Here is a 144,179-nt window from a genome sequence, read left to right on the forward strand (position 1 = left end):
AATAGACGTTTTAATAAATGTTTTCTCCTACAACATCAGAGTGCAGCGCCACATTAAATACGCACTACAATGACAATAGTTTAAAGCGATTTGAAGCATGCTTTTTTTTAGGGGGGGGGGCAGAGCTTTGTGACATCATATTTAAGGGGGGGGGGGGGTCTGACTTTTTGTGACGCCGTGTGATGATGGGGGGGGGGGGGGTCAAAAATCGTCCAAAATCGCGTGACATCATTTATGGACGACCCCTTATTACTGCGCCGTACCAATAGGTTTGACAGCGCACAGACTTGTGCAGCGTTGCACGGGTTAAAGCTCGCGGCATTTACCCAAATTGTAAAAACACAACGGTCTGCATTGCTAATACAACAGCTCTCAACCTTACCCAGACCACCAGCTCAGCAGAACTGAACATGTCCTAAATCGTGTCGATTAAATGACAATATGACCATACTTTCAGTTATGTTGAGCTGGTGGTCTGGGTAAGGCTGAGAACTGGTGTACTTGCAATGCACACCATTTGTTTTCCTGGCCTCCACTATTGTATCTGTCGTGATGGGTTTGCTCATCATGTAAATTATTGCGTTGTACAATGCACATTTAGTTTTTTATAGGATTTACAGGCTCTGTGTGATTGAATGTGACATCCCAGAGCGACACAAACCAAACGATGTATAAACGAGGTGAGAACACGGTCGCATGCTGGGTCACGCAGGTGAAATAAACTGTACGTGGCAATTCATAATCAACGTTTTTGGGTTTAGAGTGCGTTATTTATGAATGTGTCGTAACCCTCCACCACCCGACACGGCCAATCAGTAAAAAAGTGTCACGTTGACAAAAGACAAATAGTTCACTGCTTTAGCCCACCGGTGTGTTGAAGCGCGAAACCACAACATTTACAATTTGAGTAGCACGACGTTTCGCTGGTAATTGCATCCAGCATCATCGCGAAAGCATACGTGTACGTGGCAAACAGGTGCACATGGAACAAAATCATAATCGTCGTCATCATCATCATGAGACTCAGTCATGATATATCCACTGCTGTATGAGGACCTCATCAATCCGTCGCCATGCATAAATGAGTGTACTGGAACACGTTTTCACCAGCGTGTGGGAATTCGTTGCATCGCCCTTTTCTAAAATGCAGGCGATAGCCAACAGAGACCAGGGTATATTTGTCAAGGGAGATGTGGGTGAAATGAAAAACGTAGAGAAAACGAATTCCAGTGCATATAAAAACAAAACGCAAAGTAAAATGAAAAGTACATCTCAGATCGATAAACATTTAAAAAAACGTAATCAGAATAAAACAAAAACATTTTCAGATGTAATCAACACAATCATGTACATTGAGGCAAAAAACATGAACAATATAATAGTGATTTAAAGCTTTCGTTACTGCAGGGATTCATATTCTTGGTTCTTTCGGTAAAGTCACGTAGAAGGGAAATAATAAAATATATAAATATAAAACAATACAAATTCCACGACGTTTCGACTGCAACACAAGCAATCATCATCAGGTGGATTTCACACCTGATGGATTTCACACCTGATGATGATTGCTTGTGTTGCAGTCGAAACGTCGTGAGAACTGTATTGTTTTATATAAATATTATTTTATTATTTCCCTTCTACGTGACTTTACCGCAAGAACCAAGAATATAATATAATAGTGTTTACAATTATTGTGAAGTTGAGGGGCACGTAGCCCTGGAGACCAAGCCTAACGGGCCTTGCTTCCTCTGTCCGAAAGCTGTCAGTCTCCAATGTTCCCACGCTCACAGGTAGATAGATACTCTTTGGTTCTTTCACATATGTGACACAATAAATATGTGACTTTACCGAAAGAACCAAAGAGTATGGATTCCTGCAGTCACGAAAGCTTCAAATCAAGGTAGATACTGTAGATGTATCTTACTACAAGCGCCCAATAAGACCAGAAGTCGCTTTCAAGTGAAACCCTGACAGTCACATGTGCGTTTTTTTTTCTCAACAAGATGTGTGAGTATTTGGAAGGGGCTATAACAAGAGCCATGTCTCATCGATACATCATTAACATTATCAGCCGTGTTCTGTCCACTGCTGGATGAAGGCCTCCTCAAGCTGGCCTTACCACCATCAACACTTGAAAACCTTACCACCATCAACACTTGAAAACCAGGTATTTGGAGTTTGCGTGTTCTCCCGGTGGTCGAGTGAATTTGTATGTGAATCCTCCAATTATTCCCTCCACATATAGAAACATGCGTTTAGAGTAAACGCCTGGTATCAATTTCCACATGATAAGCCACTTCGTTGAGCTATCATTTGTGATAGGCACATCGCTTCTGACAAAGAGCTATATAGCTCAGTGTGCCTTTCCTGCTAGAATAAAATTGTCCAGTTAGCCTAGTATATAAAGTTGAGTTTGCACTGAATTTTTTTCCCCTTCCAAATTGCAGTCTAAAAATATAAAGGTTCAGTTTGACGGAACACGCGATGAATATTTTCTCTGTAGCAGAGTGTGTGACAAAGTGCTGCCCCCTAGTGCAATTAAGACGTCACCTGAAGCGATCTCAAATACTAGTTCTGTTAAATCCCCTTCCGCGAACCGTTCACTTTAACACGGCCTGGCGCTGCTCTGCGATATCGTGACATGGCACCGATCGCACAACCCGGGTAATAATTGGGGGAAACAAAACACACAAACATATTTAAGTAAAAACAATTAAGCCTGCGTGTAAAGAAATTCTGAAATAACTTTTCAAAACAACGGTACGCCCTGTCAAAAACAGCTCGGCCCTGTCCAATTCAAAGCTAAAGTTGATACATTCTAAAGATTAATAAGAGCTGCCACTAGGGGGCAGAATAGGACTCCTTTTTAAGGAACATCACCCAAGTCTCGCCCCCAATAGATGACACGTTTTTATCCAAAATAAATCACGTATAAAATAAAATAATAATCGAATACGACGTTTCGGTTGCAACACAAGCAACCATCATCAGGTAAGAATGAATGATTAAACACAGACACGGGAACAGCATAGGCAGACACACATGCAAAGAGAGACACACACAAAGACACAGAGCCAGACACACACCAAGACAAACATCTATATTTCTTCCTGCCTCAGCAGTCCGCTGCTGCATGTTTTCACCTGAAGACGATTGCTTGTGTTGCGATCGAAACGTCGTGATTTTATTATTATTTAATTTAAAAAAATATCTACGTGACTTTACCGAAAGACCCAAAGAGTATGAATTCCTGCAGTCACGAAAGCTTTAACCCAGTACAACACTTAACAGTTATATTACCTGGAGAGACATTTTATTTAAACTCTTTGCGGGGAGGCCTTCAACGAGCAGTGGAATGACAAGGGCGGACCATTAAATGCAGTCGTGAATGATGAGAAAATGTTCGATTTGGCACAAATAGTGTGAACCCTGTATCTCTCAACATCATGATGGGTGGTGTTTCAGTTGCAGTCGAGACCATGGAGTCGGGCGTTGGAGCTAAGCCTGCATCCTCCAGGGCCAACCACTAGAGGTCCCTTCCTGCCAAGGGCTGTTTGTGATTGATTAAATTGATATGTATATTACTGGTAGTAACCTCCTGGTTACACCAGCCCACAGGGGATTATTGTGTCCCTCCGTCGTGCATCCAAAAATCGGAGGGGTGGAGCTGGGTGGAGAGTGGAGGGTGGGGAGGGGCTGGGTGGGGAGGGGCTGGGTGGGGAGGGGCTGGGTGGGGGGTGGGAGGGAGGGGTGGGGCTGGGTGGGGAGGGGCTGGTCACCCCGTGGTGCCCTTATAAAACTCAACATTTAACCTACTCACGCCGGCTGTGCCCGCCCTCACAGTCGGGCATATTTGTGGAATACACCACGCCGCCGTTGACCCTGGACATTGACCGAGAAACCCAACGTTCCTACCAGCTCCCTCCGCAGCAATGTGTTTTGTAGCTAGCCAGACCAGGGCCCCCCTCCCCAACCTCTTAGTCCATCTTGCCTAAGTGTTACTGCATTTAAATATAGGACATCCTTGAGAAAGACACGCAGAACCGGCCCTAGACCTTTGGGGGCCCTAAGCAAAATTTGGTTGGAGGCCCCTTTGATGTATGATTTTTTTCACCCACTAGCTAGCAGTGACTCTAGGGTGCCCTCTGCTGGCCACGGGGCCCTTTGCAATTGCAAGGGTCGCTTAGTGGCTGGGCCGGCTCTGAAGACACGTCTGGTCTGAACAGTCTCTTACCTAACATATGTGCAGTAAGGATAAGGCGGTGGTGGGACATGCCTGTAATCCAGCACTGTGGATGCGAGAATTGGTGGATCACACAAATGTAACAAAACTCTTTTGCGGTGGCCGTCTAGATGTCATACCCTGGCTCGCCGTGAGATGTGGCAGCGCATCAACATCTGTATTCTACTATCATCTGTCCCTTCTAAAAGTGTTGCCTCCCTAGCACACGTGGGGCTGCTCCGGTTTCCTGCCCCACACGTGTAAATATTGATGAATTGGCTGAAAACATCTACGTTTGTAGAGGACCGCAAAGCTTGCGCAATTTTTGCCTTCCCCACTTGTCTGTGGTTCCTCCTTCGAGTGAGCGGACATTAGGGGCCGTCCATAAATGACGTCACGCACCTAGAGGGGGGGGGGTCAGGCATTTGTGACGATGTGTGACGAGGGGGGGGGGTTTGAGAACTGTGACGTCACATCAAAATGCTCAAGTTTAATTAAATATAGACAACACGTTCTACTTAATTAAATATACTTTTTAATAAATGTTTTCTCCTTCAACATCAGAGTGCAGCGCCACATTAAATACGCACTATAATGACAATAGTTTAAAGCGATTTGAAGCATGTTTAATGATAATTTTAAAAATGGTTTGGGGGGGGGCAGAGCTTTGTGACGTCATATTTGAGGGGGGGGGTCTGACTTTTTGTGTCGCCGTGTGACGAGGGGGGGGGTCAAAAATTGTCAAAAATCGCGTGACGTCATTTATGGACGGCCCCTTACGCGTTACAATTAGTTTCAACTGTTATTATTGTTAAGTTAGAAAGTTGGAGTAAATATATAATATTGTCTGCGCCTATTTGCAGGTGTACCCAATCAGAATCAAAGTCGTATCTCAGAAGTTGCAAGTAGTCATGGTTATCGAATAAACAGTATTATGGTTATAGAATTACAAGTATTAATTACAGTACGTCATCCTTTACAGTGCAGTGTTAAAACCACTCCTGTTGAATATATCACAAACTAACAATTCAAAGCCAAGCTTGAAGTCTAGAACAAGTCTAGAACATTTCTATAACGATCAAAAACAAACGTGAAATAAATGCGGCCAAAAAAAACACGCCCGAGTCTCCAACCACATTGCTACAAACTTTCACAGCTGGAGGGACGGAGGCATGCCCAGGCAAGTTGCGGACAGACATGACGTAAACTTCTAGAGAGCCTAGCTGTGGTTCCAAGGCATGCACAACAAAGGCGATTGGGGGCACACCAGGCTGCCTGGCAAATAATCTGCACGTGCGTAAACAATGGAGCTATGCGAAAGGGGGAGATTAAACTCGTGGTGTGTTCTTACAGTATAGACGGCCGACTGTCTAGGACCTCTTAAAGATCGCCTTAAGGAATGCAGGTCAACTGTGTGCATAATTCGTCTAATGTACTGTTTTTTTTTATTACATAATGCACAAGACGGAATTCAGTTGTATATATACTCTTTGTTCTATCGGTAATCTACGTGGTTTTACCGAAAGAACCAAAGAGTATGGATTCCTGCAGTCACGAAAGCTTCAAATCAACATTCAGTTGTGTCTAATGATGGCATCTACATAAAACTGTACAAACGGTGTCTGCCAATCCACTATTGCATGACGGCCTTCCCCATCTCGTATCAGACGTTTCAGTTTCATTTATTAGGTATAACCCTGTGAGCCATGTGGCTCTTGACTCATTTACAACCGCAACAAAACAAAAACATGAACAAATAACATCTTAAAGTGACTACACGCAACAGAAAAATCCAGAAAAAAACAGCAAAGTCTTCCAGAAAAAGCACCATATTTCAACGCTGTGTGCAAAAATCCTAGTGGGATGCAAGTCAAACAATAACAACCATAAGACAATTTAGATTAAAGTTATCAGGCTAACTTTGTACGACAACAAACAAACATGGCTAAACCAAAACGTCTTCAAAATCACCAAAATAAAGCTATAAAAACAATGTAACAGTGATCATAGGAGCTGTGATTCAAATTGAACAATACACGATATACATAACATGTAAGACCATACTTTGCAGCCACAGCTGGCTGCATGATGAATCGATTAATGTAACCATTAGCCAGTGGAGTAATTGACGACCTAACCAATTGGCATTAACATCGTTTAGCCATGGAATTAAAGGACTTCAGGGGTGTTAAGTTTGTCATGTAAACGGGCAAAAGTCCAAACGAGTTCACAGAACGCCATGCCTGATAACATAGGGCGCTGTTGTGCAATCAAAAGTTAACAATAATGTAAGCTGTAACGTAATATATGATGGGCTATACATTTATAGCAGCTCCTTAAAGTGAACTGTGATCTGGGTTGGAGTGATGGAGCAATTGTTAAGCCACTGTGTGCTATGGTCCCGGCGACCTGAGTTTGATTCCTGGCCACAATGAATACACTGGGTGACAAAAAAAATTGCCCCTGGGTAGTAAGTGTTATTTCCTAATTTCTTATGCCTCAAAATTACAGAAAATGGCTATTATTTCCCACAAACTTTTCTTTTGTGACCAGGACAGTGATATTTTGAAATGTACCTATTTTCAATGAGAAAACGCGGTGTGCATTTGTGTCATTCCTTCACGTAAAGTCCTGGTCACAAAAGCAACCTTTGTGGGGAATAATAGACATTTTCTATACTTTTTAGGCATAAGCAATTAAAAAATAACGCTTACTACCCAGGGACAAAAATCGTGTTACATAGTGATATCAGCGCCGAGTAATGCCAACACTTCTAGATTTGAAGCTTTCGTGACTGCAAGGATTCATATTCTAAGGTTTTCGGTAAAGTCACGTAGGTAAAAAAATTAAATTACAATTAATAAAAGTAAAATAAAATGTATTTTTCTTTTATTTGACTTTTATTAAATTTAATTTAAATTTTTTACCTACGTGACTTTACCGAAAACCTTAGAATATAATACCAACACTACCATGTGTGGTGAAGTATGGTCAAACAACCTCCCATGGCTAACTAGAAACATGACATGAGGAAGCCTACACCCAGTAATTTATTGACAGTCTTGCAAAAGATGATTTATGTTTACTTTAGGTGGGTGCTTGTGGTTTTCTTTAACGCTTTCCACATAAGGGGCCGTCCATAAATGACGTCACGCGATTTTGGACGATTTTTTACCCCCCCCCCTCGTCACACGGCGTCACAAAAAGTCAGACACCCCCTCAAATATGACGTCACAAAGCTCTGCTCCCCCCCCCAAACAATATTTCCATTTTGAAAATAAACATGCTTAAAATCACTTTAAACTATTGTCATTGCATTGTAGTGCGTATTTAATGTGGCCCTGCACTCTGATGTTGTTGGAAAACACATTTATAAAATAAGTCTATTTAATTAAGTAGAACGTGTTGTCTATATTTATTCAAAGTTGCGCATTTTGACGTGACGTCACATTTCTCACCCGCCCCCCCTCGTCACACATCGTCACAAATGTCTTACCCCCCCCCCCCCCAGGTGCGTGACGTCATTTGGGAAAACGTTACACAACACCCGCGTATTTGGACGATTTTTCTCCCTTGTTTACAGTTGGCACGTGTCTGTGGAGGCGATAAAACAACCGTGATGCAACACTGACAGCACGTCACGTGGCTCTTGACTTCTCTATTCTTATTTTTTCATGCTTGTTTTAAAGACCTTGCATCGTGCAACGATGTTCAAATGGCAGCTATAAATGTCTAAATGTTGACATGTAAAAGATGGTATTATCGACGGGTGTACAAACTGCAGTGCAGGTGTCGCAACCGCGCAGGTGTATTGGTGGAATTCCCCTCGGAAACTAAAACGACGTCACCGTAGTTTAAAAACACGAATCCCCCAAGACAGACTCCTCATCAAAACAAAGACAGAATGTCCCTTGCGTGGTATTGCATCACAATCAAGAGAACAACAGAGCAGTAATAAATAAATAAATATGCCTGCGTGTCAGGCTCGGGTACAATGTGGCTGAAACGTGAGAATGTTTTTTTATGATTTCCCACCCCCCCCCCCCCCTTCTACGTGACTTTACCGAAAGAACCAAGAAGATGGAGTCAGACAATGGCTGATAGAAAAACCCTGGTAACCCCTAAAAATGTACAAAAACAGAACCAGCCATGACAAGGAAACCCAACAGAGTACAAAGGAGACGGAGACAACAAGACGGTGTTCATGAGACAGCACAAACGCAGCACGAATTCGATCGCAGACAAGTCAGTACGGTGACCAGGAAGGCAGACGGAACAACTCATACGACAAAAGAGACATTAGGGGCCGTCCATAAATGACGTCACGCGATTTTTGACGATTTTTGACCCCCCCCCCTCGTCACACGGCGTCACAAATAGTCAGACCCTCCCACTCAAATATGACGTCGCAAAAATCTGCCCCCCACCCCCAAAACCATATTTCCATTTTGAAAATAAAACATGCTTCAAATCGCTTTAAACTATTGTCATTGTAGTGCGTATTTAATGTGGCGCTGCACTCTGATGTTGTAGGAATGTTGTTATAACACTTAGTGTTGTTATAACAATTCTATATTTAATTAAACTTGCGCATTTTGATGTGACGTCACATTTCTCAAACCCCCCCCCCCCTCGTTACACATCGTCATAAATGTCTGACCCTAGGTGTGTGACGTCATTTATGGACGGCCCCTTAGTACACGTTCCACGGACCCAACGAGCCGGTACAAATAAAACAGGCAAGGCAAAGCAATGCAGAATACAGAAGGCACTTGGCCATAAACGTATTTAAAAATTAATTGGCCAAACATATCCCAGTGTAGCAGGACCCCTTTGAAAACGAGTCTTGAGACTCATTAAGGCTTTCCTGGGTGAACAAATACATCGATTATAGAGAATCATGAGCAATATAAATGTATTTTTCGATTTAAAGCTATCGTGACTGCAGGGATTCATCTTATTGGTTCTTTCAGTAAAGTCACGTAGAATGGAAATAATAAAATAATAAAAATAAAACATAATAAAATAATTCTCACGACGTTTCGGCCACAACGCAAGCAGCCGTCCTCAGGTGGAGAACAGGTCTGTCGATAAGACACCTGGCCGAAACGTCGTGAGAATTATTTTATTATGTTTTATTTTTATTATTTCCATTCTACGTGACTTTACCGAAAGAACCAAGAAGATGAATCCTTGCACTCACGAAAGCTTTAAATCTGAATGACACACCCCAGGCTTGGAGCGTCTAATATGAATGTACACTAATTTACAAAAGGAAATGGCTAAACAAACATATACCAAAGGATATGTTTGTTTGTAACTTTACCGAAAAAAACCTAAAAGTATGAATCTCTTGCAGTCACGAAAAGTTTCAAATCTAGAATATCCCAAAGGAGCAGGACTCTCCTGAGAACGAGGCTTGAGACTCAATGATGCTCTCTCCCGTGAGTAGAAACACTAAAGCGAGACGATGCAACGAAGCCGATACAAACAACAATTGATTTCTCGAATTGTGTCGTTTAACACAGCGTTGTGTGGTTTATCAACAAACAAAAAACTGAACACTCTGGCCTTAAAATAAAATAAATATATAAGCTGCATATATTTCCTTGCAAGCTACTGTAATTGACGAAAGTCCTGAGGTTTTTTTTTTATGCATTAATTAATCCGTAATAATATAGGGTAAGGGGCCGTCCATAAATGACGTCACGCACCTAGGGGGGGGGGGTGAGACATTTGTGACGATGTGTGACGAGGGGGGGGGGGGGAGTTGAGAAATGTGACGTCACATCAAAATGCGCAACTTTAAATTAATATAGACAACACGATCTACTTAATTAGACGTTTTAATAAATGTTTTCTCCTACAACATCAAAGTGCAGCGCCACATTAAATACGCACTACAATGACAATAGTTTAAAGCGATTTGAAACATGTTTTATTTTTTTTTGGGGGGGCGTCATATTTGAAGGGGGGTCTGACTTTTTGTGACGAGGGGGGGGGGGTCAAAAATCATCCAAAATCGCGTGACGTCATTTATGAACGGCCCCTAAGCATGGAACGTTGGAGCAACATTCATTGGCCCATGCAACAACGTAGAGCCAACGTTGGCACGCGGTTGGCGCAACGTTGGCTCTATGTTGGAGTTGGACCAACTCCTGTTAAGATAAAACTAAAATTTGGACCAACTTCAACTAAGGGGGGAATTTCCGTGGGGGGTGGTGGGGGGTGGTGGTCGAGGTTGGGGGGTGATGGTGGGGGGTGGTGTCCCGTACTTTTTGGTTAAATAATGTAAAAATAAACTATGGCATCACGTTAAACCGCTCCTCCTTCTTTAGATTGTGTTGCTGCTATAAATGTCCACATGATAAGCAATTTCGTTGAGCTGTCATTTGTGATAGGAAGGTCGCTTCTGAAGAAGAGCTGTTATAGCTCAGTGTGCCTTTCCTGGTTAAATAAAACGTTTCGTTAGCTTAGTATATTAAAGTTGAGTTTGCACTCAGTGGGCTTTACCTGTTAAGATAAAAATTTGTTTTAATAAATAACAAAACATTGTTTAATAGTTTCGCTTTACTTTGTTTTTTAATGTAAAGGTAATTTGTTTTACCTTTCCTATACCGTGCACACTCCTATCGTGTTTTTTTTGTCTTTTGTTTTAACGTTCTTTGACATTTGTAAAAAAAAAATAAAGCGCTTTATAGCGCATCGGATTCCTCCCGTGGTATAAATAAATATTATCAAATAAATAGAAAATAAATAGAAAATAAATATTATCAAACAAATATAAAACAAATATTATAAAATCAATATTATCACATAAATATAAAAAAGTATAATCAAACAAATATTAAATAAATAGTATCAAACAAATATCAAATAAATATTATCAAACAAATATCAAATAAATATCAAATAAATATTGTCACATAAATATCAAATAAATAGTAAATAATTATTTAATAAATATGAAATAAGTTTTAAATAAATATTAAAGAAATATTATCAAATAACTATTAAACAAATATCAAATAAACATTCAATAAATATTTAACAAATAATACCAAATAAATATTAAATAAATATTATCAAACAAATATCAAATAAATATTAAATAAATATTACCAAATAAATATCAAAAAAATATTAAATAAATATTATCAAACAAATCACAAATAAATATTAAACAAATATTCAAAAATTATACCAAACTAATATGAAATAAATATTATCAAACAAATATAAAAAAAAATATTAAATGAATATTAACAAATAAATATCAAATAAATATTAAATAAATAATATCAAACAAATCACAATTAAATATTAAACAAATATCAAATAAATATTACTAAATTATACCAAACAAATATTAAATAAATATTAAATAAACATTATCATCAACATTCGGAATCCACCCCTACCCCCCTCACCCCCAGCTGTGCTGGTGGAGGGTGGGGGGAGTGGTGACGTCACGGTTGTTGATTCCCGGCAGTCGCAGCTGAGAACCCGGCCACAGTCAGTCGCGACACCGAGAGGCTGAAGCATCTTCGCAACAACCACTCCTCCTCCTCATCATCCTCCTTCATCATCATCGTCGTCGTCGTCTGTGCTACCGGACACGTTGACCACCAAGTAAGCACATTAGCACGTGTGTGTGTATGTGTGATGTTAAAGTAAAATCATCGATCGTTTCGCTCGCGGCCCGCGTTGTACTTTGACTTCGTAGCTGTTCTCGTTTAGTGCTGAGCGGGCAAAACAACCAAACACCACATCCGTGTTTTTAACGTCGAACCAAGAAGTTGCTACGCCGCTCTGCTACTCGCCTCATACCCGTTGTGTTACACACACACACAGCGATGGTATCGTACTGTGTGGCGGGTGTTGGATTACATCGTAGCGGCTACAGCAGCGTTCGTCGCCTCTTTTGTCATTAAACTCCCACAACTCCGCCACTAAACGTGACATTCTCCTTGAGCGCCGCTCACGACACACAAACAAACACCGCCAACTCCTCGCCTATCGTGCACGACGTTGGATGCCGGTGTTGAAGCTTTGTCAGCAGAGGCCGCGTTCACAACAGCAACAAAGGCAGTCGATTATAGCCACGGCGATAGGAAAAAGCCTGCATCTAGCAATGGATCGATCGTGGAACGTATTGATCAATGGACGTGGGCAAGTTGGAGGCGTTATGGTGAGAAGAGACGGTGGCGGTGGGGTGAGAATGGTCGAAATTCAACATCGAAGAAGTCATTGGAGCGGTGGCGCAGTGGTTAGCGCGTTATGCTGTAAATGCCCCCTGCCACCTGGGTTCCATTCCCGGTCACGGGTAACATCAGTGGCGAGTGATATTTGAACCGATCTCCCCCCACCCACCCACCCTTCCTCCTTCGCCTCCCTAACCAGAACCACCGTGGTGAAGTATGGTCAAACATCTTCCGTGACCGACTTGTGAGTAGGAGGGGCCCGTTATCCAGCAGTGGATTGACAACCACAGGACCAGGACCGTGTGCGCATCAACAACAAATGTGTCGGAGCAGTCGCCCGCGAGTAGCTTGCAACATGTACAGTGTTAATACTGTCAACGCTTTGTTGTTGTTAGGGCTAAAGTGACGCAAACGCCTGAAGGCATACTGGCAAAGCTACAGCACAGACGAGGAAATATCCTCGTATTGAACACAGGCGAATTCATGCAGTGCCCTTTGTTGACCCAGGAAGACGATCTGAACGTCGGTATTTTTCAGAAGGGTCCTGCTAGTTTTTCGGATGTTTTTTTGGCAATTCCAGTACTTTAATCATTGCTTTCGTTAATGTGACCACCCCCTCCTCCCCCACTGCAGCTGCAAGTGGCCGCTACATTGCCACTGTAAGAAAAACAATGTTTATGGGATTCACAAAGCCACCGTTAATCGCGACAATGTATCAAGTTACAGAGCAGGAGCGAATAATCGCATCTCAGACAAATGACATCTATTGGTTATACAATACAAGAGGTTTTGTGTTTTTTTAAAGAGACACACGTGGGGAATTCCCCATGCGTGCTTTTTTTGAATATGCCCAGATGCACCTTCTGTTGTCTGACCTTTGAGCAGCGGGTGACGCAATTGGAACGAATGGGGGCATGTTTGGGGCATGTTTGGGGCACGTCAAGGCATGTACTGTACCTGAAGTTCGAAAACTGGTCACAGCTTGAGAGATATTTCAAATTATTATTGACGGTGGATGGTAAGCGTGACGCCATCCTGCAAAGTGTAAACATTGTCCTGGCCTCATACGATATGGGTAAAAAAAAAATTTTGAATTATAATGTATACATTTATAGCATTATGATTTGTGAATCAGAATACAGTACCGTGCTTCGATTTTACCACTTACCTCCTGATAAGGGATGCAGTTGAAATAATGGGGCAACTTTCTTAGATTCTCCAGCCTCTTGTCAACCCAGCAGTATAAATCGGTGCACCACAATGGATCGGCAGGTCGTGTGTGGTGGGGTAACGTCTTGATGCTTCCACCGTTTCTGGGACGTCTGGCCAGTGTGGAAGAGTAGACCAAAATACCCTCTATAGGGGCCCTCTCTAGAGCTCCCTTTGGTGAAGGCCCTTCTGCCAAACAGTGGGCTGAGCAAATGCAGGGATGCACCTTTACTCGTGTGTTTATTATTCAGATATAAATAGCAGCACGTGCATTTCTGCAACACATTTAGCATGTAGTTCGCAGTGTAAATATTCAACACGTGGTTTATTGCGTACTGTTAGCTCAACATCATCAGCTTCAAACTACTGAACAAAGGACCATGATCTGGATTTCATGCTGTGTTTTACTGGTGGCACTAGGAACTGTTCTGCTGGAATGTGTTAAGCATGCTGTTTCAGGGGTGCTGTTAAAACGACCTTTACTTGAATTAGGCACTTGTCCAGAAGAAATACCGGTTCCTATTCGTGTCTAGCTTAGTCAAATACTAGACAATTTGGCAATCGCTTAACTCCCCAATATAGATCCTCACTCGACTAGTCATAATTTAAAATCTTGACTCAAAGTGTCAGCATGCTTAAACTACGTGGTTCTCCTGTCATTTAGTCTTGTTGACCCACCTTTGATAATTCCACACTTTCTCGAGAGGACAACCACTGCTGTCTTATCGCAAAGCAGTACAGTTCTCACTTAGTTATCTATGAATGCATGATGATAATAATGGGCGGATTTGACTCCTGACTGGGATTTAAATGCGCAACTTTCTCAATATGATTAAATAACGTCCCTCATTTCGCCAGGAAAGCATTGCTGAATCTCAAGACTCAGGAGGGTCATCCTACGTATGGGATTTTGGTTAATTCCATGAATGAGTCTTTAGAACGTGGGGGGGGGGGGTACTGAAAATCCACCATGTGTACGAGAGAGTAACACTCCACATAGATAGTTTCATGAATCCATATCAGCACTGTAATATCCTGGCCACCTCCAAGTACATACGTATAGACTGTTGAACATGAAGAGTTGAATGGTACAAACCAGAGGTCGCAAACGGGTTTTGATTCCTTACCCGTGCCCGGTCGCACCAGGGTCGCAAACGGGTACCCGTACCCGTACCCGGCCGTACCCGTACCCTACCCATACCCAGCCGGGTACGGGTAGGGTACGGGTATCGGGTACCTGATTGCGACCTCTGGGATGAAGCCATGTTGCAGGCGCGGGTGGGTTGATTCTAGGAACTTGAATTGCGAGAAGAAACAAGACGTTGGGAAATGAGTGACAAACAGTTACTCACCAGTGACTCATGGTCTACCTGTACCCGTACTCGGCCGCACCAGGGTCGCAAACGGGTACCCGTACCCGGCTGGGTACGGGTAGCCAGGTATCGGGTAGGGTACGGGTATCGGGTACCCGTTTGCGACCTCTGGTACAAACATGGCTTTGTCTTTTGAAATGTTTTGCCTTATTACATAAGTGCTTGTATGCTTTCTAGTGCTCAGTCCTTGGCCTTTTCCTTCTAACAGGATCGTTCGAAGGACTACAAATCCCTGTGGCAGGCATAATGGATGAGCAGCACAGACTGAAACTTCGGCGCTTGAGAGTGACTTTGGTGAAAGATCTCGACCCCAAGGCGCTGTACGACTACTTGGTGGCAAACGATATCTTCTCCGACGACATGATCGAAGAAATAAATGTAAGGACATCCTTGATGCACAACACGGATTGACATTGACTCACCCCATCGCATATTTTGCAGCCCGTTTCAACCATTGATTATCCAGTTGCAATGCATTTGCTGCTTTGCTGTACATGTTTTAAGCGATTTGGGTTGGTGGTGGTTGTGGCAGTGAGACTGTACATTATATCACTTGATTTACTTGTTTATGTTGAAAAATAGACATGTTGTCTGAAAGGGGCTCTTACCTGGTTTTATATGAAGCTAATTTATCTTATCGATTGTATCCAGTCAGCATGTTGATTTGATATATTGTCACAATTGATAAAATTCCAATAACCATATGTATCCAGTTAGCATGTTGATTTGATATATTGTCACAATTGATCAAATTCCAATAACCATACTCTTGAAGAAACATGCAAACTTGTGAGTATTACCCCTCAGTGGTGCTGTCGCATTTTTGGCCTGTGGGTCTGTGCTCAGTAACCGTAATGAGAACAACAATTAACCTCCCACAGCTGCCGGTTAAAACACTTCTCTTCCTGCATCTTCCGTTTTGCCACTAGATTTTGGAATTTCCATCCCATTGTCTCTTTTCCCCAGTTATTCCAACCCTGCTCAAGTCAAGAGAGGCACTCATTCTTATCTATTACCCTTTCATCAATGGTGTTATTTGTCGCTGGGCGCTTGGCGGTTTGGGACTGTTTGTCGGCCTGTGCTCGGATCGCGTGGTTGAGAGAAAAAAAACAACCCAACCATTTCCACCTGCCGCGTGTGCTATCAGAATTCCGGCACTCGGCGGGAGCGTGCAAGCAAAATGCTGATGGAGCTGGAGAAGAGAGGCAGCCGCGCTCTGCCCATCTTCATTGAGGCCCTGTACGACAGCAATCAGTCGCACCTCGCCGAGATCATACGCGAGGAACTCGCCTCCGACAAAATCGACGCTCGCAGGCGCAGCTTGCCTATCTTGCCCATCGAGCCTCAGAATGTGCCGGGCGGTGCTCCGGATTTCATTTCAGGTACGCACACAAACATGACACGTGGCGGTTGTGTGTACGACGAGGAAATTAAATCCATGATACAGTTTTTTTTTGGGTTAGATCGCGTAAATATGAATGTGTCGTTAAACCCGCCTGCCCATTCACGAGCCGTCACATGGACCACTGGTGTGTCGAGCACAGTCCGATTGGACGGTTCTGAAGCACTCGTCTTAGATTGGCATGGGAATTGATTTGGGGATTGGTGTGGGACAGATGAGGTGGGAAGAAGGGTCGAGAATTTCAGGAAAAAGGGTAAAAGGACTTGTGAGAAAAGCTTGGGACACCTTTATGGAGTAGTTCCCTGAAGACTGCTCCTGACTACATGTCTGCAGATATTCTTTCAATGGGAAGAAGCTATCTCTGGATAATAGGATATTTGCAGATCGATTGGTGCCGTTGATAATGAGTTGCGTGTTATGGGGCCCACACGTAACAGGAGTTTAAACCGTACGTGCTTTTATGTATATATGTTGAACTTCTTTCACATCGTACATAGCCGGCCATGCTAATGTGCTTGTCTAGGAATTGCAATTTGTCAAAGAATGAAAATCTCCATGAATATAAAAGGCAAAGTTGTGATTATGTGTGTCTGTTCAAAATGTTTAGCGTACTTCCCGACATGCAACAAACTTGAAATTTGCCATGTGGGTACTTTCCAGACTGTACACCATGCAAACATTATAAAAATACACTTTTGTTTTAGTTTTTGGGGGGGGGGGAGCTCAATAATGCATATATTTTTTGCACGGCAAGTGTGCTGTGACGTCACATCTGTCACGTGGCCCGCGCACGTGGAAGCGTAACGCATTGTAGTGTAGTGGTTAGTGCGCTCACGGCCACCACCAGTGACGATTATTTTAACCGCTCCTGGGCCTCCCCTAGGTCGACTCAGCCTCAAACGAGTAACTGCTGTGGTGTGTGAACATCGCCACTGGGGAGACAAAGGCGGCCGGGCGTGGTTAATCCAAGCCCCGGGCGAAGCCGGGTAGTAAAGCTAGTTAAATATAATTTTAATTTAATTTACAAAGCATTGAGCATCTCATGATGCTGCAAAATCTTACCGAGTTGTGATGATTTGAGAGGAATGTATTCTGTCGTGAGATATCCAACAGGTGCAATATGGTAAACCCTTAGACTTTGCACAGACAGTTCATAAACCTATTTGCTGTACTGCATCCTGTTAATAAATCATTGCCCTCCAGGCAGGTGGCTCATAAGTTTGTTAAATAGAACTCCTCATGATCGACCAGTCCCATGCTCAGTGTTTTACATCGATTTAATAATATTACCTTTTGTATGTATGTTGAACCTCTTTCGCACGGAATGTAGCCAACTCTGCTAATCGGAGGTGCATAATAATATAATTAAATTCGCTAACGTTTTATTGTTATATCCTGTAGGTAAATTGCATAGAGCTAAATTAATTGATGTTTTCTAAGCCAAGGCATTGACTTGTTATTTTAATCATACCCACTCACAGTTCAACTTGTCAGTTCTTTCCATTTTAATTTATCGAAAAAATAGGCACTTTACGTTTTAAAAAAGCCATAGTAGGTTTATGTAATAAAAAATGTTTACCCAAAATGATCCATGACAAAGCATAATGAGTTTTTTTTCATGACTTTTTTGTGATGAAGAGGAATTGATCTTGTAGACAGGGCCCAATATTGCCAACAACATCTGGCAACCCACCAGCATTTGCTTAACAAGCTTGGCTTCTGATGAGATCCTGAAGTTTTAAACTGCTCCAGTGTCTGCTTGTTTCAATAAATGCTGTTTTTTTAAATAATATTTGTCTGAATAGCCAACACTTTTTATGTGGAAAGATAAAGGTGTATTTATTTACTCTCCTTCAACAATAAAAGTGTATAATATTTAAATTTTATCTTCAGTTTATGACTCATGCAGACAGTAATTCCTAAGAAGCACTGTCATTACCTTCAAAGTCGTGTCCTTGAACAGACAATATGACATCTCTGGAAAACATCCATGAGATCATCTCAATTTTAGATTTGAAGCTTTCGTGACTGCAAGGCATCATATTCTTAGGTTTTTTCGGTAAAGTCACGTAGGTAAAACATCAAAATTAATGAAAATAAAATAAAAACAAAAATCACGACGTTTCGGAGGCAACACAAGTCTCCGTCATCAGGTGGGACCGTCACAGCCGAATTAATTTTGATGTTTTACCTACGTGACTTTACCGAAAAAACCTAAGAATAAGATCATCTCAACTTTAAATTGTGAAGTTGTGAAACGTGCTTTAGTTTTAGACTTTGATAGTTGTTGAAACACCTTTCAACTCAGGTTTATTTATTTATTTTTTCTATCACATGGTGCCATTTCAGTAAAAAAAAACCTGTTTATTGCTTTGTTGTTCACAGATTTAAAGCAAAATGAAGGAGCAGCCGATCGCGATGAACACCGAGTGAGTCATTCTGATGTTTATCAAGCTAAGAAAGGCAGCATTTATTTGCCATTAACAGCTCACGTTGCAGTGTCTCCCTCTGAACAAAGATTAGTGTGTTACACATTAAAAGTACAGCCGCAGATGTCTCCTTTGTTTAGTCCACAGCTAAGCAGAATCAAGGCATGGCCAGAACTTGAATGGGGAGACTTGTGGTGTTATCCAGTTATAATCATATATTTTCTATCATGCTGCCATTTCCTAGGATCTTGTGCTTTTACTTAAATGCTGTATATCCTCTCTTTCTCTGTGTCCTTCATGAAATTAATACTTTTCTGAGGTGCTCTCCAAAGGTCTGCTACCCCTCTTTCTTATCTTTTTGCAGACTGCTCCTAGTTATAAGAAACACCCCATCCAAGTCCACCTCTATCACCTTCGTTGTAATGCGTCACTTTTCATCCTTGTAATTAAGCACTTCTTTGTTTATATATCTGTCCAGTTTATACTTAGCGATTCAATTCGCCTTCAGCTGCAATTATTTCCGTGTTCTCTTTGGGGCCTGTCGACATCTCCAATTTGTATAAATTGCCAGCCTACAAACAAACGTGGTGTTGTATTATTGATGCATTTAAGGATTTGCATTCTAGGGTACTTGAATGCCTCCGCAACTCGAAACACCTTGCATAACATTTCCTCTCAGCCACCCTTTTTGTGGTTTAGCTAAGGAGACGCCAGATGTCCCTTGTGTGGCACAAGGTCTCCGTAGCACCAGTCTGCAAGTGAGCTTTGGTCTGCAATAGGGGGCAATGTTTCTACGTGGCTTTTCCCAGTTAAGTAATTCGGAAATATGCGCCACGATGCCGGCACACATGGCCTATTTTAAAATAACGGCACTGGATATTTAACATCGACTGTGAAGCACACAGCGCACATTTTATTGGTAAATACACCCGCAGTATTAACCAGGGCGGAAGCTGGGCTCGAACCCCTGCAACAAGCGACGCATGCACTACCGCTCAGCCGTGTCACATTGTAAACCTATGAAAAGACGCTGTACAGAGGAAATTGACACATCAAAACTCTGCTCAATTAAATCCTTAATTTGGGTGGCTCAGATGTGGGTGCCTGCTTCTTTGTGGACATAAGCAAGTTAGGCACACATTGAGTAACAGTTCATTAAAGCGCAACAAACTGTGCATTTTCTTGGTTCTTTCGGTAAAGTCACGTAGAAGTGAAATAATAAAATAATAAAAATAAAACATAATAAAATACAATTCTCACGACGTTTCGGCCACAACGCAAGCAGCCGTCCTCAGGTGAAGAACAGGTCTGTCGGAAAGACAGCGTCTGAATGAACACCACCAAGCTTGGCAGCGTATATTTAAGCTGGGTTAGAGGAGGAAGGGCGCCTTGACAAGAATTGTATTTTATTATGTTTTATTTTTATTATTTTATTATTTCCCTTCTACGTGACTTTACAGAAAGAACCAAGAAGATGAATCCCTGCAGTCACGAAAGCTTTAAATCGAAATTTAAACTGTGCATTGCTGACTGACTGTGTGCAGGAATATCCAATGAAGACGTCACCACGTGGGAAATGTCTGATAATCAACAACATGGAGTTCAGGAAGTTACAACCACGCTTAGGCTCGGAGATTGACTGTGCAAAGATCACCGACATGTTCACGAACAATTTCCATTTCGACGTCACCGTGAAAGAGAACCTATCCAAGAAGGTGAGGTGGCTGTCGGCTGAATGAGCGACCATCACACGCGACAAACCAGGTGCAGACGTTCAGCTGAGCCTACGCTGCAGCACAGAAACGCGACACATTCGGCAATTGCACTGCCCTAAAGAGGAGACGCGTACAGTCGGTGACGACGTGGGCAGTGGCCCTTCTTCATGGCAGAGATTGAGTGGACAAGAGTGGAGGACTGCATTGTACACTGGGCCCTAATTGGTGGTGGTGGTACCTGCAGTCGGAATGCAAACAAAAAACACAACTCTGATAACTGTCCTTGAAATTGATTGGTCCACACCTGAGACAGCTTTCCTTAGAGCCTAGTCTCACATGATGTTGGACCAGATGACGCCAAAAGGCGCACAACTCAAAGACAATGCACCATCAGAGTATGAGAGCTCGGGGTAAGCATTTACACCATTGGAACCTCATTTGCCAGATAAAAGGGTAAAAAAACAATCATCATATTTTGCTACTGGCAAATGAGGTTCCAATGGTGGTGGTGGTGTTAATGGTTTTAGCACATTGTACAAGTCGGGCGTACATACACAGCTCAAGTTTAGCATAATAAGATTTTAACTTAACAAGAACTTTGGGGTTGCATGCATTCACATACTTGGAGGTTGTATGTCTCCTAACAGATTGGAAGCTTTCTTCTAGGCAACAGTAATTTTATTCAAACTACTTGTCACCCTGGTTCACTGTTTAGCATGGCCATACAGTTTGTGTGTTATTTAAATGAAACTAATTGTATTTATGATGTCGTGGCCATCCTACTCATTAGTTATTCTCGCCCACCGGTCATCAAGCGACATGTCCTGTCCAAGGCCACTTTTCTTTCACAAACAAACCTAAGTCTTTTAACCAGTCTGTTTGCTAATCAGTGACTTTGCCTATGAAAGCCAGCTCTTGGGTTTTTACACGCATATCTAACCCGCTGCCTCTCCGCTTTCAGGAAATGCAGGGCGCCCTCATATCGCTCGCAGCTGATGACCACACGAAAGCGGACTGCTGCGTCGTTGTTATCATGTCGCACGGACGAGAGGTGCGGCCATCACGCGCGCGAATCGGTTTGTGAGCGGTAGTTGAGGACCTGCAGTTGATGGTGTAAGAACCTTATTCTTAGTTCTTTCGGTAAAGTCACGTAGGTAAAAAAATTTAATTAAAATTAATAAAAATAAAATAAAAATCACGACGATTCGGAGGCAACACAAGTCTCCGTCATCAGGTGGGACCGTCACAGCCAGATTTTTTACCTACGTGACTTTACCGAAAGAACTAAGAATATGAATCCTTGCAGTCACGAAAGCTTCAAATCTAGGTGTAAGAACCTGTTCAACAAGCAGCCTGTTCAACAAACAGCCTGTTCAACAGGCAAAGTCCAGCAACCAGCCTCAAACTAAACAGCGGCCGCGTGCATTGTATGCATTTGTGTCACGTGTGTGTAGTCGCATTGTTAATTGTTCCAGGAACGTACATTTCAAAGAATTCGATGGTTGGCAAAAGATAATTCAATATGTAAAGTGTATATTAAATGTGTGCTTGCACATTACATGCTTGGCTATTGTTATATAATGCGTGGTGGCGGGGAGCGATGGTGCAGTTGTTCACGCACTGCGCTAATGAGCTCAGCAACACGAGCCCGTTTCACAGGCACAGTTGATATTCGTGCCATGTTGTATCTGGAGCAGTCTTCCCCCCTCTCTTTAAGTTTGCTAACTTGCACACTAACCAGTGTGGATAAATATGGTCTAACAACTCCCACAACAAACACTACAATGGAGAGTAGGGCTGAACGATTAATCGATTTCTAATCGAAATCGCAATTTTTTGTGATTTGAAAAGTCCTATAACTTTCTTATTGGAATTGTTTTATTATTTATTATTATAACTTTATTTATTTAACTTAACAATTGTTCTATGTTGGATTGCTCTATTTCAATTAAAACAATTAAATAAATACATTGGAAGCAATTAATATCTTTTAAGTTCTCATCCTTGCATTAGAATATATAGAGCAGTTCATATTTTCATGGTATCATGTGCTAATGCTCCATCACGTTTTAAATCTATTGCACAGTGAATATTGAACTGAAGCTTGACTTAAAAAAATGTAATCTCAAATCAAATCGCAATATTTGTAAGAAAAATCGCAATTAGATATTTTCCCGAAGTCGTTCAGCCCTAATGGAGAGCTCCCTCCCCTGTCCATTACACGAACGGCTGTAGATTGCCAAAGGGACGTAAATTATACATAATTTCGAGCTGAACAGTCCACTCTTGATAACGACATTATTTTCTGCCGAAACAAATGTCAAGAACTTCGATGCTGTTAACTGCAATTGGTAATACTACCCCGTCCCCTTAAATACTGCATAGAGAAATGCATATCGCTTTGTGTGAAGTCAGCATTTCTTGCTTCTTTGGTTAGCCTCTCCCTACTAACTACAGGAATGTGGATTTTCTCGCACTGGCTCACGGCTGAAAATGGCAAATGAGTGAACGCCCCAGACGCATTTTTGCAGCAAAATACTCTGAACTTTAAACACACCTGAGATAAATACACCTTACCGTGGGTAACAATTTTCTGATGAGCCCCTGTGAAATTGAAACAACTGCCAGGTTGCCTCGTTTTAATAACAAACTAAAATTATCGGGAAACATGAATCGGCAAAACATGCTCGTAGACCTGATATTATTTAATCAAGTTAACAGTCTCCTTTGCTTGTTTAATTAAGACTGCTACAGCAATTCACTGATGCAGTACAAAGTCGAATTTTTGTACAATTATGCAATAACATGATAAACATTTAAGGGCTAATTTCATCGTGCACAAATGAGCATATGTTCCATGAGGCTAGGCCCGAATCTGGACAAGTATTTGTCAGCAGCATTTGTGTAAGCAAGAACGCTCTTGTTAGACATTCCGCTGGGTTGCCGCAGGTTAATTGCAAACAGTGCGGGATGCTTTCAGTGCGGTGCAGCAAAATCATACGATCGAAAATTGTGCGCACGGTGAATTTTGTTCACATGCTGCAAAGTCTGGATGTTTAGAATAGAATTATGTAGTCGTGAAAACTGTTTGGTGAAAGGGTTTTATTAATTTTTTTATTTACACTTTGCAAGAAAATATAGAACAATCTAAAGTGCAGCATTACAATATAACGCAATGTGAATCCATATCTATGATCTAAATACATGGACATCTTTCATAAGGATAATTACAATCAGAATGTGTAACTCATACATATGATAATGATGATGAGGATGCTGATGATGATGGTGCTACTGTTGATGATAATAATGGTGATGGTGATGAGGATGCTGCTGGAGCCGTTGCTGATGCTGGTATTGCTGCTGCTGCTGCTGATGATGATTTTGATATTACATCTACAGATAGAGCACCGACGGTTCCCGGGGGCTGTCTTCGGCACAGACGACCTGTTTGTGCGCATGGAGGAGATTGTGTCTTTCTTCTCCGGGACTGACTGCCCCTCACTGCTGGGGAAACCGAAGTTGTTCTTCATCCAAGCTTGCGGAGGAGGTAAGCTGCTTGGATACTATCGTACAGTTTATAAACATTGGCCATGATCAAATTCACTGCTGGATGAAGGCCTCCCAAGCTGTGACGAAAGCCTCTCCACCATCTCACGATCTTGCGATTCGTAATCCACCGAGAACTTGCACATGAGCAGGTGTTACCGCTCCATCGCCACGGTGGATAAGACAGGTGTGCTGTAGGCTGCTGCTGCTACGGGTCTACGTTGTCGGCAGAATAGCAGTGCGGCGAGATCTATTGTCCTGCAGTACACCAACCCATACTGACCAGCGTGGTGAAGTATGGTTGAATAAACCCCATGACCCACAAAAGTGGTGGGGCACATTGAATTTGAAATTAACAAAAATGGCTAGGCATGCAATTTATACGCGGACGTGTTATACTGATAGAAAATAAAAAAAGAGAAACAGTGTAATAAAAATTAGACAAAATAATCTAATTTTGAATTTAATTGTGATCCCCAAAACCCTGACGATTCATTGCATCACATGGGAGGCGGTGGGGGGGTGCAGCTAAAACTATAAATGATAGTTCAACGAAGTGGCTTATGCGGACGTTTATAGCAGCCACACACTCTAAACTCATCTTTCTAAATCTGGAGGGAGTAACTAGAGGACCTGATGAAAAATTAACGCGACCACGGGGAGAACACGCAAACTCCAAATATACATCAGGCATCAGGGTCGGGATCGAACCCACGGCCTCCTGCATACCAGGAGAGGGAGTTAACATCTCGCCACCGTATAGGCGCGTATTAATTAACAACGCTTTCGTTGCTCTCATTCCCCTCTGCAGACGAGAAAGACCGGGGAGCTCGGGGCCCGCAGGAGAGCGACGGCGGCGACAATGGGGATCACGTGAACGGCAACGCGACGTCTGTCGACGCCATGCCGTCGGAGCTGGACGACGAGCCGGACGACGAGCCGGACGCGTCGCCCGTGTACTCTGAGCAGGCGCGCAACCAGAGCCAGGAAGAGGAGGACGCCACCCCACACTTGCCATCCATGAGCGACATGCTTGTGGCGTACTCCTCCCTACCAGGTGCTTGGCACGGACGGCGTGCTGCCTTCTGCCTGCCGCGCGAGTAACCGCCGTGGTTGCGGCCGGCGTCGTTGGCGTCGTCATGAGGCACGATCAGTCCACTACTGGATGATGGCCCGTTCCCAAGCTGTCTCCACGTGCCACATCCTGTGTTGGTGCATATATCTGGGATGAGTTTCGGATTCGGGATTTTCAGATTTCGGATTTTCAAAGGATGAGTTTTGGATCTTTTTTCAGATCCTTCACATTGTTACATTTTAATGTGTCCCCTGTGCTGGCAAAAAAGTGATGCCACTAGATGCCAAATGACAAAACTTTGTCAGTAAATCCAAGGAAGTGACGTTATTTATTTTGGCGTCATACTTTTGGATCATTCTGAACTAATAAAATATTTGCATCTTCTGTAGGCCACATTTTTTTGATGTATTGGATCATTCTGAAAATTTAGAAAACATCCCAATTACTCATGGATTTACCCAGCTGTGGCAATTGGAGAGGGATCCCCGTTTGGCAAACCCATGATAGAGCCAATTGAGAAATCTGTCATGGTCTTGCGATGTAACAATCCACCTGGCATATGCACACCAGCTGATTTCTTTGCTCCATCTCCACGGTATACGTACTCTTGGCATGTTCCTTCCCTTGTAAATGTCTAAGGCTGTGTGTGTCAATCCATTGTTGGATGAGGGCTTTGACACTGCAGGTCATGGGGGTTATATAACCATTGGATGGTGTGGGGAGGCCTTCATCCAGCAGTGGATAAACAATGGCTGATGATGACCATGAATCTTCTGTGGAAGATATTTGAAGTATATTCGTTACTGTAAGGTATTTAAGAAGCAGTGCTTTAAATGTGATAATTATTACCACCTGGGTCAAACTTAACATAATCCTAACCCAAGAGACCTAAATAGTCTCATGTGCAAGAGTGGCCTGGATCGCCAAAAGTATACAAACATCGGAGACCTTAGCTAACCCGTACCGTCAATGTGTTGCAGGGTTTGTGTCGTGGAGGGACCGCAATCAGGGATCCTGGTTCATCCAGGTGATGCTGGAGGTGTTTAAGAAGCACGCAATCAACGAAGACCTTATTTCCATGATCACACTGGTAAGGATACCACAATAAGTAAATTTGCTCAGCATTATTTTAAACGCTCTCTGTCCAGCAGTATAAATGCACATACCGCGGTTAGTCGATCGGCAGGTCGCGTGCGGTGACCAGTGTGGAAGAGTAGGCCAAATTACCCTCCCGTGGGGCTAGTGGAGGCCTTTCAGCCAGCAGTGTCGTGAGTAAGAAATTTCATGGCTGCGCCTTTACCACCTTGAAATTTAAGATGGGTTGCTGTACCGACCGTGGTGGCGCACGCTTGCAATCCATAATTCCCAAACCCACTGGGCTGAGCAATGGATAAGAGATGGCAGTACAGCAAAGTCGGTTGCTGGACCTATTTTTCAAGTGTTGTCGCATCGTATGTGTGATGGGTTTTCTCAGGCTAGTCAAAGGTCTTCCCACATGCAAAATACTCAAGAAGGAAATTGGCCAATCATTAAAATGAAAAACCATTCACAGTACTGGAACAAAAAGACGTTGAGAATTGGTGAGGCAGTAAATCACACGAACTTTGTGTGACGAACGAGGTACACCATTACACACACGGACAAACTGAAATGGCACGAAGACATCCACTAGAAACCGGTGTATGATATCGGTCTACGATATATCTTGTAACAAAACGGACCTCACCGTTAAACGTGCAAATTTGAGCCGACGATGGCATATGCTTGGAATCATTGGGCTAATCTTGGCCAAAGGTTGGCCCAATGTCATAAAGATTTATCGGGGTGCACCTCCCATGACGACGTCTGTCTTTGAGTAACTGTCTTATCGGGCGGAAGCACGTCATCGTGTCTTGTTTTCTTGTTCGTTTCAGGTGAATGAAAAGCTGTCTGATGAGTACCAAGCCAAGGGTGTCTTCAAACAGATTTCCAGTCCACTCAACACCCTCCGCAAACGCCTCTACTTCAACCCAACCTTCTGAGCGTGGTGCAGGAACTTCGCACAGTTTCCATTTACATGTACGTAAAACGATTTCCAAATAAGAGTGACGCAAAATGTTGCGCGTTCGAATTTTACGTAAAATATTTCACAACCAGTTTATTCGTGTTGTGTTCGATTTGTCTGCATTTTTGGATTGTGGAGGGAGACTGTGTGAAAAAATGTTTCTATTCCGTTGACAAAACAGTATTTCGAATACATGCGCAGCAACAGCAGCACAATCTCGGTGAGCTATTTAACTTTTTTTTTATAAAGGTGGGGGACCAACTTGAATGAACTGCACTATGGCACACAGTACCCTAACCAATACAAAACGTGTGCACATACATTTAGTCAATCCACTGCTGGATGGTGGCCTTCCCATGCTATGCGGGTTGTTGGGGTTAATTCAGCATACCTCAGGCGGATGAAGACGAGGGGTGTATGCGGATACAATCCAACACTCATTTATGCTGCGCTGCCGTCTGGCGATTATTCAGCTCCGCAGCAGCCTATAACACCTTGAATGCAAGGTGGTTGCCCATCCAAAGCCTATCCAGCATCAAACCTGTTTAGTTTCTGAGATCTGACGAGATTGGGCACATTTTTGGCGATTTGGTCTTTGGGTGGTACAAACTTCACTGGCTGGGTTTCATAGAACAGTTTGCAATTTTAGCTTTAAGGCTTGGACAGAATACCAGCAAGACACCATAACCATTGCTAAAGCAAAGGGCAAAATATTAGCTTCATCACAGTGACAAAAAACATAAATTAGCAGTGAGTTGCTCTAAAAACTTGCACTCGGGCTTACAATTAGATTTAGGCGGTGGGTTTAAATTAACAGAGTTGTGTCTTCCAATGTGTTGGGTACTGATGAAGTGGGGACATTTGCTTTTAGCCGGGCGGATAGTAAAACAGAATCTGAGAGCTTTGGGTCTCTGGATGAAGTGTTTTGTGTTTAGCATTCCATGAAATGCCTATGCATCTGTTAAACGAATAAATATATTCTTGCCGAAGTAGTTCGATATTTAGCATTGGTTTAAAGATAATTATTTGTTTTAACTTTATTGTATGCTTGTTAGAAAGATAGTCTATTTTTTGTATTTTATTTACTTCCAGCTTGGCAGGAACAATTGCATTTTAGGATGCATTTTTTACATTCGTCAGAAAATATTTGTACAAAATTAACTTAATTTGTTTTTGTAAGTATGCTTTTTTTTAGTTCACAACCAATGCTTACGTAACGGAACTATAAGCTTAAACTATAATTTGATTGTAGCACGGTTTGGTGCTATGGGGCTTAGCATGTTACTGGAGTACTGTTTAAAAGGTCGTTTTGACTGCCTCCATGAATCGTTGGGTTTTTTTTTGGAAACCTTGACTGTTTTTCCTGTTCTACTGGACCCTTGAGTTCTACTTTTTACAGGGGGGGTTCCCTTTGCCTGATCACGCCAGGGATGTCTCAACTCCAATCCTCGCTGGACCGCTTTTTCGTGGTCACGCCTGCCTTCCGCAACCACTTGCAAATCAAGTGTTCACACCTTGTGCGCAAACCATGAAAGGCAAAACTGTTAACGTGGGCTGGGGTGCGGCGAGCGAAATGGAGTTTGAACAAGCTTTCCATTGTTCCCTTTAACCTGCCGCAAAATGATTGCATGGTTATGGGGGCAGAGTCGATGCATGTGTGCATGTTTGGGTATTACCACTCTGTGCCAGGTTCAGTTCGTTGCAGCAATTATTGGCGATGTGAAACTGAGCGGGACACAAATTGTAAAGGTGTCTTTGTAAGATAACTTCAAGAAAGTGAATTCGTGTTGTGTTACTGGTTGTAATTTTGTCCATGCATGAAACACACTTGCATTGCGCCGAGCCATTCTTTTTAACCACTCGGACAAGCACCACCTTACTTAGCGCACTTGGGGGCAGGAGAGCCTTCCCATACCTTCCGATGTACGATTTCTACGTTGGGTGCCCCGATGTGTCTTTCTGTTCTATAGCCTCGTATTTTATTATCCTCTTGTGAACGTTCATGCTGTGATAAGTGCCTGGTGCAACTGAGTAAGGGAGCCATGCTTAATTTGTTTACATTTTTTTTTGTTCCTGATTAATGAGGACGTAAGTTTCGGTGATTACACTGGTCAATACACTTTTTCTGGCATAAGGTATTTCAACGATTTTAAGGTAATTTTGGGGTGCTGATTCCAAATCTGGCATCAGTTTTTGTCTATCACATCAGGTTTTTGAGATATCAAATATTGCATTTTCAATAAAAACTGCAGAAGAAAAATATTAAATGAATGTGGATATCTACATAAAATGATATTATAAACACACTATCCTAAAAATACAGCACCATATTTTAACACTAAAGCAGTCACTGACTCGCAACAACTTGCAATCATAAGTGACGGAGTTAATTTCGGGTAAAATCAATGAAAATGGGGTATGCCGATAGCATAAAATGAGATGTGATAGAGCAAATCTGAGATCAGATTTGGAATCAGCACCCTGAAATTAGTCTAAAACAGCTGCAAAAGTCCAGGCCAGAATTTTTTGTTGTTGTTGTTGACCAGTGTTATATATGCATTGTTCAGCTGCAGCCTTATTGGAATTAAATGCGGACAATCATTCGTGTTCAGTTCGCTGCTCTTGATGTGAAATGTTCGTTACTGCTTTTGTATTGTTGTTTAATAAAAATTTCAAATAATAACGCATGCATTATTTTTGCTTGCCAATACCATTTTTGGCCCCGCAAAAAAAACCCTCCAGTATTGAGACTCGTCTTCAAGGGGATCCTGCAATTTGGAAAGTGACCAATACCTTTCGGCGTTTGGCTTTGTGTGGGAGGATACCGGAGAAAAACCCACACATGTGAAAGGGCTGCACTCAACACCGCCATCAATTGAGAACACGTATCAGCTCCACGACTACAACACCTTGCAAACTCTGGTGGTACATCATCCAAGCACTTACCAGGCACCAACCTGCTTGGCATCTGAGATTTGGGCAGATTTGGCACAAGACTCCCCCCCCCCACCTTTCTCTGTGGTGATGGGGGCACTGCCCCGGTGCTTGGCAGAGCGCTGCGAAACTTATTGAGTTGCAATGAATCAGACAGACGTCACCGTTGCTTGTTCTACGTAATTTTATTGCAATACCTGAGGCAACCAATTAAAGTTTGGGGCTTCTACAAATCTAAAACCCTCTGGACCGAGGCTCCACCCCATCACTTTACACGGCCACCACTGTAGGCTGGGAATCTGCAACAATAACAACAACGGACGTCACTCAATCGACTGTGGCATCAACATTGAATTGCAGACAAGTGGCGGAGCGTCAGGTCGGCACAGGCTCTGGTGCGAGAATGTGAAATGGCCTCCCCTGTCCGATTTCCCTCTGTTCGTGGCTCAGCGCGTGGGGGCACCCCCCTCCAGCCCTTGGGCAAATTGCATCTCACAATGCCGAGGAACTGCAGACAAGCCAGGCGGGTGAGCCGGCGTCAACGATTGTCTCATCTCTGCAGTGGCTCTTGGTTGTTTTCACACAATTTAGTGTTCGTGCGTATAAGAGGAAATCGGAGCACCCAGAGAAACTCCACGCGTGCGAGAGGGCAACACGCGATCCCATAGAGAAGGAACAGATGGGTTTTATTCCGCACTCTGCTGTACCGCCTTTTGGCAATCCAGGGTATTATTTTGGCCCATCGACGTTCGAGGGAAGGGAACTACACAGCGCTGGATTAGAGACGCGCATAGCCGCCGCCACCACCACTGGGCCCGTATTTTTATTACAGCCTGCACACTCCATAGCTATGCCACTAATTGCAGAGCTTTCCATGTAGTACAATGCGGGCTCTGGGGTTGATGTGACAAGGAAGCTGAACTTCTTTCACGCCGTACGTAGCCAACCGTGTTAATCGAAGGTGCGGGGGAAGGACAAGAAAATAAGCTGACTAAGTTGTGGAGATGTCACCGTCACCCTGTGCATCCCCACGGTGCAAAGGGAATTGTGCACACACTAAAAACATTCTCATCACAGGACAGAAATATCATGGGACTTTTTTTTGCATGTGGTGCACAAGTACGAGTACGACACAAATTAACTCATCGCAGTCGTGTTAACCACTGCATTATAGTGGAAGCAAATATAATAGGCTGGTGTTCTTGGGGCATTGGTCCTCCTTCAGAGCACAGTGGAGGGGGGAATTTAAAAAAATCAGTGATTTAAAAATTGGAGATCACAATGTCAATTGTGGTGCCCTGAGAAAACTCGGAAAATTTAAGAGGTTGACATGGAGAGTTTCAAATGGACACAATTTTGGTAGACGATACGTAGCAGAAAAAAGCTCCAATTTTTTTTTTAATATATGCATGAACTCAAATCAACAGGGAAATCGAATGTGGCAAGGACTGTATTATGGGAAAGCCAACGATGTTATTCAGTAACCGTGAAGCGCTCATTGGTATATTAAACGTGCTGTTCCTGGATTCAATCGTATTTCCTACAGTTCAAAAACATTGGCTAGGGGTAGAGAGGCTTACTTACTTGTGATACTGCGTTGGCAGTGGTGCACAAACACAAGTAAGATAAATCATCTTTGCTACGAGCTATCGCCCAAAACGCCCCCTATTATATATTAAGTTTTGTAGTTTAGGGCTGCATTGTTTGACGAATGTGTTGAGATTTTTTTTATTGCTCTCAGCTGGCTTAGCCCGTCAAGAGTTAACTATTTACATTTTAACGTATTTTATTTCACCAGGCAAGGCCCACTGAGCTACATAGCTCTTTTTCAGAAGCAATCTGACCACAAATGATACTTCGACGAAGTGGCTTGTCACGTGGAACTCTATGGTAGCCAAATGCTCTAAACGAGTGATGTTGTTGATTCTAAATGTGGAGCGAAAAACCGGAGACAATTTCATGCGACCACGAGGAGAACACGCAAACTCCAAATATACAGGCGTCAGGGTCGGGATCGAACCCATGCCCCTTCTGTATACCAGGCGAGTTAGTGACCATCTTGCCACCGCGGCACCTAAAGGTGGTTAAGGGCGACAGGCGCTACAGTTATCACTGTCCTATTGCAAGGGCTGGGTTGTCGTCTGCTGAGATTGACACACCGATAGAGGCATGCCCCCACCCCCCGCACATCCATATCACGAACACTCAGGCGCACAGCTCATCGCTGCCTACCAGGAGCCGAGGTAGCACCGCAGCCTTCAGATCCACAGCACGGGGAGGCTCCACCACCTGCACACAAGTTGCGGTGTTTAACTCATTCGCTCGGTACACCAAGGCAACTACGACGAAGACGACAAATAGCTGTGATTCGCCACAAAGTGACGATGGTTTCACAGCAGCGCCTGTGCCAGGCTGAGTGCATTTTGAGGACTGTGGAAGTGGACTTCGAAAGGACAACCACTGTTGACTTTCCACTAAGTAGTCCCTATTTTATCTGCCCTCATGTTGACCACCAATGGAGGATTTGAACTCACAATATTCCGTGACCTGTGACCTCTAACGACTGTGCCAGCAGGCCAAATAAGGGTAGTTATGTACAGACTCAATCGGTGTGTACCCTTACTGCAGTCTGAGGAACAGCTGCAGGGGCAAGGGCTGCTGCCATCACCTGGGGAAGAAATGTAAACAATTACGCATCGCCTATTGCACAGCACAAGCAAAGCAACAAGGAACACGTGACAAACCATGACTGCGTAAGTGTAGCCGACAACATTGTATCTGTTGTCCTTCCCTCGCACCTCAGATTGGCGCGGTTGGCTAAGTACGGTGCGAAAGAAGTTCAACGTGCATACAAAGCACAGTCAGCTGTGGCTGCCACTCGATTGCCGAGTTCGCTACCTGATGACGCTCAAAGGAGTCTTGGAGTGAATTGGCCTCGTGTGTTGACGTTTAAATTCAGTCATGAAAAGTCTTCATTCGCCGGTGAGAGCCGGAGTTTCATTGGTCAGAATTTGAGCAATACATTGGCACGTATAGAAAGTATCTGTGTAAATTTGTGATAACATCTTTGTTGGGTGGTGGAGGGTTAATGACAAGAATTGTGGGATAAAACGTGGCCCAACCCAAAAACTAATATGAATCATGTTCAACTACCGAAAGTTCTACGTTATTAACTTGAATGAGACCATCACGATGGAACACGTGACTCTTCATTCAAGAATGTGACCAATTAAAATAACCTTGCAAAAACTTCTTACCAAGTAGAAGTGAAATTGATTTGTGTGTTTCTTAGAGGGCAGTAGCAATACGATTGGTTAACCTGCTGAACCGCCCATACTGCACAACTAAATGATTCCTCCAGTCAAAAGAAACATTCTGATACTGAAAATCTGAGACCAAGAACAACCCCCTCGCCTTATTTCTCAATCAATGGAAATTCGACTTAAGAAGGACTTTTTCCAAGTACATTTTTGCTGGTCACCATTGAGAACTCGGTTTAATTGATGGGTACCTCACACCCCGGATACAAACCCAGGTGATCTCAGTGGTGTCAGCTCAGAGCTCTGAACCCTGAGCCGCCCGGCCACCTGACAGAATCACAGCGTGAACGCTGCACATCGTCAGTGAACAGACACGTACCACTGCACGGACTGCCGGTCCCTCCACAGCAACACCCTGTGCTTCCACCTGTGTCCACAAACATGTAAGGTGACATGAACACACAATGAATGAATGATAAATGCACAAAGCACTTTCATCTCGATGTCGAAATCAGCTCAAGCCTCCCATAAATCACATGACTTCTGCGTCTGTTGAACTTCTTTCGCACCGTACGTAGCCAACCGTGCTAATCGGAGGTGCGGGGGATGGACAACAAAACAAAAAGCAGTTCTAAAGAAATTAGTTTTGAATCTGAATACCTCTCGCCGCCCCCTGTGAAAACAGACGCCGCTGCGTTTATCAAACTTCAGCTTCTTCCTTCTCTCTTCCTCTCTTCCCTCCCCCTCTTCCCTCCCCCCTCTCATCCCCAACATCTTGGCCCGGTCATTCCTTCTGCCTCCATCTCCCCCCATCTTCCTGCGCATTCCTTTCTTCCCTACCCTACTCATCTTGAGCCGTGCCCTCTTCGTGTCCGTCTTGGGGACTTCCATCCCTACATCTTTTCCTTTACCGGTCATCCTCTTCGGTCTTCCCCATCACCTTCATTTTTCTCTTTTCCATACATTACATTCTTGACTAGCCCCCCCCCCCCCTTTCCTGTGGTGTGTCACGGGTAAATCGTTTTACAATTAGCTAAGAACCGAGTTTTTCTGTGCACAAATAATTGATAACCCTCTGGGCTAGGCCGGTGTAGGCCATGCGGGCGAGACTTAGTGCACGGCTCTTCCGTAAGTCCACCGCTCGATGAGGGCCTCCCCACACTGTGGGGGTTCATCGAAGTTATTTGACCATACTTCACCATTCTGGTCAACGCGGGTTGGTGAAGCTGGGGTGCACGAGCGTGGGAGCGTAGAAGTACAGTGCATGTTTGCCCCCCCCCCCCCATCGTTGAGTTAGTTGGCCATCCACCCCAACTTGGATGATTAATGTCAACGGGAAACAAATTTGTTGAATACTGAAAACAGAAGGATAATTCGCATTTCACGTCGCATTGAAGAGAGGTTTAGGCGGCTGTTGGGTTCAGTAAACATGGACCATTGGGCTAACTTTTGTCCAATTTTGGGTGTCAGACGGCACAGCACCTAACACGTTTTGTCAACTTGTTACCACGAGAGCACAGGCCATGAGTGGCATATATATATATTTTTTACGTCAGAGCACAGATGTTACATGTACAGTCCGTTTGTCAATCCACTGATGGATGACACCCCCCCCCCCCACTTCACCACGCTGGCGTGTGCAGGTTGAAAGTGGGGGAAACGGACAGAATAGCAAAGGATTTTTGTAGCCACGTCGCTTCTGAAACATTGGTTAATACCTCAGTGGTCTTTACCTGGTAAGATAAAAAAAAGTAATTTTATTTGTATAAATGTTTTATGTGATTACTTACCTTTCCTCTACTTTGCATTCCTGCCGTGTTTTGTAATGTTTTTTTTGTTGTAACGTTCTGACCCGCCCCTAGTGGACGTCTGTTGAAAAAGAGCTTTATAGCTTATCGGATTCCTCCAGCACGAATAAATATTCTGACTCTGTAATGGACACAATGAGCGAGTTGCAACTCACAGCTCCCTCCACCGCAGCTGCAGGTCCCACCTGGGCAGTTGCAAGTTCCACCTGCAAAGAGGTAAACACAAAACTCGGTTTTGCTTGAATTGAATCACCGCAATCAAAAGCCACGACGAATCCACTGCCGGATGAAGGCCTTTCCAAGCCCCCACCACCTCTGCCAGAGTTCTGCAATGTAGCAATCTTCCTCGCACCAGGACAAGATCTCATTTCATTGCTCAATCTCCGCGGGGAGCGTCCAAGACTGGCGGACAGATGAAGCGTTTGTGTGAACGACTGGAAAGTGCATGTCGATTGTGTGTGTGTGGGTCCTGATCGTGGAGATTACACAATGCCACGTGTGTTTATTCGCCTATGTCCCGTGTGGACGTTTTAGCGAGCGCCGTGCAATTAAACCACCGTCACGAATTTTACAATGACGGCTCGCATCAAACACACACACGCGCGCTTGGCGCGGGTGCTAAATAAAGCTAATGGAGCCAATGCCGTTAATTCAACACGACTCCTCTCCCCTGCTGCACGCAAGCGTTTGTACTGCTGCGGCCAGCCACGTAAAAACACCTTGGGCTGTAATTTCACATCGGCACGAGTCAAGGGACAGAGAAGCTGGCAAAAACAGTCCTTTAAGGGGGCCTCCAGTTTGTTACGGAATTGAGCTTCACAAAGATGCACGCATGTTAACATACACACCGCAATTTAACATGTAGGCTTTCGCGATAAATATTATGAATAAAAGTTTTCTTTTGGTTTAGATCGCTTAAATTTAAATGCATCGTTAACTCACCACCCCATTAACCCCCCTTCTGATCTTCGCACCTGAGAGGCTCACAGTGATTACATCACCTTACTCTGTTTAAGACCAGGAATAGGAAGACATCGTCACAATTCTGGCAAAATCGCTTGATGAAGCTGGTTGTAATCACCAGTGAAGCGTCGTACTCACATTGTATATGTTGTGGGTTTAGTCTCCAACACACCGGTGTACCGAAGTAGTAACTAATTAGTACGTTTTATTTACATGACAAGCCTTACTAATTGGCTGCGTCGGGTGGTGGTGGGTTAACGACACATACATTTACGCGTTCTAAACCAATTTTTTTTTTATTATGAATAAACACCGCAATTAACTTTCTTTTTGTTTCGTGCATACGTTTACGAAAACAGGCGGGAGGGTTTCGCGAAACCGTTGTATACCTTCAGAGCAAGCGCCAGTGCAGCCACCGCCACTTTTGCAACCGCAAGACCCGCATGGGCCACTGCAGCAGTTGCTGCATGCGGAGGAGTCGCAGGGCGTCTCACCGGAGGTGTCGCACGGCGTGCCACACGGATTGCAGCAGGAACCGCTGCAAGAGCCACCGCAGCAGTTGCCGCATGCGGTGTCACACGGCGTACCACTGGACGGGTCACACGGCTTGCAGCAGGAACCGCTGCAAGAGCCACCGCAGCAGTTGCCGCATGCGGTGTCACACGGCGTGCCACTGGACGGGTCACACGGCTTGCAGCAGGAACCGCTGCAAGAGCCACCGCAGCCGTTGCTGCATGCGGTGTCACATGGCGTGCCACTGGATGTGTCACACGGATTGCAACAAGAACCACTGCAAGAGCCACCGCAGCAGTTGCTACATGGTGCGCCACTGGATGTGTCACACGGATTGCAGCAGGGTCCGCTGCAAGAGCCACCGCAGCCATTGCTGCATGCGGTGTCACATGGTGCGCCACTGGACGTGTCACACGGATTGCAGCAGGGTCCGCTGCAAGAGCCACCGCAGCCATTGCTGCATGCGGTGTCACACGGCGTGCCACTGGACGCGTCACACGGATTGCAGCAGGGTCCGCTGCAAGAGCCACAGCAGCAGTTGCCACATGCGGTGTCACATGGTGCGCCACTGGACGCGTCACACGGATTGCAACAGGAACCGCTGCAAGAGCCACTGCAGCAGTTGCCGCTTGCAGTGTCACATGGTGCACCACTGGACGTGTCACACGGATTGCAGCACGGTCCGCTGCAAGAGCCACCGCAGCAGTTTCCGCATGCGGTGTCACATGGCGTGCCACTGGAAGGGTCACACGGATTGCAGCAGGGTCCGCTGCAAGAGCCACCAGAGCAGCTGCCGCATGCGGTGTCACATGGTGTGTTACATGCAGTGTCGCATGAGCCTGAGAAAAGAAATGAAAACATCAGGTTCGGGACTCGTAGCTGTTAAATTACTTCCAATGTGAAAACAAACCAAGGTGCAAACACACAGTGACAGAGCAGCAGACGAATAGGATTACAGGATTTCCAGTGCGCAAATATATCATTGTATAACCGCTATCACACCTTCATTCGTTTAAATGAAAAACAACTTTGTACAACTATGGCTGTTATGAACACACAGAAGTGTGAATGCAAACTTACATGGACTCTTGCCACAAGAACCACATGCCAGGGCGCAGATTTCTTTGTCGAGACACGCTGAAGAAAGTCATGGGAATACCGCGGGATTAATAATAATAATAATGCAGTACATTTGGTATTCATACCATTCTTATAACGCACTCCATACATATTTGAATTAATGGCATAGTATGAGATATCCAGATTAAGTGGATAAAAAAAAAGTGATCTGAGATGCAGATTTGTGATCTTTTTTCGCAGGGAAATTCTGTCACACTGGATAGTGCACTGCTCATTGCTAGAATCCTGAATAGAAAGTTAATCTCATCTTACGACAAATATCGTCACTGTCCATTGCTATTAGATGTCTGCTCTACGAATGTATGTAGAACGTCTTTTTCACCGTACGTAGCCAACCGTGCTAATCGGAGGTGCTAATCGATCTCTTTTGACCAGTGTATTGGGGTGCTTCCATTGATGGTTGAGCAACCCAATCAATAAAATTGGCAGTGCAACGCACATTTAAAACAACACACAGAGTCTCAGAGCGACAGCATCTCAAGATGCTGCATAAGAGTGGAGGACACATGCTCGCAGCGGACGCGTCGATTGCAGACGGGGTTCGAGGTTGAGAGGTGGAATTACGAAGAGAGGCGTTTACAGTAATCCCTCGCCACTTCGCGGTTCAAGTTTCGCGGCCTCAGTGCATCGCGGATTTTTCGAACTGATTTAAAGGCCTCATTATACCTGTGCAGTAACACCATCATCATCATCATTCATCATCACATTCATCGAACTGCACAGGTCTGTCATTGTCGTCATTGTCATCGTCATTGTCATCGTCGTCGTCATTACTGGAGTCAAGTCTCAAGATACTACTGTCATTGGTGAGTGTAGAACACCATAATACGTATCGTATGAGAGAGAAAGAGAGTGAATGTATAATAATAAGGTTTTATAATTAAATAGATTGAAGCAAAATATATATATAAAGTATAAATATACATATTTTAAACATTCTGGTACCCACACACACATATACGGAAATTCCTAGGGGGCCAATCCTACTTCGCGGATTTTCACCTATTAACCGCGATAAACGAGGGATCACTGTATTTGTGTTTGGAGGAGAAGAACTGAGGACTCGAGACCGGACTGCAGAAGGGAACTGTTGCAGCGGTGCAGGTGAGCAGGGATACAGAGAGAGAGAGAGGTCCAAACAGCTGGGCCACCAGAAGGCAGAAGGAGAAACCTCCCATAGAGCGGAGGTGGACCTTGGCTGATGAAGAGGAGGGCAATTTGAGCTGAGTAGAGAGTGAGGCCGAAAGGCGAGGAGGTAGTCAGGAGCAGGTCCACGATGGCGACTTCAAACGTTGAGAGTTTAATTCTAATAAAAAAATTAACCCGTAAAAACTAAGTTTTTCACTATAAATCCTTTATATGCGTGGCGGCTAGAGTCCTCTCGTCCTCTGGCTTGAGATGGCTGCCACCTACGGGTCAGATGATTGCCTGCCACCATTAAGCAATTGGTAATTAAATATATATATATTTTTCCTAAAAAGTGTAAAATTTTGGAAATTATTTTCAGGAAAATTAATTGTCACGCACAACGAGTCTGTGTGGAAAATGTCAGCTCGATTGGATCACGGGAAGTGGGTTAAAAAACGACCGAAAGATTTGCACAGTCGTAAGTGCGCAAGCAAGCAAGCAAGTGAACTTAATATAAAGGATTTAAAAAGGCCCATCTCACTTTGCCGTATCAAAGACTCACGTATGTCGGCAGATGGTGACGAAGTACGGAACAGCGCCAATAATTCAGCCAGTCCATCCTTGTCTGTGGAGCAAAGCGAGCGACTTGCAGGCATCAACACGGGGACAGTTTTAAAGATGTTGTAAGAACACGTGCGTGTGTGCCTGAGACAGTGGGGAGCGGTAATGTAGCGGTTAGCGCGCTGCGCTACGAACCTGGCGACCCGGGTTCGATTCCCGCTCACGGCCAACACCAGTGACCATTATCTGAACCGGTCCTGGGCCTCCCCTAAGTCGACTCAGCCTCAAATTAGTACCTGGTGCGATGTGTAAACATCGCCACTGGAGAGATAAAGGCGGCCGGGCACGGTGTTGGCCACCCACCCCCTCGTGTGCCGTGCCGGCCTTTAAAGGTGCTTGCTAACAGCACTTGCCCCAACAGTCTGTTAAGGCTATACGGGGGATCTTTGTCTTTGCCTTAGACAGTGAAACAGTCATCAGTGACTGAGGGAAGCCTCTGTACTCGAGTCGGGAGTCCCGAGGTGCCAATGGGGGTCCCCCTAGGCAAAGCAGGTGCTCTCGGAGATGTTCCGTTACGCGATGGGCGCACGCTGGTCGACGTTGTGTTCAAGTGCAGTGCACCACGGACACCTTCTGACGAGGAAGGTGTTGCGCTTTTTATGGTTAGGCTAAATATGTATCTTTTTTAATTCTATTTGATTTATATTTTGAACCGTGGAAATTTTTTTTCTATCTTAAATTTGAATCGCCCAATGTTGTTATGTTTACACGCTAAGCGCTGTGATGATTTAATCGCCCAGGGCGCTATGTTAAATAAAGTTTAAATTATCGATTAAATACGAACGAAAGTGTCATCGTAAGTTTCTATTCTATTTGTATTATATTTCTATTTTAATTTAACCAAGTAAGGCCCCACTGAGCTCTACAGCTCTTTTTCAGAAGCTATCACAAATGATAGCTCAATGAAGTGTCAGGGTCCAGATCGAACCCACGACTAGGGGTCGGCACGGTTTGAACCGACTCAAACTGGTTTCAAATAGAGCAATCCAAACCAAACCAGCGACGACTGAACCAAACCAAACCAAAACCAAACCAAACTAAGCTAAACCAAACCTCTTAAGTTGGCTTGAACCAAACTAGTTTGAGCCGGTTCCACCCTGTCCGAGCCAAACCGAGTCGGTTTTCGTAGCCCCAAACCAAACCGAACCAGTTCAAACAGAGCCAAACCAAACCGATTTGGTTCGGTTCAAACCGCGGTTTGGTGGTTTGAGCCAAACCGTGCCGACCCCTACCCACGACCTCCTGTACACCGGGCAAGGTAATTAACATTTTTCCACAGTGGCTCCCCAAGTTTAGCTAACACTGAGAACCCTGTTGGAAAATTTATAGCAGCCAAGTACTCGAATCGCATGTTTTTAAACGTGGACGGAAAATCCGGAGGACCCAGAGAAAAACCCACACGACCAAATATACAGCACGCATCAGCGTCGTGATTGAACCCACGACTTCCTGTACACCGTGCGAGGTAGTTAACATCTCGCCACCGTGGCGCCCCCAAGTTTAGCCAACTCTTGAGAGCCCTGCTCACCGTTGCACAGGCGACTGCTCTGGCCCAGCAGGGAAGGGTCGGCCGAGGCGGTGCTGCCAGACAGCATGGTGCGCACAGCCAGGAGGCCGTCCAGCCCGCGAGAGACGCCGCCGGATAAGCAGCTGCCGAACTTGCGCATCAGCCGCAGGCATGGCTGCGGCTGCTGCGCGTTGCACGGGCAGTCTGCAGACAACGGGCGCCGACCCACGCACACGCGCAGATGTGAAGATCCCCCCACCACCCTGCACACCCACCCCGTGTTGCCTTACGCAGGCTGTTGGGGCAATTGCTGTTAGCGAGAACCTATGAACGCCGGCACGGTGGTGTGGCCGGAAAACCCACGTCTCTCTCGCGTGCTGATGTTTACCCACCCCACAACGGATACTCATTTCAGGCAGAATCGACCTAGGGGGAGGCGCAGGACCGGTTAAGTTATTCGCCACCGATGCCGGCCAGGAGTGGGAATAAAACTCAGGTGGCCAGATTTGTAACACGGAACATGAACCACTGCGGCGCTGCTCCCCGATGTGCATGCACGTGCACACACACACAGCGCACACACACACAGCGCACACACACACACACAGCGCACACACACACAGCGCACAGACACACACAGCGCACACACACAGCGCACACACACACACAGCGCACAGACACACACAGCGCACACACACACACAGCGCACATGCAACTCGACGTGTACCCACGTGCCACTGCCTCCGAGGAGGCATAGAAAGCAAATGGATTTTTTACGACTCACCATGGGTGCAGTGGTGATATTATAAAGCTTGCAATCTCGGAGTGACTTGAAGGTGGGGGGGGGGTTGATAAATCGTGCAAAAATGGGACCAGTGTGATTCCATGCGAGACGCTCAGCTGCATGGCAATGAGGTTCATGTACGAGGCAGTGCAGCAGGTAGGTTGTTGAAGACCTATCCGTGCGGTATTTGAGTGTCAGCCGCTCGGACGCGTGGGTTCATCTCTGGGCAATTTGGTCACTCCAATTTTTGTTTTTCATAAAGTGACCATATATCCCAATATGTCCATGTTGAAACTAAATTATTGAAAGCGCTTCTGCATAAATCATTATCATCACGAAATGCACTTTATAACTACAGTGCAATCTTGTCTTTCATATTTAATCCTGCTCTGAAGGTCCAGTGCATGAAATGTTTTATTTTGTATTTTCAGGTCCAGGCCAGGGTTTGGTTTGAATACAGTCGTCAAAATAAAAGTCTTGACCCGTGGCGCAACACGGTCAGGGGAGTAGAGACTGTTGCACAAAAGGGCAGCAGACAGAGGGGCAAGATGGGCAGGAAAGGAATGCTGGGGCGGAAGTCCCCAAAGACAAACAAAGAGGTCGCGGTTGAGAATCAGCATATTCATTTATACTGGAAGAATCTGATGAGCTATAAAGCTATTTTCCACAGATGTCCAGTAGGGGTGGGTCAAAAAGTTACAACAAACAATGCAACAACACGATAGGAGTGCAAAGTATATAAAAGGTAAGAAAATCACACGAAAAAATAAAAGTAAAAAATAAAATCAAACTAGTTTTTTTTTTACCAGGCAAGGCTCACTGAGCTATATTGCTCTTTTCCAGAAGTGACATGTGGCCACAAATGATAGCTCAACAAAGCGGCTTACCATTTGGAAATGTATAGGAGCCAAATAATGATGAACCGGGCAGCAAGGACAGATAGAATGACGGGGCCAAGATGTCAGGGACGAGAGGGTGATGATGAGAGGAGAGGGAAGAGAGGAAATGAGGAGTGAGCAAAAGTGAGCTGCACGGAGCAGCGTCTGTTTTCTGAGGGGGCGGGGAGAGGGGAGGGATTCAGTCAGAGCGGGGGTGGGGGGACTCACAGAAGTCACATGGTTTACAGGAGGCGTGCGCTGATATATATCTGCGTGGGCTGATGTATATTGTCATCATTTTCAAGCCCCTGTTAAGGCTTCAGCATGCCATTTGCTGGGTCACGGGGGTCGTGTGACCATCCCACACCAGAGGTCGCAACCGGATACCCGATACCCGTACCCTACCCGATACCCGGCTACCCGGGGTACGGGTACGGGTACCCGTTTGCGACCCTGGTGCGGCCGGGTATGGGTACGGGTAAGGAATCAAAACCCGTTTGCGACCTCTGTCCCACACCGACCAGCGTTGTGCAGTGCGATCAAACCACCCCGCACGACGGCCACGGCATGGGGAGGGGCCTTCATTCAGCAGCGGATTGACAAAGGGCATTATAGACATAGGCACCGAGATATCAACAACTGTTTAATGAAACGACTCAAACAATGCCTCGCGAGTAAGTGGGTCGGTATAAGAAGAAAGAAAGAAACGCGTGTACTGGTGGTGGTGTCGCGTGTAATGCAAAGGTGGCGATGGAATTCACATTTTACTTCCCTGACACTCTGTAATTGGCTCTGTGCTGCACGCCGGGGAAATGTCACATGGCACTTGCTAAAAAAAAATAACAACCCTATTTTCATTTTGAACGTTGTATACCTCTGTGTATTGTGAATACATCCCAGTAAGCACATACTTAACAAGTACTGTACTTATCATGCGGTTTCCCGACCGCACATAGCTGGGCAAGCTAGCCAACCGCTTAACGTGCAAACATTCTGGCATGAAATAATAACGACGCCCTCCGCTTACCGGGAAAAGCCTGTTCATTGGCAGTCCCTGAGCCATTGGTGAAGATTCCAATTTCGCTTCAGCGCTACCACCACAAGCGGTACTCGCATTATCACTGCAAGAGGGACGATAATGATGATGATAATAATGAGCCGATTTGTCTCCTGACTGGGATTTGAATGCACAAATTTCTCCAGTGGAATGTAATTGTCCCCTTTCTTTAGCCAGGAAAGCCTCGACCGAGCCTCAAGACTCTTTGAGGAGGTGTCGGCATTGGGATGTTAAACCACTCAGAATTAATGAGCGTTTGGAATTTTGGGAGAAAACGTGATTACCCAGGAGAAAAGGCATGCATGCGAGGGGGATAACACGTAAAAACACAGGTGTGTTGAATCCACTTGCTGTACTGCCACTTCCTGGCCACTACGAAGCCGAGTGGGTTTTAGAGCCTCACAATGTTTGTGTGGATCCACCAACCCTCGCCTCCGAAGTGCTGGCTCAAGGCATGCGCCTCTATGTAAGCCACAATTCAGGTTTTTGGGTTATACTGGTAGGAACCCACTGGTTCCACCAGCCCACAGAGGATTATTGTGTCCGTCCGTCCGTCGTGCAGGGAGTGGCTGGGTGGGGAGGGAGAGGCTGGGTGGGGAGGGGAGGGGCTGGGTGGGGAGGGTGTGGAGGGGCTGGGTGGGGTGGGTGGGGAGGGGCTGGGTGGGGCTGGGTGGGGGGTGGGAGGAGTGGGGCTGGGTGGGGAGGAGCTGGACACCCCGTGGTGCCCTTATAAAACTCAACGTTTAACCTACTCACGCCGGCTTGTGCCCGCCCTCACAGTCGGGAATATTTGCGGAATACACCACGCCGCCGTTGACCGTGGCCATTGACCGAGCAACCCAACGTTCCTACCAGCTCCCTCCGCAGGAATGTGTTATCGCGTAAATATAAATGTCGTTAAACCCGCCACCACCCAACAACAATTAGTAAGGTTTGTCACGTAAACAAAACATGGCAATTCGTTACTAGTACAGCACACCAGTGTGTTGGAGAGCAAATCCACAACATTTACAATGCGAGTACGACTTTTCATCAGTAATTACAATGCATATATACAATGAATGCATATGAATTACAATGGATACCCATTGTAATTAATATGCATTTATTAATCCCCCCCCCCATTTCGCACAAGAAGGGCTCACCAATGACTTCATCACATCTACGCCTCTATTTCTGGAACGAAACAGGAGGATTTCTCCACAAATCTGGCTGCCGCATGATGCCGGTTGTAATTACTGGCGAAACGTCGTACTCAGATTGTAAATGTTGTGGCTTTGCTCTCCAACACACAACCGGTGTGCTGTACTAGTGACGAATTGGCATTTTCTGTTTACGTGACAAACCTTAGTAGTTGGCTGTGTCGGGTGGTAGCGGGTTTAACGACACAGTTATATATTTACTCGATCTAACCCAAAAAAGCCTGTTTTATGGATATTGGTTGGGAAAGCCTACGTGTTAAACTGTATTTAATCCATTGATTTTTTTTTTCTCGGTTCATGTGTGTTTCCTGTGCCACTGCTCTGTGCAATTGTGCTTCTCAATTCCATTCGTGTTTCAGGACTTGGCTTGTATATGTGCAAGACACAATTTCAGGTAACAAACGACGACGAATAGAGATGTCCAGTTTCAATAGATTTGTCTACCGGGGTTTGATGAAAATTAATTCTAGATTTGAAGTTTTCATGACTGCAAGGACTTCTGACTTATATAACCTCCTTGGCTCCGGCATATCTCCCACTTCAGTAAAACAAAAAAAATATTGCTGTGGTTGCTTGTGTTGCAATCGAAACGTCGTGATAAAAAAAAAAAATTCACCTACGTGACTTTACCGAAAGAACCAAAGAGTTTGATGAAAATTGTTCAATCAGCCCATCAACGACGCTCTGGCATTCTGAGCACAGACGCGAGCGTGAAGTAGTGCGTTTCAATCATCCTCACTCACCATTGATTCCCTTTCTCGGGGCAGCAGACCCCGAGGTGATCAGCAGGACGAGGATGATGAGTTTGGACAGCATGGTGGGGTTCTAGTCTCCTACTCGATACAGAGACAACACTGGAACCGTGGAGACATCGAATGCGTCAGTGTTCACGCACAAGCACACGCCTTAAACGTGCGATGTTTGTGACAGCATCGCAGGAAGTTGTTGCACAATCAGATTCAGAATATGCATTTATACTGGAGGAATCCGATGAGCTATAAAGAAATTTTTCCCCCACAGATTTCCAGTAGGGGCAGGTCAGAGCGTTGCAACAAACAATACAAAAACCCGATAGGAGTGTAAAGTATAGTAAAGGTAAACAAATCACTTAAAACAATATACAAATAAAACTTAACTATGTTTTATCTTACCAGATAAAGCCCACTGACGTATTAACGTATTCTTCAGAATCGACCTGGGCACAAATGATAGCAAAAAAAGTGGCTTATCATGTGAAAATTTATAGCAGCAAAATAAGAAAAAAAGTATCTAAATGCCTGTTTTTACAAAAAAGCGAGGTGCATCAGGTTTAGGGTGAACGGCAGAAAGTAATATACCGCATACAATTGTACGCATGTACAGTACAGCGTGTAATTGCAGAATAAGCCAATATTGTAACATTGTCTTGGGGTTACAAAGCTTGTGCATATATCTACGTTCATATTACTGCATTCACTTCCAGCAGTGAATTAGCAAGGAGTTGTACACAAACCTCAGTTTAAAAAAACACAAAACCTCGCTGTAATTTTCTAATTAAAATCAATTATTAGCAATAATTGATTTAATATTTCTGCCGCGTAACTTTGCATTTAACACGAATTAAATGTAACCCGCCGAACGCACTTTAAGTTTTACAGGTCATATTTTTTGATGACTGAGACGATACGAGTGCATCTCGTGAAGACGGTATATGTAGCACGATTGGTTAAAGGCGCATTGACATTAAAACGGAACATTACGTAAATGTTAACATCATTACAACACGTTAATCACGGCTGTAAAATATTGCCGTGCAATTCAACCACGATTATGAAGACGACGCAAAAACACATCGTATCATAACAAGCCACAAGCGCACGGCACACAAATGTCAAAATTCAAAGCGTAACACTCACGGAGACGATAGCAGTCACGAGCCGCGTCTTGTCATTGAGCATTCGCGATCGCCGGCTTGTCGAGTTTTAGACGTGGGCGACTGCAACGTCACCGGTGTAGCTGACCCCACCAACCATCCTTAAATATCAAGAGCCCTGTATCGATCCGTCAAGCACCCCTTCGTCAAGCAGCATCCTGAACTGCAGCCCTCTGTCCATTTGCTCTTCAACATCGCTGTTACGAAATAATACATTCGTGGAGCTGTGGTGTGTTCCACGTGTATAGAAACATGTGTTCCAGTCCATCAGCCTATTTATTGGATTTACAGACCAATATTATCAAGCAGTATTTAAGCATATTCTGAAATGGTTTCAACCTTCTAAAGCTCATCCGCAGCCATGCTTGTTAAATAAATTCTGCTGGAGTTATCAGATATTGTCACAGTCACTCCATGTAAACTATGGTATCCGGTGTACTACAATGTCAGTTGTAATACAAATATATTTATTTAAATACGGCAATATTACCAGCATCCATAAAAACACACACCAGTGATAACTGTCCATGAATGAAGGAAGCTGAAATGTTTAAAGCCATCTTGAACTTGCCCTTGTTGATTTAAAAACATACAATATTTAATGTGTTATTTTGTTTTGTGTGTAAAGCAATTCCAAGGAACTTAGATTGAAGTGCAGTCATTAAGCTCATTACATGACAGGCAGTCACAATCAGTGGTTTACATGTTTATTTAGCAATAACAAATTACACGTGTTCATTTTCAGTGTTAACTTAGGTTATAATTTGCGTGTGCAGAACTCATAAAAATGTTAAGACATATCAGTGCAACTACATTACATGATGTATTGGAAGTTTACACACAATATACAAGCACAGTTCTACGAAACCTGTAATGTAATTGTTAAAGTCAGTGCAACACATGGGACATCAAGCATCAAATGGCAAGAACGTTTCCGTAAAACTTTCCAATCATGACATTTGCATGAAGAATACAATGAACGTGAGTGTTGAAGCAACGTGAAATGTAACTTGAGGAGTGAACCATGTATGATGAACTTATTTCCACCGCACGTAGCCCACTGTGCTAATCGGAGGTGCCGTATATTATAAAACGGTCCACTTTTCAAATTAAAAGTGCTTGCGTGTTTTTGGAATTTCAAATTCTAAATGGCAATTTTGGGATATTTTCAGATTTTTTTTTATCGTTTACATTATCTACCAATGTCAAATGTTCTTGTGCCACATGACAACACTTTTGGCAGGGAGAGAAAGTACAGTAACGTTATTATTGTCACTTCCAGTTTTTGAAGCAATCCGAATAATACGTAATTTGGATCGTTCAAAATTTCGTACTCAAGGCACCATTTTCATATTTTTGATCAATCTGAAAATCGGAAGCACATACCAATATCATACGACACTCTTTTCAAAGCCTTCTTTCTGTCATTCCTCTTAGAACGCGAGAGCCAAAAGCAGACCAGGCAAGAGCAGGGCAGAAAACGCGATAAAACATCCCTTCCACGAACACTAGTTTGCTTTTTGAGGGCGTGAACTGAAAATATCAGCGATCATAGCCTCACTGTCACCTGCCACTCCGAAAGTAACAGAAAGAGTGGCTACCAGAGAGTGCACACCAAATGTTTGGACAAGGCAAACAGACAGAGTGGGAATTGCATACCAGTCATCATTTATCCATTGTGGCCAATGGGAAACAAATGTACACATGGCCATGCTAGAGAGATGGTAATGAAGGTGATGTCTAAACTAGCATTTGTGATTGGGATATACTTGCGAACTAACGTGGCTAAAAAGACACAACAAGCATGAAAAGGTAGATACAACTGGTGGATGTTCAGCCCAACTTTCAATGTTTACCAATCAATATGCTCAAATGATGTATAATACAGCTTAATACCAATACACATTTATACTGAATTGGTCAGTATGAAACGCAGCAAAAATATGATTGGGAGAGATGACAAGAACTGCAACTCTGAGAATAACCTCTCTACACCAGAATTTGATTTCTATCGCAAACATGTATTTTCTATGTTTTGTTTAGACCCATGGCTAGGTTCCCAAAACCTATCAGTGTTGAACCAAAGTAGGTCACTGCTCCTGCTCGGGTGACTACAAGTGCACATTTCAATTTCTTGGGCATGCGATAAATAAATGTAGCATTTCTTAATTTCCAGTACTTCAGGAACTACAAAACTCCAGCCCAGAGTTATGCTCTTACAGGTCCCGAGTATACAAAGTAAAGTGTAACATTCAGAGGTGTGGACTCGAGTCATGTGACTTGGACTCGAGTCAGACTCGAGTCATGAATTTGATGACTTGCGACTCGACTTGGACTTGCATAACAATGACTTTGTCCCACCTATGAGATGTGGACTCGAGTCATGTGACTTGGACTCGAGTCAGACTCGAGTCATGAATTTGATGACTTGCGACTCGACTTGGACTTGCATAACAATGACTTTGTCCCACCTCTGGTAACATTACACGACTGTTGCTCAGCAAATGCAGAAAACTGGAACAGTGGGCAGGATGTACTGGAGTTAAGAATTACAGCAACCAAACCGCTCCTTCAACCACCTAATGGCATCAGCCGGTGAGTTCCTCACACATCCGACGTTGTGCTACTTGGGTTGACGTTCTGGAAGGACGGGAGCTTCAACATTTCCTTGTGCAGCTCCAGCAGCTGCTTGGCTGGAAGTCCCACTGTCTCCTGTTGACAGGAAGCAAGAGAGAACACGTTAGACGTCCAAGCCCATCAACAAATTGGCCTTCTAGACCAATGTTTTACACAGCAGCACTTGTTTAAAGGAAGACCACCTCCCCCACTTCCACCAAAAGCGTTATCTTGAATATTCACGCTTAAGTCACGTGTCCCAGGCTGCCATTAGAAGCAACGTTTTGAGAAAATACTAAGCAATTTTTAAGTCATGGTTTATGTGCCGCCGAAGCACTCTAAAGGTATCGCTGCAGTGACCCCAAATAAAAATACACGACGTTAGGTCATTAAGATATTACAGGTGTTCCCTAGCGACGTAACTGACTGCAGCTTTAACAACGAGTTTCTCATTAATGACGCTTCTAACTCATGCGAGACAGCCCGGGATGCACAGCCTCGTTACTTGTCTACAAGATCGGAGTTGTTTTTTTAAATAATTTTGTTAGATAATTTATTTGAAGACAAACCGCAGAATGGCTTCGACCTCATGGAGTCACATAGTAAGTGTTACATCATGAAGCAATTTCTCCGAGTCTCGTCCGCCACATCATGCCGACGAAACACATAGAAGGCTAAACAGCTCCAGGATTTGGCCTCGTTTAAACAAGCGCTGTTGGTTAACATTCGTCTCAAAAGTACCATGGTTGATGGAATGAAATGCTCTTCTAGATTTAAAATGAAGGAGACCCTTCTCTCTAACTTTTTGTTACTCAGAATTATTACTCACTTTAGTTATCCAATAAAGGGAGCGGTGGCCTGAGTTCTATTCCCGGTCATGGCTAACATTGGTGGTGCGTGATATCTGAACTGGTCCTACACCTTCGCTTCACAAACAAGCACTGACCAGCGTGGTGAAGTTTGGCCAAACAGCCCTGGTGATGAACACGGCGTGACGATTGTTGTATTCACCCGGGAGTTTATTTATGTTGGGCTGTAAATTTACATTATTGTATTTAGCAACATTACTGCAGTGTTAAGTGCCTCGCAGAAGTCCTCTGTTGACTCTGCAACATTCATGAGGATTCTGAAAAAAAAAACTATGGTCAGGTGTTTGTCTTGCATTAGTGTTACGAGAATGGTGAGGTCTGGCTCCAGCTTAAAAGTTAACTGGCCCTACAGTACAAAAATAAAACTTTCCGTAGATTTTATACAATAAGTCTCATGAATATAAAAAAGGGTTACAGTTTCAGCACAGGCCCTGTAAGAAAACGTGTCCGAGTGAAAATTGTGAGTGTTAGTGACCTGGATGGAAAAAAATGAGTGGGTATTAGTAAAACAAAAACATGCGCAGTAAACATTAGAGGACATATATTAGTTGACGGAATTAATCAGGGTATTAGTATAATTAATTTAGGATGAAAGGCCAATTTGTTAAAGATTAAAACGGCATTATATTTACAGAAAAATAATACATTTTCTGGAAAATGTATTTGCTGTTTTACATCTTTACAATTTGACCAAAAGAATCAAACCCCTGTAAGATGTATGTCTGCTGCATACAACAGATTCATATTTAGTTGACACATAGGCATGCAAAAAAACGAAGTCAGGAACACACTGCCGTTTGTGTACACATTTGGTTGCATACACATTTGATTGTGTAAATATAATATGCACCAAGAGGACAGACTGACTAGCATACTACCAATGAGACAACCCTACAATTGAACCTCATGGCGGTACCCCAGGGTACCATAGTACCCTGGCTCTCGCATAATGTCCGCGATGCAGTCATTTTTAGTCTGTTGATGGTCGGCAAAGCGGCAATCGACTCATCTCGACGAGCTGTACACGATGCACCACTACGGTGCGTACGAGCGTTCGGGGTTTCAGCGCAATCGTCCTCGCTGCGTTTCGGCATCGCGGAGTAGCACCGATGTCGGATTAATTGGTACCCCAGTCGCAGAATTAAGTAGACCCCTGGAAAAAATCGTGTCCCAGAAATAAAACATTTAATTGCCTCGGCCCATTTTGTATTATTTGGTACCCATAACGAGTGCTTCCAGGCATTCAAGAACATTGGTTACAATTATTATGTTATTAGGCACAATTACTCAGTCCTGGTAAATATATCAATGGTGGTCAAACGGGTTGGCTACATGATCTTATAAATATGTCCGAGTGTCCAATAAAATAACATTCATTCAATACAAGACAGGTCTGTATCAATAAATACGTATAAAGTGTATTCATGTGCATAATGCACGTCAACAAATTATACATGTAACATAAAGTAATCCTATTTAGCTAAAATAATCCAAGTACATTCATACAAAATGGTGCACGAAAATCACTCAATCGCTATTTTTTCTTTCTTTCTCTCTCCGAATCTCAATCGCAATTTGATCAAAGCTCCTTTACAATAGAACACAAGCCGAATAAAAATAGGTCCGCTACATTTCAGAGGGAGCGTATCAACGAGACGATCACCCCCCCCACCCCTCCCTTAAGAGGAGAGCGCCATCATGGGGGCTGCCTGCGCTGGAGCGCGTGTGTCAACACACTCGACGTGAAGAGGGGACACCAACAAGGCCCTCGTTAGCGGTAAAAGCCCGGCTTTGCACGAGCTGTCCGTGCGGGGAGTGCCACTCAGCGCGTCCCCCCGCAAGCGGCCGCTTGTTTGTGGACAGGGCGGCTCAGCAAATCCCTCTTCATTGAGAGGCTTGCCAGTCATCGCCAACGCGTGGACAACCGTCGCCGCGCCACTCAAATTTAATATTTCACCTCCTTTTTTTTTTCCTGCGCTTCGTGGATTCTTGCGCGCTTAGGTATAGGTTGTAATTCAAAAGTCAAAGTGATTTTCTGCTCAAATGGGAACTGAGGCACGAGTGCCCGTCATCAGTGATGTAAATTCCCCATTCCTATGGCGGGGGGCAGGTCTATTCATAGGACAACCATTGATGAGTTTTCTATAAAGTGGTAATTGTTTTATTAATCCCAGCAGGATGATGGGATCAGTCAAACCCCCAACCAAGATTTCAACTCACAGCCTTCAGCATTAATAATATAACAGAATTACAGCAGGAAATGTGTAACGGCAGATTAAGTTCATTGTTTAAACTTGCACACTGGTAGTGTTTGCAACTTACACGGTAAGCACTAAAAGTTTTGTTGATAATAACCATTGATTCACAATAAAATAGCGAACCTTTAAATAATTCTGAAAAGTTAATTCAAAGACCAACACATTTTACAATGACACAATAATGCATTGTATTTGTTTATTTAACACTAATATATTTCATACACATGAATCCTCTAACTTAATTTCCTTATATACTCAATGGCCGTATTTTCTTTTTGTAACGATGATCATTGCTAACAACGCCTTTGCTGAATAAAGGTACAGTAGAAAAACCAGGTGTACAAACCATCACTGATCTCAGTAACACATACAAATATGTACGTACGAGTATCCGGCAGAGGACGCTTTTTATTGTCTTTCGCGTCACACTCGCTGGTAAAGGTACCTAAAATTGTTGTATATCTGGATTTAGCATCGATAACCTCCAGATACGATGTTTGTGGGGCTTTAGTAAATTTTATTGTTCAGGTTTTGTCAGAAAAGGTTTGGGGGTGCAGAAATTCAAACGGTTTGGTTTTTTTATTTTAAAACGTAGCTTTATACTTGGCATGACCCAAATGTTAAATGTAATACAAATAAATTAACACAACTGAAAAGCCAGGCAATATGCCTCCTTCCCAAAACTGTCCACAAGAAACGTATTCTAACACATCCCATGACCCACGTGGAATTCTGGGACTGCAAGATCACGGCAGCAATGTCAGTTAGTTTCGCCAAGTACACAATTATTTGCAGTCACTGGATGATAAAGAAAAAGCACCCGCCACCAAGAGCGCACAGCGGAGACGAGATTTCCCTCCACCAGGAAAACGAGTACATCAGTAAAGTGAGGACAACGCGCAACCACCACCACTCCTCGGCACCTTACTGGTCACACGAGAGAGTTGAGGCTCTCTGGGTTAACACGAGGCTTTGAGCCGGCCTTGGTCATATCCTTCCTGAGATCGGCCAGCTGACGAGCTGGCTTCCTGGCCCCTTCCTGGTGGGAGAGGTGCGTCGTGGGGAGCAACGTCAACGATTCGGTGGCTATCGCAGCCTGACCTGGGTGCAAGCTTCAAGCAGCAGTGGAGGAACATACGGATCCCTCCGGTTTTTCTCTTCACATTTCAGAAACATGCCTCTGGAGTATTTGGCTGCTATAAATGTCCACATAAGCCACTTCGTTGTGCTATCATTTGTGGCCAAGGTCACTTCTGAAAAAGAGCTACATAGCTCAGTGGGCCTTTCGTGGTAAAATAAAAAGTTTAGGTTATAGCCGACCGTAGGCCAGATTTGGCTGGAGACTCCATTTCATAATTCAATTCAAATGCATTGTATATCGTGCCTTATCATGATAATTACAATCTCAAAGCATTTTGCAAGATTACAACAATAAGGCCCACAGCCACATGGAAATGTCTATCTGGTGATGTGATGCTGATGGCATAATTAAGAGTTTAATTGTGGTGGGGAAAAAAATGAAAATAACACAAACAGCCTGGCATGGCAGACTATTTGTTTTTCTCCAATAATTAAGATGAGGAAAGCTTTGATTATAATTTTTCAAACATCATTGATACAATTTAACCAGATTTTCAAAATGTTTACCATTATTTCATGCATGTTTAAAAAACAAACTTTCAATTGTGATGGCCAAATGTCGCGATGCATTGCAATATAGAATATGAATGCCACCAGGTTACAATAAATATAACCAAAACGTTATTTCTTGACTTAAAGCTTTCGTGACTGCAGGAATTCATATTCTTTGGCTCTTTCGGTAAAGTCACGTAGATAGGTTCAAAGAAAATTACCAAAAACTACGACGTTTCGATTGCAACACAAGCGATCGTCATCAGGCGACCGCTTGTTTTGCAATCGAAACGTCGTAGTTTTTCGTTATTTTCTTTGAACCTATCTACATGACTTTACCGAAAGATCCAAAGACAACGTTATTTGTTGTTGACAATTCACGAACATCTTTCTTGGATACCTGCGGGTTTAAACGTTTAAATCGGCATTTCATTGATTTATCGCCTTGGAACACAAATCCAAAGACAATACAATGCATACAAATCTTGATGAAACAGATGTTCTGCTTCACGATGCACTCAACACATCAACACTTGATGCGCGCACACACTTATCACACACACTCGGCCTGTGTGTCCCTTGAGGAGTAGCTGAGCAAGGATGACTGGCAAAAAACGAACGATACCCCAATTACTGGCACTTCATGGAACTAGAACTCCACGTATTAAAATGCTGATCAGCACCGCTAGGCTATCCGGGTTCGGTTTCAGCTCAGACACGGAGAATGTACTCATACTTTATCGATTAATTTGTGCAAGAACTTCTGCAGATATCAAGCTACAGTGAGTGCTATGTATTAGTGTAAACCCCTTTATGTTAATATTACATACGTTTAAGTGCATCGTTACAGCTGAAGGGGTGGCACAATTATTAGTGCGCTGCGCTTGGAAAGCAGTGACCCGAGTTTGACACCTGGCGATGGCTATCATCAGTGCTGAGCGATATCTGAATCAGTCCCGAGCTGCCCTTTACCAACCGGCATTGACCAACAGTGACGTACGGTAAAATAACCCCTACGACCCGCATGGCTCGTGATGCCCTCATCCAGCAGTGGATTGACAAAAGGGCTGAAAATGGATATTCGCAACTGCTGCACGCCAATTTAGGCATTTTCTGCAGTGAAATAAGTGTCCGCCAGCACATGAATGGGGTACACAGGACTAAGCCACGCCACTGCATTGACACAACACAAGCAGATTCAACTTTTCCAGCGCGTACCTCGCGAGCGATCGTACGCAGCGCTCACCTCAAAACGGTGCTCGATGCGAGGTAGGATCGTCTCCAGGAGGAAGGAGGCATTGTGCCGAATGAACTTCTTCTTCTCGGGGTCCTGCTCGCAGCGCAGGCTGTAGTCCACATGCTGCACAGCCACCAGGATGATCTCGATCAGACCATCCACCAGGACCATGTGCAGCTGCAACACAAAGAGGACGGCGGTTTGCAAAGTTAAACCCTGGGGTGGCCGGCTGGCTCAAAGAGCATGGTGCTGTTTCATTCAGACGCTGTCGCCTCGACAGACCTGGTTTTCACCTGAAGACGGCTGCTTGCGTTGTGGCCGAAACGTCGTGAAAATGATTTTATTATGTTTTATTTTAATTATTTTATTACTTCCCTTCTACGTGACTTTACCGAAAGAACCAAGACGAGGGGTAACGCAATGTCATAGAGCACTAAACGGATACTACTGAGAGACTGGTTTCAAATATGGGCAATTGTGTATGATCAAAGCGAGTGTTGTAAGGTTGATGTTCTAAGCCAGGTTTCTCAAGTATACCGAGTCTCAGCCCACCCAATAAATAATGACTGCATACAAAAAGAAACCCCATCATAAAATGTCGTGTTTCACACAATTTGGCTTATTCCAGCTGAGAATTGCCATTTCAGTTTAACTGACAAATATGATGAACCTTCCCTACAGGTCATAGGTGTGCCACTATTGTGATTAAATAAGTCTATTGAAGTGGTTTTAGAGAGTTGGGTGACGTCATCATCTGAGGTTGTTTTCTGACAGGTTTGTGCACTGCTGTGGGAGTTTTATTCTCATGTAATGTTTTATTTACATTACATGAGGATAACACAAGTGGAACTGGCCAAAACATTAGATGAGAGATATAAAGTCATACACATAGATGGAAAAAATATTCATCATCTCAGATATGCTGACAGTCATGATTACATTATTACAAATTCAATTTGATGTATTATGAGCATAAGAATAGGATCGATTAGGTAGAAATGTATTTGATTAACTGATGCTCCAATACACACCTAAAATTTCTAAAATAAACTGACAGCTGCCTGTGTGGAATACATAAATTGCATCTAAACACGAGTGCAATGGTGCCGACTGCAATGTGGCTGCGCCGTTTGCACTGCGTCCGTACTTCGGCCATGTAGAGTTTGAGTCCATCCTCCAAGAAGGACAGCAGCTGTTTGGTGAACGCCACAATAGTGTAGCTGAGATTGACCCAGCAGTCTTGGCCTGTGTACTGGGAGAAGTTTGAGATTCCACTGGACATCATTTCATCCTTCAGTTTCTGCAGGGCTTGTGGAGTCATCAAGTTCATCTGCCTCCACATTTCCTCCTATGAAAAAGGGAAAAAAAAAGAAATGTAACGCATTGTAAACATGTTGCACGTAAAGACCATTTTTGTCGTATGGGCTGTGTGGCTCTTCTAATTTTATCACAGAGATATTCTGCCCAGGCAAGTTTTCAGCCAGATATGGTTGAGTAATTAGAGGTTAATTTGGAATGTTAGGATAAAATCTAAATCAGCCATCATCGATTGTTTTCAATTACCGTACTTCCTTACAGTGCTAGAGGCAATCGGGAAACATTCGTTTTCAAAAGGGCTGCCTGTAATGGCAAGCACAATGAGACGTATGTTATGAATTATTTGACAATGGGTCAAATCAATATTGGAAATACGGACTACAAAAAAATATATTAATCGTGAAATAATACATGAGTACTTGCAGAGTAAAACCATTAAACTAAATGTACACAAATTTGAAATAACCAAGAATCTAAATATGAAATAAAGTACATTGGATGTTTTTATTGATAAAATGCACAATTTGTTGACGGTGGTGGAACAATCAATGAGACAATGTGTGATCTCCCAGTGTAGAAAATGAATAAACTAAATCACAACCAATAGCCAATTTTCTACAAATACATTTTAATACTGTTTGAAAAACAGGTGATTAGGTGAACGATTTAAAATGCAGCCAAAAATATCTACCAAACACATGTTACAATGGAAACAATTGCATAATTAATGATGCTAAATTCCATAGGTGTGTTTTGATATTTGCGGTCACTGCATCGCACACTTTTATATGCGCTTCTGCGGCCATCTGGAACGCTCTTCCTTCCAATATTAGGCCACTGTATTGAAAATTAATTTCTCTAGAACTGCTTTCTTTGTTTAGTTTGTTATCCTTCCCCTGCAGTTGGCTACATAAGATGCAAAAAAAGTTCAACATACATACATTCGGCTGGAGGTACCAACAAAACCAATTATTGTTCAGGAAGACAATTTTATTTTGCTGTTATCCGAGATGCAGAATCAACGCAAGCTGAGAGAGTGGCGCACAGCAATCCCCTTACAGAGTTTCGGTGCTTGGTCGCCTCAATGATGATGTCCTTGTAGCTTTGAAGGGCAGCCTTCATGTCCTTGAACAGTAGAGACTGCAGTGTGAAGGTGAGATCCAGCCCAATCTCACTGAGCTGCACGCCACAGGGAACGCACGCAACAACGCATGTGTTCAATTAAATTTGTGCTTTTTACAGGAGGAATGTGCTGAATTAATAATTAAATTATCAGGTTATAATAACCATTATGACGTCATTTACTCCAGAAGACATTTTGCGATGCATAATGTAATTGGCGATAGATATTTATTTTAATTATTGCACTTGTACAAATAATTGGTCAGGAAATAAGAAAACAATGAGTGCTTTATAGTGATATTTTTTCAAACGAACAATATGATTATCGTGGACAACACATTCCTGCGGAGGGAGCTGGTAGGAACGTTGGGTTGCTCGGTCAATGGCCAGGGTCAACGGCGGCGTAGTGTATTCCGCAAATATGGCCGACTGAGGGCGGGCACAAGCCGGCGTGAGTAGGTTAAACATTGAGTTTTATAAGGGCACCACGGGGTGACCAGCCCCTCCCCTCCCCACCCCACCCAGCCGCACCCCTCCCCACCCTCCCCACCCAGCCCCTCCCACCCTCCCCTCTCCACCCAGCCCCACCCCTCCCATTTTTGGATGCGCAACGGACGGACACAATAATCCCCTGTGGGCTGGTGTAACCAGGAGGTTCCTACCAGTATTATCTTGTATAGTGTAGAGTATGACCATATTGCGGTAACTCTGGCTGATACCTTAAACTCTCAATACTTGGGAACTTGGTTTAATCATAACAAAATAACTAAACGTACAATGTTTCCTTTACACATCAGCGTCTCCAGAGAAAAAAATTAAAGTATTTTTTTCACAACCCAACAGCCACACAGCCTTCTGGGAGTGCATAATTTCAGTAGCATCGATTTCAAGGCAATCAAACTCTGGAGGGGTTTCTTAGGTGGCTATCTGGTTTCAATCCAAGATTCTCAGCCCTTTGTGCCACTGAGAGCATCTCTAGAAACATCGTTATTCTCCGTACCTTTTCGCAATGCCTCTTAGCCACGGCCACGCACTCAGCTACAGTGGAGAGGCTCTCCTTGCTGTCAAACACCTGTTTGCAGAACGCCCCAGCGAACATCTTCATCGCAGAGCGTGACCACACCACAAAAGCTGAAACGAAAAAATTACATTTGTTTTTCAGCTTAGACACTCAGCACCTTTCAACAATAATTAGGTTTAAGAAAAAAAACATACTAAAATGACAAATGGAGTATCACTAGCTTTGCATATTTAATTTAGTGTTTTTGTAATGCAGACCTTTTGAAGATTAGAGAGAGCAAAACCCTTTGCCACAAACAATACAACACCACCCATTTTGTGGTCTCACACCGTTTGAGACGAGGCTGAAAAGAAAGCTGTCTCTGGTGTGGACCAATCAGTTTCAAGGACAATGCATATACTATCAGAGTGTGTTTTTTTTGCATTCTGACCACAAGTATTGTGGTTAATGTAGACATGATTCCTTGTAAAAGAGGTTTCAGTTTTGTTGCCAGAAAAAAGGGGAAAAACCTATTCTTGTATTTTGGTCCTGGCAAAGGAGGTCCCATGATGCTGTATATTTGTGGACTCAAACACGGGGAAGTGGGTTTTGTAGAGCATTTCACCAACCACTGCGACAGTGCCCCTCTTGGTTCCAAACAAACAAAAAGACAAACTCGCTTCCAACATTGACAACACTCTTTCATGACGACAGAATGAAAAAAACGGGAGGCACTTAGAGAAAGGTTTAAAACTCAGAGCGGAACCCAGCAGGAGAGAAATGGGGGGGTGGGGGGGGAGGCAGCCGGCGGAAACCGGGTGCGGCAGCCGACGTGGTGGCCGTACACGAGTAGCAGCCAGAGTCGGCAGCGAAATCCCGCTCGAACTCGCGGGCCGTGTCCAGCAGGCTGGTGAAGAACACGTTACAGAGCTTGTTGATGTAGAGCAGTGTGGAGCCCTCGATGCGCAGCTGCCGCGTCGCCGTGTGCACCGCAGCCTCGCGGTTCTTTAGGAAGAGCTCGCACGCCTGCGGCCCCGGGGGGAAAGAAAATACTTTTTTTTTACGACAAATACGACGCAGGGGTGGTGTTTGTTACGAGGACTTGTAGAGGTGAGCGGGTGGCTCAAAGGGTTTGAGCCACCCGCTCACCACTGCTGAGATCCTGGGTTAGAATGCAGCCAGCCACCCTTGATGAAACTCGTTTCTCACGTGTAGAAAAGTAGATTGTCTCAGCCCAGTCATAAAAAAACTGCACGATAAACTATAATACATTTTTTGTTCATTTGTCCAAATACACATCTGAACATTTATGTTTAAGTTTAATTTACACGTGAAAAAATACTCTTTGCAGAGTATATATGAAAGGCATACCCTGAGTGAGGATATAGGAAAATATTCGAGCGACTTTATAAGTTGCTGAGAAATCTGCCGTGATCATTCCCCGACACAAGGTGGTGCACTGCTCGGTGTGGCATTCCAAATGGGAATGTCTTTGCCTCGTGGCATGGAATAGCGCAAGTGAACTGCGGGACATAATGGCAGAGACCTTAGTTGACTGGCCGAGGCGGATGAGCTGGCAGACAGCGCGCCGTGTTGCCCTCGGGCCACCCCTCAGTGATCGGTCGGGCGACAGTTCAAACACCAGCACGTCTGTCAGCTGTTTCACCCGCTCCTCAACCTTCGCCCTAAATCGTGCACAACACACACACAATGAGTTTAGACTCTAGACCCATCGTTATCCTGTACATAATCTAGGGGCAAGTGTTGTTAGAGAGGACCCTTTAACAAAAAAGAGAGGCGCAGGCTGAGGTGGTAGAGTTCGCATCGTGCCCGGCTTCATGTCTTCCTGGGAAGCAATGATGGCACAGTGGTTAGTGGACTGCATTATGATCTCAGCGACCTGAGTTTGATTCTCGGCCACAGTTAACATTAGTGGCTAGGAATATCCCAAACAATTCTGGACGAATACCCCTGGATAAAAAACCCTGCGATCAACACCATGTTATGCAGCATTCATTCAGCAGTGGATTGGCAAAGGACCTTAAAGATCTCAGGAGAACCATCATACTTTCCGATACTAATAGCAAACAGTTATAGAGCACATTACACGATAACTATTCACATTTACTGAAAATATTAGCTTATTTATATACAGAAAAACCTTGGATTGCAAGTAACTTGGTCTGCGAGTGTTTTGCAAGACAAGCAATTTTTTTAAATAAATATTAATTTGATAAACGAGCGAGGTTTGCAATACGAGTAGTACGTGTGTACGCTTTGTCTTCTGAGCGTCACGTGATCACAACTGATATACGAGTGCTTTGGATTACAAACACGTTTCCGGAACGAATTATGCTCGCAATCCAAGGTTTTACTGTATCTATTTAGTCAGCAATTTATATGTTGGATGGCGGCTATTTAAACATTGATGCGTGGTTTGTCAACTAACTTCCAAAACTAAGTGCTTCTGCCGGGCTTTTCCAACATGTGACTTACACTTTATCTGTTGCACACAACCACCCTTTGATCTGCTGGGTACATCTATGGAATGCTTGCATCACAACAATTTGCAGAAATATTTGGCCGCAAGTCAATGCAGCCAATTGCGTTGCCTTGGCAACGAGAATGTCACACTCACCTGAGCTGTTTTACAGGCAGAGTGGTGGGCTTGTCTTTCAAATACGCTTTAACTGCAGGGAATAAGAATACAAATGACAATTAATAGTAGGGCTCTGTATTCTCTCATGTAGGTTTAGTACACGTGTAGGCGAACACCACCAAGCTCACATTCATTGCATTTACAACAAAATATTTGGCAATAGCAACATGCCTGTGCCCACTTTGGATATAATGAAACAATTACAGGAAGGCATCGCAAGACATTTCCTCAAATTGCATAGTATACACAAGTTGCATGGTGTTCACGTATCACAAACACGACACTAATAGCATCTGTTGTACTCAATTCCAAGTAAAGTTAGATTAAATCACAAACAGATAATGTTTGGGCTGCTGCTGGATGCACTTTGAAAAACACAGAACCGAGACTGAATGTATTAGCTCACTTTCCTAATGTTGCACACCAAAGTAAACGAAAACTATTTTTATGTAACCAGATTAGGGCCGCTGAGTAATGTAACTCTTTTTCAGAAGCAACCTGGCCACAAATGATAGCCCAACGAAGTGGCTTATCACGTGGAAATGTATCGCAGCCAAATACTTGACTCGCATGTTTCTAAATGTGGAGAGAAAAACCGGAGGACCTGGAGAAAAATCCACGGGACCACGGGGAGAACATGCAAACTCCAAATATACAGGGGTTAAAAGGTCGGGTTCAACCTTAATCCACAACCTCCTGTATAACAGGTGAGGTAGTTAACATCTCACCACTGTGGCGATTTGACTGCGTTTCAGTCGAATCCCTCATAAAATTGAGAGTCTCAATAAACTGGCCTACCAACTTTTTCGACATATGCTTGAGCACCATTGCCAATGCAGTGCCTTTACGTCTCGCAGGAAAGGCTTGCGTTGATGGTTCCCGGCTAAGTGCGACTCACGTTTATCCAGGAGGTCGACCGCCCCTTCAAAGTCACGCTGGGCGATGCACACGTCCAGGTCTTCAGGCAGCTCCTGAATCCACTCAAGAGATAGGTTCACTGCCTCCTCCTGCGTTGGACTCTCCGCCGGCTCGTCAACCTCGAAAGCTGGAGGAAATTGTGTGTGGTGAAATAATGGAGAGGGAACACAACACACACACGCATGGTCAGTCACACAAGACAGTAGCCAGGAATATAAACTTAGCGACTCACTCTCAAGGTCAACATAGAGGTCGTTATGGCCAATGATACCGATGGTACCACACCTCATTGCTGATTAATGTTTTGTGTTAATGGGATAGCATTAACACTCTGCTCTTACAGTATCCCAGGATCTGGCTTTAGGTCTTCACTTTGTCAAAAAGTTGATTCAACCTTCAATGAACATTCTTACTCACTCAACATTGCCATTATTTGGCTGTAAGTTGTCCCCTTGTTTACCAACTTCTGGGTGCCCACTCCAATGCATGCCTCGGTAACCTGCCCTTGTCCATCCTGCACGTTTATCACCCGCATCTACCCCCTTCCCCTGACAGCATCTTCTATGCTTTCTTGTTATGCTCTATTATTATCTTCTGAAGTTATAATTAGCTGTCTGTATATTTATAACCTTTCTGTAAGACCAACATAGAGTTGTAATGGTGAACCCTGCTCATACAATTGTATTATTATATCTGTGGCATTAACACAAGCGCAGGAGTGCAGTGACACAAATGCACAGCCACACACCAATACAGTAATATACATGCCAAGCTACATTTACACAAAACAAATACTCAAAACAATTGTTAATAAGACTGCCTTGAAAGTAAAAATGTATAATAGGCAATGCTTCGAGCAAAGGTCCTTCTTGGTAGCACATAACTGTGAAAAGAGCCATTGCCCATAAGGTCATCCATTGTTTCTTTTTATGGCAGTATTACTGACTAATGTGTTGATTTTGTCGTTAATTTTGCTGGTGCACCGCTGTCAAAGCAACATCACCAAATAATTTGTTCACTTGCACGCAATGATAAACAAGGGCATGACACGGTCCCATAGTTACACGCATAAACACGGACACGTTCAAATTACAACACGTCTAAAAAACACGGGGAGGCTTTCGGCAACGTGCGTGGAACGGAATATTGCCGGGAGGCGAGACACGTACGATTCGCTGGCGAGTCAGGGGTTTTTGGAGACATGGGCCTCTCCTCCTCCTTTTTCAGCTTGTCACTGGCAGCTTTGCTCTTCTTGGTCTCGTCGAGGATATCCAGCCACTCTTTCTGCGGAAGACGTAAGAGACAAACACAACATCACAATACGTACGCTGGGCCGTCTGGAATGCACAAATGTATTTGCAGATAATCGTTTTCTCTGGCTATCACATGCAGGCTCAGCATTAGTTATCATTAGACTGTCTGGGAGGTTTCAACTGAATTAAGCCTTACAAATGATGGCAAGCAATATTATTCCACTGCCACTGTTTTCGGAGACACATGGCGTCTTTGTTTCAGCTAAATTATGGGTCACCCTTTTTAAAAGAAAACAGTTACACCTTAGACAACATGCCGTGCAGCTTGCTGTAATGATGTGTGATGCATCTTGGGCAAGATTATAAATGCACACTATCTTATACCATGTGTAATGGGTTCCGGAGACACTTGTAGAGGTAACTTCTTTATTACAATACCACACTCCAACAGTCCTGATACTCTGTTACAGCCTAGGGACACAGCCTACTCTGGCTACGCTCTCCGGTCCTCCGGCTACAATTACCCTCGGGGAGGCTACCTGACCCGACCCAGCCAAGGTGCGGGTCTAGACTCTGGCTTCCACGGAACTCGCCCTTACAAGGACGTAGAGCCGGGAGTCCCAGAGTCCCACCACTGGCCCGCACAGCGTCCCGGCCCTTACAAGGACAAGCGGGGCAAGGGGGTCCAGGGTCCTAAGCTGGCTGGTCTTGGGTCTTGAGCTGCGACTGGTACCGATCGTCTGGGGAGGTCCCCTTTTATACCCCTTTGCCCATCGAGGGGAGGCGTTGCGTGGGATCGTAGATCCCCCGCAGCCCCCCCCTTGGCAGTACGGGGCACCCTTGCAGATGGACCTCGTCTACCACTGCGGGTAAGCGTGGCCCATCTAGGGCACTACACATGCACCACTGATACTTGTACAGTGTTGAACAACAATCCACCTTTATTTTGATGTTTTCTGCTTGAAATATGCGGCAATCCGGGTATTTCATCACCTTGAACATGTCCTTCATGGCTACACAGGGGTGGAATAGTAACTGAATTAGGCTCTCTTACAAGAACACAAGAGCTCAGTTATGCATTAATTATAAAATATATGAATTAAAATCTGTTCTGTCAGTATCAACATCAACTTATTCTGAAAACACCATCAACTTTGTATTGACGTTTCCTCTAATGTGACGGAGAACAATGTGAGTTATAATAGGCATGGGCGTGTACGTCTTATCTGCAAGGCCACTGCAAACCACAATGTTAAGTCGTTGTATTTCCCATCTTTGCTCTGAAAATTACACGCATTTTTAGCCAGTGATATTATTGTTTCATCCTATGTTAAAATAAAAAAAATTGTTCTTCTGAATGTCAAAATTCTTTCCTTGTTAACAAAAATGTTAATTGAACATATTGTCAACAAAACTAGTTGCAGTAAAATGCAATGTCAGAATTCACAATGAATCCCAAGAAATGGTGCATATTAAATGCATGACTCAAGTTTAGTCAACTCTCGCTTACACATGGATGATGTTGGTTGCAAATCAACTGTGCTTGTGAATAAAATTATCTGCATGCATGCTGGTTTAATTATTCTCTGTTCTTCACTCTTCGATGGTCATTATCCTGGCTTATCAAGAATTGACTGTATGAGTGAATGAGCCTAGTGTGGCTTTGGGAAGGGCTTACGTCCATTATCCTTGACGTTGATGATGGCCAGGTCTCCAAGCTGGTAGAGGGAGTGGTAGCGGTAGCGGACAGCACCACGCCTGGGATTTCAAAAAAGAGTGCACACAATGAGTTTGATTCACTACAACAAAACCCAGGTCACAATCCACGTGTTGGCGAAATATTCTCTTTCGTCATATCCTCGGGCCAAAATCTATTAACGATATAAATCGCAAAGGCCATGTGTTTCAGCTATTTTAACAAGACGTAAAATAGGCCCTATATTCAGCCTTCTGTGAAGGTTTCCTGTAATTGACACGTGCATTACAGGCATTAAAGACTGCTGTGGTGATAAATCAGTTGGCAATAGTGGCCAGTGCTCCTTGCCTTTATTAACCCGCACTGATCGTCGTGGTCAAATAACTCCCATGATCTGCCACAATGTAGGGAGGCCCTCATTTAAACAAGACCCACAATGTATTGCGATGCGTGCATTGTGTTGGCAGTGCAACCTGTTGGGCAGCCATGTGGCGATGAGGAGGCAGTCGTTCATGAGGAATGCGTGCACCCTCTGGATCTGGCTCATGGTCTCGGCGTCGTACTCCACCAGGTCCCCGTTGTACACCAGGTACCGGCCGGGCGTCTCCATGATGTCCTGTGTTGCACACGAACAGGAATGGTTATTAGGTGTGGTATTTGGCTGCTATACATTTCCATGTGATAAGCCACTTCGTTGAGCTATGATTTGTGGCCAGGTCGCATCTGAAAAAGAGCTATATAGCTCAGTGGCCCTTACCTGGTAAAATAAAATAAGAATGTTCATCATTACACTACTGTACCATTGTAACAGTTTTGCTGCAGTGACAGAGAAAGATAATTATTAATGTAAGCATCTAAAATCCCAGAAATGCAATGAATTTTCAAAATGATAGGTTGTGATTCTATTCAAAGATCAATCTTATGTTTGGTCTGGTTTTCACTGGAATGTAATTGATAAAATACATGAAAATAACAGCAAAGTAAGCTGAGAGGTACACCACTTCTTTCTCCCGTCCCTCTGGATTATTAATAATGTTGACAATCGTCAGTTTCTCTGCTGGGTCTTCATGTGGCTCCACAGACCAATGCGGGAGCACAGTGCTGGCTACATTGAATGCAGAGCTACTTGCCCAGTAGCACTGATTTGAATGCAAGTTTTCATTTTTCGAACCCCATCTCCAACTACACAATACCATTTTTTTTCTAAATCCTGCGAGCCGACAATTATATCGCAGTACCATGCGCTGCTCGAATTTCAGTCAGGGATGTTAGCCCTTTGCAGATTCTGTTTCAGGGTGTCTGTGGAACGTTTCATCTGGCACCACCTAGCGGTTAAACGATTTAACCACGACTTGTCTAGTGATGTCACCTTTCAGAGGGTCATTCTCTAACATTGGAGTAATGAGGAGTGTTGCAGACAGACCGTTCTCTCGTAAAATTATCATGAATGCACAACTGAAATAAAAATTCTAAATTCACTTGAAAAAGACCAAATCAGCTAAAAATAATCCCGTGTGATTCATCAGGGCTTATGCAGACACCGAAAACAAGATCTTAAAAAGATAATCTCATCACTTACATCAATATTACATTGTTATACGCAAAGTTCAAATCGATGATCTCAGAATTGCAGATTAAATAGCCAAACATTTTTCCATTAAACAACTCCAAATTCTCCGTTTATTATATAAAATGACAATATAAGTTTTAATGTGGAAGAAAAGCATTGAAAAGTGGACATACCTTACAACCCTCAACCTTCTCCAGAAGGGTGGTAAGGGTCCTTTGTTTCACCTCCTCAGTCTCTTTGGGAAAAGCAGTCGGCTTCTCTTTGGCTGCTTCCTCTGTAAAATGAGGATCCAGGTCAGAAAACTACTTTCTGTACTGCATGCTGCTAGAGGCACCTCTCGTTGGCATGTAGTTTGGTGTCTCACACAGGTTCCATTTCTAAAAGTGTCGGTGTTGCAGCACATTGCCTGCAAGTGTGCAACCCAACCTCAAATTTTGGAAGCTACGCCGATTCTGCCAAGTGCTTGGATGAGCGACAACCATGGATAAAACAGGTTCTATAGGTTGCTGTGGGGTTATATTGGCAGAAGTGCAGAAAAGCTATTGTTGGACTCTACTATGCTCAAGTATACGGTCAAACAACCTCCGCAAACTATACGGCGTGGGGAGGCCTTCATCTGGCAGTGGATTGGCAAAATGCACCTTGCATACACCGCATGACCCACCATTCGATGAGTTGCTAGACAACAGGCAATTATCCACTGGTTGAGATGTACATTTGGAAATTCCAGTATAAAACCTACTTATCCTGCAGCCCATGTTAACTGCCGTTTCCTCTCGGCAGAAAAAAACATAGTATAGGAACCATTCTGAGAAATGCCGGCGTGGTATACCGTCACATATATCATGCCAATTTCAAATGATGCACTTTACACCTCGACCGATCTGGATAATGACAATAATTACCAATGGTTATTGATGGTCCCAGATGCTTTTTCACGATAAAATCCGTAAGAACCTTAATGCTAAATGCAGTGTGGTGTACGGGTCCTGGAATGCAGCCCTGAATGTGCTCACCCTTATCGGTGGATAGCAGGAGCTGTGTGATGCTCTCCATAATGGTCTTCTGCTCTGTCAGGATGTGGCTGAGCTGGTACATCTCACTCTCCAGGTCTGCGCATATGTTGAGGTTAACACACCGTGGACATGCATCCATCAAACAAAAACGAATTCGTAAAAAATCAGTCATCGGAAAATATTAAATGTCTCCGTGATCAATGGGCAAATCGTAATTTTTATTTGTGTTCCAGGGCGACTTGCTATGTGTGGTACCAGTCTCCCGAACAGAGCCTGAACATGAGTGCCAATGTATTAATGCCAGAATAGGAGAAAGGCACCATTGCCTTCCAGTACATTAGCACTCATTGAATTCCCCTTAAATTCAGTCGACCCCCGACTGGGATTTAAATGTGCACCTTTCCAATTGTGAGTGTCAAATGCTAACCAGTGCCACATAGCTGGTATAAACCATAGTTAATTTACCGTAATTTACTACATTGAGAAAAAACAATGGTCAGTCGAATTCAGTTGTGTGCTATGCTAACTGTGCAATATAGGCTTACTTCCATAAGAGTTTTTTTTAGGTTAGATCATTACTAGTTCAGCACACCGGTGTGTTGGAGGGTTTACTCTCCAACTCTCTGTTGGAGGGTTTACTCTCCAACACATCAGTGTTCTGTACTAGTACAACTAATTGGTTGTTGGGTGGGGGCGGGTTTAACGACACATTTAAATTGATGCGATCTAACCCAAAACAACTCTTATAAATATTGGTCGCGAAAGCCTACGTATTAAACAGGCTTACTTAATAACATATTTTGGTTTTATTGCGTAAACCTGGTTAAATAATATAATATATAATACATATACACTATGGAAAACGCAAATTGCATCTGAATGAATCTTTAGGTTTCAGGAACCCGAGTATTTTTGTAAATAAAACCTGGGCTCTAGCTTCCCACCAAATTAAATGTAATACACATCCAAAGTGATTGGATAAAAATGTTGCACGGAGGATACAAGAGATCTCCTTGGCGGTCTCAATGAACTGGTGGTAATTCTTGTAGACATTTTTCTTCAGATTGAGGGCAGTTTCATCCGCAAGGTTTTGGATCCTCTGCCGATGTTCCTGAAGATCACGGTCAGCGTCCGACTGCTGAGACAGAGCCTTCACATCTGGAATGACAACGGAACTTGAGTACAGCTAACCTTACTGATGATATCCAAGCAGCGACACACACACACATGCGTGCTGTCTGCTCTAATTCAATAGGCAGACATGGTAGATTGCAACGTCTCTCCCCATGCAGACCAATGTCACAGCACTTTCCACCTGGCGTGGGTAACAATTCTGCAATACGGTACATGCACCGTCACAGCCCTGTTCTCAATCCACAATTGGATCAGAGGGCCTTCCTTCCTGCCCACGCCACAACTGTGGATTTGGCTGCCCACAAAATAACCTTATACCAAATTTTGATTTAAAGCTTAATTTTTATTGTTTTGTATTTTTATTTTATTGTTTCCCTTCTACGTGACTTTACCGGAAGAATCAAGAATAACACATTCCTGCGGAGGGAGCTGGTAGGAACGTTGGGTTGCTCGGTCAATGGCCAGGGTCAACGGCGGCGTGGTGTATTCCACAAATATGCCCGACTGTGAGGGCGGGCACAAGCCGGCGTGAGTAGGTTAAACGTTGAGTTTTATAAGGGCACCACGGGGTGACCAGCCCCTCCCCACCCAGCTCCACCCTGCACGACGGACACAATAATCCCCTGTGGGCTGGTGTAACCAGGAGGTTCCTATCAGTATGAACCTCATAACAGCCTACAACACATGCTAATCCTCCATTCTCTATCCAGGCTCAAATCCGCTGTGCTTCAGAGACCGTACGAGACGGGTAATCATCCCGGGTGCAGTAACAGCTGTCCCAGTCAAGCGGATGACCGCAGTCCTCTTAATAAAGCAACACCACAACATCCCTGCCCTCCACAAACAGATATTAATATGAATGCAGCATTTGTATTCAAGCTGTACAAATGAATGACATTATTGTTATTAATGCAAGAACGTCCTCTACATGGGCTAATGTTTCAGCACCGGTCCCCACGTGTTGTGCTGTATTCTATGCTCCCAGACCTTCACCAACCCCGCACTAGTCCACCTGGCGGTGCGTATCTGAGCCAATAGGTGGAAATTCCACATTGCCATGACGGGAACCAGTCTCTCCACAATGCATAACGCAGCCAATGTCGAATCCTCTCACCACGCGGTACTAATTTTAATGCATCGAACCCGCGCAGATGATGATGGGCTGCGACAATGAGAACAAACACGACTGTGACCACAATTGGTAATACTTTGACGTGCGCTGTTAATTGGGTCGTAAGCGCCGCTCACTCACACTCCTGAGGGTCGAAGTTAGGCACGATGAGCTGCCGAGCCAACTTGGATGTCTCCGTCATGACTTGCGGTTTTAACCGATATCAATCACGACCCCGTAACGACGCCGACGAGTACAATAATAACACAATAACAACGATGATGTGAGCTTAGCGGCAGCGTCAAAGGGCGCGAGAGAGGCGAACACAGGAAGACGGCGAGCCGCACCAGGGGCCTAAGTGCGCATGCGCGAATTGAATCGCGGTCGACAGTCGTCACGTTCGGAATCGATTCAAATAATCGATTCTTGTACTGTGTAGGTGTGTTGTGTGTACGATTTGGCTGCTCATTCAGAGGAGTTGGAGACGCTGCTGAGACTGGAGCGTGCCACTAAGAGGTGGGGCCTTACCATCAGCCCCAACAAAACTAAGCACCTGCCTGGGTATTTTGTACCATCGGACACTCCACCCGCACAACTCCCAATCGGTGATGGGGCAGTTGTGGAGAGAGTGGAGAGTTTCCCATACCTGGGCAGTGTGCTTATGACCGGCTCCAGTCTAACAGCAGAGATCTCACTCCGAATCAGTCGAGCGGCATTATCTTTTCATCGGTTGCGTAACGCTGTGTGCAAGCTTCAGGTCTTCTCGGCCACAGTCATTCCTTCCCTTCTCTACGCTTGCGAAACGTGGACCCCCCTAATGGAGCATCTTCACTGGTTGGAAACATTTAGGCTGGCCTGCCTACGATCCATCCTGGGTTTAACCAGGCTGGATTGTGTGAGGAGCTCACAAATCCTTGAAAGATCTGGGCAAAGTCCCATCGGTGAGCTTCTCCGGCAGGCAAGGCTGCGTTGGCTGGGTCATGTAGCCCGCATGCCCAGCCACCGCATGCCAAAACAGCTTTTGTTCGGCCGGATCGAGGGGGCTAAACGGAGGTGGCACGGGCTAGGGAAGAGATGGAGTGATGTGTTACAGGAGGACGTGGAGCTGAGTGGACTTGCCGATGACTGGTACCAGCGGTGTCAAGATCGGCCTCTGTGGAGGAGGCTCGTGAAGGACGCTACTGGGCAGTTGGAGGCAGTCGCCCTCCAACAACAACGGAGGGCGGAGGAGCGACGCTCACAATAGCGAGCGGAGCGCCGGGTGGCTAAAGCACAGCAAGTTGGCACAGTCGGGGGCACAGGTGGTGCATCAGCCAGTCATCTCGGTCATCTCAGTCAGTCGACCCGTGGCACCTGCTGGGTCTGCCCCGTGACCTGCCAGCGGGCGTTCGACACTCCACGTGGCCTTAACGTGCACCTAGCCTGGCACAAGCGTCGTGGTGACGTCACCGCCACTTAGTGGCGAACGGCGGTGGTTGTTGTTGTTGGTCTGCTGTGTGTGTACTGCCTGTAGTGTTCATAATCTTATTGTTATGTATATAGTCTACTGTTAGTCTCTGTATTGCATGTACTGTTAATACAGTCTGTACTGTCGGTCTACTTTGTACTGCCCGTGTACTGTGCGTCTCGTGTATACAGCCAGTACTGCTGGTAGTGTGTACTGCATCTACTGTTCTGATGGTTCACTTTGTACTGCCAGTACTGCTGGTTTAGTGTGTACTGTATCCACTGTAGTTGGTTCGCTTTGTCCTGCCAGTACTGCTGGTTTAGTGTGCACTGTATCCACTGTAATTGGTTCACTTTGTACTGCCAGTACTGCTGGTTTAGTGTGTACTGTATCCACTGTAGTTGGTTCGCTTTGTCCTGCCAGTACTGCTGGTTTAGTGTGCACTGTATCTACTGTACTGCTGGTTCACTTTGTACTGCCAGTACTGCTGGTTTAGTGTGTACTGTTTGTATTCTCTGTACTGTTTGATTCGTACTGAATGTACCTTGTCAGGTTTGCACTTCCTAGTTGTTAGCAGTGGATTTGCAAGCGCCCGTCGGCTATTTTAAACACTTCAGTTTTAACACGTAGGCTTTCGCGACCAATATTATTCATAATCAACGTTTTTGGGTTAGATCGCGTTATTTATAAATGTGTCGTAACCCTCCACCACCCGACAAGTATTCTGGCGAATTGCCCGATGATGCTGGATGTAATCACCAGCGAAACGTCGTACTCAAAAACTGTAAATGTCTATTCACTCTTCAACACACCGGTGGGCTAAAGTAGTGAACTATTTGTCTTTTGTCAAACTGACACTTTTTTGCTCATTGGCCGTGTCGGGTGGTGGAGGGTTACGACACATTTATAAATAACGCGATATAACCCATACCTCGGTATACGACCGCTTTGAAATACGTCGAATTTGGTATACGTCGTGTTTTAACGAGAAAAAAATGTCTTGGGATACGTCTTGCTTGGGATACGACACGCTTGCTTGGGATACGACGTCTTGCTTGGGATACGAGGCGCTTGCTAGAACTTGCATGGGTCGGGATGAGTCACCGCGTAGACCACGTTCACAACTCCTCCCCTTCCTCACCACCATCCTCGTAGGCTATCAACTCCTCTCAGCAGGGTAAAGTGACGTTAATTTTTTAAAATAAAATTTTAATTTATTTAAGCATTTATTTTAACTTATGTATGCATTTTAGTAATAAGTAGTCTCAATTATTTATACAACCCCATTAATGTATAATATGCCATATAAAATATCATTTCTTATACTCTGGAACTGATTATTTCCTTTCCCTTTATTTATGGGAAAAATGTTTGGTATACGTCATTTTCGGTATAAGTCCTCCTACCTTCTGGAACGAATTAACGATGTATACCAAGGTACCACTGTATTAGCACGGTTGGCTCCGTACGATACGAGAGAAGTTCACCATACGTCATTTTTGGAACACGTTTCTTTCCTCAACCACAGTGGAGTCGCATTGTTAGTCTTTTATAATGACTATGCTATTGTATTCCCCCCAAGACAGATACATAAATACTTGCACACAGTCATATAAAGTTCACATTGTATTTTTAATGTAAAAAAAATACCATACAGTGTCAGTCGTGATATTTCAATATACTCGCATAGGTATAAACAGATGGTAAAATTATCAAGTGTCTAGTGCTAATACTAACAATAAGACAGTTTTATACAAATATGTTAAATCCAGAACTACTGGCTGAGAACCTAAAACAAATCTTCAACATAATTTCAAATGTCATCATATGTACACTTGCAAAAGTGCACCTTAGTAACAAACACTGCATTTTATATTACACAAAAACAGCATTCAGTCAAAAAAACCTGGGAACAATTCTACGATTTTAAAGTTAGTAGGCTGAAATGCAATTCATGATTACTGCCCAAATAGCATGCCCATTACAATCCAAGAACAAATACATTTTTGTATGAGCATGGCAGCACCTACAGTTATCACTGAGGGATATCTTCTGGATAAACCCTAGTTGGCTCGCCTCCCAACCTCCTCCTATGCATGTGAGAGTGGTGGGATTGGCAAGGACAATACATCTTTCTTTGTAGTTGCAAGCGGAGGATCTTCTTTCGGATTGAGAGGCAAAGGAGGTGGCACTCACTGGAGCTGGTTATAGTCGTGCAACCACGTAGTTACGAGTTTAGGAATTGGGTACATGTTTCTCTTCGGATATAATCGAGTGAAGCTGTATCCCAAGTTCGCACGTAAACTACTGTGTATTATGTTTAATTTGTATTATTTTATTATTTCCCTTCTACGTGACTTTACCGAAAGAACCAAGAAGATGAATCCCTGCAGTCACGAAAGCTTTAAATCGAAATTTTACTGTGTATGTATTGCTGTACATGGCTTTGAACGTCAAGGAGTGTATACATCATCGCAGCTTTGCTCTCTTGCTTGGGTCAACTGCTCAACTTAGGCTTAGGCCGCTCGGTTGTTTCCAAGCCTTGGCTCAGGCTCGGATCATAAAAATGCTGAGCATGGCTGTGACAGTGCTCTGAGTTGGCTCAAGTTAAGCATGGCTTTGAGCCAGAGCCGTGACTCAGAACACAGGTACAAGTGAGCATTCTATTTGAGCCCCACCTACACGTTTAGCCATGGGAGAGGAATGGAAGATTGATCAGTTCGCTTCTTAACATATGCTGGGTGACACAGGGACATCCCTATTCGTGATTAGAGTAAGTGATTTCCAAAGCCTACAACAGTTCACTTTTATTTGTATTTATAACGTAATAATAAGTTACGTGCATAACCATCCTAGGTAATTATCGAATGAGTTAACATCCTTCTACCGTGTTATATAAACGTTTAAAAAAAAACTACAATGAACATGTAAAAGATAATAAATTAAAACTACATTTACACACCGTTTACGCGTAAATGTTGGCATGAACAGTGCAACAACAATCAACCGCCATTCGCCACTAAGTGGCGGTGACGTCGCCACGACGCTTGTGCCAGTGCACAAGCGTGAGTCCACACATAATCCTACAGATGAAAGGTAATGAACAGTCGGCCACTTTACATGAATGTTATTTAGTATTGCCAGTCATTTTTTAGCTTTGACCCCTGCATAAGTAATGTCTGGGTACATCACAGCATAAAAGGCAATACTTTAATGTAACTGCCTACTGCATCATAATTCACATATATTTACAAAGCAGGACTAGGCAGACACTGTGCAAGTTAGTTAGGGGAAGTGAACAGCCTTATTAAAAACAAAATACACTTGCAGATGAATGTTTTTCAAATAAAAAATGTTTTTCAAATAGGGAATGTTTAGAAGATATGCGAATTAATTATTTCATTGTGGACCTCCTATGATGTGAAACATCGTTCTCATAATGAGGCTGTCAATGTGAGGACTGACGTCGACAGAATTGGTCTTTGTTATTGCGGAATGGTATGAATGGTGTGCATGATGTTATTAGAAGGTAGAGCATACGGTTATAGTCTGACCTTGTGGGGAAGGGTAAGAAAAAGTTTTCCTCTGACAATGATGGAAAGCAAGCGTTGACGGTGACATTCTTGTAAATGTATGGCGTAGTATTTTTTTTAAAATATTGACGTGGTAGGTATCAATTCCTAAAAGTTAGTCTCAAGAATTAAAGTTTCAAATCCAGTCCTGGAAGCCTGGTTTTAAATCCAAAAACATGAATTGTATTTCGTTAGCATCAGGAAACTCTCCACACATTATGACAGTGGTTCTTAACTTTGACTGCAGCCTTGCTCCCCTTTAGTTCTCCATCGTAAAAAAATGTTCGTTAATAAATACTTTGGTTTGATGAAACAAAGTAGCTGTACTTACGTGCCCGCGATTAATTTGTTTTTCTATGGTTTACCTTCTTAAAAAATCTAGCCATGTCTCGCATCCCCAGAAAGGGCATCTCGGACCCCCAGGGGGTGCGTGCACCCCAGGTTTAGAAGAACCACTGCATTAGGAGAAATGTGCGACAGTTGCAATACAATGGAACATACTATTTATCAGTGCTAAGTTTATCTGGCACTAGACCATCGATTTAATGGTCAGGGAAAACTATTTAATCCGGCTTCTGGGCAGAAAATACAAACGGATGTTATGACCTGTTGATGAGTAAGTTGAATTGTAGATAAACCTTAAAAACAATAATGCCCAGTGTCAACATGAGCTGATGTAATGGCAAACAAAAGGAGGGGAGATACCCAAGTTTGTTCAAGTATTGTTGGCTTGTCACTTGTTTTGTATCCTGGACATTGTTTGGGGGTTGGGTAATTAAATTCTCAAAATCGTAACACCGGAAGCAACAGGAGACCTTCACCATTCTTGCCCGATAAAGCTGATTGTAATTATCAGCAAAACGTCGTACTCAAATTTTTAAATGCTGTTGATTCTATCTTCAACACACTGGTGGGCTAAAGAAGTGAATTATTTTGTCCTTTGAAAAACGTGACATTTTTTTACTGTTTGGCCGTGTCGGGTGGTGGAGGGTTACGACACATTTATAAATAACGCGATCCAACCCCAAAAACCTTGATTATGACCTGCAGTCCTATGAGGTTGCTCTAGAGCTACCCAGTTTCATCAACGAACTGACCACTTCACAAATATTATTCTGATTGTGACAGTATAGTCAGGGTGGTTTAATAACCAGCAGTGTTTACTAATATTGATATTATGGGGGTACTCTTATGGCAAGACTACCTTGTACAAATTTCATACATTTCAACCACTGTCCTAGTGCCTTTATCTGTGTGCCTGGATCCTTTATAAGATTGTACTCTTACATCAATGTGGTAATCATGATGAAATCATGTATACGTTTATAAATATTCATGTTGTATTCCCAATTTAAACAGCTAGGACTCCCAAGTACCTATACGTGTCACACGTAGCAGGTTGTACTTTGTTCTTCCCACCACTTGAGATTCTGGGCGACACCTATTTTTATTTTTCATCGACGTGACTTTACCGAAAGAACCAAAAATCTAGAACTTCCATTTAAGTTGGCAAATGCAACCGTTCCCACCAGCTACTGAGAATGAACCATTATTTCAGAAGAGGCTGACCACAATCAACATTTTACAGACAAATCGGCACTAAAACGCAAAACATGCACAACGATCGAAGCCGTACATATTCTGCACTGGAATACGACAAAATGAAATCTGCACACATAAATTATATACACATTTCTTTTTATGTACACAAAACATGTCTGTATACTTAACTATACACAACTAGCTTTTTTGCCCGTCCAAGGACGGGTGGATATTGCAGTAAATATTAAATATTCAATAGGAAAATTGTTCAGCTCATAATTATTGAGGGGGGGGGGGGGGGGTGCCCCATGTGGAGTGACGACACCCATTAATGGTTATTGTGGATGGGGTGCAGTATGTGGAGTGACATAATTAAGATACACCTTGAAATTCTTGGTCAGGCCCTCAGTCACTGTGTTATAGTGATGCCACTTCAATGATGGTATTGTGTTTTAAAATGAATGCAGTACAGGAAGACCATGACATGGGCACCACTAAGATCCTGTTTTTGAATGAGTTTCAGCTACCCGTGATCTCAACCTGGCATTTACTGTCATGAGCAATGGCGGAGTCAGGATTTTCAGGTCGGGAGGGCAACCCCTCCAGCAATGAAAAATGATAGAGGAGTTGTTAGAAAGTAAGGACTTGTCCCTTGTTTTTTATTCGACGCGTGCGTGGCGATGGCGCAGCCATCGATCGAGGGTCGAATTAGAACCGTGTGTGATCGGCATCGCGCTCGCTGAAGGTGAATGCCTTCAGGGAAGTCGTGTACTGTATACGCAACTGCGCACAATTCTGTGAGTCGCTTATAACTGCTTTGCTGTTACTTATTGATAATTACGGACTCAGACTATTGTCCTATCATCTCATAGAGTTCCTGGCACGTAATAATATGCTACACAGTGGCAGTGGGGGTCACAAAATGCCGATTTATTACTAAAAAACCCCAATGATCCGATCGAAATTGGGGATTTCGATCGAATCATTGGGGGGGGGGCACGTGCCACCCCACCCCCCCCCCCCACTGGCTCCGCCAGTGGTCATGAGTTGATGGTCTCAGATGGGTTACCAATGACTGCACAAAAAACATTGTATTACATTGATTGTTCCTTTAATTTTGTTTAATTCAGCTCTTGAGAATTAAACAAAACCGGACTGGCATGTGATGAACACTGTAGTGTATATAAACAGTATCGTGTTAGTGTAGTTACAAAGCAGCCTATTGAAATGCCCATCTCTTGTTAAAGCTGATAGAACAATGATAATTAATTAGTAAATTATACAACAGCAGAAGCAGTACACGGGGGGGGGGGGGGGGACGTAGTGACATCACTCGACGATGCGCTTGATCGCAATATTCAAGTATCAGACACACCGCCTATGTAACTAGGCATGTAAATACTGTACGCACCGAGTAATCGATTTAAACCGATATTTGAAATAAATGTTTTCCATTGTGTTCGCGAGAGTTGGTTATTTATGGTTCATGAAAATTGCGTGAAATTGGAGGTGACAAAAACTGTACAAATAATGCATCAAAAAATGAGAAAATATAAATAACAGTAAGAATGAAATGCACTGCAACTCCAACTTGTGACAATTCATAAAATAGCCGAGGTGTGGGGTGGGGTTCATTGTTACTTGACGGATCTGTTGTCTTCATTTAAAATGGGTTCACATACCTTCGCTTGAGTTGACATATAAAAAAATATGTACATTACAGACATGCAAACGCACGTACAAATAGAGTCAAAGATCCTGCATTATAGCTTACAGTGAGGGAAAAAAGTATTTTATCCCCTGCTGATTTTGTACATTTGCCCACTGACAAAGAAATGATCAGACTATAATTTTAATGGAAGGTTTATTTGAATACTTATTTCCCTCATTAACATGCAAATCAATTTATAACATTTTTGACATGCGTTTTTCTGGATTTTTTTGTTGTTATTCTCTCTCTCACTGTTCAAATAAACCTACCATTAAAATTATAGACTGATAATTTCTTTGTCAGTGGGCAAACGTACAAAATCAGCAGGGGATCAAATACTTTTTTCCTTCACTGTACTTCTGAGCCAAGTGCTGGTGTGGCCTAACATTCGTGATTTGCTTACCTTTTCTATACTTTTGTATTGTTTATTGTTGTAACATTCTGACCCGCCCCTACTGGACATAAGTAAAACAAAGAGCTTCATAGCTCATCAGATTCCTCCAGTCTAGATATTCTGATTTTGAAAAAAAAATAATCTGATGTTTACAGACCTCAGCAAGTACTCGTTTGACGCTCAGATTGATTAAAGGGTGGCCCAAAACAAGTTTTGATATTGTTTGCTACTGATGTCAGCTGTGGCCGGGAGTCAAAATTGCCTGGTTCATAGCTCAGTGCACTAAACCACTGTAAATACCGCTGCCCCCATATACACTCGTGTACATATGTAGAGGAGTAAAATATGGATGTGACGTCAGGTGTGCCGTTCAGTGCGATGACGTCACGTCTCCTAGGGTACTTAAGGGATACCCCGTGACGTAAGCGTGGTCACTGTGGGAACGGGTAGAGTAAGCAGGGTGAAGAGGGAACCAGGGGTAGAGAGAGGGATCGAATAGGGAGTCTGGGGAGAAGCCGGTGGTAGCCGTAGAGGTGCTTCTCTCTCCGCTCGGTGGAGTCGGCAGAGTCCACGATCCGACACGAGAGATCGGAGCTAGCCGGCAGGGACCCGGACTCAGAGTAGGACCCCTAGCCCCTGGGAGTTGTGTACCCTGCTGTGTAATATTGATAAGCTTTAATAATCCTGGCGAAAGCCCTTAACTTACCTCCGTCTTCGAGTACGTCTGTCGGAACTTCTCTACACATACACAAAGACACATCCAATTGGTTTTACAGCAACGTATTAGTAAGAAGTCTATGTGGTGTACGTCGAGTCCACAACTCACTCCTATACCATCCCACCGGATGTCGTCGTTGGCGGATCCAGAGTTTGCTGGATGCCAAAAGCAGAATTCGTCCTCGGCCAGCTTGCGAATCTTACTTGTTCGAAATGCAAGACGGCGCAAAGTCCCGTCAGCAAGCGTGTGGCTGCACCGGCGCCGTCTCGGGGTACGGGTTGCCCGGCTCCCGGTCGGGGTGACTTTTGAGCTGGTGGCATCGGAGGTTGTCGCTCTTCTCGAATCGCTTGCCGCAGAGGTCGCACGCGAAGGAGAAACTCAGCTCGATGTTGTGTTTGCGCATGTGCCAGTTGAGCGACGCCTTCTGCCGGCAGCGGTACCCGCACAGCTCGCACCTTTGAAAACGCGCGCGTATTTGGGAAGGCAAAAAATATGTAAAAATGTATTCACGCTGTCCAATGCCCATAGCCAAGATGAACGCAGAACGTCTCGCAACGTATGAAACGTAAGGGGATGGTGGTGTTGGCAGTTCACGGATGCACAAGAATGGCCTGAAAAGAAATACTCACGACTCATGAGGCTTCAAACTGATATTAACACTTGGCTAACATTTTGATGAAATTTTCATTCACAGCAGAAAAGTTTACTTAATGTATATTTTTCTATTGATCGTGGAAAGGTATTATCAGTCTATCCATAATGTCGAACAGTCTTTGTCATGCCGTTTGAATGTCACAATACAATGCTTAGTTTTGGAAGTTCATGTCAATTGAACACATACTGCAGTCACTTCTCTATCAGCACATCTAAATTTATGCATATATAAATGTTAATCTGTTCACCACTAGGATATTGGACAAAAGTGTAAACTTGCATAAAATATTTAATTTGACATAATTCTAATTACGAGAATATTATGTAAAATATTCATCATTGAGCCGTACAACTTCAGATTAATACGATACCTTTGTAAAATGTGTTTTTCGAAAATACAAAACTAAACACAACAAATGCTTTTAATAAAACTAAATTAAAGTGTACTGATTAATAAATAAAAATGAGATTAATATAAACAATTGCATTTCTTAAACTGTTTTGTATTAAAACAAAGCATCTCAGAATAACCGTTCCAATCCACCGGCATCTCTAATGATCCTGAAATATAATAAACCACATGGCACCTGCACACACGATAATAAATATGATCTCAAAGGAACATCTGTGATGAAGTACTCACTGCAGGGGCTTTTCTCCCGTGTGGATCCTCAGATGGATGAGTAGATTCTTCTTGGATTTAAATGAAGCTCCGCACGTCTCACAGACAAAATTCCTCTCGTCTGTAAACAATCGCAGTACAAGGAAACAATTTTAATTTACAAAGAATCTAAATGGACATGCGTCTCAAGACACTGATTGCAAAGAAAAACGTTGTAGAATAGAATACATGTTGCTGCACCACCCTCTGCTGTTCACTATGCAGTGCTTGTACAAGTGTTCATCGAACCTGATCATTTGAACTCTGCACCCTACTCTTAACCCCAGCCCTGACCAGTAGCTTGTACATATGGCCAAAACTTATGGGACTTTTCACAAGCACTTTATGACAACGGAAACAACTCAAAAGGCATGACGCATTTCCAATTGCAACAAACTCAACTATTTTGTTTACAAGGTAAAGCCTATTGAGCTATTATCCCTTTCACAGAGGAGACCTGGCCTCACATGATAGCTTATCGAAGTGGCTTATCATACGTGGGAATATATAGTCGCGGCCAAATAATCTAAACACACGTTTCTAATGTGGAGGGCCAAACCAGAGGAACCCGGAGGAAAATCCACACGACCCACGGGGGAAAAACATACAACCTCCAAATATACAAGCATCGTCGTCAGGGCTGGGATCAAACCCACAACCTCGTGCATACCAGGCGAGGGGGGGGGGGGGTTAACATCTCCTCGCCACAACGGTGCTCACAAGAGACGAGAGAGAAGCGTGACACGTTCTGTGTCGCTCACCCGAGTGGAGAAGCTGGTGCTTCTTGAGGTGGCGAGGCAGAACAAAGCGCTTGCCGCAGCCCTGCATGCCGCACACCAGCTTGCGGTCGCCGTGCACAGCCTTCACGTGGTTCTGCGCAAGTGACATGGACAAGGCCGAGTAAATGTTACGCGACATCCGAAGCGGCCGCGGTAAAAAAAAGGTCGGTACTTCGAAAAACACGAGCACGTTACGTACTTTTACCTTTGTACATATTTAAATCAAAAGCAAATTTTTATTTTTTTGACTGGGTAAGGATCACTCGAGCAATGTAGCTCTTTTTCAGAAGCGACTTGGCCACAAATAATATCTCAATTAAGTGGCTCATCATGTGCAAATTTATAGCAGCCAAATACTCGAAACGCACGTTTCTAAATGTGGAGGGACAAACCGGAGGACACGGAGAAAAATCCACACGACCACGGGGAAAACACGCAAACTCCAAATATACAGCAGGCGTCAGGGTCGCGATTGAACCCACAACCTCCTGTATACCAGGCGAGGTAGTTAACATCTCGCCACCATGGCACCGCCAAGGGGTGATTTGTCCTTATCCTATCCCCCATATGCAAAGTAACACCAAAGCCTTTTGCCAATCCACTGCTGGACGCGGCGTGGCGGTTGTGGGGATTATTTGACCAGTCTTCACCACGCTGATCAGTATGGGTTGTAAGCGGGGAGCTTAGATGTAGCAGGAAACTACAGTTCAAAGGATTTTGCTTCAATGCCCACTGCTGCCCGCACCACCATAGCCCCGCAAAGCAAAGTACAGCACGTACTGTCAGGTACTCCTTGACACGGTAGACTTTCTCGCAGCCAAGCTGCGTGCAGTGGTAGAGGACAGGTAGCCCATCAGCGTCCATCTGCTTGGTTTTCCTCCTGTGCATGGGACACGTGTTGCTCCAGTAAGGCTCGACGCACCTCCGATTAGCACGGTTGAATACGTACGGTGGCTACGTACATCAACACCACTCGCAGTCCCAATGGCCACAGCTGACTCCGTTGGGACACTGCACATATTGCATTACTCAGCATCAGTCTAAGCTGCTATTTCTTCACTCTGAACAAGGGCCAGCATCAGAAATATTTGTCACATGAATGAACCAGTATAGTATTCAATCAGTTTAGCAGTCCATTTGTGAGTGTGGTGTTCAATTATACTTTGGCATTTCTGATGTTGCAATCAGATTTCACACTCTCATTATGCAATCGGACGCTTTTATGGATTCAAATTGTATCGTATTTCCATAACGTCAACATTTTTTTTAACAGATTGTAAATACTGCAAATTAAATCAATCTAGTGCTTTATGTTTTTACGTTTTTTAATTACGTCTTGCACATTCATTTTGTTCATTACATTGCGTGATACATAACGTCCAAAAATGACACTTGCTAAAATGGTCTCAATACCAATCAGGCATGTTGGTCTATTCTGCAGAATGACATAGTTGAACTCTGATGTCTATTCTACAGCTGACAGTGTCCTTCATAAAGCTATTGAGTGTGAATACCACAAGGTTGGACTTAAACCGAATGAACGCTTGCCATTTGTTGATTTAATGGCAAGTAAAGTCAACAAGAGGCTATCCAGTGGTGTAATTCACTATTTGGGGAAAATGTGGTACGATGCTCTGAATGGTTAACTTTTTAAATTTGAAAGCTATGGGATCATATTAATTATTACTCCTATCATATACTGGTGACATATTTTGTGATAATATAAAATATGTCACTATGTCTTCGAGTGTAAATACCACCGTGAATTCATGGATTTGATTGGCCTGCCACCTAGAGGATGATGAGAATTAAGTAATATCCAGCCCAAAAGACTGCAAATCCAGAAAGGCTCCATAAAAACAAACTCCCAACACACCTTACTTTACGGGTCGTAGGCTCCATTGGGTCTTTCTTCTGATACTTCCTGTTGAGAAGAAACAGGAAAACAATAATATAAGAAAAGGGTTTTTCCCTTTTTTCTGGCAACAAAACTGAAACCTTTTGACGAGGAATCATGTCTGCATTAACCACAATACTTTTGGTCAAAATGCAAACAAAATACACACTGATAATATATTGCCATTGTCCTTGAAACTGATCGGCTTTCTTTTGAGCCTCGCCTCAACTGGTGCTAGACCAGAGGACGCCAAAAGGCGTATAGCTCATAGACAATGCACTATCAAAGTAATGAGGGCTCGGGGTAAGCATCTACATCATTACTGGCAAAGGAGGTCTAATGATGTAGATTCTTACCCCGAGCCCTCAATACTATGGAGGTTGAACTTCTTTGGTACCGTACAAAGCCAGGTGTGCGGTGGAAGGACAACAAACTAAATACAAAAAGCAGTTCTGATACACGATAACTCTATTTGTATTTTTGACCCATCCTGTGTTTATATTTTTTTGTATAATAATGAAAACGGCCTCTTCACGACATGCCAGTAGTGGTAGTTATTCGAGCACATTTTGGCACGCTGGAGTGTGGGAGCAGAGAAACAGCCAAACATTGGATTTTACTGCACTGCTCCTCTCTCCCGCCGACAACATAGCTCTGCAGCCTATAGCAACCTGTTATTGATTTCGGTTGTCCATCCTACCACGATCTAGGCTCAACCCTGCTTGGCTTCTGAGATTTGACGCAATAGGGTGGATCCTAGATTACTTGGTCACAGGACATGATTTGTAGGAGAGGATTTACCTTTTCTTTGGTTTGTCATCATCTCCAATGTCCTTGGCACCTTTCCTGAAAAAAAGCGCACGTTTTTCTTCGACGAGCTTAACATTCCACTTATATTGGGTTAAATCTTGACTTAAAGCTTTCGTGACTGCAGGAATTCATATTCTTCGGGTCTTTCGGTAAAGCCACGTAGATAGAAAATAATAATAAAAATATCACGACGTTTCGATCACAACACAAGCAATCGTCATCTTGTGTTGCGATCGAAACGTCGTGATGTTTTTATTATTTTTTCTATCTACGTGGCTTTACCGAAAGACCCAAATAATATTATATTGGGTTGTTCAGTCATTAACGTTGTGGATCGATGACGAATTTCCTGCTTACCCACCGAGCGCCTCCATCCATGGCGCATTCACAAATATCAGGGATCTGCCACTTGTGCTTCAAATCTTAGTTCGTGTGAACGAAAAATTACCAGCTGGTGCCATGCGTTGTGCAGGTGCAAGCATTGACACTTCACACAACACACCGTGTTTTTGCAGGGGTGTTCTGCCCCGGCTTCTTGCCTTCCTTGTCACTGCAGGCGCATGCACAAAGGTGTACAAAAGCACATAATGTGGACTGGCATCAGGGATTGACTCCTTGAATCATAGGTTCTAACCGTTAAACAAAGGACGGTTACTGCATCGCGCGCTTTCAGATGCGCTTCTGCAGCCGTCTGGAATGCTGTTACTTCCGCATATTAGGAAGCCACTGGAGATATGCACTTTTAAATCTAGATTGAAAACTAATTAGATTGTTGTCCTTCCCCCACACCTCTGATTAGCACAGTTGGCTACGTACCATGCAGATTGTGAGGATTGTTTCAACCGAACCTCACCACACTGGTCAGCGCAGGCATATGAGGAGCGGTCAGTGTGGGTGTATGACGAGCGTTCACCGAGTGTAAGCGACTCACTAATCGGAATCCGATTCAACGGAACTGCCGCTCCCACACTCGCCACACGCTCCGACTTCCTCCTCGGCGTTGTCGTCGCTGCCGCCAAAGTCGTACGCGTCCCGCGGCGTGTCCTTCACGACGGCGGCCGCATTGGCCGTCCCATCCGCCTCCCTGCCATCGTCGTCTTCTACGTCATTATCCTCTGCCTCGTCATCGTCTCGGTTGCTGCTGCTGCTGCTGCTGTTGCTGCTGCCACTACCGCTGCTCTTGCCTTCATCTGCCGCCACGTCTTCCTCCGCCGAATGCTTCGATTGGTTCTCTTTTTCCGCTGCTGCTGCTGCTGCTGCTACTGCCTCGTTTTCATCCTCGTGTTCTTCGGCGACTTCGTCACCTTCTGCTTCTTCGCTCTCATCACCGCTGCAGGCGCGCACACAGAGGGGAGTCGCGTGTCACCGGGCACAGATGTTACATCATTACCAACAGGAGGCGTTTTGTGTTTAAATACGTAAAACAATACACTGTTGCTTTTACACTACGAGACCTCCTTTACCAGTGGCAAAATATAGTGATAGGTTTTAACCCTTTCAACTGGTACAAAAACTGACACCTTTAAACAAGGCATCATGTTTGCAATAACCACAACACAAGCAGTCAAAATGCAAACAAAAAGAAACAACTCTGATAATGATATGCACTGTCCTTGAAGTTGATCATTATCAGAGTTGTTTCTTTTTCGATTTAAAGCTTTCGTGACTGCAGGGATTCATCTTCTTGGTTCTTTCGGTAAAGTCACGTAGAAGGGAAGTAATACAATAATAAAAACAAAACATAATAAAATAATTCTCACAATGATGAGCGGTCACCGAGTGTGAGAATTATTTTATTATGTTTTGTTTTTATTATTTTATTACTTCCCTTCTACGTGACTTTACTGAAAGAACCAAGAAGTTGTTTCTTTTTGTTTGCATTTTGACTGCTTGCGTTGTGGTTATTGCAAACATGATGCCTTGTATAAAGGTGTCAGTTTTTGTACCAGTTGAAAGGGTAAAAATGTATCACTCACAATACACTGTTGGTTAGCTCAAGTGTTGGTTTCAAAGTGTTGCCAAAGTTATACGAATGATGTAATTCCCCCGAGGGTTGTAACAATTTATCCCCTCTGTGTTTGAATGAAGAATCACTATTCGGGATCACAATCTGATTCACTACTTGATTTGCTTTGTGCCCCCGTGGTGTGCACACAATTGATTGATATGATAACACAGTCGCAAAAGTTTCCTTGAATATATATTGCAGTGTACACACCTGTCGTCATCATCTTCCTTGTAATTTTTACTTGTGGCGCACTCTGCGGAGATGAACAGCAAAGCGTGATCAATCGCAACACTCAAACAATCGGACACACAACACTGGTCAACACACTTTTTCTGGCATAAGGTATGCCAACGGGTTTAAGGTAATTTTGGGGTGCTGATTCCAAATCTGGCATCAGTTTTTGTCTATCACATCAGGTTTTTGAGATATGAAATATTGCATTTTCAATAAAAACTGCAGAAGAAAATTATGAAATAAATGTGGATATCTACATAAAATGTTATTATAAACACACTATCCTAAAAATACAGCACCATATTTTAACACTAAAGCAGTCACTGACTCGCAACAACTTGCAATCATAAGTGACAGAGTTAATTTCGGGTAAAATCAATGAAAATTGGGTATGCCGATAGCATAAAAATGAGATGTGATAGAGCAAATCTGAGATCAGATTTGGAATCAGCACCCTGAAATTAGTCTAAAACAGCTGCAAAAGTCCAGGCCAGAAAAAAAAAAATTTTGTTGTTGACCAGTGCAATATTCTTCACCAAGCTGACCTGGACCCAGTGTATTCATGTCACTCACCCCTTCTAGTGGAGCGAGATGAGCCTGGCTTCCCCCCCACAACTTTCTGCCAATCATGTTCTTCTGATGCACAATGCACCCAGTGGACCCCGCATGTAGCAAGGTGAAGAGAATAAAAGAGATTACGATAAAACTTTATGGTACGACAACGCAAAACACAAACTGCTCTCATTTTGCAGATTGTGTGTGGTGGGCCGTCCAAACACGAGTTTGAAGCTTCGTTAATGAGTAACTATATTTTAGATTTGAAGCTTTCGTGACTGCATGGATTCATATTCTTAGGTTTTTTCGGTAAAGTCACGTAGGAGACTTGTGTTGCCTCCGAAACGTCGTGATCTTTATTTTATTTTTATTAATTTTGATGTTTTACCTACGTGACTTTACCGAAAAAACCTAAGAATATAACTATATTTTATCATGACCATTTGCATATTTTTTTTTATTAAAACGGGTTTTAGCCTTTTGTCTCCAATTCATGCCAACCGTTGTACCAGTGTCATGTCACGAGCCAAAGAATCCCTTCGGAAATGTCAGAAACGTGCCCTGTATCGAGGACGGGCTGGCGGAGAATTTTACAGGACTACCCGCAGAATCTTCCAACTCGCTGCACTTGTAAATCAGTTTAATCAATGGGCAGCTGCCTGGGTTGGAACTCAGGTTCACGGTAGTGTCGGCTCTGAGCTTGCCAACCTTTGATCCACCGACCTCTGAACAGCTTACGTTTAAATGTGCCGTCAACCACACAAGCTGAGCCTTAGCTTTCATATTCCAATAGCAAAGTCAACAAAAAATATTGACACTGTGAAGCATTTGGATCAGGAATCACTAAGATTAAGAATTTTCATTTTTAGCACCTGTTACCCAAGGGCTCCCTCACAAAAAGACAGCGATTCTAACTTAGAACATGATTATAACTTAACAAGATAATCATTCACAATGAACATGTGGATGATGCGTCAGTTCAATGTTTTACGTGTTGAATGTGATGGATTCCACATTATCTCTGTGGCCGCTAGAGGTTGCTACATTCACCACAAGTGGAAAAAAGTAACGGATTCTGGATTAAAATCTCAACGCTGATTCATCAAATCACCAGGGGGTGGTCAGGTGACACGGCCCTACTTCACAACTATTAATGGTTCTTCGTGGCGCTTAGTTATGGGCCAACCTTTGCACGTGGGGATATTTTATCGCTGGCTGATGCTTCAATTAAATTTTCTTTCTAAAAAAAGATTAAATCTACACACGTTAAACGGACCACTGGAGAGTGTTGCATGTACACATTTACCTTTAAACACTGGCCTGATGTCCGATCCGTTCTGCTTTCTGGTCCTGCTGGGCAGTGGCAGACGGGTAATAATTAGTGCGAGTATTTAGGCCTGGTGTTGGTACACCATGATGATATGTTGGCTCAAGCTAACATTAATACCGTAGGGGCAACGGGTACAACCATTATATAAACGGAGTGGTAGCTCCTGCAATCTCTCATTTACTTGATACAGCTGTCGTGGCTGTGACGGTTCCACCTGAAGACGGAAGCTTGTGTTGCCTCCGAAACGTTATTTAACTTTTATTAATTTTAATGTTTTACCTACGTGACTTTACCGAAAAACCTAAGAATATGAATCCTTGCAGTCACGAAAGCTTCAAATCTAGAATTAAGAGCTGCATTTTTGTTGGAATATCACTGTTATCTTCTTGGTTCTTTCGGTAAAGTCATGTAGAATAGAACTTCACGTAGAATGGACTTTACCGAAAGAACCAAGAAGATGAATCCCTGCAGTCACGAAAGCTTTAAATCGAAATATCACTGTTATGTTGACGCACAACGTATGTTCTATACCCGGAAAGATGGAATTTGTTTAAACTATTTATAATACATGAATGTACCAAATGTTATGGTCAGGAGGTGAGGCTGCAACACTTACCCACTTTCACGCAATTTTTCAGCAGAAGATTCACTCTTAATGCGAGTTTGACTTGCTTTGTTCTACAACATAAATAATATACATTTATTTTGACGTGATACAATTAACTTAAATGTTGCATTCAACAACATACATTGTACAATTAACACTTCGACAGTCTCTATCAAGCACATTTTGCCTGTCGTTTATATCAATATAATTTGTCCACAATGACCAGTCACTGAATAATCCACGCAGGCTATTAAACTCTTCGCTATAGCATGTTATCGTTTGTGATAAGCCATGACCATAATCAAATTATAAGATTGGCTGGGAGGTCTTATGTGCCTATTTAAAAAGGGAAAGCCGATGCTCCCGTATTCTCAAGGTGGCATTGCCGAACTACAGAAGGATCGCTTACAGGGCTGGCATGCCACTGCTTGTTGCATTGGGAAATACATTCCTGCGGAGGGAGCTGGTAGGAACGTTGGGCTGCTCGGTCAATGGCCAGGGTCAACGGCGGCGTGGTGTATTCCACAAATATGTCCGACTGTGAGGGCAGGCACAAGCCGGCATGAGTAGGTTAAATGTTGAGTTTTATAAGGGCACCACGGGGTGACCAGCCCCTCCCCTCACCACCCACCCAGCCCCACCCAGCCCCACCCCACCCAGCCCCTCCCCACCCAGCCCCACCCTCCCCACCCAGCCCCTCCCTCCCCACCCAGCCCCTCCCTCCCCACCCAGCCCCTCCCTGCACGACGGACACAATGATCTCCTGTGGGCTGGTGTAACCAGGAGGTTCCTACCAGCATAAAGTTAACTCTTAAACATTAACCATGGCGAAACATTTTCACGACAGGTAAGGTAAACACAGGATCCAGTTATTACCATGAAGTGCCTACTAAGGAAGAGGAGTATGAAGAGGTGGATGCTTGTAATTACACCGACGGAAAGAGCATAATACAGTAAAACCTTGGATTGCGAGTAACTTGGTCTGCGAGTGTTTTGCAAGACGAGCAAAAATTGTAAATACATTTTAACTTGATAAACGAGCGAGGTCTTGCAATGAGTATTGTAGTACGTACAGTATACGCTTTGTCTGCCGAGCGTCACGTGATCACAACTGAGCCGATGGTTCTTATCTCTCTCTCGCTGCGGGATTGTGGGTAATCATCTCCCATGCTCGGACCTCGGTCGGCGTGCCTCACTCGTATAGTCAACATCCGTGCGAGCGTATACTGTTTACTACAGTGTTGTGACCACGTGTGTGTGAAGCGTAAAGCATTTTTTTTATTTAAAGGATTGGAAGGAAAACTCCTCAATAAGGGAACATGCCCTGGAGAACATCCACCTTGGAGATGGAGCAATGAAATTAGGTCGAGCAGGTGCAGGATAGCTTGTATAATCACGGGACCGTGAGTGATAGCAACCGCTTGGGGGAGGCCGTCAATCAGCAGTGTGGACTGATCACGGCCGATGTTGAAGGTATTTCAAACAGCCGTGTCACAAGTGCAACGTGAACTTTAAGCAGGCCCGACTCACCTTCGATAATCTGTCTGGCTTCACGCTCAAGGTATTCGCAACAGACGCAGCAGCCGCAGTTATGCTGCAAGAAAATGTAGATCACAAGTTAGAATGCATGCATTTCACTATACCCAGACACTTGCTTAGTAATAAATGTGTACCAATGCACAGAATTGAAATACATTAAGCTAAACGTTACATGCGTTGAATCACACGTTTTCCCCACATATTGACTTCAAGATGCACACATTGACTTCAAACTGAATTACAAAGTACAGGACCATACGGATACTTTCAATGAATTCCCCCATCTCATGGGCACCTAAAATTTTACATCCCCACAGCCACTCGACCATTTATGTAGGAAATGACTGTCGTCCAAAGCGTGTCACATTAACCAGCCCGCACCGAATACAACCTAAAGTCCTCTGTCAATCCACTGCTTGATGAAGGCTTCCCTGCACTGTCAGTCATTGCGAGGTTGTTTGATCGCATATCACCACGCTGGTCAGTGCAAGGATGACGAAAGGTGGGGTGGGGGAAGCCCATCCGTGGTAGCATGATACAACAATCGATGGATTTTTCTTCAGTTCTTTGTCGCTCACAATGTAACCGATCACTATGCGCAACCACCGGTCAGGCATGATGGGTTACCCATCAAAGCATTATCTACACTCAAACCCGCAGAGCTTCGGACATGTGAAAAGATCGGGCACATTGTTGGCGATTTGGCCACCGGCTCCGATACTCGGATCCATATCCGTTGTCTCTCTGCGGTCTCCAACAACAACCGCCGTTCACCACCAAGTGGCGGTGACGTCTCCACGGCGCTTGTGCCAGGCTTGGGTGCACTTTGAGGCCACGCTGAGTGTCGAAGGCTCGCTGGCAGGAGGTCAGACTCAGGAGCCATGGGTTGACTGAATAAGATGACTCACAGGATCTGTCACCTGTGCTCCCCACTCTGCCGACCTCGCTAAGTTTTAGCTGCCCGGCGCTCGGCTCGTTGTTGTGAGCGTCGCTCCTCTGCCCTCCGTTGTTGCCGGAGGGCGACTGCCTCCCACTCGAAGACTTTGCTGTTTTTTCCAGGATTTTTCTGTTGCGTGTAGTCACTTTAAGATGTTTCTTGTTCATGTTTTTGTTTTGTTGCGGTTGCACCCGAGTCAAGAGCCGCATGGCTCACAGGGTTATATACCTAATACATGAAATAAATGAAACTGAAAACTGCCCAGCAGCAGCAACAGCGTCCTTCACGAGCTTCCTCCACAGGGGCCGATCTTGACACCGCTGGTACCGGTCTTCGGCAAATGTCCACTCAGCTCCATATCATCCTGTAGCGAATCTGCCCATCTCTTCTCGAGCCCATGCCACCCCCAAGGAATAGAAGTCATGGGAGTCGTAAGGCAAACTTGACGACCAGCGAGGAAAACAATTGGCAGTCAAGCAGTGCGTGAAGCTCAGAGGTTCAGTAACCATGGTAGCAGCGATAAGGAGCTGACCACCTGGTAAGAGGCCGCCCATAAATGACGTCACGCGATTTTGGACGATTTTTGACCCCCCCCCCCCCATCGTCACACGGCGTCACAAAAAGTCAGACCCCCCTCAAATATGACGTCACAAAGCTCTGCCCCCCCCCAAAAATAAAACATGCTTCAAATCGCTTTAAACTATTGTCATTGTAGTGCGCATTTAATGTGGCGCTGCACTCTGATGCTGTAGGAGAAAACATTTATCAAAAAGTATATTTAATTAAGTAGAACGTGTTGTCTATATTTATTTAAAGTTGCGCATTTTGATGTGACGTCACAATTCTCAAACCCACCTCCCCTCGTCACATTGTCACAAACGTCTGTCCCCTTCCCCCCCCCCGAGGTGCGTGACGTCATTTATGGACGGCCCCTAACGCGTGATTGGAGTGATTCAGTGATTAACCGACACGGTATTAACCGGGAAGTGACTTTATACAAATTAATATTATACAAATTATACAAATTAACTCCTGGGACCTCGGATTGTGATCAGCCCCTCCAACCACACTATGAGACCTCCTTTACCAGAGGCAAAATATTTAGTAATAGGTTTGTAGCAGCTGAAAGGGTAAAAACCTATTACTATATTTTGCCACTGGTAAAGGAGGTCTCATAGTGTAAATGCTTAACCCCGAGCTCTCAATACTCTGATAGTGCGCTGTCTTTGAGTCGTACGCTTTTTGGCGTCATCTGGTCCAACACCAATGGAGACTAGGCTCTAAGAAAAGCTGTCTCGGGTGTGGACTAATCAACTTCAAGGACAGTGCATACATTATCATCATCAGAGTTGTTTCTTTTTTCTTCTTGGTTCTTTCGGTAAAGTCATAATAAAATAATACAATTTTATTACGTTTTATTTTTATTATTTTATTATCTCCCTTTTATGTTATATATAAAACATAATACAATTTTATTATTTTATTTTTATTATTTTATCTCCCTTCTACGTGACTTTACCGAAAGAGCCAAGAAGATGAATCCCTGCAGTCACGACAGCTTTAAATCGAAAAAAATTCTTTTTTGTTTGCATTTTGACTGCTTGTGTTGTGGTTATTGCAAACATGATGCCTTGTATAAAGGTGTCAGTTTCTGTACCCTCCCACCACCCCAACTCACGCATCTCCATCATCTCCACCACCATCACCACCTCCTTCGACTACTGCTTCGTCATCTCCCACCGCAGTCACCGCTGTTGCTGCACCATCACCACCACCACCAGCACCACCACCACCATCATCACCGCCCACAGCTGCCCGGTCGAGCAGAGCCAGCAGCTGCCCGGCGAAGTCCTCGTCCCGAGCGGTGCCGGCGCGCCGCTTGGCCGCGTCCCACCGCTCCTTGTGGCGCCCCACGTGGACGCTGCGTCTCTTGCGCTCCGCGTCGCGCCGCGTCCGCGCAGCGCGCCGCTCCGCCTCGCTCGCGTACACGGGCGTGCGGCCCGGGGGCCGGCCCGTGCGTCGGCCCATTGCAACAGCAACGACTCGCCACGAACTCACCAGCACCACCACCTACCACCTCACCACCACCCCAACCACCACCTCCCCACTACTACCACCTCACGACCACCACCATCTCACCACCACCACAACTCTCCACTACCACCACCCCACCCCTACCCCAACCACCTCCCCACTAGCACCACCACTTCCACCACCTCCCAACCACCACCACCTTACCCACCACCACCGCACAACCTCCCCACTACCACCACCACTTCCACCACTAGCACCACCACCTCCCCACCTCTGCACTAGCACCACCACCACACTACCACCACCACACCATCAACACCTCCCCACTACCACCACCACCTCCCCACCACCACCACCCCACTACCACCACCACACCACCACCACCACACCACCACCACCTCCCCACCACCACCACCCCAACCACCACCACCACCACCCCACTACCACCACCACACCATCAACACCTCCCCACTAGCACCACCACCTCCCCACCACCACCACGTCCCCACCACCACCACCACCACCTCCCCACTACCACCACCCCACTACTACTACCACCACCACACCATCAACACCCCCCACCACGACGGCTGCTGTACGCGTGGAGCCCCGCGCCTGCTGCGTCTCTGCACCACATGGAGGGGGGGATCTCCACTGTACTCGCTGTCTCTCCAGAGCCCTGCGACATTCGATTCCACTTGAGCAAAAGGAATCGATCGAGTCGATTCCTGGGTCGTGGTGGGATTGTGTGTCTTGAATGGATCACAGTAGAAAGCAAGTGCTTCGATGAGTTCCATTGGACTGATGGTGACAGTGATACAAGGAAGAGCCGTGCACGCTTATTAAGGTGATACCGAGCGCGGGATCGGACGGTGAGCTCGATTCGATTGATCTTGCTGAATCGATTGAGTCGATTCTTCAGAGGTGGTGGATCCGTCGGGGCAGGTGTTCGAATAGGGGTTAAGAATCGGTTCCACGATCCGGGGGTTGTGGTTAGTGTTCACGTTAATCGATAAGTTTGATTACCTATCACTAGCAAGAATGGTGGAGGGGGTCGAAGGAGCGTGTTCGATAAGCGACGTGCTGGTGGACGATTCTATTATTTCATCGTTCACCATGGAATCAGAATTCGTTGAACCGGCGGCTGGCACACGGATCGATTTATCAACTAAATGTCGAATCGATTCCCGATGAGATTCGCGACTTCGTAAATCAGCCGTGGGCTCTCCACTGCTGGATGAAGGCCTCCCCCACCACGTGTCTATGTCTCTGTCTCTCTCTGTGTGTCCCTGTCTCTTTTTTTTACGATCAGTGGAAACAAGAAGATGCTCGGTGTATTCGGCACTTTGCTTCATTCATCATTTCGTAATTTTTTTTAGAGAGTGAGAGAGTGAGCGAGAGAGTGAGCGAGAGGTGGGGGGTTTACATAAAGCAAAGTTTAAAAATTTTAATAAATAAAAATTACGAAATGATGAACGAAACAAAGTGCCGAATACACCGAGCATCTTCTTGTCTCTGTCTCTTCTCGTTGTCTTTATGTGTGTATCTAACTCTATACCTGTGCCTGCCTATGGGGCCGTCCATAAATGACGTCACGCGATTTTTGACCCCCCCCCCCTCGTCACACGGCGTTACAAAAAGTCAGACCCCCTCTCAAATATGACGTCACAAAGCTCTGCCCCCCCCCCCCCCCAAATAAAGCATGCTTCAAATCGCTTTAAACTATTGTGGGCATTTAATGTGGCGCTGCACTCTGATGTTGTAGGAGAAAACATGTATTAAAAGTCTGTTTAATTAAGTAGAACGTGTTGTCTATATTTATTTAAAGTTACGCATTTTGATGTGACGTCACATTTCTCACCCCCCCCCCTCGTCACACATGTCTGACCCCCCCCTAGGTGCGTGACGTCATTTATGGACGGCCCCTATCCCTTGGAAGTGCATCTCTATCTGTTTTGTATCAATTCAGGCCTCTTCTCTCCCCGTGTTTCGTATCCCCGTGTTTTCGCACCTATCTCTAGCCCCGTCTCGTTTCCTCTCGCGCCATCCCCTCTCCTCCTGGGTGTCTCACCGTTCCACTGGACGTCTGTGAAGAAAAGCGCTTTACAGCTCATCGGATTTCTCCACCAGCGAAAATCAATATCCCCATTCTGATTCCACGCAGCCAGAAAGCTCACCCACAGCTGTGGGTGGCTATGGCAAGTGCCGTTCCAGATGCTCACAATGGCATGCGATCTAACCCTCCCCCCCAAAAAACCCCGATGTTATGAATGAAACGTCGTGATTTTTATTTTATTTTTATTTTATTTTTTTACCTACGTGACTTTACCGAAAAAACCTAAGAATATGAATCCTTGCAGTCACGAAAGCTTCAAATCTAGAAGTTATGAATTAAGTTGCGTTTGTATTGCGTTAAGGAAACGTCTCAGAGCGAAGAGCCTCCTATTGGCAGTTTGACGCGTAGGTATTCGCGAACAATTTCAGAAAGTTCGTTTTGTTGGTAAGATCGCGTAAGTATAAATGTGTCGTGAACCCGCCACCACCCGACAAAGCCAACCGGTAAGGTTTGTAACGGGAACAAAACGTGCCAATTATTTACAACTTCAGCCCACTGAAGTTGTAAGTCCACAACATTTACAATTTGAGTATCGTAACGTTTCGCTGCCAATTGCACCCAGCATCATCAGGCGATGTTGCCTGATGATTCTGGATGTAGCCTGCCCCTGCGTGGCACACGGTGATTTGGCACATAATTGACATTGCATTTTCCAGTAAAACCTTGGATTGCGAGCATAATTCGTTCCGGAAACGTGTTTGTAATCCAAAGCACTCGTGTATCAAAGCACTCGTGTATCAGTTGTGATCACGTGACGCTCAGCAGACAAAGCGTATACACGTACTACTGGTATTGCAAGACCTCGCTTTTTATCAACTTAAAATTCATTTTAAAAAAATTGCTCGTCTTGCAAAACACTCGCAGACCAAGTTACTCGCAATCCAATGTTTTACTGTATATGTGTATATGTTTTTAGTTATTTGGGGAAATCCATACGGAACAATACAAAACTCCACGGCAGAAAGGCACCCGAGTCAAACTCTGCACGCTTGGATGATGGCTCACGAAGTGGTTACCACTGCGCCTCCCTCTGCACACAAGCAGAACTCCGCAAGTAAATACATTCATACAATGCTTTCGTTCATCGGCCAATGGGGCTTTCTAGACCAATATTACCCAGCAGCATTTGTTTCATCCAGCAAACGTTGAACTAGTTTTGACGTTCTGGGTCTCACCAGCAGATTCAGGCAAGTTAAACAAATGCCACTGGATTTCCAGATGATTTTGGCAAGAGCACTTGGTATACCGGTTAACAGTTACGCTTAGCAGTTCGATTTGATTCTACTCCCTGGTCCTGGCTACGCGAAATGGATATAAGCATTGCCCCAAATTTTAACAATATTCTACGGGTACACTGCCTCTGCCATGGGAATGTGGAATTTCCACCACCATCTTGGGGCTGCCAATGGAGATGAGCATTGCTTCATTCTTATCGGTGGCCTTTGCCAGGATGACCTCTGGACCTCATTTCCAGATGAGTGTGGCTGTAATGCTGGAAACAAAGTCTGTAATGACATTCAAGCCGGCCATATATGGCGTTATTATTACACGTTCTGTCGGCATGTGTTGTGAGTTGATAGGGCTATGGGTGTGCCGCGGGGTGTGTGTGCCTCTGTGCCAATGAGCAATACAAGGATATGTCTCATTAAGAGAGAAATCTATCCGCTGCATGCACACGGTCACCGCTACCCGCAGCGTGCAAACACCATGCCCCTGCATGAACTCAAATTCGGTAAGTGTCATCTCAATACACCATCTAATAAGCATTGAACTTTATTTGTAAATTACTCGCAGCTGTTAGTACTACCGTGTTCTCTGGATTATAAGAAGCACTACCCCTCCCCCCCCCCCCCGTTTATTTAAACCAAAAGTGTCGGTTCACCTTATAATGAATCTGGTATGTCTTTTGTGTGTGTCACCAGATTCGCGTAACGTTATTGACACTGGGCACAAGTTTGGGTCGCGTCTTATTTTCCGGGCCGTCTTATAATCTGCGTCGACACAATTTGCGCGCACTTACCCACGCCACTTTTCTTTGTTTGTGTTACTTTTCTCAACAAACTCCTCAGCGTCCCTTGTGCTCATCTGTCTCGTCCTGCCGAGCTGCTCCTCCGACGGCCGCGACGAGAGCTGTGACATTGGCCCCGACAACGCGGGCCGTCTCCGAGCTAACTGCAGCTCCCGGGGTCTGCGGGATTTCCCCACCAACCTGAGAACGGACATCAAGGTCCTGTGGGTGACCTCCAACCACCTGCTCGCCCCTACGTGGGCCGTCCTGGAGGGCCTCCCTCTCCTGGAGGAGCTGGACCTGGCCCACAACCGCATCGTGAGCTTGACGCCGCGGGCGGCGATGCCCATCTTGCACATTGACGCTTCGCACAACGCCCTCACCGAGCTGCCACCACTCGGCTTCCTCCTCCGCCTCACTCGGCTCAAGATCAACGACAACCAGATCGCACACTTGCCCGCGGACGCTTTCACTGCCCTCGTCGATCTCCAGGAACTTTTTCTCGGCAACAATCGCCTCGGGACTCTCGACCAAAGCTCCTTCACCAACATGGATTCGCTCCGAATGCTGTCCCTTCATGGAAATGACCTGGCTTCCGTTTCTGCCAACCTCATGAGCTCAATGAGTAATCTGGACGTGTTGGACATCTCCAACAACAGTCTTAAGTCACTGCCGCGTGGATTCTTTGAGCCGGTGTTGCTCTCCTACTTCTACGGCTACCAGAATCAGTGGATTTGCGACTGTTCTGTTGCCTACTTATGGGAGTGGATGCACGATATAAACGATGACAAGGTGTACAACAGCTTATTGCAAAAGGACATCGAAAGCATTGTCTGCTCAGACCATGGTCCGCATTCTGCAATACCATTGTATAATTTGGACAAGGACTCTTTTTGTCCAGCAACTCTTGATCCGAGCACAAATGTTGCTATACCCACCTTTCCGATCCCTGTTGTGAAAACTACACCTAGACCTGCGACTACAGCATCGCCCTCAGCACCAACAACAGTTCAAGGTAAACCGACCACCGCATTTCAAAAGATGACTACGGTTTCGTCAACAACAACAGAAATGACCACTGCCCAAGTCACAAACGTTCCCTCCACTGTCAAAACGACTCTTCGTACGACGGTCGAAGCCAGCACCGCTGTTCCCAGCGCCGCGGTCACTCGCGTGAAGACCACCCCATGGGTGGCGAGCACGGGGGAAGCAACGACGAGCCGAGTCGTCACCGCACGAGCGCAAACAACCACGCGGTCCTCAGACGACTTCACCAATGCCACCCGCGTTCAAACGACACTCGCGACGGCCGCGCCGGCGACGACGACAGCGCGCGCGGTCGCAACAACCGAAGCGGACACGCCGAGCAGCACCGCTTCACCCACAACTCTGCATAATCCGACGACGAGTCCACGTCAAACGACCGCAGCTCTTAGCGCCGTGCTGACACGGACGAGCGCGCGTTCCCGGTCAACTCCTGAAGGCGACGGCGGCGAACCGACGACGGCTGGGCGGGACGCGACCGTCGAAGGCACGGCCACAGCTCGCACGTCTGCATCGGCTCGCACTCGACGCTGGTGTCTCTGCCAACCGGAGAAGGAGGCCACTTCCCTGGACACTCCGCGGGAAAATCCGTGCGACAACAGATATCAGCTTCCGTCGACGGAACGCGGGTTAACCGACGATTCTCTTTCCGACGCTTCTTTTGCCGATGCTTTAGCAAGTCACTTGAAGAGGCTCACCATGACGAGGTGCCTCAGGTACGGCATCTTTCCCTGGCTCCTGCACCTCATTCACGCGCTGATGTTTCTGGCGCTCATTTTCTGCATTATCCAGTTTCGGGGTTACCTGGTGGCCGAGCGGCACGCAGCCTCCAGGCCGACAGAGCAGGGCAGACGCCGCCCCGACCATTTGTCCCGGCGCTTCCAGCACGAGATCATCAACCACCCGCTCAACCTGCGCCACAGGAGGCTGCTGCCCATGGGGGAGGGCACTCTGCCCAGCGACGAGACGAAGCCTTTCCTCTTCCGCTTGAGACATGTCCCCGAGAAAGACCCGGGGCCTGAGGTCTCCATAGTGTATTTCTGAGATTTCATCATCATGGTCATTATCACTATCAGCAGCTAACATTGATAATGCACCTCCCATGCACATAAATCTCAGGGCACTCCTGCAGCAGGGGACCGCCGGTGGCCGCTGTGAGTTTCAATTTGAACCCGGTCAGAAGTGGGTATTAGTATGCCGGTAAGGGTGCGATGTTGCTATATTGCCGCCTAATTAACTATTTAATAAAATTTGCTATATCTTGGACCGTGACATGGGCTACTTTTATTCGAACAACATTGCGTTATGTTTAGCTTTTATTATAAAGCTGATGATGCACATTTAATGTTTAGTACAACCACAGTATTAACAAGGGCAGCCACTGAAATTGAACCGCAAACCTTTGCAAAAAGTCTCGAATGTGCTGTGGCTAGGCCATATCTCCACCCTAACATGCGTGTTCGCTATATGGAAGAGTGAAATTCGTATTAAACAGATGCATACACTAGTGGTGGCTGGGAATAAGAATATCCTTGAGAACATGTTGGGAAATACCAGACATTTGCTTAACTTGTGAGACGGTGTGACTACAGCAAGAAGATTGTGGTCATTGTCAGCCTGAAATGCCTACATATTTGCCATCGGCTTATGTGTGAACCATGTTTCAGTTTCAGTTTCATTTATTCGGAATAACCCTGTGAGCCATTCGGCTCTTGATTCGGGTGAAACCGTGGCTTGAGCTGTATATAGCTGAATACAGCTCAAAACGTAATCTGACCCAAATATCGAGTGCATTGTGGACACTTGCCCACAGATAAGCATGTGGATTAGCATTTTGCCAAAGCTCAGGAAGTAGGAAGGGGTGAGAGCGAGTTATTTTTGAGGTGGAGGCGGTGAAACGATTGTAGGTTGATAGGGTTGCTACATGTGCAGACACATGTTGTGAACGTTGTTCCGAACGTTAAAAGTTTACTGGGACGCTGCATAGTTAATTTTGGGTGAAGGCCAGAATATGATTCTGGGCTAATCAGAATGCCGTTCCGGCTTATTCGATTTTATTCAGACTTCCTTCCTAGATTTTTTCTTGAGGATGCTTGGCGAAGTGGAAAGTCACATATAACTGATACATTTGGTAATAAGGATTATTCTTAAATCTTGACTTAAAGCTTTCGTGACTGCAGGAATTCTTATTCTTCGAGTATTTCGGTAAAGTCACGTAGATAGGTATATTGTTCTTAAACTCAATGGTGAGCTAAATCAATAAAGATAATAATTGGTGCGTCACATGCTTGTGCACGTGAAAATGATCATGTCGGGGAGTGTAGGGTCTTAAAATTTAATTTGGCCATATTATTACGTGGCCTAATCCAAAAATAAATTGAGTCATAATATTGGCTGTGAAAACCTCTATGTTAAGAGATATTCTTGTTTATAACATTATGAAATGTAATCTACAGTATACTGTTCGAAAAAAGTACCTTTATATACATACACACAACATAAAACAATTTAGACAGTATTTTGTATTACCGATTTATTAGAATATATAATAAATCCATTTACTGCGGTAAATTTTGGACAATTTTACATGAAGCCAGCACTTAATCAAAAAGTTCTAAAAAGCATTGCAAAAACCACACACGTGAAATAAAATACACTGCTGTGGAATTGTGGCGTGCGACAATGTTAGGGCGAATGTACAGAATTGAAAGCATGTGCTCGAAGTGACATATGACCAACGTCATTTGGCCCCTTAAAGGCAGAAAAAAAATCGGCAATCCAACAAAGTTTCGATTTAAAGCTTTCATGACTGCAGGGATTCATCTTCTTGGTTCTTTCGGTAAAGTCACGTAGAAGGGAAATAATAAAATAATAAAAATACAAATAAAACAAAATAAAGTAATATAATAATATAATAAAATTGTATAATGTTTTTTATTATTATTTTATTATTTCCCTTCTAAGTGACTTTACCGAAAGAACCAAGAAGATGAATCCAACAAAGCTCTACATTATAGTCCAACACAGTGGCATGGCGTTTGAGTATCCAGGCTACTGCCACTGCACCGGGGCCCATGGGCCAGAAAAGGCCCAGGTTCCTGGCTACGAAGAGGGTGGACGGTGGACAACAACCCATCGAACATTTTCATCCAGCACAGTCTCTTGGATGCTAAAGACTGTTGGATGATTGTTATTATTGGGGACACGTAACTGGTAGCGGGCTTTACCCACTTTCAGCTTTAGCAAATCACTTATGGTTCGCTGATGGGGATTGGATTGAATATTTTTAAGAGTTTAGCATGAGCAATGTGAAACTTTAGGCTATCCATGCCTTGTGATTATAACCAAGTAACCCACCAGTAGTACGTAAAATTTGACCGTCCAATAATATTTTCAAGTCAGATTTTCAGGAAAATTGTTTTTCGCAATTACTTGAATATATTTGTGCTAAATTACAGATTTTAGCCCTTCAAAAATGTTAGCATTTACCTCAGTCAGTCATGATTGTCCATCAGTGTTGGTTATTGTGAAGTAATAATACATGAAATGTGGGTCATTTGGCCACTTGGTTAATATTGTTTTCTGCATGGTACCCACATTAATCAGTAATGCAATAATGGTGACGTTTTGGTCACCTGTCACATGGTATACACTAGAAAATCTGGACAAAATTAAAAGTTATTAGCATTTAGAAAATGGCCACCGTTTTTTTTTTATCGTGCAGTGTGCTACTAGTATTCATTTATACTTAGCAATATTTATTGTGGAATCTTTGGGAATTCGTTCCACAGTGCTGCGCTTATACTTTAAAATACTACTGTATACGCATGTATAGTTGGGTGCCACGGTGGCGAGATGTTAACTACCTTGCATGGTATACAGAAGGTCGTGGGTTCGATCCCGACGCCTGTATATTTGGAGTTTGCATGTTCTCTCTGTGGTCGTGTGGATTCCTCTCCGGGTTTACCTTCCACATTTAGAATGAACATGCGTTTGAGTAGTTGGCTGCTATACATTTCCACGTGATAAGCCACTTCGTTGAGCTATCATTTGTGGCCAGGTCGCTTCTGAAAATGAGCGTCATAGCTCGGTGTGCCTTACCTGGTAATATAATAATATTCATCACAAATATTTCCCAATGGCAATCATCGTTGTGATTGTCAGTTAATTGCAATGACCAAGTTCCAAGTCACCTTGTCAGCACTTATCCTGCACAAGCTTTCGCATGGACACAAAGCGCACACACACACATATATAAAATATTGAGACAAGGTGAAACAAAAACACGTTGCATTTTCCTTTTAAAATGTAGCAAAGCCTCTATGTAATGTTTCTCAGAAGACCAGCGAAATAGAATGTTCCGTGTGGGAAAATGTTAAATAGGGGAACATATTCTATGTAAATGTTTTTTTTGGAAGGGACTTAAAAAAATGGGATGTTAGGTAATTCGAAAAATTCACGTGGGAAGGTGATAAGAAGGTTTAACTTCATGTTGCAATGCATAGCAGAAAGGCAAATATTACATATTTTCGTGATTTATGCATTAAACAATTATCTGTATGTATTTTTTTTGCTTTAATCACCTAAGTAAAATACAATAAACCCTCCCCCCCATCTTGTTTTATATACATTACATCAAATAGTAAAAGCACTTGAAAATTCATCAAAAATATAATAAAGGCATGCTCCCTTTAAAAGTCTACTCCAATGCAAATCCATCCATCATGAGATTTGCTATTACAGCCACAAAAAACTAAAGTACAGTCGATGCAAATGGTCTTTTAGTTAAAATTTCTCGCAGTATTTTTATACTGTAATTAGCAGAATGATGGTCTAACAATGTATTTTCTTGCGGACATTTTCCATTAACGTGCTTTCCTGTTCTCTCCACAATCTGGTCGTCTTCAGTGTTGAAATTACATTTGATAACGAGCCACCAAATACAAATCAAGCATTTGTATGCCATTACTAAATTGTGTTTTTTTTACGCGTCAAATTGGTGAAATTTTTGCCACAAACCTTGGACAAAAAAAACAATGATAATTTATTAAAGGGACTGGGGTTTTACACGCACAATATATTGTAAAAAAAAAATAAACTGGATAACCAACCATTAGAGTAGACCTTTAATTAACAGTGCTGCCATTAACATGACGGGCATTGATCATACGTCAGCCGATGGAAATGTGTGCATATCACTTTACAACAATTGGCACGGCTTGCTTTGTATAGCAGCAACACAACCTCAATTACCTAAAAAAGATAAACAACACCTTCTTTACATATGTCCCTCCATGTAAAAAAATAAAAGCTTTTCGTAAACATCCTATCGGTTACACGGCCTTCTGGGAGCGAATTTTCTCAACATCATCGTTTTAATACAAGCAAACACTTTGCAGTGTTAGTACGGCATCTGTTTAATGCTTGCGTTTGAGTGTGTTTTGTCGTCGCAATGTGGGGCTGATGTTCCCCCGCACACATTTTAGATTTATCCTGCACAGTGTCTATGCTACAGCCTGTGACCTCAGGGTCGATGGACTCCTTCGTCTGAACAACCGCCAGTTGCTGTCCGTGGTGTGACGTTAAGAAAAAAAACGCCACTTTTGAAAAAAAATCTTGCTGTGGTTTTCACACCTGATGATGATTGCTTGTGTTGCAATCGAAACGTCGTGATAATTATTGTATTATGTTTTATTTTTCTTATTTTATTACTTCCCTTCTACGTGACTTTACCGAAAGAACCAAGAAGATGAATCCCTGCAGTCACGAAAGCTTTAAATCGAAAAGGCGGTGTCTCATCAGCAGAGGCAAGGTTGCTTGCTGGTATTTCAACCAATGCTGCTGAACAGATGAATTCCCGGAAGGCCGTGGATGAAATACTTAAATTATTTATCTGGAGAGACCAACATGGGAAGAAGGCATTATATAATTATCGACATTCTCCACAATGACGCCGAATGATTAATTTATAATTAAGTGAGCTATAGCGGAGGTACAAATATAGTTATCGATACGTAGCAAGAAGCCGGCTAGATTAACAGTCGGCGGTTTTGTGCACAGTAATATGGCAATGTGCATGTTAACCAACGTCACAAACTGGGGCAATAAAAGTCGCAGCGCAGATTCTCAGGTTTTACCCAGCGATCTGTTTAACGAGTACATTTTGCATTGCCCCAGGAATGCCCACACATCGCTCAAGGCGAGCAAGGGCAAGCGTTTGTTTTTTTAATGAAACGTACGGTTTTAACACGGCGTTTATCACGATTCACTTCGCCCGTACGGGAGGGTGATTTGCGACTTTTCTGTAAGCACCTATATACAAACACGACATATCCATTTGCTATTGTTCAAATACAGTACACGAAGAAACAGTTTTGATGCCATAGTCATGGAAATACTGAGCAAGGAATTGAAGCCAGCGCTTCTCACGATGATCGTGGCACTGTGTATCTGTTACAGATACCAACCTACTTGTTTCTCTCTTGCATTGGGGCAGTTTTTCAGATGTCAAACCCACCCTGGGATGGGTCAATGAATGGTGCTCTGGAGATGGTGGTCACTGTCTGCTATTTCCCACAAATATTTTTTGTCAATCCACTGCAAAAGGTTTCCCCGCACCATTTTGACCATGGAGGTTGTTTGACCATACTTCACCACGCTGGTCAGTGCGGGTTGGCGAACGAAAGAAAGCCAGGACCAGTGTCGATATCACTCGCCAATTCTGATAAGGGACCGTCCATAAATGACGTCACGCGATTTTGGACGATTTTTGACCCCCCCCCCCCCCTTCGTCACACGGCGTCACCAAAAATCAGACCCCCCCTGAAATATGACGTCACAAAGCTCTGCCCCCCCCCCAAATCAAACATGCTTCAAATCGCTTTAACTATTGTCATTGTAGTGCGTATTTAATGTGGCGCTGCACTCTGATGTTGTAGGAGAAAACATTTATTAAAACGTCTTTTTAATTAAGTAGAACGTGTTGTCTATATTTATTTAAAGTTGCGCATTTTGATGTGACGTCACATTTCTCACACCCCCCCCCTCGTCACACATCGTCACAAATGTCTGACCCCCACCCCCAGGTGCGTGACGTCATTTATGGACGGCCCCTAACCGTGGTCAGGAATCGAACGCGTGGCACCAAGTTCATAGCACATTACATTTGTTATTTACCCGCTTAAATTATGTTCACTTTCAACACTGTTACATCATTGCTCTTCCGTTATATCTTGCACTTTGTAGCTGAAGTTTAGTTTCAAGGTGCCTCATGAATAAATTCTCGTTCTGCAGTTGTTCTCAGGACAGACTGGTCCATGCCTTAGGAATGTGGAATGTCTACCCATTTATGGAACAAATGCATACTCTCCAAATCCCATGCCAGCATTGGGTGCCACTGACAATAATTAACACGCATTGACACTTGTGCAAATTACCAGTGACAGCCAAACTAACCACACGCGTGATCCTCTTTCTCGCGAGCCTTAATCCAAATACATAAGCCCAGCATTATGGAGGCCCTCGCTTTGAGCCACCCAGCCCAACATTTGCTCTGCTTCCTTTAACACCGAAATACATCCAAAGACCGCATCAATCGGGGGGGTCAAACTCGGCCGTCGAACTCATCGCACCCGCGAGCCCGAGCAGCGGCCCCCCTCTCTGGCACACATACACGTGTCACGTGGTGTCCCTGCGGCCGATGTTGAACACGTGGGGGGTGATGGTGGTACACGTGCGTTTTCGTCACCACACGGAGCACTTGTGCTGAGGGTTCATGGGGGTGCCTCGCCGGCAGTGGAACACCCTGCCGAACTCGTCGAACTGAGACGCGCTGCCCAGCACCCTGCGCCGACAGCGAACAAAGACACAAGATCCCCCCCCATGTAGCCTCTGCCGACTGTTGGGGCAAGTGCTGTTAGCGAGTAGCACCTATGAAGGCCGCCAGGGCACACCAGCGGGTGGCGTGGCCAGCAACACGCCCTTTGCCCCCCTAGTTGCAATGTTTACACACAACACAGCGTACTCATTTGAGGCTAAGTCGACCTAGGGGAGGCTCAAGACCGGTTCAGATAATCGTTACTGGTGTTGGCGTGAGCGGGAATCAAAGTCGGGTCACTGGGTTTGTAGTGCAGTGGTGCGAAGCAGGACCCTACGCCACCATCAAACACCAAAGACAGAGATCCCCCGTATAGCCTACGACAGACTGTTGGGGCAAGTGCTGCTAGAAAGCACCACCAAACAGAATCCATCGCGGATGCGGATATGCGATGCACAAAAGATGGAAAAAAACTCTCCAGTTTGTGACTGTGGTGATTGAACAACAGAATGTACAACATATAATTCATCTACAAATACGAAAGGGGCACAACAGCGATAGATTCCGCTGCTCCTGACGAGGTTATTTGGCTTCAACAACCTGAAAGGGAAATTTATCTACATGCAGCCATACGAAAAAGGAAGGGTAAAAAAAACAGATCACACAACACAATTGTTATATTCTTTGGGTCTTTCGGGAAAGCCACGTAGATAGACCAAATAATAATAAAATAATAATAAAAATATCACGACGTTTCGATTGCAACACAAGCAATCATCATCAGGTGACAAATATAGCGGGAGAGCTGCTGAAAATATAACGAAACATAACAATTGTTGATTTACAGCTTTCGTGACTGCAGAGATTCATATTCTTGGTTCTTTCGGTAAAGTCACGTAGAAGGGAAATAATATCCTAGACTAACAAAGACACCAATGGACCTACATAGAGAACCATTCACCATACACATAGGCTTAGATCTTCTAAGCCAACAGTTATATTATTGTATCATGGGGTTGGCTGTTAGGATTTTCTTTCTCCATGTGCCTCTCTCCTGTGCATCTTCTCTAGTCGCAGCTGCTGCCCTCATATCTCATTCCGCCGTATCCTCCCATCTCACCCTCGGTTTCCATCTCCATTGGTATGGTGCAAAAGAAGTTCAACATACATACATACATCTCCTCCTGCCCTGCATCGGTGGCATCTCGATAGGCTTCACGTCTCTGGGTCTCTATGTGAGCCTATGTGTATATTTATATTTGTGCGATCTAACCCCAAAACACCTTTGTTACGAATAATAATAATAATATTGATCATGAACGCCTATGTGTTAAAATGAGCCGATGAGTCTCTATGTGAGTTTACGAGTCTCCATGTGAGTCTGTGGTTCTCTAATCTCCAAAGCCCTTCTAATTGCATCGCTTCTCAACACGTGCCCAAACCATCTGTGCCCTGCTTCCCTTACATTTTTGGGAATATTAGACACCGCCGCTAAGGCGCCAATATCTTAATTCCACATCCTTTCCCTTACAGATATTCCCAAGATCCATTTCACGAGAATGATGGGTGGAGTCGACCCCAAACCACGCTTTGAACTCACAACCTTATCTGCTAAGCCAGGGGTCGGCAACCTACGGCTCCGGAGCCGCATGCGGCTCTTTACGGGCTGCTTCTTGACGATATGTACGTATGTACAGTATGTACTCAGATGCACTGCGGCTCTTGAAATACTGAATTTTGTACCGAATTGGAAATAAATGGCTCTTCTTGTTATTTTGGTTGCCGACCCCTGTGCTAAGCGCTGTGTGTGAACCACCGCACCACACTCTTCGGCCGGTGGTCAGTTTAAGTGGGGCACCTGTAGTTGTAGTCCTCACCTGTAGTTCTCGGGCGAGTGCTTGTCTGTGAGCAGCTGAAGGTAGAGAGACTGTGGTCTTCTCTTCATGCACCAGTTCTGAGAAGAGAATGCACACTGCTCAATTAATCCCCGACAGCTTTGAATCAATCGCCAGAGTTTGCCTGTGGTTACGCTACGTGCAAAAGCCAATTGGTGTGTTTTTTTTCAATTCTAAATTTTGTACCGTTTATGCAAAGGAACACGCCTGTGAATGCGTCGACCGCAGAGATGGAGCGATGAAATCAGCTCACGTTCAAGTGTTGGGTGGATTGCGGGACTGACCATAAAAGATGAAGGCGGTTTGAGGAGGCCTTCACACAGCAGTGGATTAACCAAAGGCTGATGATGATGATGATGGTTCAATTGTTTGGAGAATAACAATGTATACATTGTTGCTGCTAACGACACGGTTAATCATGCAGCCGTCATTAATATTGTTAAAAAAAATAGATTTAGGATGCAGTGAATGACAAACAGGAGGAAGCTACATATGACAAATTCCATCTAATCACAGCCACTCTAATCAGCACACCTTGGTGAAAGGTGCACATACATTACAGTACAGTACAAAGAACACCAGTGGTCTGTTAAGGATAAACAATTCTGTCTTGCGAAATTAGAAGTTACTCGACTTATAGAAATAAAATAAGGCAATGTTGATTTAATTTCATTTGGGCATTACCCCTACTCCTGAATGAAAACCAGTGATTGACTCCTCGTCAATAAGTCAGGGTTCAATCCGTCATAGTTTGTCACGAAATCACTTAACCCCAACCCCAACCTTAACCCAACGCTATTTAAATGCTCAACACTGGAACCACTCAAATGTCTGCATTGTTATGGACATATGCTGTATTTCCGTGTCATATATGGATTCAATACCAAACTCTAGGCTGAGTGGTGAATATCATTAACGTATTTTTTTTCTTCAATTTATGTATTCGAATTACATTAATGTATACGTCTTTCCAAATAACGTATCCTGCTTACCAAAAGGACAAATATATATAAAATGTGCCAGTCTAAATTTGATTTACTTCCACTTTTAAATGTTTGCTCAGTGAGCAGGATGAAATTAGGTGCACGGCAGAGAGGTTGTGATGCCATAGCAGAGGTTGCAACCGGGTACCCGATACCCGTACCCTACCCGATACCCGGCTACCCGTACCCGGCCGGGTATGGGTACGGGTAGCCGTTTGCGACCCTGGTGCGGCCGGGTACGGGTACGGGTAGGCCGTGAGTCACTGGTGAGTCACCGTTTGTCACTCATTTCGGGTAGGGTACGGGTAGGGAACGGCTACCCGTACCCGGCCGGGTACGGGTACGGGTACCCATTTGCGACCCTGGTGCGGCCGGGTACGGGTAAGGAATCAAAACCCGTTTGCGACCTCTGTGCCATAGCCATGGGAACCATGCATCCACAGAGCAGGGGAGCTGTGATCTCTGTCGTGCCCTAGACCCACCAGGTTCACTGCCAGTGCTGACCAGAAGCTCCTGGAGGCCCGGGGGCAGCATGCCACGCGGGGCCTCTTCTTACTCCACCATCCACGGTCCCCTTGTGGGGCCCTCTGCAGCGTGAGGCCCCCCCTGGTGAAAATTGTCCCTTTTGCTCCCCACCACCCACCCACCCCCCTCTCTGGGGGGCCCCAATTTCACCGCTGGCTGAGCCGATGACATTGGGGACGACGCACTCACCTGTGCGAAGGCAACGAAGAAGAGCTGCTCGTGGGTGTAGGCCATGCCCTGCAGGGGAGGCTCGGGCCCATTCTCACGCACCCACTTCTGATAAGCCTACACTCGCACGCACAGCAGCCGGGGCCCGTGCAGCAATTATAGGGCACGGTTATGGGGCCAAGGGGTCGTTAGAGAGCGCATATTACAGGTACAGCCCAGCGCTGGGTACGCAGGAATGGGTTGTAGCAGCATCATTCCTAGCCAGCCTTGTCCTTGCCAGGGCTACAGACCGGATACTATTATCATCACGTACCAAAGTGACACATCACGTCTTGCGAACGTGATGTGTAACTTTGATCATTACCTGTGTATCGATAGTTCAATGTTAAAGTGACATTTTATTGAGGGACTACTACTGTGTTGTTATTTTGGCGTGGTCTGGGACTGTTTTGTTGTTTTTGCTGCCTTGCCCAATGTTGATAATTCGGACTTCTATCAATAAAATATGTATTATTTATTTACATTTAGTGACTTTCTTACCATATTCTCTTTTTTGCACTGATATCGTTTACTCGTTTTCTGTTGTAACTTGCTGACCCGCCCCTACTGGTCACCTGTACAGAAGAGCTTCATAGCTCATCGGATTCCTCCAGTATACAGGAATATTCTGATTCTGATCTGCCGCTGGCCATTATCATGTGCCCAATACTGGGTAAACACGTGACTGTGGTAGCAGGACACGAGAACAAGATGATGCGGCTAAGAGTAAACATTTTATCTATGGGACACTTTTTGCCGGTATCAAAATGATGAAAAGGGAATGGGCTTTAAACCTTTCCGGCAGTAATACTGGAGGTGTAAATATGTTCAAATACCCTCCGATTGCAAGGCATCGAAGTCTGCATAGACCATGCATACATGTGGTAAAACATGTAAACAAATATGTTGTGATAGCGTATGCAATAACGTTGTGAAAACAACCAAAAATCCTGCACTAATATTAATTAATTTCAGCCGCTGGAATCTCACGGACAAAGAAGGGCTTCGTTACAGACACGGACATTTCGGAATGACACTGCTTGTATTCAACAGAGGGCAGCAAATTCCATTGGTGTATCATATACGTTAATGTAGCAAACCACACTGACCAGCGTGGTCAGTGTGTAAGGTCAAATATCTCCCACGACCTACGCGATGTGGGATGCCCTCATCCAGCAGTGGATTGACAGCCGTGTATATATAACTTTCGTGGCAGATCTTTTTGTCCGCATTTGTCCGAGTAGATTATGCGTGTCTGAGTAACTTGAAGTGTGGATAATCACGAACAGTATAATGAATTAGCCATCACTTCTGAATCGCTCCTCTTAAACAGCATAAAGGATCGGGACAACAGGAAGAATGGTCGGTGGCATACGTGTTTGCAAATGTGCCCCCTGCTGTGATGATAAAGACATGGCCATGCATTTGGTCATGCGGTTATCACACTGCCCAACACGGATGACCTCGGGCAGCGGTTCCTAACATTTTCGAGTGTGCGGACTCCATCTCAACCTCCAAAAAAATTGAAATTGTACATTGCCTTAGTGAGGACGTTACTCAAAAAAATGTCTTGCTGTGGTTTTCCCACCTGATGATTGCTTGTGTTGCAATCGAAACGTCGTGATTTTTTTTCTACCTACGTGACTTTACCGAAAGAACCAAAGAGTATGGATTCCTGCAGTCACGAAAGCTTCAAATCAAGATTGACGTTCTAGATTTGAAGCTTTCGTGACTGCAAGGATTCATACTCTTAGTTCCTTCGGTAAAGTCACGTAGGTAAAAAAATGAAATTAATAAAAATAAAACAATAAAATCACTTGATGCAGCAAATCTGGCTGTGACGGTCCCACCTGATGACGGAGACTTGTGTTGCCTCCGAAACGTCGTGATTTTATGGTTTTATTTTTATTAATTGTAATTTCATTTATTTACCTACGTGACTTTACCGAAAGAACTAAGAGTAAGATTGACGTTACTATAATTTGTATTCTTCTTTTTTTCCCTGTAGTAGCCTCACGGACCACCAGGGGTCCGCTGATCACAGGTTTGAAACCGCTGACCTAGCGCCCTCAAGAGAATTGATATCGTGGCCATTATTTATCTTTGCCTGATCAATTGGGAAAACAAAATCGGGTCGATTCATTAAGATGAAAATCTCTGGCCCCTAGCCCTGGCAATGGAATAGAGATTGTTTAAGTAAGCGCGCACGATACCTCTGTAATTAATTGGCAACATTTATTTCACAAATTATTACGGCAGCTGAGATGGGTAGGGGGGGGGGATGACTTCACAAACATGCATTGAGATTATTTATATTATTTTGATGCTATAATTGTCCAAATATATTTATTTGTGTTTGGGTGATTTGTTTATATGTATTGTACTTTGCACTCCTATCATGTTTCTCGTGCTGTTTGTTGTTGTAACGTTATGTGAAAAATAACTTCATAAATCATCAGAAACCTCCGATATCAATAATCTGATTAATTGTTCTTGGTTCTTTCAGTAAAGTCCGACAGCTCTGTTCTTCACCTGAGGACGGCTGCTTGCGTTGTGGCCAAAACGTCGGGAGAATTTTTATTATGTAAAATTTATTATTTTTATTATTTCTCTTCTACGTGACTTTACCGAAAGAACCAAGAATATGAATCCCTGCAGTCACGAAAGATTTGCATCGAAATTTGATTAATTATTGATTGTGACACTGTACAGCATGGTCCAGATATCTTGTGACCCCCAATGAATTGACCCCTATTTTTTGTTTTCCCTTGCATATTCATTTCTTGTTTTAAATAAAGCTTATTTAAATACAGCTTATTTAAAACATATTACGTTTTATATAATTAACTGGGGGTCACAAGACATCTGCACAACCTTGTACAGTACTTCCCACCGCCAATAATGATAGCATACTTTAAAGGAATACTCAGTAGAGTTACAAAACGAGATGAATGATTCATAATCACGTGTGATGTGATACATACACATTGTACACGCACACTGGGTACGCACACACAATGTGGGCTCGACATCCGAGATGCCAAATCATCCAAAAAAAAATCTAAATTGCTCTCGACTCTTTTGGCATATCATACAAAACAATGTTTAAATCCAAGAACATACCAAACCTTTCTCGATAAGCCAGAGAGAGCTTAGCAGCTGTCATTGAAACAGATTTTTAACCTCACTTAGCAAATTACTTGGTGCACTTTCCCACAAGGGCTTTGTAGCGGTTTTTTGTTTTACAGAAGCACAGTGTTGGGATGATGCGGCGTCTTGTTACGTCTGCATCTCACAACAACGAAAAAAACGGGGAAAAAGGAACACAGCACCATGTCTTACCGGAGTACAGAGCAACGTGCAAATGTGCCCGGAATGATAATATTATCTTCATTAAAATGCCTACGTTGTGTCCGTTTTCAAAACAAGAGAAATAATTCTCACAGAAATTGGCTTACTTATCTCTTTGGTTCAGCGTTGCCAGTTTAACCAACCATTTTGTAAAAATAAACGTTCACTAAGAGAAACCCATGATTTAAAAGAAAGTTAAAGGCTAAAACAGATACAAATAATTATTTTCGCCCATCAGCCTATATGCTGCTTCTGAAAAAACGATCTATCTTCCATCAGTAATCAAACCCTGCACCCTGCTGGGCCGGTTTTAACTTTCAGAGTCTCATCAGCAGAGAGTGACTGGATACATGAATGTTGCTGGGTTGCAGAATTGTATAAGCAGGATATCTCTCTTCACAGTATGGAACCCAATCAGCACAAAGCAGTACATTTGTACAAACGCTATGTGGAGTCCTGGAGGCTTACGGGTAATAACATTGCAAACCGTGCATGTCCCCCCAGCCCGAATTAAATCAGAATTTGTTTTAACAGCGTGTTCGTTCAACCCAGTGGCATTTGTTTAACGGGCCTAGCCGTGCTGATGCGACTCTGAGAAATCGAAACCGGTTCACAGTTTGCTGCTTAAACGCATGCTGCTGGAAAACAATGTTTGGAAGGGCACATAGGCTGATGGACTAAAAATGTTATCTAATCTGTACGTGTTATTTATATATTATATCTTTAGTACCCATATTGTGATTGTGCCACGGACACGTACAGCCCTTTTTGTCAATCCACTGCTGGATGAGAGCCTCGCCACGCCGTGCGGGTCGTGGGGGTCATTTTACCATACTTCACCACGCTGGTCAGTGTGAGTTGGTGAAGGCATTGAGCATAGACGTGGAACCGAAGTAGAGTACAACAATGGATTTTTCTGCACTGCCTTCTGCTGACAACCACGTAGCACTACCCCACAGCCGCCTATGACAACCGGGATTGTATGGCGCTATCCAGGCTCCAACCGGATTAGCCTCCGAGATCTGAAGAGACCGGGTGTCTTCTGGGTGATATTTGTCTGACTCGCACACAATCCTTCACCACAGTGCGTGGGTTTTTGTCGAGGTATGTTTGTTATCTACAGTAATGCTGTATCTGCTTAAAAAAAAATTAATTGGTGAATATGTGTGACATGAAACAACTGTGAAGACGTGCTCTCTGAATCTAATTAACAGAAGAATCTTAATGCAAACAATATTGCATGTGTACATGGCCTTTCGTGTGTGTGTGTTGTGGGCGCAGCGGTTAGTACGCTGCACCACGAACCTGGCGACCCGAGTTCGATTCCCACTCATGATCAATAACAATGGCAAATATTTGAACTGGTCCTGGGTTCTCTTCTAGGTCGGCTCAACTTCAATAAGCACCTCGTGCAGTGTGTAAACATCTTCCCTGGTGCGACACAACCCACGCCACCCCTTCGTGTGCCATGCCAGCCTTCATATTTCCTCGCTTAACAGCACTTGCTCCAACAATCTAATAAGGCGATTGGGAGGGAGCATTGTCTTTGCTGCTCTCTGATGCGTATCAGGTTGTACCCGCCACATTGTATTCGGAATAACGTCCGACGTTTCGGCATCTACCACTGCAGTAGAGACTCTGTGCGTGTGATTATAGACTCTGTGTGAGGAGATTGCGTTGCGGGAAGCTGTAATGTGTGATTATATTTACATGATACGCTAGCTTCAGTCCTCCCATGTCAGCAATGTTTTCTCCCAGCGTTAGTTTTCCATTCACCTAGACGAAAGAAAAGCCACGTGCATTCATGAAGGAAAACATCGTTTTAAACGAATCAACAGCCACACATTTTAGGAAAGTCACATTACACCCGGGGTTGTAACCAAATGTCATGAAGTAGCGTTGTTTGCTCTAGCAAATTGTACAGAGTTTCGATTTAAAACTTTCGTGACTGCAGGGATTCATATTCTTGTTTCTTTCGGTAAAGTCACGTAGAAGGGAAATAATAAATTAATAAAAACAAAACAATAAAATTCTCACGACGTTTCGATTGCAACACAAGCAATCATCATCAGCAAGAGCATTTACACATTTTCAAGAAAAGAACATTTTCAAATGTTCTTGCTGAGGGTTTCACACCTGATGATGATTGCTTATGTTGCAATAGAAACGTCGTGAGAAATGTTTATATTTTTCGATTTAAAGCTTTCGTGACTGCAGGGATTCATCTTCTTGGTTCTTTCCGTAAAGTCACGTAGAAGGGAAGTAATAAAATAATAAAAATAAAAATAAAACATAATAAAACAATTCTCACGACGTTTCGGCCACAACGCAAGCAGCCGTCCTCAGGCGAAGAATGAGAACATTATCAAGCTAGGAGCTTATATAGGTGTTGCGAGGAGGAGCGCCTTAACAAAAGAATGTGCATATGAAGAGGAATTTAGCATACCAATGGAAAATGCGTAGGAGGTGGGCGGAGGGGTTTCAAAGTCCCATTATGCCCATGCATTATGCAGCTACATATCACTAACATTCCTTTCCTTTATTAACGCTGTTCCTTGCGCCCCCCCGTGGTGCTGTTGATCCTGCATAATGCATGGGCATAATGGAACTTTGAAACCCCTCCGCCCACCTCCTACGCATTGTCCATTGGTATGCTAAATTCCTCTTCATATGCACATTCTTTTGTTAAGGCGCTCCTCCTCGCAACACCTATATAAGCTCCTAGCTTGATAATGTTCTCTTTCTTCGCCTGAGGACGGCTGCTTGCGTTGTGGCCGAAACGTCGTGAGAATTGTTTTATTATGTTTTATTTTTATTATTTTATTACTTCCCTTCTACGTGACTTTACCGAAAGAACCAAGAAGATGTTTATATTTTATTATTTTATTATTTCCCTTCTACGTGACTTTACCGAAAGAACCAAGAATATGTACATAATTTATTTGCTTTGAATTTGCATTTTATGTATACGTATGCGTAACCACATGTGAGCTGACTGAGACCAAGACATCCATTTTCAAGGGAGACCTGACAATTCTCGATATTATAGCGCATTTAACTTAAAGCAATATTAAAAAAAATATATATGAATACAGGTCCACACTGTGTTATCCTCGTAGCGGCTTTTGGCTAGCCATCAAAAACAAAGACGGCCACCACATCACGCTCTTTCAGATGAGCTTCTGTGGACGTCTGGAACGCTCTTCCTTCCAATATTAGGAAGCCACTGGAGCTATGCACTTTAAAATCTACATTGAAAACGAACTTCTTTATAACAGATTTTTTGTGCTTAGTTTGTTGTCCATCCCCCGCACCTCCGACGAGCACGGTTGGCTTTGTACAGTGCGAAAGAAGTTCAACATAAAACATACATGGAGGCTCATAAATGTTCAGCCAATGTACTATACTAATGTGTGGTTACGTGCACCTACACACCCCGTCTGAAACTGTTATAGTCTTGAGTAATTAAAATGTTTATTTGGGATTCAGGATTTAATGCGCTTTTTTATATGTTCATACAATGTAAACCAACATTTATTCCTTCGTGACCACCGCGTCCACACATCAGCCCCCTTTGGGAAGGTACGTTTATCTGTAGCCTCATTAGCAATGTGAGTGGACGTGTCATGCAGATAACGTGCATTGCCGTTTAGTACGGGGTTTCCTTAAGGACCCGCCATGGGACGTCTTTACATTTTAGCAATGCCGTCCATTCCCATGCACATTAAGCCGAGGAATGCCGTTTGGCAACCCTGGTTAAGTTGACCAGTCACATTGGTCTCTCCAAGGCTGGGTCCACACCAGAGCAGTGCCGGATTAAGCTAGTGCAGGGCCTGTAGCATATGTTATATAGGGGCCCTAAATACAAAAAAAACACGTAAATATAAAAAAAACAAATTTTTAACTTGCATAGTAAAGTAATTGTATTTTATTATTTGCTATACAACCAGATAATGCGACAAATCTCTAAACCTTAAACACCCAGTCGTTCATAAGAGTTGAAGGCAGTATAGTACTATAGTAATAGAGCAAGTGCAGAATCACTGAACCGGAATTGATAGCTTGAAAGCATATAGCGCGGGGCCCTTGAAAGTGTTGGGCCCGTAGCATATGTAGCTACTTTTGCTACTAGAATAATCCGGCACTGCACCAGAGCATGCAAACTTGGTTGCATACCACTGATTTGCTTATGTCAGTGAGTTGATTTGCGGTGAGGCCCATCGAGCAAAGGAGCTGTTTTCCAATGGTGACCTGTCCAAAACAACATGCGTGTTGCATGGGACTGGAAGGGTTTACAGGGCTCACGTGAAAAAAGGGAATTTTAGAAACATGCCAACTAAATAATACACGACTGAAACTAACTATTTACAATGATACAAATGCTAAAAATCCAAGATAACATTATGCATGACACTAGTGAGAGGAACTTACGTATAGCATTCAAAATTTCATTTTGCAGACATCTTTGCAAAGAGACGTCCACACGTATGCAGGTGATTAAACTAAAACTAAACAATATTTTATTTTACCAGGTAAGTCCCACTGAGCTATATATACCTTTTTCAGACAGCTCAACGAAGTGGCTTATCATGTGCACATTTATAGCAGCCAAATACTCGAAACACATGTTTTGAAATGTGCAGGGAAAAACCTGAGGACACGGAGAAAACATAATGGGACCTCCTTTGCCAGTACCAAAATATACTAATAGGGGGTTTCCCCTTTTTTCTGGCAACAAAGCTGACACCTTTTGCAAGGAATCATGCTTACATTAACCACAATACTTGCAGTCAAATGCAAACAAAAAACAATCCTCTGATTATTTATGCATTGTCTTTGAAACTGATTGGTCCACACCAGAGACAGCTTTCTTTAGAGCCTAGTCTCATATGGTGTTCGACCAGATGACGCCAAAAGGCGCACAGTTCAAAGTATTGTGGTTAATGTAAGCATGATTCCTTGTAAAAAGGTGTCAGTTTTGTTGCCAGAAAAAAGGGGAAAACCCATATTAGTATGACACGGAGAAAAGTTCACACAGCCACAGGGTGAACATGCAAACTTCAAATATATAGGCATCAGGGTCGGGATTGCACCCACGACCTCCTGCATACCAGGTGAAGGGCATTGATATCTTGCCACCATGGCACCCCATTCAGTTGCGAAGTAATCCAGGGTGATTTGGTTGAACTATTGATCGCTCGGCTCAGATGTTATCGTGTCGCGTGCTTTGCATGGTGGGTACACTGCTCACGTTCTGCTTGTTGATGGTAAAGTTGTTGTACAGCTTCACGACGCATTCTGTTCGCTCCAGAAACTTGCCGTACGAATCAGCCGTCCACCACTGCTTCAGATTTCCGTGTCTGTCATACTGCCCGCCTGCAGTCAGAAAGCTTAAGTCATGACATCATCCGTTCACCAAGGATCCTCAAGCAGTATTTCATTCATTATTAAATCCTTTATATTAAGTTCACTTGCTTGCTTGCTTGCGTGCTTGCGTGCTTGCTTGCTTGCTTACGACCGTGCAAATCTTTCGGTCGTTTTTTAACCCACTTCCCGTGATCCAATCGAACTGACATTTTTCACACAGACTCATTGTGCGTGACAATAATTTTCGTGCAAATTTTTTTCCAAAATGTTACACTGTTTAGGGAATTTTTTTTAAATATTTAATTACCAATTGCTTAATGGTGGCAGACAATCATCTGACCCATAGGTGGCAGCCATCTCAAGCCAGAACACGAGAGGACTCTAGCCGCCCGTTTCATGATGACGCAAATGTTGACTAACCACATGGCATGAAATCCCTGCCCCCACGCTGTACAGTGGAGACTATTTATAGAGCAGTTAAATTGAAGCCGCCAGGTTCTTGAAAGTGGTAAAACGGGTCAACGCTAGTGCCCTCGGGAATATACGGGGCATGTCAAGAGGTGATCTTACATATAAAGGATTTATAGTGAAAAACTTTGTTTTTACGGGTTAATTTTTGTCCCATCACCATCACCATCATTTATACTCTGAATGGAATGCTCCTGGTCCCATCAGATTGCATGAGCTAAGCAGCGCTTTTTTTAAATCCTTTATATTAAGTTCGCGTGCTTGCTTGCTTGCTTAGGACCGTGCAAATCTTTCGGTCGTTTTTTAACCCACTTCCCGTGATCCAATCGAGCTGACATTTTCCACACAGACTCGGTGTGCCAGACAATTATTGTTCGTGAAAAAAAATTCCCAAAATTTTACACTTTTTAGGCAAAAAAAATTATTTTACATATATTCAAATAGAATGCATTCATGGCTTTGGCTGAACGTCAGAGTGTAAGAGCCCAGAGCGTAACCCCTCCACAGGCCGTGGCGGAGTAGCGCAGTTGGGAGTGCCCTCGCTTCCCATGCCAAAGGTCGCGGGATCGATCCCTGCGTCCTCCACAGGCGAATATATTTTTAAATCCTTTATATTAAGTTCGCTTGCTTGCTTGCTTGCGTGCTTGCGTGCTTGCTTGCTTGCGTGCTTGCTTGCTTGCTTAGGACCGTGCAAATTTTTCGCTCGTTTTTTAACCCACTTCCCGTGATCCAATCGAGCTGACATTTTCCACACAGACTCGTTGTGCCAGACAATTAATGTTCGTGAAAAAAAATTCCCAAAATTTTACACTTTTTAGGCAAAAAAAAAATATTTGATATATATTCAAATAGAACTCATTCATCGCTTTGGCTGAACGTCACAGTATAACAGCCCAGAGCATAACCCCTCCACAGGCCGTGGCGGAGTAGCGCAGTTGGTAGCACCCTCGCTTCCCATGCCAAAGGTCGCGGGATCGATCCCCGCGTCCTCCACAGGCGAACATATTTTTAAATCCTTTATATTAAGTTCGCTGCTTACGCATATAAAGGATTTATAGTGAAAAACTTTGTTTTTACGGGTTATACTTATAACTGGGATGGAATAACTGCCTGAGAATGTAACGTGCTGCAAGGCGGCCATTTAAACAAAGCATCACGATAGATTATTTAATCTATCCGTGTGGATGTTTGAGTATTAGCCTCTTGTTTGTATGAGTTTTCAATGGGTATTCCAATTTTCTCCCACATCCTAAAGCAGTCAATTTGGGAAATTGGTAAACATTCAAATGCAATACTCCAGAAAAAAAAGTTTTTGGAGACTCAGCGAGGCTTCTCTGGGTTAAATAAAGGACACGTTGAGTATTATTCCTATTTTTTTTTATCTAACATTTGTCAATGAATCCAGCCAATTGAGTCGATAGAAAAGTACCTGGCTCACAAGAAGGCCGTGAGTCTAAAATCCTGGTTGTGATTTAATTAAGTCCATAATCTTTAAAAGGAAAGACAAAATAAGTATCACTTTCTAGGAAATCTAGAATGGCTGTCCTATGAAGAAAATGACGAAAGGAAAGTGGAAATGTTATTACAAGCCCACTGGATACAATTTAAAATTAACCACAAATCCATTTAAAAAGGTTGACATGAATTACATTACAAGTAAATACATTCCACGAACATGAATACTGGCAAACATTGTTGGCTGGGGGCAGATTACTCCCTCACACTAAATCAACAGCATTTCCTAAAACACAGCACGCAGAGTAAACAATCTAAGGAGAGAGGTCAAACTGCTTTAAGGGAATGTTAAAATTGAACCCTTCCAACAACCACTCTGCCTCCAATGATGAACGTGTCTGCTCACATCGCAAGCTTCAAAGCAGTTGAATCCCTTTCACGATGAGTCCAGAGATACGATTGGGGTTTCAAAGTTCACCTAAAGTGCAGTACGTTATACACACTGCATCTCATTATTTTTACCTTAAAGGCATTTATTTAGCGCCTTATCCAAGGCGCTTTACACAGAATTAACAACGGTACGTATGGCAGAGGTCGCAACCGGGTACCCGATACCCGTACCCTACCCGATACCCGGCTATCCGTACCCGGTTGGGTACGGGTACGGGTAGCCGTTTGCGCAGGGGCGGTTTCTTCATTAGGGCGATTGGGCGACGCACCACCAATGTCATTCAACCACAGAGTCACGCTAGCCGTCACTGTGCCTCTGGATATAGTCCAATCAGCGTCATGTCACGTTCTGTGGAGTACCGCCTCTTTTTGGGCGATTTCACTCCGGCTGAGAATCGCCCCGAGTGGCCCCATAGACTTACATTCAAAGATGTTTTTTTTCTAACGGGGGGCGCTGCAATGCATTATCTATGGCTTCCGGGAGGGCTCGCACTAACGTGCTTACGTCATCATACGTAAGCACGTTTCATCCAACAATATAATTTGTCGCCACCTAGTGGAATCTTTAATAAAAGAAACTTGAGTGGATTGTATTAATAGTGAGTATAGAAACAAACAAGATGTATTGTAAGAGTCACTTTATTTTTCATTAATATTAAAGAAGTGAAGTTGCCTTTACATGCTTAAGCTGTTAATTTATCCATTGCATGGGTGGACCTTATCCTTATCAATCATCCAGACATTTGCCCCCCCTGAGAGATTTTGCAGGAGCCGCCACTGCGTTTACGACCCTGGTGCAGCCGGGTACGGGTACGGGTAGGCCGTGAGTCACTGGTGAGCCACCGTTTGTCACTCATTTCGGGTAGGGTACGGGTAGGGAACGGCTACCCGTACCCGGATGGGTACGGGTACCCATTTGTGACCCTGGTGTGGCCGGGTACGGGTAAAGAATCAAAACCCGTTTGCGACCTCTGACGTATAGATGTCAATGGTGGAGATGAGATGAATGAAATCGATGAGAGGAAGCAATGGGGGGCAAATCTGTGATGTGTGAATTCGGGGAAAGCGAAATTGATGGCAGTAAATGATGGTGAATAGCTTGAATGGGGAATGAGTGAAACCCATATAATGAGAAAATTAAGAGGGAAAAATAACGGTGGCAGTTACGAGGGGGAGATTAAGGGGTCATGGAATGAGCTAGGGAACAATAAGTGAGTTTTGAGTGCGGAGTGGAAGTTATTAAAACATTCTCAACATCTGCCACACATACAGATTATAATATTCCATACCGTGTGCACACTATTACCTGGATAAAGCACGCCACTGCCGGCAAAAGGGCCTCCACTAGATGGCAGCTCTCGAGAGAATTTATAAACAAATTAAGTTTACGTGTATTTGATTTGTTTACACGGATGGTCCCATTTAGCCAGTTGCCCGGCTATTTTACAAGGGGGATCCGTGGTACGTGAGCACAGCAGCGGTCACAAAACGAACACTTTATAACATAGTATGTATCATTTTATGATTTCATAGATTCGGGAAATGTCCGTGTATGAAACATTATCGGAGCCACTTGGCCGAATTGGTCGTGTGTTTCATCGCTGCGATTGTGACATTGCACAGATGTTTGTACGGAAGGCGTCGTTTTCTGCTGTTCTCACCCCAGTCATCGTATCCGTGCGTGAGCTCATGACCGATGATGGTCCCAATTCCCCCATAGTTCATGGATCTGTTGGAGGAAAGAGACGCGAAAAACCATTGTAAAGCGTGCTCAACCTCGTTCTTCGAGACCAGGGGCTGGCAACCGAAATAACAGGAAGAGACATTTTCTTTTCGAATTTGGTGAACAAAAAACTCAATATCTTAAGCACCGCAATGCAATGTGAATACGAGACGGTGGGGCCTTAATAAATGACGGTCACGAAGCCGTCCTTAAAGAGCCGCATGAGGCTCCAGAGCCGCAGGATGACACCCTTGTTCTAGACCCTTGTTCTAAACCCTTGTTCTAGACCCTTGTTCTAGACCAGGGGTTGGGAACGTCTGGTTCACGGGCTGTATGAGGCCCGAAAAATCGTTTAATCTGGCACTGCCAAGGCAACCGCAGGCGGGACTCGAAATTCAATAAATCTAGGAGTAAACCTGGAAAAATAGTTGCGAGTAGCAGCAACATCATCAATACCAGCTAACATCACACGCCTCGCCAAAGAGAAGCAGTTCCAGCCATCACATTAGGGGTGAGTTAATTAAATGTTTGACCAAATATAACAGGCAAATTTTTAAGTTGATAATTTTGTATGGCCTGCGAATGATGCTATAAATATCCAAATGGCCCTTGGTAGGAAAAAGGTTCCCCACCCCTGTTCTAGACCCTTGATCTATTTAGCTATCGGGGCATGAACGTTTCTATCACCGATATTTCCTTGCAGTGCTCTCTTCTCCACTGTCCTCTAGAGTGAACTTGCCTGTGACATTTCCATGATTTGGTCCCGAAGTACTCAGTAGGTGACCTTTGTAGAGGAACCATAATAATGAGTTCTCCAAAAAAATACTTTTGTTTTAGAAGTGACCAGATGGCTCAACGGTCGGAGGCGCTGAGTCAGCACTGCTGATATGCTGGGTTTAAATCTGGGCAGCCACCCATGATTCAAGTGTAGATAGTTAATATGAATAATACTAATTTACATTTGCGAGGTGCATTTCATTCGTAGATCCGAATAAACTGGGTATGGAAAGCGTGAAATAAGTAGAACCAGGGTACATTGCCAGAACTAGGTGGGTAAAGGCCAATTTAAAGAGGTGAGTGTTCAAGACAGACTTAAATAACTCTGATGACGCTGATTGTCTTATTACCCAAAGCAAAAGCGTTTCCTACTCAATAATTGATGGTCTCTGCCTGGTCACCAATGACTGAACGAAATATCATCAAGTAAAACTTAAAAAACGTTAAATTTCGATTTAAAGCTTTCGTGACTGCAGGGATTCATCTTCTTGGTTCTTTCGGTAAAGTCACGTAGAAGGGAAGTAATAAAATAATAAAAAATAAAACATGATAAAATAATTCTCACGACGTTTCGGCCACAACACAAGCAGCCGTCCTCAGACCTGGTCTTCACCTGAGGACGGCTGTTTGTGTTGTGGCCGAAACGTCGTGAGAATTATTTTATTATGTTTTATTTTGATTATTTTATTACTTCCCTTCTACGTGACTTTACCGAAAGAACCAAGAAGAAGGTTGAAAAACGTTTTTTCCCCAAAATTTGTATGGCTAAATTCCAGCTCTGAGAATTAAAATATTGGTTTGGCCGTCACGTGACGGCCACCAATCCCAGACGTTTTGTGAAAGTCTCCTGCAGACCTGGGGCTGCAGTGCTATTGGAGATTTCCAAAATAAATCTTCGTGTCATGATGTGCTGATAGCACGCTGGAAATAAAATTGGAACAAGTATAACCCGTAAAAACAAAGTTTTTCACTATAAATCCTTTATATGCGTGGCGGCTAGAGTCCTCTCGTCCTCTGGCTTGAGATGGCTGCCACCTATGGGTCAGATGATTGCATTGCACCATTAAGCAATTGGTAATTAAATATAATATTTTTGTCCTAAAAAGGTGTAACATTTTGGGAAAAAAATTTTCACGAACATTAATTGTCACGCACAACGAGTCTGTGTGGAAAATGTCAGCTCGATTGGATCACGGGAAGTGGGTTAAAAAACGACCGAAAGATTTGCACGGTCGTAAGCAAGCAAGCGAACTTAATATAAAGGATTTAAAAATAGACCAAATTACATCCAAATATGTAGATTCATTGGGTATGCATTTGATTACCTTTAAATTACTTTGCCACAGTAAAGCAGAATTATTTCAATACAAGCCTATTGAAATCCAGCCATGATTAAAACACGACTCTAATTGTGGCAGTTAAATTTTTTTCAATTGGATTAGAATCTCCCACTGTGATTATGCATTGTTCTATCTGAACACACACTAACAAGATCTACACGCGATACACTGACACAAAATGCCCTAATTGCCATTAAAGAACATGCATCTATTTTCCATTATCTTATCCAGCTGAACAGCAATAATTTTCTAAGGCATTTTTTAAAACGCTTTAATTAATCATTCTAAATCTCATCCAAAATTCTTACAGGCACATGGAAATACAATTGTGAAAGCAGTTTGCATTTTACATTGAATGAAATTGTGATTGCAAAAGTATGAAATTGTGGATGAGGGACGCAGATTAATATTACTTAGTTTGAATACGAGTTGATCAATGCATTGTAGTGCTGTATAACCACGTAAGACACATGTCAATCCCAGCTTTGGAAATGAGAATTCAGGAGAGGCCTGGGTCGGTCTTTGGAGACCAAAGCCGGGCCATGTTTACAAATGTTATTGACGGTTCATATGTTCATTGTGCCGCTTACTGTGGGAACTCAGGGTCATAGAGCGTGGGCTGGAGGATACCAGCTGGAAAGACTGGAAGGCAAAAGAAAAACAGGGCATAGAGACAAACGCACATACCAACAGAAACACGAGAATGATAGACGACCAATTACAGGCCCGATGGAACACAGGAAGATACAATATGTATACATAAACACACAAGCACACACGCACAGCAGACCAGACAGAGACACGCGTAACAAAATTACGTTGTCATTAGATTACTGCCGGCAGTCGATATCTTAATTCATTTCATCTTTACATGACTCATGCAATGCATGGAGAAGCGTGCCGTTATTTTTGGTAGAGGTAATGTTTATTTTGCATGACCGCCGGGCATGTAATCATTTTAAACTCACAGCGCTTCGATGAATTGTCACGATTTATTTCTAGATTAGTAAATTTCACTTTTTGATAATTATATTGCATGCTCAGGGCTGCCTAGAGTCTTGGGCAAACGAGGCAATTTATTCTGCTCCTTATAAAAAAAGGGACTCATAACGGGCCTGCTTTTTTTGTTGTCGCTAATGTATTATTTAGTGAGCCTCACGTGGCATTGCGCCATGAGTCTCCAGCAATCATTGGGTGAGCCTGTAATAGGCATATGAATTGCATAATTTGCAGATAATAATTTCGCATGCACAAGCTTTGAAGTTTGTATCCTGTGCATAAGAAACAATTTTAATTTATGAATTAATGGGTATTATGGCCCCATCATGATGTAACGAGTGTACTTAAGTGTCTGTACGCTACAAGAAGCATCAAGGCAATTGAAAATATCTCAATCATCTTTGACAGATCAAAGACAGCGGGGCACCAAGGCATAGACATTTAAATATACGACTTTATGTTTAGACTGCAAGAGGAGTGTTTCGCAGATGAGTTCACTGAATACATCACGATTGCCATTCATTGAAAACGACATTAAGAGTATAAGTAAACATACTCTCTCGCTAGGATTCACATAATATAATAAAAACACCATAACCTCTCCTGCACTTTAAACACAACAACATTTGCTTCCAGGGGGCATCTAAAACATATCTTACCCATCTGGTTGTGAGTGGGCAGATAATATGCGTTGAGAGTTTGAGGAGGAAGCAGCCACCTACAGAAGTAAAGACACGCGGTTGGAACGTTACGTGTGTCAAGCTCTAACGTAGTCCATGGGCCCAGAATAACACATATCTTGCATGTTGCTACCACTGGAGATGGTCAAACTGGAGTTGGACCAACATCTTTAAATTGGCAATAAAGTGAATATGCAATAAACTTCTTTAATAAGCAAAAAAAAATCAACGCATTCATCAATAACACTGCCTTGAACGGAAACTTAGATGAGTCAGTATTTTTGACAAATGCGTGGATGATTATTTTGTTTGTTATTTGTGCTCGTAGACCACGGCAAATGCAGTTTAACCAAATAATGTATTTTAATTTCTTAAGTATGTTTACACATAATTTACTCTTGTTAGTTGAATACATGTGTCACCTCTGACTGGTACCTAATTCTAATCTGGCTCATGAACTAATCCTTATGAAAGCTGCATTGCAACAACAGACGGTTGATCCGTTTTATTATCCCAACGTCATGGAAGTCTTAAAGTCAGGAATGCAATTATGACAATTTAAAATCTCATAGACAAAGTTGTTGAACACGCTTAAAATCAGTATTTATATCCCCCCTTACCGATTGTTATCTCGGCTGCAAACCATCGGAAATGCAATGGGTTCAATAATAATAATGATAAAAAAAGAGTATTAATATACATGGATGATGGCGATGATGGATGGGTGACGGATGATAGATTAAGATGATAATGGGTAGAGATGGATGGCAACGATGACCGACTATGATGGCAATTCATTACGATGACAGAAGCAAATTGAAACCGATAATGTAATTTGCATCGCCCATGAAAAGGCACCAAGAAAGCTAATTGTCAATCGAAATATATGGCGGTGATGGGGAGGTAAAGGGAGCAACGGGGTCTGAACCCCATCTCGATGACCGTATATTGCCAACGTATTTCTTTTGGGCCCAATGCGTGTTTTTAATGGTCAATTTTTTTCCCAGCTTCATTTTTACAACGGCGAAAACTATAAAAAATTCTTCATCGGGGCGAATGTGCAAGCAACAGCCACGCGACTGTGAGGAGCGTGATGGACTCACACGTTGCGCTCCACCTTCTGATGAATCTTGTGTATCGACACGTTGATGTTGAACTCGATGCTGTTGAGGATGTTCTTGAAATACGACTTCTCGTTGACTTCAAACTGAAGCGGTAAACAGTTCACCACCGCCGTTTAGTCATCCACAAACGTAAGCTGCGGCACTCGGAAAGATCACAATCGGTTCAACTGGTGGTCAATCAATCCACGCAGTCGATGATTTACGCATTCTCGCAAACACACGCGCACACCGCACACACCGGCATCAGGGTCGAAATTTGCCAAATTCTAACATAAACTGTTGAGTCCTTCTGAATGAGCAGTTCCCATTGTGTAGCTCAATCTGTTGTAGGCACAATAGACATATTGGCTGCTTTCCAGTGAGTTCATTGCTCAGAAGACACAACGATTGATTTACAGTCCACAGAACGGCACTGACATTCGCCTGCTGTAAGGAAATATGGCATAACTACAGGCCGCTTTGTGTAGTTTAGCATTCATATATTTTTTAACATAGTTGCTGAGCACAGGCACAACCCCCGCTCCTCCAAGACCGAAAACGTCAAGCGGCCAGCCACAAACAGCAGTTGTGATAGCTCAGACTGAACAGGCGTCTCGAATTGAGCAAGGTTATGAGGGCTCGAGGGGGAAAGATGCGATTGGTTGGGTAACTGGATTTCAGTACCCGTTTTGAGCACCGCGAATTATTCACGTGAATTACGTAGAGACTCACAAACGTATATACGGATCGAATCACACACGTGAAAGAATCACACGTGTTTTATTGTATTCGTACAGGGGTGGGGAACGTCCGGCCCGCGGGCCGTATGAGGCCCGCAAAATCATTTGGTGTGGCCCTGCCAAGGCAACCGCAGGCGGGACTCGAAATTCAATGAATCTAGGAGCAAACCTGGAAAAGCAGTTGCGAGTAGCAACATCATCAATGCCAGCTAACATCACACGCCTCACCAAAGAGAAGCAGTTCCAGCCATCACATTAGGGGTGAGTTAATTAAATGTTCGACCAAATATAACAGGCTAGTTTTTAAGTTGATAATTTTGTATGGCCCGCGAATGATGTTATAAATATCCAAATGGCCCTTGGTTGAAAAAAGGTTCCCCACCCCTGACGTAGAGACTCACAAACGTATATACGGATCGAATCACACACGTGAAAGAATCACACGTGTTTTATTGTATTCAATTATGTCGTATGCAATGGGTTTGCATGGTCCTTTCCAGCTACAAAGTGGCCACTACATTCACCCCGCGACGTAAAACTACACTTATCGATCCGAATACAAAAAATTTGGACGCAGAAAGAAAAGACGCGACTTACTCCATATTCCTTATCGACTTCGTCCATCCTCCCAAGAAACTCGGGATAGCCGATCATGTCCATCATGTACTGCAGCTGCAAAGACAAAGATCCCCCATGTAGGCTTTAACAGGCTGTTAGGGCAAGTGCTGGTTACGAGAATCTGTGAAGGCCGGTACGAAGGGGGGGGGGGGGTGGCCAGCACCACGCCCGACCGCCTTTGTCTCCCTAGTGGCGACGCTTACACACCGCACCAGGTACTCATTCGAGGCTGAGTCGACCTAGGGGAGGCCCAGAATCAGTTCAGATAATCGTAGCTGGTGATGGTCGTAAGCAGGAATCAAACTCGAGTGGTCAGATTCGTAGCGCGGTGCGCGAACCACCGGCATCAGGGTCGAAATTTGCCAAATACGAACATTAAAAAAATTGCGATTATAAATTTGCAATCATCGCCCTCCTACTGGAAGACGAACGCCTCAGATCAAATAATTGAAACTGGATTGCAATGCCAACGCAGAGTTTGCTATTCGTCGTCATCAGACTTGCGTCGGCCACAAAGGGTCATTAGGCGACCCCGAGTGTCCATGTCACACCGCGCGACAGAAGGAAAGCCTCTTGCAAGGTCAGACAAGCGTCACGCCCGCTCTGATGAACCCACGAGGTCCCGTGGTCGGCCGGCTGGACTCTTCCGTGATGTAAACCGTCGACTGCTCTTTGTGTGCCCGTGAGTTTCCGCACCTCCGATTAACACGGTTGGCTATGTACGGCGCAAAATAAATTCTACATACATACAAAGACAAAGATCCCCCATGTAGCCTTAATAGATTGTTGGGGCAAGTGCTGTTAGTGAGCATCTGTTAAGGATGGAATGGCGCACGAGGAGGTGGGTGGCCAGCACCACGCCCGGGCCGCCTTTGTCTCTCCAGTGGCGATGTTTACACATCGCACCAGGTAATCATTCGAGGCTGAGTCGACCTTGGGGAGGCGCAGAACCTGTTTAAATGATCGTCACTGGTGTTGGCCGTGAGCAGGAATCGAACTCTGGTCGCCAGGTTCGTAGTGCAGCGCGCTAATCACTACACTACTGCTCCCCAATACACTCACCCACTCACTGACCCACTCGCTCACCCACTCACGGTTGGCTACGTACGGTGCAAAAGAAGTTCAACATACACACATACATGCAGTAGCTGCTGCTAATTGGTACCTTTCCTCGTGCTGCGTCCTTTGTCTTTTCATCCATCCAGCCCAGCTCCTCCAGCCGCTGGTCAAAGGCATGCTTGATGTCCTCCACCATCTGCTGAACCTGAGTGTTCGGCAAATTGGATTTTTTATTCAAACACGGCTTCGACGGGTGGTACGGATTAATTAATCAACAACGAACAGCAAATGAGTGACACTTTATTTGGGGGGTGAACGGAGGTTGTCCAATCAGACTACTGGACACTGATATGTATGTATTGAAGGGCTTTTGTCAATCCACTGCTGGATGGAAGTGGTGCTTATTTGACATTTTATTTACTCATCTCTGCGTTTTGTCCAGCCCCTGTTCGACAAGTGTAGAAATTTCGAACGCAGCTTGCAAATTAAAGGAAGATGGCTGAGACATTACCCTCCCTTCTACACCCCCCTTCCCTCTTCTATGCGTGGGTTTTCATTGGGAACTCCGGTTTCCTCCCACATGTATAAACACTCATTAATGGAGATAGCGAAACACCCTAATATCGAACTACAGAACTTGGGCAACTGTTGGTTCTGGTTCTGCCTGCCCTTCCCACGATGAAATGTGGTTTCCTGCACCTTTGAATAATTCTCTCTCTCTATCTTTGAGAGTGGATGAAAACTGTGCACGTGAAAAATTCTACATTATTATCAGTGGAGGGGGTCTCTCTGCCCCCGCTGGCGCCCTTCCGACACTACGGGCCTCATGCCAACCACACACTACGCCGCTGGATCCGCTTGGTAACCAGCGAAAAGACTAAAAACGATACTCTTTGAGAGCTGAGTTTTGGGCTTCTGTCCGAGGCATTTCTGTGCCCCTTCCATTTTTTATTGCTTGTGCTTCATGCCGGGCTTTTGTAAAAAAAAAAGACAAAAATCCACCTGCTTTGGCTCGTCTCTAAAAGATTGCTCCCTTCAGTGCTGGATTAAGCTAGTGCGGGGCCTGTAGCATATGTTATAAAGGGGCCCTTCATTTAAAAAAGACACATAAATATTAAAACACACACATTTTTTACTTGCATAGTAAAGTAATTGTATTTTTGCACGTGCTATACAGCCAGAAAACATGACAAATCGCTAATCTAAAACAACCAGTCATTAATAAAAGTTGAAGGCAGTATAGTACTATAGTAACAGAGCAAGTGCAGAATCACTGAACCGGAATTTATAGCTTGAAAGCATTTAGTGCGAGGCCCTTGAAAGTGCGGGGCCCGTAGCATATGCAGCTAATTCTAGATTTGAAGCTTTCGTGACTGCAAGTATTCATATTCGTAGGTTTTTTCGGTAAAGTCACGTAGGTGACTACATATGTAGCTACTTGTGCTACGAGGATAATCCGGCACTGACTCCCTTCCCATTGAGATGACAGCAGCAGCAGGAGGGGGGCCATCTCTCTCTCTCTCTCTCTGCGCCGCGGTGGAACCGAGGCGGCCCCGCCAATCGCCGAGAGTGACTCCCTCGCGGCGCGAGAGAGGGCACCTCACCCTCTGCTTGCTGTGCAGGGAGAAGTGCTCGCGGACGAAGAGGGCCCCGAGCACCATGCCGAAGTACTTGTTGGCCTGCGCCAAGCAGAGGCGCTCCAGGTCCACCTCCTTCTCGGCTCCGTCCACCTCGCGCGAGAAGTCGTGCAGCGCGGCGCGGAACGGCGGCGAGAGGTGCGTGCTCAGCACGATGACGACCCGCCAGAGCATGTAGTTGTGCAGCACCCTACACGGAAACGGGATTGGGATCGGAATGTTTATTTATGCTGGAGGAATCCGATGAGCTGTAAAGCTCTTTTTTTCCACCACAGACCGCTGTGCTGATGTAGTAACGAATTGGCACGTTTTGTTTACGTGACAAACCTTACTAATTGGCTGTGTCGGGTGGTGGTGGGTTAACGACACATTTATATTTACTTCACCACGCTGCGCAATAATGGTTGTTGAAGGCGGGGAGCGTGGAACACCGGACTAAAATGAATTTTACTGCACCGCTGCCCACCACGTCGCCTTGCCACATCCCTATGTTAACCTGTTGGTGCACGCTGGTCCGCCCATCCAAGCAATATCCAGGCTCAAGCATATTTAGCTTCTGAGACCTGACATGACCGGGTGCATTCCGGGTGATTTGGTCAGAGGCATTATTTTATTTACAGTATATATATCTGTATTTTGCATATCTGGCACTGCAATCATAGTACGTAGTATAAACAGCAAACACGTGGTGGAATGGGATTTTTCTACAAATTAAATAATGCATGCATATTAAAAAAACAAGATTTCAGTCATAACTGCGAATGCCTATTTCAGGCAGCAGAAAAATGCATTTGAAAAATTCCACGCGAGTAATTTGCCTTTGAGTTGGAGCCAGGGGGGAAAAATGCAGTGCCCCATTCAATTTGCGGCAATGTCTGTTTGATGCCGCTTACGAAAAATGTAAGAAAGATCACCTTAGACATGCCAAAGATATTTTACATTGTTCAATATGCCAAGCTTTAGATACATATAAGTGGATTAACGCATTAATGAAAACAATTTATATTTTAAAAACATCTTTAAAAAATTCCATGTTAGACTCACGCGAATGCCTCAACCTATATTTTCCCGCAATAATTGACCCCTGATTAAATAAATTACTTTTGCATTATTTTCAGCTGAGAAGGCTTTGAAGCACAAGACAATGTATTTTATTGGCAAATGAGGTCTGAGATTAAATCAATTGTAAAAACGTTACGACACAAAACAGAATCAATATTCACAGAGCATGCAGTAGAAAGATGAAGGTGCAAGCCTGCAATTGCCTGCTCACGCCATTGCTAACGGAAGGGTTGGGAGCTTTAGAGAGCCCCTCTAGACAGTATTAATTTGGCCTACTTCTCCACGCTGGTCAGATGTCTTGGAAGAAGTGGGATTACCCATGATTTATCCCCGCAGACGCGACCCGCTGATTTATTGTGGTGGTGAACCCAGTGCAGCCAATCTAGATTTGAAGTTTTCGTGACTGCAGTGATCCATACTCTTTGGTTCTTTCGGTGAAGTCACGTAGGTATAAATATAAAATAATTTATTTTAATAATTTATTTTATTTTATACAAAGTGACTTTAAAGTCATGTGACTTTACCGACAGAACCAAAGAGTATCCAGTGCAGCCAGTTATACTGCCGGGCGGTTGCACAGAGGCCCATTATTTTAACTGCCACACCGGGAGATCAAACTGTCGACCTCTGGATTACAAGTCCGGCGATCCGACCCTGACGCCATAGCAGCCTAAGACCCAAACTGTAATCCTCATCATGGGAGTTGGTGAAACATCGGAACAAGAGCCTGCAGACTCAATGAGGCATTCCTGGGATATTTTAAAATATATATATATAATTAAAAGATGTGTTCCAAATCAGAGACTTAAACATTAAAACGTCTGCATAAAACATACCTAAATTACTATTAATATTACAAAAAACGAAGCTTACAGATGTTCTAGACCCGAGGATGATTTATAACAAGTTAAACATTACTTAGAAAAGAGCTCAACGGTAGGGGTGACCAATCCACCAAGCACTCTGATCCAATCTGGAGGTTCTCAACAGGTTCCATGATCCACCAGAGAACTATAACAATTACCAGTACCTGTTTGTATAGACATAAAGTACTAGCGCCATGCATGTACATATCTTGTACTTCTTTCCCACTGTACGTAGCCAACCGTGCTAATTAGAGGTGCCATCCTATTGGTAGAAGTCATTATGTTTTTAATGTGTGGAGTCTTCGTCGGTGATTTTTATTTCGCCATCAGCGGTAACGAGAGTTGTTGTTGTTGTGTGCTTATGGCAGCATTTGTTCTGTTTTGTCCTTAGATCCACAGCAAATATTTTTTGATCCACCCATAGAATGCGATCCACGTATTGGCCACTGCTGCTCGAGGCCACTGCTTAGTCTGTTGGCCCCTGCTTAGTGTGTCCATCCTTCCCCCGCGCCTCACATTTGCACGGTTGGCTACGTATGGTGCGAAAGAAGTTCAACACACATACATGCATTAGCAATATCACATTATGACCACACCAGAGCAGGTCCCACACTTTTGAGCTGTCGCACACAGTTAAAGAGTAATGAATCATTATCAAATATGTGCAGAAGTTCTGACCCTTATGGTCAGCGTTAAGGATACATGTCCAACTTAAACGTCTGATCTGTGGCTATTGGTCAACCCTGTAGGTGTGGGCTGTGCTGTACCTGACAGGAGTGGTAGAGAGGAGATGAGAGAGTTTCTTGATGTAGGTCGTAGCTAAAACCACGACTTCTTCATCTTCTGAAATCCGCTTTCTAAAAATCTGCTCCAGAAATTGCCTCCAGTTGATCTGATCACGTAAAAGAAAATGCATTGATGTAAAATTGGGAATGTTGGACATGGCAGCGAGGTAGCATCTCCACCAATACCAATTTTCATTTAAAACAAAGCTCATTTCGCATTGTTGAAGAACATTATGTCAAAAATACAAATCGTCTTCCATTCATCTCTCGATATATATACACAAATATGTATTTAGTCCATCAGCCGATTGGCATTCTGGCTCAATATTTGCCAGCAGGCAGAACTCTGGGCTGGTTTCAAACTTCAGGGACTCATCAGCAGAGACAAGCCTGTTAAACAAATATTAATGGGCTGCCATATGTTATTGGCAAGGGCACTTCATCTACTACATGACGGGTCTTGTTTGGCCTAAGAGTAACATTTGTATAAGAACTCATTTTGCGGCATGCATGGGTAATAAAATAGAAAGACTTCTGTTGGTTGCTCAAAATAAAACAAAGCATTTTTAGTTGATCACCTAATAGGCTTTTCAGATCAATATTACCCAGCAGCATTCGTGTTAAGCAATACATATCTCTGGACAAATTTCAACCATTTGGCTATCATCAGCAGAGTTTGGCTTGTTCAACAAATACTGCTGGATTGCCAGATATCTTTGGCAAAAGAGCGCTCCATGTGTTTTAAAATAATGGTCCAGAAAGGCCATAAGCTGATGGATTAAGTTATCACAGTATATAAATCACACTTGCTGAGCGAATGGGCCTAAAATGCCAAGTAGCCAGCAACAAACAGCACGATTTAAGTTGCATAATTTGGAGCGAGAATTATGCTCATGCGATCTACTCATGGTTATTGATGGTAGTACAACACATTACTTCACGATAGCGTATTACATTAGCTGTTATGGGCCACATCTACTATTGAAAAGCAATCCCTCTTCCGCTTGTTTAATTAATTTCACGGCCAAGTGTCCACTGGACGGACGGTCCACCCAGCTGCAATGCCTTCCGCACCGCAGGCTTGGTTGCCCGTGCATGGGTAGATACTCACAGCTGGAGCCAAATGATGAAGGTCCCTCAATTTCATTTTGTTGTACATGTTATTGATGTCCCGTCTCAAGGGGTCTGACTCTGACAATGTGATCTGTGGAGCAGAAATCACGCGAGTTGCTTTTACCCCCACCACAACAACAGCAATTTCAGCCACACTTAATGGGCCAGTCCAGGCTAATGGCCACATTCACCGTACATTACGGCCATTCCAAAACAAATCAGGAATAGAAAGGGGCTTTTATTACTTAATATATATCAGTATGAGAATCATGTCGTGTTTGGTGGCTGTGGGTGCTGCCACCCCTTCCAACCCGTCTGGTCAGCGTGGAACAGAGGTCGCAATCGGGTACCCGATACCCGTACCCTACCCGATACCCGGCTACCCGACCGGGTACGGGTACCCGTTTGCGACCCTGTTGCGGCGGGTACGGGTACGGGTAGACCGTGAGTCACTGGTGAGTAACCGTTTGTCACTCATTTCCCAACGTCTTGTCTCTTCTCACAATTCAAGTTCCTAGAATCAACCCACCCGCGCCTGCAACATGGCTTCATCCCAGAGGTCGCAATCGGGTACCCGATATCCGTACCCTACCCGATACCCGGCTACCCGTACCCGGCCGGGTATCGGGTATGGGTACCCGTTTGTGACCCTGGTGCGGCCGGGTACGGGTAAGGAATCAAAACCCGTTTGCGACCTCTGGCATGGAAGATTGGGCCATATGGGCCATAACATCCCTTGGAGGGTCCCTCTAGAGCAGTGGTTCTCAACCTTGTTTTGGCTCCCGCTGAATTGTGTTTAAACCGAGTCACCCCCACTGCACTGACCCAACATGAAATACATGTATGAATAATGATGATCATCAATATTTTAGCCAATTGTCCATTTTGGGAGGTATCTTAACTAGCTCGTAACTGCAAGTGTGTACAAAATTCAACGGACACACTGCATGCGTGATGTGATTTGTTCACGCTCACTGATTAATTATTCTTAAAAAACCACGTTGTTTACGATCAATGAGTTTAGAAAGGTGTTTTGTATCGTTCTAGGTTACCACATGGACTAACATTTTATCGTAGTTACTTTATATTGGCAGATTCGTACATGCTTACTCACCAAATGACTCTGTGTACCATTTAATTTCACACATTTATACATCTATACATGATCGCACGTATTGCCACGTGCCCCCAGGGGGTCCGTGTGCCCCCGGTTGAGAACCACTGCTCCAGGGTCCCCTTCATTGGAGGCATCTTTCCACCAGCAGTGGCCTGAGCGTGGAATTGCAGGGCTGCCAACCTATAGATGTGAGGTCTCATGCATCAATGAAACTCCTGTTGTTGTTATCGTTATTATGAGCGAACTGGCTTCCCTGAAGCTCACAGCTGTGCCTTAAAGCAGTGATCATGGCCACGTGTTAGTTCAGCAAAAGGTGCTGCGCAAGAGCACAAATCTTACGTTGAGTTCATTTACCCAGTGAAATTATGGTTCACGGTGGCGTTCGTCCATTCTAAGTGGGCTGCAAAAATAAAGGACCTTGTACACAGTAGTGGCACCGACCACAAGGAATGGCCGCTTTGTCAAGGTATTACACGTATTGTGTTACTTCTAAGATATCGAGTGCATTGACAGTAGAATATGTGCATGCAATGTGAATAGTCACAATTGGTGGTTGTGATTCATCTTTCATTTGATTAATTGTTCCTATCTCTTTTACCATCTCATTTGTACTCTTTATATATTTTTTGAGTCTCGCTTGTAAAGTTTTATTTTGTTCCATCAGCCAAAATGTATGACTGGCATATCATTTGCATAGACTGTGAAATAAATATATTCTCGTACGCATAGTTCTATGCATGTATCATTTTATTCGATACATCGATGAATTATTCCATACCCACTGTCAAATAAAAGCAGCAGTCTTCACAGTGGCACAGATGAGCTTGATGGCTGCATGCAATCTATATGTGTTTTATTTCGGGCAGTTTATTTATTATCATGTATGTATGTTGAACTTATTTTGCATTGTACGTGGCCAACGATGCTAGTTTACCCAGCAAAGCGTTGCCGAGTCTCAGGACTCCTTTTAAGGAGGGTCCTGCCAAGTTTTTGCAGTAGCCAGTGACGTTGCTATATGTAGCGCTGATTGAGATAAAATCTCAGGACATTTTTCAGCATTGGGATGTTTGGTTAATACCACTTACATTGGTATCTTTTTAGAGAAAAGCTTGTTAAACACATACTGATGGGTTGCCAGATGTTATTGCCAAAGGCACTTCATCGACATGACGGGGTCCTGTTTGGTATAGGAGTCGCATAGTTACTGGAGGAAAACCAAATAACCCAGAGGAAACCAATGCCGAACAGGAGGAAAACATTAAAACTCCCCACAGAAAAGATTCCCGAGTCGGGAATCGAACCTTGGCGCTTCTTGCTGCCAGGCAAAAGCGTTTCCAATGCGCCAACCTGCTGCCTGTGTAGGCAATTAAAAACAGCCTTGTGGAAACCACACGCAGTACTGTGTATATATATATTGCGAGAAGAAACCATACACCATGCTACCTCGACAATGTAAAAAACAAATGCACCATGTTCACTGGCTAACCGGCATCTCTGGCCGATGACTCACGTTGGCCAGCTGCTGTTCAAACTCAAAGACGTCCTCCAGCTTGTGTCTGGCGTTCCTGGCTCCCAGCAGGGTGGTGATCTTGTTCATCAGCACCTTGTAGGCCTTGATCACCTGTGGACGCACGGAGAGGGGGAGAAGGAGCGAGGGTGCGTGGGGCGCGGAAGCCCCATCGTCTGCATTCGAAGGTCGAATACGTTATAAGGTCGCACTCATTTCACGCACAATGTGCTTGCCACGAATGAACCACAATACCTTGCTGATCTCGTCCAGGAGATTAAAACACATTCCTGGCGGAGAGAGCTGGTAGGAACGTTGGGTTGCTCGGTCAATGGCCAGGGTCAACGGTGGCGTGGTGTATTCCGCAAATATGCCCGACTGTGAGGGCGGGCACAAGCCGGCGTGAGTAGGTTAAACGTTGAGTTTTATAAGGGCACCACGGGGTGACCAGCCCCTCCCCACCCAGCCCCACCCCTCCCACCCCCCACCCAGCCACACCCCACCCTCCCCAGCCCCTCCCCACCTTCTCCACCCAGCCCCACCCTCCCCACCCTCCCAACCCAGCCCCTCCCTGCACGACGGACGGACACAATAATCCCCTGTGGGCTGGTGTAACCAGGAGGTTCCTACCAGTACAATCACGTGAACATCCTCGCAACAGCGGCAATTGGCTAACCACCTGAGCAAAGACAGTCAACGCATTGCGCGCTTTCAGATGCGCTTCACCGGCTGGTGGTGGTGGTGATGGTGGTGCTTGCCACAAATCAACCACCAATAACCTCGCTGATCTCGTCAAGAGGCATGAACCATCACCACGCGACACTCCGGTCACCCTCGCAGCAGCGGCGGCTCTTTGCTGTCCATCGGACAGAGACGGTCACCGCATGTGCGGCCGTCTGGAACGCTCTTCCTTCCGATATTCGGAAGCCACTGGAGCTATGCACTTTTAAATCGAGATTGAAAACGAATTTCTTGAGAACTGCTTTTTGTGTTTAGTTTGTTGTCCTTCCCCCGCACCTCCGATGAGCACGGTTGGCTACTGTATGTGCGGTGCGAAATCACATTCAGAACCGCACGGTGACCTAGTTTCTCATCTCGTTGAACGGTCTTTCGTCACGTGGCATTCCGAGAATGTGCCTCTGCAAAGAAAGAAATCGCCTCTGGTCACTTGGGTTCACAGCGTGGTGTGCAAACCGCTTGCAACACTGCTCCTCCCCACCCGGTTTTGATGAACAAACTACAGTCGCTATTTTTGTCTTGGTGGATCACTGTAGTGTTAACAAAATGTATCATTGCTCTGTATCTCCAATAAGGTTGACGATGATCTTGAAGTTGATACAAGAACTCAATTGGTTGGAGGGACCGGAGCATCGAGATGATGTGTCGATGATGATATCCGAGGTGTGAGCTAGAAGCCTGCCTGCGGCAAACTCTGGCTCACTCGGAGTTTGGAGATGAAAGGGATTGGCGGTGACCATTGAGGAGACCATCGCTGTGGTGAGCATGATCCAATGGTCTCAGAGTCAGTGGGGGCAAGTAAGTGGCAGGCGTGCTTCAGAAGAGGTCACGAGATCGAAGATATAAAGTACGTTGATGCTTTTTTGTATTATTCAATAGTCAGCACTGACCAGCGTGGTGAAGTATGGTCAAACATCCCACAGTCAACATGGGGTTGACACGGGGCTGAATACATATATTTTTTAATATATACTATTTTATTTATGAACCGTAACACAGGAGGGGGGTACAGAAATTTTGCGGACCGAAGTCCAAACTCGGTGCTCCTGGGTTCCGGGAAAAAAATGTGTCTTCATGATAATGATGCTTTCTTAAGTTTCCACTGAAACATGCAACATACCTTGAGGCTTTCTTCATCCTGTCCCAGGTAGAGGGACCGCTCAGGCAGGGTGAGTCCCTCTTGGTCTATCTACAGGCAGGGACACGGGTAGGAGAAACACAGATGCGATGAAGAGTCGAGCACAGTTATTTATAGGATTCAAGAGATGTAAAGCAGTCAATCTTCACGAACCTGCTCGTGTTTCTCCCTTAAGACACATCTCTTCTCTCTAGCACATCCCGCTACTGCTACTCTCTACCTCGCCCCCCCCCCCAGCTACGACCAGGCTTACCCCAACAATTACCCCTATCAATACCCCAACCCGTATCACTAACACAACCCCTATCACTACCCCAACCTCTATCACTACTCCTATCACTACCCCAGCCCCTATCACTACCCCAACCCCTGTCACTACCCCAACCCCTATCATTACCCCTACCTCGATCACGATAACAACCACTCACCGCAGAGAACTGTAGCGACATGACCGCACTCTACGATAGCTGGTGCCAAACTGTGCCGCACGCCCTCCCACTATGGCCTCGTGGGAGCCTCGGTATCGATAAAGTTATTTAATGTTTTCTTCTGATTTTGTTCGGAAGACGTACGTGTTTGTACGTGTACATAATTGGAACGAAATAGGAAGAAAAAATACTGACGTACACGTACAATTGATAAATTGGCCGGAAAAATGCATTAATTAATCGAGAAAACCCACTTGGCAACATTTACGATATTGGCAGACCAATGCTCATATGCTTGCCGTTTGATGCGTGCACCTTGTGCCACACAGGCACATCTACCGCGGGGGGGGGGGGGGGGGAGGTTCCCCTGGCTACACTGCACACGTACGTCATCGGAATGGGAAAGTGTTTACCAGGGCGGCCCGCTGAGCCCGAGCCCACCAACGCCTGCAACAAGTGGCGAACGCGCTCCCGCTCGGTCACGCCCGCCGCCCCATCGCCCTCAATTACCCGGATGACGTTGCGGCTGGAGTTCTTGTCGTCGACGTTCACGGAGATGGAGAAGTAGACGGAGGTGCTGAACATGCCCTGCGCTCGGAAGAGCAGCTCGTCGAAGTTCCAGCTGCTGGGCCTCCAGGAGCCCAGCACGTCCCAGCCACCGCACGCGCGGATCACCTCCAGCATGGGCTCCCCGCCCAGCCGCTCCAGCTCCTCCATGTCCATGCACGAGCGGAAGAACGCCTTGGCTTTGTGCTCTGCAGATAATGGGGACGGCGGTGACGACGACGACGATGAGGACCACGTCGTCGATGACGCTGCCGCCGCTGCTGCTGCTGCTGCTGCAGATGACGACGACATGGACGAAGGCGCTTCCACCGCCGATGACTTTGACGACGACTTCCTCGAGGGCGACTTCGACGACGAGCGCGCCGCCGCCAGCGGCGACCTCGGCGAGGCGTCCCGCCGCTCGGCGGCTCCTCGGGCCGCGATGGGGCCGTGCAGGAGCTTGGCCAGCTTGTCCTCGTTCTGCTCCGCGATGGCCGTGACCAGGCCGTAGCTCAGCTTGTCCTCGGGAATGGAGTGCCTCGCCAGCCAGCCGCCGCACGCGAACGCGTAGAAGTCCGCGCACGGGTCCACCGATGGGTCTACGTTGTGCGCCACGAAACGCGCCGCCTTGGCGAAGCAGCGGCCCCTGGGGTTGCAAGCGGACGACGCGGGCCACCGCTGGTTGCCGCTGCCGCTGCCGGGCGGCGGCGGCGGCGGTGCCGGCGGAGGCGGCGGCGGTGCCGGCGATCGCGTCTCCGAGATGTGCCTGAGCAGCAGCACGCAGCCGAGCACCACGCAGAGCCCCAGGGCGAGGGCGCACGCGGACAGCAGGAAGAGCTCGCGGGCGCTCCAGCGACTCGAGCACGGGCCCCCTCCGTCGGTGCCGCCGCCGCTGCCACCGCCACCGGCGGCGGAGCTGCGGTCTCCCGGCTGGGGACTCAGCCGGGCCTCGAGGGAGAGGGTGCGGCCCGACTCGCCGGAGCCCCGGGGCCCGAAGCCGTTGAGGACGGTGACCTCGGGGAAATCGTCGTAGCGGCCGATGAAGGAGTGGCGCTTGCTGTTCATGGCGCCTGCGTGCGTGTGCGTGGACGCGTCGACATTTGAGTGTCATTGTCATCGATGTGATCGTCGATGCGATCAATATCGTCATCGTGATTTTTGTCATGATCATCGTCATCATCCGTGTGATTGTCATCACCTGATCATCATCATCTATGTCATCATAATCGATGTTATCATAATCAGTGTCATCATCAGTGTCACCAATATCATTATCATCATCGTGTTGTCTCTGTAATCACACTCCTCAGTGTAATCAATGTAGTCACCACCAAAGTCACTCAATCAATCTTATCATCAAAAATGATTATGATCATGATCGTCAAAGTAATTGTCATCTTTCATACCACCATTATATATAGGTCATCATCATCATTCCATGATCATCGTCACCTTTAAGAGTTGCTGGTGGACCTTTTGTTTACCTCGGGAAAAAATTCAACTGAGTCCTAATACTCATTTCAAATTGCGTTTACCGTGGAATCTCTGGGCTTGTGTCTCATCGTGTACTCTGAAGAAGCACAAGAGAGGTGGCTGTTTTAACCATATACAACTGCAACGCTCTCAACTTTCAGTGGGACGCTAAAGATCCCGTGACGCCCTTCGCAAGTGTAGGCCATCGTGTGACGGCGTCGTGGTCCAAATCAGAAAAAACGAAGCATCCATCGCCCCCTACTGCGGGAACATGGCAGGGCCCTCCTGAAAAAAATGTTCAGGATAAATAAGTCTAATAAAACAAGTAATAAATATAGTACGAGCATATGACTAGGATATGTGTTTATATATATATAACAGTCGTAGAGAGAAAGGGAGAATGAGACCATAATAACACTTTCACCTGACAGTGGATAGAAACTGACGAGGCTAACGAGTTATAGGTGCAGTTGGTGTCCATGAATCATTGGGAGGAATAAGCTCTAATTTCACCTCGTAGCCAGATTCTAAAATCAGAAATACACTCCAACGAAATGGAATCAATGCTATGTCGAAACCCTGCGTACACGAGTGGATAACACTGCACGAATATGCGGGGATAGATCAGCGAACCTATTTGCTGTACCCCCTGCAGTCACCTCGCTTCGCCTGCAGGTCCGTGTCTCATACGCCACGTGCTACGATCCCAGTGCGATCCACCAACGCCCCTCTCAAGCCCGGATTGCAATAGGCAACGCGTTGCCAGCAACACCCTCCGAGCTAACTTGTGCTTAAGGGTTTGATTTCAGTCGGAGTTGTCCGGGGCTGAACTCCGGAAAATATTTTCCACGAGAAGTTAAGATTTGCTCGTATCACTTTACAACAGGTTACCGAACTCTTTATATTTGTGACCTACTGCGATACGACTTTTTCAGTTTATCAATTTACCCCCTTCCCCCGCCCCCCCCCCCAGATCCAAGATATTCAGACCCTGTGTTGTCATGTAGATTGCTGTAGCAAGTTGTGTTAGCGAGCACCTATTAAGGCTAAAACGATGGGCAGAAACCACTTCTGGCTTGCTTTTGTTCCTCCAGTGCTAATTTATACACACTGCACCAGCTTGTCATTTAGGGCTGAGTCAACCTAAGGGAAGCGCAGGACAAGTACTGACACTACTTGACAAAGGTGGCCCGGAATCGGATTTAGGTTGCTGGGTTCGTACTTCGGAGCGCAGCGCGCTAACCACTGCGCCACCGCTCCCCACGTGGGACACCCACGT

At 44.4% G+C, this 144,179-nt stretch overlaps 6 protein-coding genes across 15 annotated transcripts; 2 read left to right on the forward strand and 4 right to left on the reverse strand.

Annotated features, from left to right (window-relative positions):
• The first annotated feature begins 11,717 nt into the window (after positions 1-11,717).
• Positions 11,718-29,905, forward strand: CASP9 (caspase 9). 2 transcript variants are annotated; one of them, XM_078607742.1, is made up of 10 exons: positions 11,718-11,870; positions 15,217-15,386; positions 16,156-16,390; positions 18,796-18,839; positions 20,384-20,554; positions 21,516-21,605; positions 23,957-24,104; positions 24,915-25,160; positions 26,159-26,268; positions 27,092-29,905. In XM_078607742.1, exons 2-10 carry the CDS (start codon positions 15,255-15,257, stop codon positions 27,197-27,199), a joined length of 1,284 nt encoding a protein of 427 aa, XP_078463868.1. In that variant the 5' UTR covers positions 11,718-11,870; positions 15,217-15,254; the 3' UTR covers positions 27,200-29,905. The 2 variants fall into 2 exon arrangements, with proteins under 2 accessions (XP_078463868.1, XP_078463867.1); XM_078607741.1 differs by having other exon boundaries at positions 11,719-11,854.
• A 417-nt stretch (positions 29,906-30,322) lies between these two features.
• On the reverse strand, positions 30,323-47,050 carry LOC144728359 (uncharacterized). Its single transcript, XM_078607740.1, has 12 exons — positions 46,913-47,050; positions 46,169-46,212; positions 45,761-45,871; positions 41,118-41,300; positions 39,531-39,593; positions 37,781-37,837; positions 36,577-37,539; positions 35,380-35,430; positions 33,796-33,843; positions 32,780-32,824; positions 32,389-32,445; positions 30,323-30,455 (listed from the first exon to the last, which is right to left on the reverse strand). Exons 3-12 carry the CDS (start codon positions 45,831-45,833, stop codon positions 30,427-30,429), a joined length of 1,569 nt encoding a protein of 522 aa, XP_078463866.1. The 5' UTR covers positions 45,834-45,871; positions 46,169-46,212; positions 46,913-47,050; the 3' UTR covers positions 30,323-30,426.
• A 2,351-nt stretch (positions 47,051-49,401) lies between these two features.
• Positions 49,402-70,703, reverse strand: EXOC8 (exocyst complex component 8). Of its 4 annotated transcripts, none has more exons than XM_078607737.1 (18): positions 70,479-70,703; positions 69,095-69,250; positions 68,093-68,188; positions 67,250-67,350; positions 65,980-66,122; positions 65,489-65,568; positions 64,750-64,823; positions 63,727-63,841; positions 62,538-62,684; positions 61,619-61,670; positions 60,527-60,665; positions 59,826-60,006; positions 58,981-59,111; positions 57,918-58,037; positions 56,689-56,889; positions 55,551-55,718; positions 53,601-53,711; positions 49,511-49,641 (listed from the first exon to the last, which is right to left on the reverse strand). In XM_078607737.1, exons 1-17 carry the CDS (start codon positions 70,537-70,539, stop codon positions 53,604-53,606), a joined length of 2,073 nt encoding a protein of 690 aa, XP_078463863.1. In that variant the 5' UTR covers positions 70,540-70,703; the 3' UTR covers positions 49,511-49,641; positions 53,601-53,603. The 4 variants fall into 4 exon arrangements, with proteins under 4 accessions (XP_078463865.1, XP_078463863.1, XP_078463864.1 ...); XM_078607738.1 differs by having other exon boundaries at positions 49,520-49,641; positions 53,596-53,711; XM_078607739.1 differs by lacking the exon at positions 53,601-53,711 and having other exon boundaries at positions 49,402-49,641.
• Positions 70,704-79,813: 9,110 nt separating this feature from the next.
• LOC144728362 (uncharacterized) lies at positions 79,814-93,919 on the reverse strand. 6 transcript variants are annotated; one of them, XM_078607747.1, is made up of 14 exons: positions 93,411-93,842; positions 90,787-90,850; positions 89,266-89,327; positions 88,626-88,669; positions 87,338-87,397; positions 86,741-86,783; positions 85,454-85,852; positions 85,025-85,072; positions 84,514-84,558; positions 83,692-83,739; positions 82,596-82,695; positions 81,798-81,909; positions 81,019-81,118; positions 79,814-80,176 (listed from the first exon to the last, which is right to left on the reverse strand). In XM_078607747.1, the coding sequence occupies exons 1-14, from the start codon at positions 93,758-93,760 to the stop codon at positions 79,957-79,959; spliced, it is 1,695 nt and encodes a 564-aa protein (XP_078463873.1). In that variant the 5' UTR covers positions 93,761-93,842; the 3' UTR covers positions 79,814-79,956. The 6 variants fall into 6 exon arrangements, with proteins under 6 accessions (XP_078463873.1, XP_078463871.1, XP_078463872.1 ...); XM_078607745.1 differs by having other exon boundaries at positions 87,338-87,400; XM_078607746.1 differs by having other exon boundaries at positions 88,626-88,672.
• A 3,622-nt stretch (positions 93,920-97,541) lies between these two features.
• Positions 97,542-100,284, forward strand: GP1BA (glycoprotein Ib platelet subunit alpha). Its single transcript, XM_078607750.1, has 2 exons — positions 97,542-97,614; positions 97,952-100,284. Exons 1-2 carry the CDS (start codon positions 97,590-97,592, stop codon positions 99,976-99,978), a joined length of 2,052 nt encoding a protein of 683 aa, XP_078463876.1. The 5' UTR covers positions 97,542-97,589; the 3' UTR covers positions 99,979-100,284.
• Positions 100,285-105,762: 5,478 nt separating this feature from the next.
• ECEL1 (endothelin converting enzyme like 1) lies at positions 105,763-142,492 on the reverse strand. The gene is made up of 17 exons (XM_078607751.1): positions 141,392-142,492; positions 140,436-140,504; positions 138,581-138,691; positions 135,952-136,044; positions 134,823-134,947; positions 132,095-132,317; positions 130,597-130,695; positions 129,411-129,485; positions 128,074-128,177; positions 126,950-127,008; positions 125,882-125,933; positions 123,113-123,180; positions 118,963-119,087; positions 115,422-115,487; positions 110,343-110,438; positions 108,628-108,704; positions 105,763-106,777 (listed from the first exon to the last, which is right to left on the reverse strand). The coding sequence occupies exons 1-17, from the start codon at positions 142,490-142,492 to the stop codon at positions 106,678-106,680; spliced, it is 2,643 nt and encodes an 880-aa protein (XP_078463877.1). The 3' UTR covers positions 105,763-106,677.
• Positions 142,493-144,179: the final 1,687 nt, after the last annotated feature.

This window comes from Lampetra planeri, chromosome 28 (genome assembly GCF_965212315.1).
Source record: "Lampetra planeri chromosome 28, kcLamPlan1.2.h2, whole genome shotgun sequence".
Lineage (NCBI taxonomy): Eukaryota > Metazoa > Chordata > Hyperoartia > Petromyzontiformes > Petromyzontidae > Lampetra > Lampetra planeri.

What these genes read in the sequence shown, in the direction of transcription:
- GP1BA (XM_078607750.1), top strand. Translation starts at nt 97,590, where the DNA reads ATGCCCCTGCATGAACTCAAATTCG. An exon ending in CCTGCATGAACTCAAATTCG is followed by an intron (nt 97,615 to 97,951) that starts GTAAGTGTCATC and finishes CAAACTCCTCAG; the next exon opens with CGTCCCTTGTGCTCATCTGT.
- EXOC8 (XM_078607739.1), bottom strand. Translation starts at nt 70,539, where the DNA reads ATGACGGAGACATCCAAGTTGGCTCGGCAGCTCATCGTGCCTAACTTC. An exon ending in AGAAGGTTGAGGGTTGTAAG is followed by an intron (nt 66,123 to 67,249) that starts GTATGTCCACTT and finishes TGTGCAACACAG; the next exon opens with GACATCATGGAGACGCCCGG. An exon ending in CTAAGAGGCATTGCGAAAAG is followed by an intron (nt 58,038 to 58,980) that starts GTACGGAGAATA and finishes TGTGGCGTGCAG; the next exon opens with CTCAGTGAGATTGGGCTGGA.
- LOC144728362 (XM_078607743.1), bottom strand. Translation starts at nt 93,760, where the DNA reads ATGGGCCGACGCACGGGCCGGCCCCCGGGCCGCACGCCCGTGTACGCG. An exon ending in AAGGAAGATGATGACGACAG is followed by an intron (nt 85,853 to 86,740) that starts GTGTGTACACTG and finishes GCGCGCCTGCAG; the next exon opens with CGGTGATGAGAGCGAAGAAG. An exon ending in AACACCCCTGCAAAAACACG is followed by an intron (nt 84,559 to 85,024) that starts GTGTGTTGTGTG and finishes GCTTTTTTTCAG; the next exon opens with GAAAGGTGCCAAGGACATTG.
- ECEL1 (XM_078607751.1), bottom strand. Translation starts at nt 142,492, where the DNA reads ATGAACAGCAAGCGCCACTCCTTCATCGGCCGCTACGACGATTTCCCC. An exon ending in CCAGCCGCAACGTCATCCGG is followed by an intron (nt 140,505 to 141,391) that starts GTAATTGAGGGC and finishes CCCTGCCTGTAG; the next exon opens with ATAGACCAAGAGGGACTCAC. An exon ending in TTACCATCAACAAGCAGAAC is followed by an intron (nt 115,488 to 118,962) that starts GTGAGCAGTGTA and finishes TCTTTCGTCTAG; the next exon opens with GTGAATGGAAAACTAACGCT.
- LOC144728359 (XM_078607740.1), bottom strand. Translation starts at nt 45,833, where the DNA reads ATGCTGTCCAAACTCATCATCCTCGTCCTGCTGATCACCTCGGGGTCT. An exon ending in CCCGAGAAAGGGAATCAATG is followed by an intron (nt 41,301 to 45,760) that starts GTGAGTGAGGAT and finishes CGTTGTCTGCAG; the next exon opens with ACTGCCCGTGCAACGCGCAG. An exon ending in GACCGGCAGTCCGTGCAGTG is followed by an intron (nt 32,825 to 33,795) that starts GTACGTGTCTGT and finishes TTTCTTCCCCAG; the next exon opens with GTGATGGCAGCAGCCCTTGC.
- CASP9 (XM_078607742.1), top strand. Translation starts at nt 15,255, where the DNA reads ATGGATGAGCAGCACAGACTGAAACTTCGGCGCTTGAGAGTGACTTTG. An exon ending in TCATGTCGCACGGACGAGAG is followed by an intron (nt 21,606 to 23,956) that starts GTGCGGCCATCA and finishes TTACATCTACAG; the next exon opens with ATAGAGCACCGACGGTTCCC. An exon ending in TTATTTCCATGATCACACTG is followed by an intron (nt 26,269 to 27,091) that starts GTAAGGATACCA and finishes TGTTCGTTTCAG; the next exon opens with GTGAATGAAAAGCTGTCTGA.